The sequence below is a fragment of the Coffea arabica genome, chromosome 2e, assembly GCF_036785885.1.
Source record: "Coffea arabica cultivar ET-39 chromosome 2e, Coffea Arabica ET-39 HiFi, whole genome shotgun sequence".
Taxonomy (NCBI): Eukaryota; Viridiplantae; Streptophyta; class Magnoliopsida; order Gentianales; family Rubiaceae; genus Coffea; species Coffea arabica.
Window position 1 is genome coordinate 52,950,948 of NC_092313.1, and position 144,179 is coordinate 53,095,126.

Here is a 144,179-nt window from a genome sequence, read left to right on the forward strand (position 1 = left end):
ATCACATAACAAGTCAAGAAAGCGCCTTAACAAGAAAAACATAGAACAAGCAAGGACACTCACCAAAAGTGAAGCTCAAACGTCAAGCTGGGAATCGAAGTCCACGTCCTCGCTAAACCCCAAAAGACCAAGTTTTAAAACTATAAGTTTTACTATACAAGTTCTTGGTTTATATATAAAAGATTATCCGGTATATAACTAGTTTATCTTCTCAAAATAAATCCACAATTCTCTTAGAATTAAAACTAGTAAAAGTGAGAAAGTATTTCATATGGTTTCTTTGAAGGTACTTTCTTTCTAGAGGTGCAAACTGGAACCAACTTACTTTAAATAAGTTTTCTTGCCAAACAAGTTTTCTCCGCCTTTCATTTAAAGTTATTAAAATCTCGTATTTTTGACAATTTTCCTCTAAAACAACTAGCCAAGGTCAGCTTTACGAAAAATTTTAGAGTTTGAAAGTTAGTGCAATCATTTCCTAAAAGTAATAAAACTAGTTTAAGCAAAGGAAAGAATTAACTAGCTGGCAAGGTTTTTAAAGTCCCGACACTCGAATTTTAGCATTATCGCACTATACACAAATCCCATAGCTTGATACTAGGACAATATATTCCAACAAAGTTTGGTTAACAAGTACTCGAATTCAAAGGACCAAAACGGACTTCACGATTCCAATTCACTTGTACATTATATTCCAATTTGCCAATATAGCAAAATCACAATTCAAACATCAATTTTCACTAGGGCTTCATCAATCATTAGCCCTAGGTCTTAACAAGTTCAATTCTAATCAAAGTTAAACAAAGGAAGTCCACGACATCAAAACAATTCCAAACCACTATTCATGGACTTTTCCAAGTGCCTTTCGACCAAGTCACTTAAACAATTCCACCAAAAATGCAACTCTTGCAAAAATTACTCAAATGGCCAAGAGCTTCATCGATCATTAGCTCTTGGCATCAAACAATCACTCCTTACAACAAATCAACCAGAAATTTAACCCAAAACATAAAAGAAAGTTGTGACGACCCCACTTCTCCCAAGGGCGAACCCAAGGGTATCGGCGGGCCACCTGCCTAGCTCGCGCCAGGACTCAAAACTTAAAGCAATAAAACTAAATAAATCGAAAGAGCACTATATACAATATATATACAATCCCAAAAGTTACATTTACATCCTCAAAAGTCTCGAGTCAAACCACTCTAATACACTATAACCACAACCAGCAGAAGATAGACCCTAAGAAGGGTCCTTATACAAACCACCAAAACAAAAACAAACATCCTAACTGTTTAACTATTACAAGCCAATCTAACTATACTAGTGTAAGAGCCAAAATCCCCGCGTCGGCCCATGCTAAGGAAAACAAAAGGAAAGGGGTAAGCTATATGCTTAGTAAGTAAACAGGGGCGAAAGCATAAATTTCACGTAACAACAGTTACACAGTAAGAGTAAAGCAAAAGCAGAAAAGTAACATCACATAATAAGGATACAGGTGGCTCCAAAGCCAATTCATATGCCATGCGTGATCTCCTGCCGACACTCCGTCGACCACACTCAATGGTCCGTAGAACTTCACTTGTACACCCACCGACACCTTATCACCCTCACTGGCCAGTCACCTCACAAACTTGCCCGGGCGAACGAAATCACAAACTTGAGCTTGAGTCACAAGCTCGGGTCACAAACTTGGTCACCTTCTCGGTGAAACGGATTCACAAAATTGGTTCATAACATGAACCTACAAACTTGGTGACCTCAGACTAAGTTGGACTGACTTCGACCAAGCCCTAACCGGCTCGAATAGTCCAAACAGGTCTTAGATCGGGCCCACGAACTCACAAACTTTGCAAACTTCACAAACTTTACTCGAAAGTCGCCCCGAGCCACAAGCTCAAGGGTTTTGGTTCCAAAAGGTTCATATACATATGCCAAGTACAATTATACATTCAAATTAGGGTTTAGGTCGAGTGCGATAAAGTACACCCTCGCCTAAGTACCCTTTTCACACATCTCAAACACATAGCAAAGAAAACACACCAAACTGGCCTGAATACTTACTCAAAACGGAAATAGTAAAAGTACGAAGTCGGATCGAAACGATCAGCTAGTAGTGGACCCCACCAGATCCGCCCAGCTCACCACCGTCTGAAATAGGAGATTGTGTCACATAATATCGTAAACGGCTACTATCGTGCCTCAAACAAACAAAACGGCAAAAACGGCACGCGCGCACGTACATATGACGGACGGAAACGGAAACGGCCGTTAGCGGAAACGGCAGATTTGACACTCGTTTCTATTTTAATCATAAGTTGAGCTACGAATATCGGATTAAGGCGTATGAGATGCCATATCGAAGCTTACAGGATGAACAACAACTGTTATGAAGACATCCAGAACTAAAACTGGAGGCTTCAGTCCCAAATGAACCAAACACAATCACATACGAAATCTGGCCAATGCACAAATGGTCAGTTTTGAGTGCAAACTGTTTTCTATGTTACACATGGGAAAAAGAGCTGTAAATTGGCAGTTAGCTAGTTCATTCCAGATGGAACAACTTTCATGAAGGTCGGCAATCCAAATTCGGAATGGAAGTTGGTCATCAGGACCAAAACAGATCTGACCAGAAAATGGTCATTTTCACGGGCAGGCCTTATTTGCTCGGCTATATCACAGGTTTTATAAATCCGATTCATGAAATTCCAAGGGCGTTAGAAATCTCTGATATAGGGCTATAAGTTTGGTGTTTTGGTCGCAAGCCCAAACATCTTGTAACCTAGTCAAACGTGAAGCCAAAGCTCCAGTCATAAACTGTCCGGATATAAAACAGTTCTGACATGCATTCTTATTTCGATCATAACTCGAGCTACGGGACTCGGATTTTGACGCACTTTATAGCGTTTCGAAGCTGTGACCAAGAACTACATTTATTATGAAGGAATCAAAATCCAGATCGTACAGGATCAAAATGAAAACCCCCACGGTCAGAAGCTGAAATGCAAAACGTACCCAAACTAATGTCTGAAACAGGCCTGAGTGTTCTGTCTATCACTCATAATACACTACTCCGTTTGACTTGAAACTTTACAGAAATATTCAGGACTTAAGGGGCTACAATGTTGAAGAAGGCAACTTTGTCCAGTTTTGAAGATAACAAGGTCAAAATGCAAGACACTATACCAGAATCGTAAAACAGGTTCACAAATCGTATCCTAGTACAAACATCATAACTCAGCCTACACAAGTCCAAATCCAGAAATTCCAAAGCCATTCGAAAGCTTAGAAACAGGGCTACATTTCATTAGAAGACCTCAACATCCAAATTGTGAGAACCCGTAAAACCCTAATTATTTTCCTAGGGTTTATTTCCCTTTAATTGCATGTTTTCTGCATTTTCGGGCCTAGGAATATTTTTCTGGTAGATTTTATGAGTAATTATAGTTTTTAGATGATTTTTCTAGTATTGGTGAGTTTTTAGAAAATTAAGAATATATTTTGGACGTGGGACCCACTAGTGCGAAAAGTTTGGAAAAATTCGGCCAATAAGGTTAAGTTTCGGATACAGTGAAAATTTTATCGAGTGTTAAGAGATAAGTAGTGTGTGTGAAGTGATTGATGTGAGAGAGAGAAAAGAATGATAAGGATGCATTTATGGAGGTGACAAGTGTCACCTTCCCATTTGTTGGACTTTAAGAAACACTATTCACTTTCTTGACTTTTTTTGACCAAAGGTTTAAATATCAAAAAAATGCACAAAAATCACCATTTTCTTACCTCTTATGGCCGGCCCTCTCCTTGCAAAGAAGAAAGGAATTTCTTCAACTCTCAAGCTTCCATTTCACTCAATCTTGCAAGAACAAAAGCCTACACTAGATTCTATTCCATAAAAACCTTTCTTCTAGTGCTTTTAAGTGTATTAGTGAAGTTGTTTTGAAGCTCTAAGGTGGCCAACCTCTCTATCTCTCTTAATTTCTTGGTAAGTGATGCTTGAACACCCTACTACACCTAATGATGGTTATATTATGCTTAGAAGTGGCTTGAGTGTTGGATTATATGATTTATTTCTTGGTTTGGCTTGATTTGGTGAAGTTTTCCATTTTATGAGGAATTTTCTGGTTTCATATGATTTTGATGTTGTGGACTAGTATGATGCTTGGTAATAAGGGGCTTTGGCTCTAGTAGGTGTGAATTGTTGTTAAATGCAATCAATTTTGGATTTGGAATGAAATGTAAAAAGTTAGGGTTCTTGAACCCCTATTCTGTCCGAAATTTTAGGTCATAGCTAGAGGCCGAATTGGACTTTTCTCAAAACATGAAAGTTGTAGGTATTGATGAGTTTAGTGTGCCTGCAAAATTTCAGGGAAATTGGACAAGTGTAGAGTGAGTTATTCCGTTTTTACTGTTGCTGTTTTTGGTGCACAGAATGTCTGAACTGCGATAGTAATTGCCTGTTTTGACTGGAATTGGTTTGGATTTTGAAGTTGGTGTCTTCTAAGGATATGTAGCTGGATGTCTTAGCTAACTTATGCCTTTGGAATTTCGGCATTTGGACCTGTGTAGGCTGAGATTGACGTATTACAGTTTTGTGTGTTTTGCAAATCTGTTTTGGTAATTCTGGTTTGGTATTTGGCACTTTTGACCTAGTTGTGCTAGGATTTGGACTGAGAGGCCTTCTACATTGTTGTAGCCCTGTTTCATAGCTTCGAAACGGTGGGTCTTACACCCCTAACCGATAATTGTAGTGAGAGTTGTGCCATTACCGCATTATGACGTCAAAACCGGTTTTCTTATCAACGCCAACATTAAAGCCTTTCTTAATTTCTGGTTTGCTTTCATGCTTGTATATGTTTATAAAACCCTATTGGGGTTGTGAATTGGTGTTGTTTATGGCTCGGTATGGTTTCTTGTTTTATGATATTGTGAGCTATGGAACGGCTCTTGACATGAAATGCTTATATGTGTGTTGTTGGGTTGTGATTGAAGAAAAATAATGAAGCCTTATGGCTGGAAAATTTGGTAAACACAAAGGGCATGCTGCCCGAATTTTTACTCGAGATTTAGAAAACTATATTCTCGACTTGAGTAAAGGTTAAGTATTTAACCCTTGAATTTCCATGCATGAAACCCTATTGGGCGATAATTGGTTTGACTTTATGACTCGTTATCGAGTCTTATGGTATTTGTTTACATGTTCTAGGGCGTGACGATAGCTCACGACATTCTCCTGACGGAAGTGCATGAAATAGCACTTAATTGATTGGTGAGTGTACTACTCACTTGTGTGCTATTATATGGCTTTGATATTTGAACTTGAGATGTTGTATGTTAATGGATTGATGTGAGAGTGTACTTTATCACTCTCACTTATTGTTTCACATGTTATTGGAAAGTTATTGGAAAGTTATATGAACTGATATATGGAATGAAATACATGACTCGGTATCGATTGGACAAGTATCCAACGACTATAAATGTTATCATTGAGTTCAACCCCATTGGTAGTTGATTGAATCGAGCCGACAAGGGTTTGGTCGTGACAATTAATGAGCCTTGGGTAAAGTTATAAGGAATCTTGTAGTATGAGAAACTCTTGATTCCGGTATACTCGAGTAATACCACAGTGCAAGTGTTTGGAGTGCGGGCCCGGTAGGGGGATGTTTGGTGGAAGGAATGGGAGAGAAGAGGAGTCTACGGTTGGTCACTCTTCAACATTGACGGAGAGTCAATGAGGTTGGATCAAGACATAAGCGTGGAAATGGGCTCTTGAGAGCCGACCGTATCCTTTCACTGATTTACTTTACTTCGAAATTGCATACTTGAATTGAATGGTTTTGCTTATGTGATCTTAATTGCTATTGTGATAGTTGCTCACTGAGCTTTAGCTCACCCCGTTCCTTTTGTTTTCCTTACAGGAATATGACTCTTTTGGAATGAATTTTGATAAATGGTTGCCAAATGAACTAGATGAATGACTCTTTTGTATTGTATATAAAATGGGACCCTAAATGTATCATTAGGGCCGTTTTCACTTTTGTTTTGGCAAACCATATATGTAGTGACTTTTGTATCACTTTTAAATGTCATTTTTGGTTTGTAAAGGCTAAATGTTTTGTGGTTTATGTAATTCGATGTTTGGTTGGGTTCGGACGAGTCGGTTACTATTCATGGCCGACTCCGGATTTTGTTTCTTTTATTTTGGGTTATTTTGCCCTTTTGCCTTATTTGCGCGCGTTATAAGTTCCGGAACGTGAAAGATCGCTCTATACTGCACCGTTAGTCTTGGCGAGAGCTGGGCAGGCAGTCCGCTAACCTCTTTGGTTCGCCTTAGGGGAAAGTGGGGCTGTCACACAAATCGAAAGCAATGCCAGTCAAAACAGACGAGTTCAAACGCAGTTCGCACATTCTGATCAACCCAGAACAGCAACAGTGAAATCGACATATCTCACTCTACACAACTCCAAATGACCTGAAATTTTACAGACACCTCAAACACATCAATACCTACAACTTTCATGTTTTAAGTAAAGTCCAATTCGGCCTCTAACCCTATGATCCAAAACCGGACAGAATAAGGGGTGATAAAACCCTAACTTTCCACAATTCAATCCAAACCCAAAATTGGTTACAATTATCACTAATTCACACCTACTAGAGTCTTTTCCCCTCATTATCAACCATCATAGATGACCACAACAACACATTCATATTAAACCAGAAAATTCCTCAAAAATATAAAAACTTCACCAAATCACTTCAAATCAAGAAATAAAGCACAAATATCATCACTTTAACCACTACTAAGCATAACTTAAGCATCATTAGATGTAAGAGTAAATTCACACACCACTCACCTAGTAACAAGAGAGGTAGAGATGTTGGCCACCTTAGCTCTTCAAACCAGCTTCACTAAACCACTCACTAGCACCAAAGGGATAGAGTTTATGGAGTAGAAACTTGATCAAGCACTTGGTTGGATGATTTGAGCTAGGTAGTTACCAAGATTTTGAAGAGTTTTCTCTTCCTTTTTAGCTCAAGAGCGCCGGCCACCAAGAAGGTAAGAAATGAATGAATTTTGGTTAATTTTAGGATATTTAACCAATTGGTCAAAATGTCAACAAAAATGAATAGTAAATCTTAAGTTACTTCCAATACAATGGTGACACTTGTCACCTCCATTAATGCACTCCTATCTTTTCTTTTTCCTCTCACATCAATCAAATCACCTCCTCTACCTATCTCCTAACACCCGATAAATTTCACCCAGTATCTGGAACTTAACCTAATTGGCCGAATTTTTTCCGAACTTTTCGCACTAGTGGGTCCCACGTCCGATATACGTTCTTAATTTCTCAAAACCTACCCGATACTTGAAAACTCATCTAAAACCTATATTTACTCAGGAAAATTATCTGGGAAAAATTTCCAATAAAGAAAAATGTAGAAAAGACGGGCGATAAAAACCCGAATCCACCTCACCAATGAACGAATAACCCTCATCAGCTTAAGAGCGGACTGGGGCCTCACAATCTCCCCCACTTAGAACAATTTCGTCCTCGAAATTCAATTCGTGGTCAAAGCGTACCTTCGAAACCCGCCGATGGATTAGTCACTTCAGGTTGACCGATTGCATAGACTCTAGCTGGCCCTTTTGGTCGATTTTCCCCTGCATTTGACGGCTTAGCTGTAGTCCCCTCAGTCGGTGGCTTAGGTTTCTCCTTTTGTACCTTAGGGCACTGGGCGATCAGATGTTCTGTACTACCACATTTGAAGCATTTTCGGATCGAACTGTTCTTCCAACAGTTTTCGTCAGTGTGGTTGGCCCCACAGAAACCACAGATTGGCTTAATGCCCGCACTTGGCCCTTCACGCTGGGCACTCCTCTGGGGCTCTTGCCCTACTCGTCCTCCTCTTCCAAATTTACCCTGGTTTAGGGTTCCTGCGGGTCGAAAACCATCTGTTCCTTGACTCTTCTTAGCAGGTGACTCACTTTGCGAGCTCTGTCCAGTCACCAAATGGCTCGAATCGGGTTGTCTTCGTTTCCTCTCATGAAAGGATTTCACCTGTCCCCTAGCTGTCTCAATCCGCTGTGCTTTGTCTAGTGCCTGGCTAAACGTGTTCAACTGAGCAGCTGCTAGCGATTCCTGAATTTCCACATTTAAACCTTGAACGAATCGACGGATTCGTTTCTGCTCCGTTAACACCAGCTCTGGGGCAAAGCGAGAAAGTTTAGTGAACTGAGTTTCGTACTCCGCCACGCTAGATGCACCTTGACGCAGGCAGATAAAATCATCTTCCCGTTTCTCCTGCACGATGGGCGGCAAGTACTTCTCATTAAATTCTCGGGTAAAATTGATCCAGGTCCAGGGGGTTTGTTCACGCTCCCACTTGGTTTTAATCACGTTCCACCAGGCTCGAGCAGCTCCTTCAAACTGGAACGCAGCAAAAGATATCTGCCGCTCTTCCGAATACCTAAGTGCGGCAAATATATCGAGCATACGGTCCATCCAGGTTTCTGCTAAATCAGGATTAGGTCCTCTTATGAACTTAGGAGGTGCAAACTTTTGGAACCGTTCTAAGGCACGGTCCTCGCCCTCATGATTATGTCCCGGATTATGTCCAGGGTTTCCAACAGCATTCCCGTGGCCCTGAGCCTGTTGGTCAATCATACGCTCCATCAAGTCAGCCATTCGTTGGATGGCTGTAGCTACTTGGTCTGACTCTTGTTCATGTTCCATTTCAGGGCCTCGTCCTCGCCCTCTACCTCCACCTCGAGTACCGGAGGCCATCTAGTGTACAAGTCTATAATTCGGAACAATCCGTATACTTATTATCCAGACTATGAGCAAAAGAAGAGACACAAAACTTACGCACAAAAGGCACACAAAAGATAAATTCAACATTCTATTCAAATATATACACGTATTTACACAGTCACACCAAAAGATTTACACATTACCCGACCTCCAGTCGGTACAAAACCCAATATACACGAGCACTCCGGCTCCAAAATCTAGTTAGTCGGCCAAGTAACAAAAAGAATTAGCCGAATTAGTTCTAACAAAAGTAACCCGCCTTACAGTCAAAAGTACAAAAGCGGCCCTATGCGTCTCCCCTAGGACCCAGGTTCCCAACAGAACCTAACGTATCCACCTCATCCATCATCTCCAGACCGGTGGCTCGTGGCAGAGCCTCTGCGGCTAAATCTAGTAAGAGCTCGCAGTCAACAGACATACTCCGAGCCCTGTCCCTCAGCTGCCTCTTCATAGCGAAGAGGTGCTGGTGTGTGTCCTGGAGCTGACGGTGCAAAGCATCCGTCCTCTCCCTCTCCTCTCGGAGACCCCGCTCCAAGTCCCTAATACGCATTGCCTGCCCAAGGCCAACCTCTCTATCCTCGTCTAGCTGTCTAAGCAGGCTGCGTCGCTCGTCGTCCACAGCCAGGACGACCTCGTCAGGGTAACAGTATGTGTACCAACATCCACAAGGTCGGTACGCCACCTGACCAAAAGGGGAGTATAAAGTGTAAGGCTGTCCAGGTCTCTGCCGATAGCGGATCGCCCGCTTACGCAGCACTCGATCCTCTACGCCTCTCGAACTCGGAAATCTCGGTCCCACGCCACTGGGTCCCGCACCACTCGAACCGCCCGGATACATACCTACAAAACATTAATTCGTCAGTTCACCAGCATTTCAGCTTAAAAGATATCATTCAACTTAAAATGGTCACATATGCTTAGTGCCTATCGCATATGTCCCACTTGCCCAAGTCCTCTAACCTAGGCGCTCTGATACCACCTGTAACAGTTCTCAGGGTCACATTACAGGGTACCTATCAGCTTGCCACCCGCACGCGGGCATCCCCTACGGAGAGTTTCGCTTCGTGACTCTTCACGAACGAGAGGCTCGGGGCTTTTCCAGACGAAGGACGTAAAGTCCCAACTGTCGGCATATGGCTCTGATACCACCTGTGACGACCCCACTTCTCCCAAGGGCGAACCCAAGGGTATCGGCGGGCCGCCAGCCTAGCTCGCGCCAGGACTCAAAACTTAAAGCAATAAAACTAGATAAATCGAAAGAGCACTATATACAATATATATACAATCCCAAAAGTTACATTTACATCCTCAAAAGTCTCGAGTCAAACCACTCTAATACACTATAACCACAACCAGCAGAAGATAGACCCTAAGAAGGGTCCTTATACAAACCACCAAAACAAAAACAAACATCCTAACTGTTTAACTATTACAAGCCAATCTAACTATACTAGTGTAAGAGCCAAAATCCCCGCGTCGGCCCCTGCTAAGGAAAACAAAAGGAAAGGGGTAAGCTATATGCTTAGTAAGTAAACAGGGGCGAAAGCATAAATTTCACGTAACAACAGTTACACAGTAAGAGTAAAGCAAAAGCAGAAAAGTAACATCACATAATAAGGATACAGGTGGCTCCAAAGCCAATTCATATGCCATGCGTGATCTCCTGCCGACACTCCGTCGACCACACTCAATGGTCCGTAGAACTTCACTTGTACACCCACCGACACCTTATCACCCTCACTGGCCAGTCACCTCACAAACTTGCCCGGGCGAACGAAATCACAAACTTGAGCTTGAGTCACAAGCTCGGGTCACAAACTTGGTCACCTTCTCGGTGAACCGGATTCACAAAATTGGTTCATAACATGAACCTACAAACTTGGTGACCTCAGACTAAGTTGGACTGACTTCGACCAAGCCCTAACCGGCTCGAATAGTCCAAACAGGTCTTAGATCAGGCCCACGAACTCACAAACTTTGCAAACTTCACAAACTTTACTCGAAAGTCGCCCCGAGCCACAAGCTCAAGGGTTTTGGTTCCAAAAGGTTCATATACATATGCCAAGTACAATTATACATTCAAATTAGGGTTTAAGTCGAGTGCGATAAAGTACACCCTCGCCTAAGTACCCTTTTCACACATCTCAAACACATAGCAAAGAAAACACACCAAACTGGCCTGAATACTTACTCAAAACGGAAATAGCAAAAGTACGAAGTCGGATCGAAACGATCAGCTAGTAGTGGACCCCACCAGATCCGCCCAGCTCACCACCGTCTGAAAAGGAGATTGTGTCACATAATATCGTAAACGGCTACTATCGTGCCTCAAACAAACAAAACGGCAAAAACGGCACGCGCGCACGTACATATGACGGACGGAAACGGAAACGGCCGTTAGCGGAAACGGCAGATTTGACACTCGTTTCTATTTTAATCATAAGTTGAGCTACGAATATCGGATTAAGGCGTATGAGATGCCATATCGAAGCTTACAGGATGAACAACAACTGTTATGAAGACATCCAGAACTAAAACTGGAGGTTTCAGTCCCAAATGAACCAAACACAATCACTTACGAAATCTGGCCAATGCACAAATGGTCAGTTTTGAGTGCAAACTGTTTTCTATGCTACACATGGGCAAAAGAGCTGCAAATTGGCAGTTAGCTAGTTCATTCCAGATGGAACAACTTTCATGAAGGTCGGCAATCTAAATTCGGAACGGAAGTTGGTCATCGGGACCAAAACAGATCTGACCAGAAAATGGTCATTTTCACGGGCAGGCCTTATTTGCTCGGCTATATCTCAGGTTTTATAAATCCGATTCATGAAATTCCAAGGGCGTTAGAAAGCTCTGATATAGGGCTATAAGTTTGGTGTTTTGGTCGCAAGCCCAAACAGCTTGTAACCTAGTCAAACGTGAAGCCAAAGCTCCAGTCATAAACTGTCCGGATATAAAACAGTTCTGACATGCATTTTTATTTCGATCATAACTCGAGCTACGGGACTTGGATTTTGACGCACTTTATAGCGTTTCGAAGCTGTGACCAAGAACTACATTTCTTATGAAGGAATCAAAATCCAGATCGTACAGGATCAAAATGAAAACCCCCATGGTCAGAAGCTGAAATGCAAAACGTACCCAAACTAATGTCTAAAACAGGCCTGAGTGTTCTGTCTATCACTCATAATACACTACTCCGTTTGACTTGAAACTTTACAGAAATATTCAGGACTTAAGGGGCTACAATGTTGAAGAAGGCAACTTTGTCCAGTTTTGAAGATAACAAGGTCAAAATGCAAGACACTATACCAGAATCGCAAAACAGGTTCACAAATCGTATCCTAGTACAAACATCATAACTCAGCCTACACAAGTCCAAATCCAGAAATTCCAAAGCCATTCCAAAGCTTAGAAACAGGGTTACATTTCATCAGAAGATCTCAACATCCAAATCGAAAGCAATGCCAGTCAAAACAGACGAGTTCAAACGCAGTTCGCACATTCTGATCAACCCAGAATAGCAACAGTAAAATCGACATATCTCACTCTACACTACTCCAAATGACCTGAAATTTTACAGACACCTCGAACACATCAATACCTACAACTTTCATGTTTTAAGCAAAGTCCAATTCGGCCTCTAACCCTATGATCCAAAACCGGACAGAATAAGGGGTGATAAAACCCTAACTTTCCACAATTCAATCCAAACCCAAAATTGGTTACAATTATCACTAATTCACACCTACTAGAGTCTTTTCCCCTCATTATCAACCATCATAGATGACCACAACAACACATTCATATTAAACCAGAAAATTCCTCAAAAATATAAAAACTTCACCAAATCACTTCAAATCAAGAAATAAAGCACAAATATCATCACTTTAACCACTACTAAGCATAACTTAAGCATCATTAGATGTAAGAGTAAATTCACACACCACTCACCTAGTAACAAGAGAGGTAGAGATGTTGGCCACCTTAGCTCTTCAAACCAGCTTCACTAAACCACTCACTAGCACCAAAGGGATAGAGTTTATGGAGTAGAAACTTGATCAAGCACTTGGTTGGATGATTTGAGCTAGGTAGTTACCAAGATTTTGAAGAGTTTTCTCTTCCTTTTTAGCTCAAGAGGGCCGGCCACCAAGAAGGTAAGAAATGAATGAATTTTGGTTAATTTTAGGATATTTAACCAATTGGTCAAAATGTCAACAAAAATGAATAGTAAATCTTAAGTTACTTCCAATACAATGGTGACACTTGTCACCTCCATTAATGCACTCCTATCTTTTCTTTTTCCTCTCACATCAATCAAATCACCTCCTCTACCTATCTCATAACACCAGATAAATTTCACCCAATATCCGGAACTTAACCTAATTGGCCGAATTTTTTCCGAACTTTTCGCACTAGTGGGTCCCACGTCCGATATACGTTCTTAATTTTTCAAAACCTACCCGATACTTGAAAACTCATCTAAAACCTATATTTACTCAGGAAAATTATCTGGGAAAAATTTCCAATAAAGAAAAATGTAGAAAAGACGGGCGATAAAAACCCGAATCCACCTCACCGATGAACGAATAACCCTCATCAGCTTAAGAGCGGACTGGGGCTCACAAAAGTCACGGCCAGCTTAACTCACAAGCAACTCTAGAAATTCAGTTTTTTTTTCTCTCATCCACGGCTCAATCAGCAACATGCATGACCAATTAATTAATTGACTATCAGTTTTAATCCTAAGCCAGGTTCGGACATCATCAAGGTCACCAACCAACCAGAATTTCATCTAAGTCTTCTCGGTTGGCTTGCATGGAAGTAGATTCTGTATCACTTTGATTTTCTTGCTAAATCAAGGCTGATTAACCTCATGCAAAGCTTAATCATCCAGTTTTTATTTGGCTAAACACACATCTAGGCTCAGATCACCTCAAATTAACAAATTAAAGCTGCATTTCCCAGCTCAAGCTCTCGGCAATTCCCATCCTCTTCATAATCAGATTTCTTGTGACTTAATTCATCATCCAACTGCACAACCATCACATGCATGCTCATAACAACATCATCTACCTATAATTAACTAGTCTAAGTCCAGAATTTACCTTAACTTGAAACTCAACACACGCGACAAGCAGCTGCAATTTTTTTCTCTCCTCTCGGCTTGCTAAGGAACTCGGGTATAGCTGGCTGAGCTCAGTTTGGGCAGGCTGTGGTGTTGGTTGTTGGGTTGATCACAATTGGTTGAAGATGAGGAAGGAAATGAACAGCTCGGCAGTGATGGAGGAGATGAAGACAGATAGCTCGCACACTACCTCTCTCTCTCTCTCTCTCTCTCTCTCTCTCTCTCTCTCGGACAGTTCAGAAATGCAGCTCACCGACTCTCTCTCCCTTGCTCAAGCTTACAAACGGAATGGTAGAAGTGTTGGCTCTCGGTCCTTTTCACTAGCTCACGGATGAAATGAAGGAAGAACGGCAGATCTCTCTTTTTTTTTCTAGCTTACGGACAGAGAGAAAGGAAAGAAAATCAAGAGCTCGGCTCCCTCTCTCTCTCACTTCACTCTCGGTTCACGGCAGGAGAAGGAAATGGAAATGGAGTGTTGTGGTGAATTGAAGCTGATGTAGTGGAGTGTGTGTAGTGGGGGTGAGTTGGCAAAGATGGAAGGTTGAGTGTTGATGTGGAGAATGGAACCGGCAAGATGGAAATGCTTGGATTTGAAGCTTACCCAAGGAGGTTCCATGGCTGCATGGTTAATTTGAGATGGAGGAAGGCTAATTTGGTCTTCTAACATCTTGTCCGACCTTCCACTTAAGTCCTCACTCGTAATCAAATTCCAAAATTTTACCCCAAATGAAATTTGATAGCCTACTAGTATACTAATCTCGCCAAAAATTCAATTATTGAGATTTTAACGTCCTAAGTGAAATTATAAAGGGTTTTGACCTAAAATCGATTTCGTCTTAATTCTAGGTTCTCGTTGACACTTAACATTATTAACACTTAATATTAGCTATCGGAATTCAAAGAATTAATATTAAAGCAATAAAATAATCTACATCAAGAAATATTAATTTAACTTGGCAAAAATCAAATAATTTAATATTTTGCACAATTAAATTATTTGTAATCTAGAAATTATTTTTACATACTTATTTAAGAACAACTAATAATAAAATTTATTAAAAGTCTAAAATGCAGTTGCAACATGTATATATATATATATATATATATATATATATATATATATATTTTCAAGGTTCTCACAAGACTACTCCCGGAAACGCTGAACTCGAATATTTGAGCAAGCTCGATAGTCTAACAAAATTGCTGCCCTTACTGGCCCTGGAAGGCTAGCAGAGGATGACGTGACCCATTCCCTCCCCAATTTAGACCCCGCTAGCGCATCAGCCGGACAGTTCGCCTCCCTGAAGATGTGACATACCGAAGCCGAGAAGGACATAAGCATATCCCGGATTTGTCAAACAAAATTACACAAAGGCCATTTCGCCAAACCCCCTGAATTAACCAGAGACACAAGGGAATTTGAGTCCACTTCTACCAATAGCTGTGAGAACCCGTACATTTTCTTATTTTCTAGGTTTTATGTTAATTAATTGCATGTTATTCTGCATTTTCTTTATTAGAAAAATTTCCTAGATAATTTTATGAGTAAATATAGTTCTAGAATTATTTTTCTAGTATTAATTAGTTTTTGAGAAATTAAGAGCGTATACCGGTTGTGGGACCCACTAGTGCGGTAAGTTGATAAAATTCGGCCAATTAGGTTAAGTTTTGTATACCGGGATTAATGTACTAGGTGCTAAGAGATAATTAGAAGTTACCTATATAGATTAGTATTAGAGAGACAAAGAGATAAGCTTAAGCAAGCAAGGTGCCAAGTGTCACAAACCCATTGGATGTTGGATTTGACCAAGACCTTCTTAACTTTCCTAAAATCAATTTTGACTCAATTTTCTCTCATTTTTCTTGTGTTTTGGCCAAATCTCTTGCTCAAGAAAAGAAAAAAATCCTCCAACTTCCTACTTCATAATCTTGCTCCAATCTTCAAATCAAACCGATAAAACTTCAAATCACTCCATAAAATCCCTTAGCTAAGTGGTCTTGAGGTAGTTGGTGAAGTGGTTTGAGAAACAAAGGTGCTTAGTTGGCTCTTCTCTTGAGTTGCAAGGTGAGTAGCTAAGGAGTTCATTCTTTGGTCTTGCTAATGTTAAATTGGTAGCTTGTGTTAGTCAAAGATGTGATTTGGTGAAAGATTTCATGACTTTTAGTTGAGATTGGTGACTTTTATATTTATTCTTGAATTTTTCTGTTTTCATATGTTTAATATTGTGTGGCCATGAATGATGACTTGGGATAGCTTAGAATGAAGCTATTGTGCGTAAATTGTAGCTAATTGCGGAAAATTTCCACCTTGTGCGGAAAATTCCAGATTAGGGTTTCATTTTTCCCCAATTCTGGCCGGTACTGTTACACCTAGTTAGAGGCCGAATTGGCCTTATCACAAAACATGAAAGTTGTATAGAATGATGTTTTATAGTATCCTGTAAAATTTCAGCTCAATCGGAGTAACGTATCCTGTGAAAAGACCGAAATACCCCTGCTGCCCTGTTTCTATCCGAACATGCTAATCAGCTTCTGTAATTGGTTGTTTTGACCAGGAATACTACTGATTTGATTATCGAGGTCTTCTTAAGACTTATAGCCTTTATCTTAGCTTTCAAATGGCTTTGGAATCACTTGAATTGGGGTTGTATATGCTGAGATATGACTGAATGAATCAGGACTGCCACAGTAAACTTCAAATTGGAAAATCTGGGGCTGTTTTGGTAAATTCGACCTAGATACATTGCAAAATGGACTGAGTGGCCTTCTTCAACATTGTATTCCTTTCTCTTAGCTTCGAAACGGTGTAAATTTCACCTCAATTCGACTAGTGTCGCTTCAGTTGTGTTAGTTCCGCTAAGCAACAGCAAATCTGCCTTTTGTTTTCCAACCTAAATGTCATTTCCGCACATGTCCTAGCTTGATTTGGTAATCATATGACATTGAGCCTATTGAGTGGCTATTTATATTGTGTGTAATGTTGGGATTGATTGAGGAAAATAGTGAAGCCATAAATGGCTGGGAAATAGGTAAATACAAAGGGCGTGCTGCCCAAATTTTCGCTCGAGGGCTAAGTTTCTATTTGAACTTGTATATTTTTCGTTTGGCAAATACTATGACCGTTTTCCATCTTAAAACATGATCCTTCTTCAATTGGAAAATCCAAATGTGTACTTACTCTTACCTAAATAAAGAGGAGTGGTTTAGGGTTTTCTTAGGTATTTTGACCTTCTTGTTTTTTCATGAATTTCATTAAGACCTTTAATGTATAATATTTACTTGAATATGAGATGATTTTGAACCATATAAACGATTCCGAAAACAGTATTTCTTAGCCTATCTAGTTAGATTCTGACTTGTCTTTAGTTCAGTTTTATGTTTGGTCTACGAAACCCTAATTATTCTTGTCCACGGGTCCAAATGTCCTCGTTTCACTTTAAAATCTTTTTATACGTTCTACTCATCAATTGTTGAGTTTCTTTGATTTCACATAATTGTTTGTGCTAGATGAGCTGTAATATTCTTTCTCGTTTAATCTTAGGTTTTCTCGGTGGCTAAGGATAATATCCGGAAGAATATTTTGCACGTTGTTTTGCGTACATAGGTGAGTGTTCCTTGTTTGTTATATTCTCCTTGACTTCATGACTTGTTATTGTTTGATAAGGTGTTAAGTGTTTCCAAAACGAATTTTCTAGGCGAGCGTGTACTTTATCGCGCTCGACCTAAATGAAACGTGAAATTTTCAACGATTTAATGATTGATACATTAGTTGTGCATGATGTAAGCCTTTTGGCTGAACTGGGCCCTGCCCTTCGTTACCGATCGACTCGAGCCAGAAGCGGACTCGGTCGGGCGATATGGTGACCCTGGGTGTGAACGTTGTTATACTCGAGTATTACCTTGTAGGTTGGTGGAGCCTGGCCAACGTCCAGGAGGGGGTGAATGAAATGAACGATCGAACGAGGGTTTTACTTACAAAAATGCATTTTCAAATGATTGGAGGAATAAGGGGAATGACAGGAGAACGAACGAACGAACGAACAAATGGCTCCCTGTGAGCCCGTATCCTTTTAATGTATGTGTTATTATCGCTTTTCATTGTAAATGTTTCTTGAATTATTGATTACCGATGGTTAATGAATTGGCTTTGTTGTTGAATATGTGTTCGGAACCTCACTGAGCTTTTAGCTCACCCCTTTAGTTTGTTTTCCTTAACAGGGGAAGGCGAGCAAGGAAGTGAGCTCGATATAGACTAGCCAGTATAGTTCTTTTGTTTCTTTTGTTTTGGTTCTCGCCTTAGTGCTTGGCATGGGCTGGACGTATGAAGGATTGAGAACCTTTGTATATCCGATATTGATACTCCCTTTTGGGATAGCAATGTATATAAATTCCGCTTTAAGTTTTGGATCATTGTCCTATTTATTCTTGTGGTTTTATTCCGATTTTAATTGAGTAATGTAGTGAACGACTGAGTCCCGGCGAGAGTTGGGCAGGCGGTCCGCCGAACCCTCTGGTTCGCCTTAGGGGGAGGTGGGGCTGTCACAATAGCCTTCCCCTGAATTCCTCCCTGCACAAGCGGAGGCCATGGAGCAACGCCAAACTCTCCGCTGTTAGGACATCTACCTCCCCGAAATCCTTATAGAATGCAAAGATGAGCTTGCCCTCATGGTCACGGAGCAAGCCCCCCTGGCTCCCCGGCCATGACAGACACTCGCGTCAGTATTCAGCTTCACGACCTGGAAAGGTGGACGATGCCATGCAACTGCCAAGTAATGAACATGTGTACAACACGAGGTAGCCAGGGCTCTCCATGGATCATCCGAATCCCCTCTGAAGTGAGCCACCTTAAAAACCTTCGCCCGTCCTAGTTGTACCGCAAAGCTCTCCACCATATCAATGACCCCTCGAGCATCAAAGGGCAACCCTTCAAACCTTGCTTTGTTCCGACCCTTCCATAGAAACCACAAAATTAAGCAAAGAAGCATCACCATAATATGGTCCCACTTAACGCACGATGAAGAATAAAACCAAGTCAAGCACATCGCCGAAACCGAATTGGAATTAGAGGCCAACATCCCAAACCTCCTCTTGAAGTGAGTCCATACCTGTGCAGCAACCGGGCCATCAAGGAAAAGATGTAACAAAGATTCCCCCTGGGCCGAGCAGCACGAGCAGCAAGAGGCTAGATTAATACCTCGATTCTGCAAAACTAAGTCGACTGGGACTATGCCCCTTAGCACCTTCCAAACAAAAAAGGAAATCTTCAACGGAATAGTTGCATTCCAAAGTCGTTGATCCACTATCGACATGTTCCGTCTCCGTCGGACTGCTGCCCAAGCTGTTTTGAGTGAAAAAGAACCCGATGACGAGTCCCCCCAAACCATCAAATCGTCCTGATCGGGGAACAACTGAACTTGTAGGACTTGCTGAACCAAGTGGGTCGGCAACCAATTATTTAGCATGTCCCGACTCCACCCCTTATCTCCGTAGAACTCCGCCAGTAGCATATGGGGAGGATCAGAGACTGCCGCCATCTCAGCAAGAGACCGATCGGATAACCAATGATCAAACCAAAAGTCCACGAACCCCCTACCCAAATACCATCGAATTTTGCTCTCGACGATCGACCGAACCTTGTCCAACTGTCGCCAGGGTAGCGGCGGTCTATTAACCTGGGCCACCATGGGATGCACCCCCCTTATATACTTAAAGTGCATAAATTCAACCCAAATGGAATCTCTCTTCCGTAGCTTCCACCATAGCTTACAAGCAAAGGCCCTGCTCATATCTACGAACGAACGAAATCCCAACCCTCCTTCGTCAACCGGATAGCAGAACCTATCCCATGACCTCCACTGAATACCTTTCACCCCTCCTGGTTTGTCCCACAAAAAAGAATTACAAATTCTCTCCAATTTTTGAACCACAGCCTTTGGGGGACACAACACCTGCAATAGATACATTGGCATGGAGGATAGCACATGATGGAGTAGGATCAACTTACCTCCCGAGGAGAGTAACCGCGAGCTCCAGTGAAACAGCCGATCCTGCATCCTTGCCACAAGGCCATCAATAAACAACAGGTAGCTCGCCCCCTCGAGAATGGCACACCTAAGTAGTTAAACGAGAGTGCCTGCTATTGGAATTGGAGCTTCGTCGTCACGAACTGCGTCTGATCCTCCGAAGCTCGATTTGAAATGATGAACGAACTTTGCTAGCATTAACCCGTTGGCCCGAAAAGGCCTGTTACCTACGAAATAGGGCAGAGTGCCCATCCAGGCAGTCCTCAGAGCACCTGGCAAAGATCAGGATGTCATCGGCAAATGCAAGATAAGGAACCCGATTCCCGACCGACACGTAATATCTACTCTCTTCACGCTGAAAAAAGACACTTTAACCCCCGACCCAAGAATTCTACCACTAGAATAAATAAGGCCGGTGATAAAGGATCCCCTTCCTGGAAGACTTGAAGTAGCCCGCCAGAGAGCCATTTACCAAAATCGAGAACCAGTTGTTCGAGAAGGATTGAAAAATTAAATTAACGTTTCCCTCATTGAAGCCAAACTGGCGTAGCATGAAAAGAAGAAAGCTCCACTCAACTCTGTCGTACGTCTTTTCCATATCCAATTTGAGAATAAGGTTCGAGTGCTTCAGCCGTCGATCTAGATCCAGCACTAACTCTTGCGCCAGCAAAATATTGTCTACTATTTCCCTGCCTGGCACAAACCCCGTCTGCCAGTCGGAGACCAACCTGGGGAGCAGCCGATTGATACGGTTTGCCAAAATTTTGGAAATCAACTTCGAGCTAAAATTACAAAGGCTTATCGATCTAAACTCTTTCCATTGCGAGGCACCCACTACCTTTGGGATAAGAACTATGGACGTGCTCGTACACCCCCGCGGCTGTTGTCCACCCTCAAAAAATTCCAAAACCGCATCTAGTAGATCCTCACAAATTATCACCCAGCTTGCTTGATAGAAACCTGCACTAAAGCCATCAGGGCCAGGCGCACTGTCCTGGGACATAGAGAAGATGACCTCCTTTAACTCCTCCATGGTGGGCAATTTGTGTAGCTCCGAATTCTCCAACTGGTTCAGTTTTGGGACCGCAAAGTCCACCTGTGGTGTCTCCCTCCCTTCGCGATCGGAGCAAAACAAAGTGGTAAAAAAATTGGTCACCGAAGCCTTAATACCCTCTATATTCTCAATCCATTGACCCGCAGCATCCTTAACGCGGGAGATGAAATTCATACTCCTCTATTTCCGAACCACCGAGTGAAAAAACTTGGTATTTCCGTCCCCCGACTGAATCCATTTGATTGAAGCTTTCTGTCGCCAGTAGTCACACTCAATTGCTAGGGCGTGGGTGTGAGCCGCTCTAGCCTCCCCCAATCGAGCCTTCGTGATCTCATCCCGTGCATTGTCATATTCCAATTCTCGCGGCTGGAGAAAGTCCTCAGCGTCCCTAATTGTTTGGGATATGTAACCAAAGGAATCCCGATTCCATTGGCGAAGCTTAGCCTTGGTATTGCACAACTTAAAGAAAAAGCGCCTCATGCCTGTGGCACTCACCGGTGTCTGCCACACTTTCCTAACGACTGGCAAGAACTCTGAGTGATTCCTCCATACATTCAAAAATCGAAAAGAGGGGGCGGTAGCGGTAACATCACCATACTGAATCAGCAGTGGGGCATGGTCGGAACGACCGCGCGAAAGGTGAGAGACCTTAGAGCACCCAAATACCTCGTTCCATGCAACATTGGTGAGGGCTCTATCCAAACGCTGCCAAACCGTACCATTAGTCCAAGTGAACTGTGCCCCATCAAAATCGACATTCGAAAGGGCACAATTGAACATTACCTCATTAAACTCTTCCATATTGGCCGGGTTGGGCGGGGCACCCCCTAACCGCTCATTGGCGTTGGAAATAATGTTGAATTCACCAGCCACCATCCAAGGACCATGGCACTAAGCAGCGACAGCCTCCATGGCCTTTCATAAACGACGCCTCCCCACCCTTGTGCATTTCGCGTAAACCGCTGAAAACTGCAAAATAAAACCCAACCATCCAATCTCCATGTGTACCAACTGGTCGCCGCGTTCTTGGAAATGAAGCACCAAATTGTCACTCCAAAACAACCAGATTTTCCCACCTAACACGGCCTCAGCCTTGGTAAACCGCAAGAAGCAGCCTAGAGCTCCTAATTGCTCACCATCCGTCATAGGCTCTATGAGAACCAGTAACTGAATATGATGTTGTACACACAAACGTTGAAGGTATCATTGAGAATCCTTGCGTACAATACCGCGCACGTTCCAAACCAGAAAATTAATCTGATTGATCATTAGAAGAATGAGAGGACTTAGCTTGAGATAATAGCAATGTAAGTTTTTTATTGTAGTTAACCGGTTGTCCTGACCTCCTAAATAACCTATTCAGAAGTTCCATATCCGTAGAGTCAATGACACCCCTGGGTGGGACTTGGTCGTCGACCGAGAGCCTCTGGAGACGGTGCTCTAATAAACTGTGGGATTCTCGGAGGTCCTGGGCAGAAGGGTCGTTTGCCGCGACCGCGGAGGCCAAGAAAGTTCTCCTCAGTGGTTTAGCACGTGGGAAAGAGATTGGCGAAACACCCAAAGAGCGGCTCCCACCTTCTTTGTCGTTATCCACCCCAACCTCTGGTTCAACCTCCATATCGCCCAAGATTCCAAACGAATTAGAGAGGACTAAATCCTATGCATGCCGATCTTCCAAGTCACCCAACGGGATGACCACCTGCTCCAAGGTGTCCGTAGCCATGCCCACTACCAGACTGTTCCCCGCAGCTCCCACTTATGCACTTTGGTGCCAGATTTCCCCCTACCCCGCCTGCGATGGCTGGTTTACGTTCTCAGCTAACGGGCAGGAGGCAGACTTCACTTCAGCCGCATGCATCTGCATTGCAGGCTCGCCGAACACCTGCTTCAGCACCCATATCTCAATCCCAGGCAGGAGTGTTTGCCCCACTCCCAAATTTCTTATCTCGCATTGGCGGTACAACAGCCCCAGCTGACTGAGCAGAACCCTTTTCCACCCGAGGACGCGCAAGGGCCTTTGCAGGCTCCTTGACCTTGCTAGGTAGAAGCTCAGGGAACTTCTTATAGCATCCCGACTCCGTGTGGCCCAACTTCCTGCAGAAACCACAAAAGGAGGGCCAAGCTTCATACTCAACTGGCTGCCACTGACCGCAATCTGCATCACCTATCCAGACCCGTTTTACCGGGCTAGTCGACACATCGATCTCAACCAACATCTGCACTACCGACAGCCTCCTCAACTGCAGAGTCGCCGCATCCAATTGTAGTGGTCTACCCAGTAAAGAGCCCAGCTTTAGCAGGGATCTCTTGTCAAAGAACGGTAAGGGCAGGCCTGGAAGAGTCACCCAAACCGGGGCAATGGAGTAGTCCTGATCTGCCTTGAAATCCATCGACCACTTAGAGATCGCCATCGGAGAATTCTGGAAGAACCACATACGACGGATGAATAACCTAGAGTAATCCTCCTCCAGCGAAGGTCTGATGAGCACATGTTTTGCATCGAGCAAGCCAACCGAAACCTCACCTTTGAGACCCAACGAAACGAAGAACTTGCGAATACTCTCCATTGGCGGCCTCCTCAAGGCAAAGCGGCCAATGAGAGCATTACGAAAAGGCACAGCCAGTGCTGTCAGCTCTTGTCTGGAGATTATCAGGGCAGGTTCGCCCCTATGAGACCCAAGAGAGCCGAGCTCTGGGACAGCCACTGCCTCACCTCCAGCTGTGACGTCTGCAAAGGATTTTGTCGCCCCATGAAGAGTATGGGACGGGGTTGAGGCCGTTGGCCAAGGGGCCGCCATGGCCAAGGCCACCGTATCCCTAGATTAGAAACCCTAGTTTGCTAGACACGGAAACCCTCCAAAGCATTTTTTCCTGTGTCTGTTGATGATGGTTAAGCATGTACCTCAAGGGGTTGCTTAGAAGTCAGAACTCCTTTTATGTAGATTTAACATGATTGTTTGTATTTCTTCATTTTTTGTTTTTATTTTACCTTCCCACCCTTTGCCACATCTTTTTCATACCTAATTGCCTGGTACATAATTCAAACATTGAACCTAACAAAAAATGTTTCTTAGCAAAAATGTTTCTTTGCCACTTCCTTTTTCTTTCTGTGTTTCTGATGTTTATGTGTTGATTACAAGATAGTTATAGTTGGGTTGTGGCGATTTTTTTTGGGTTGGCTATAGTGAGGTTTCGGGGGATCTGTTAAAATATATTCGTGCACATAACCTTTTTGAATCAAGGTCTAAAAGAAAACTTTGAATCAAGGCAGCAAAATTGATGAATCTTGTGTGTCCGTGTGTGTGAGGAGAGCTCCTTATCAGTCCAAAGCTTGATTGAGGCCCTCGAGTGTATCCAGAATTTTGAGAGAAATAGTTTGTGATTTCTTCTAATTCCTTTTTTTTTGCTGTTCACTTGCATTTTGTTGCGGTACAATGAGGATGATGTTCATATGGGTTATGTTTCAAACAAGGTTCTGGTTCTTCCCTTCATGATATGGCAACGGCAATTCTTACAAAAATTTCTGTTTTGATGACCTGTTTGCTTCTCTCCTTTTTGTTTAGTAAACATTTCCCATTTCTTTCTGATGTTTTTGGTCTTGTCTGTAAGAGAGTTGGTTCGATTGCTGTAATTTTTTTAGACTTGCTATTGTGCAAATCCATGAAACCGGTTCAATTTTGTTGATGCGCCCAACCTGTTTGATAAAAGGCCTCTGCGAGAGCTTGAGCCAAAGAAAACAATCTGGAAAATTTTTTGTAGGCATTTCAGAGGCAGCTTACGAAATCTTCTACTTCCTTTTCCTTCTATTTTTTGGCTGCTTATTTGCATTTTATGTATGTGAAGATCTAATTGTTCTTTCCTTTCTTGTCATTTAGTCTTTAGAATCGGTTTTCCCTCCGTGATGGTATAATAACCTTTTGGATGGCTTGATATGTTTAATGGAAACACAGAGACCAGCGAAGAAGATGAAGGCTTCGACTGAGTTGCCTGAACATTTTTTGGAAATTCTATTTAAACCCTTCAATTTTTTTAATTTTCACTGTGGCCCAAAATCTAGAAAAATCGAATTAATTTGGCCCTCTTAGGTTTTAATCCTCCCTTTATATTTTCGGTGAGCTGTTGGGTAGATTAAGTCTGAGATTTTATGGTATAATTAGGTTCTAATAATTTTTTTTATTTTATTATCTTGTTGGGCTTAATAAAATTAGATGAGAATTGGATTAGGTTTAATTTAATTGGGTTTTGATGGTGGGTTTGTCTATTTTTGATTGGGTTTTGGTTGTTTGTTTTCTGGGTTTGTAGTTTGGGCTTGGGAACAAAAGCCCATATAATCCGAATAAGTTGCTTTGCTAAAAAAGGATACACCTGGCCTGCTCCTTTCCTTTGGGTTTCGGCTGGGTTAAGAAGTTTTTCGGCCCGAAAAATAAGAAGATGGCCCAATGGCCTATTTGGCTAAGAATCTGGTCACAAAATTTGCATAACAGTCCCTATGTTTTTATATAATTATACTAAGGCCCTAAAAACTTTGATTTCTTTCAATTAGGTCCCTTATTTAATTGCAAATAGGTCCCTAAACTTTATTTTTAAAATTTTGACCCCGAATCTTTGTGATAATATACTTTAACCCCCAAAACTTTGTTAATTTTTACAATTAAGTCCCTGCTTGTTTTAATTTCTTAAATGTAGGTTGTTTGCATGATTTAATTGATTCAATTTCATGTTTATTTTCATTTTCTTGTGATTACTTGTTAATTAAAGTGATGTCTTGACCTTTTTATTGTTTTGGAGGGGAAATAAGGGAAACTTCATTTCATTAGGTCACCAATTCAAGGGAGGTATACTCTACACTTTACTTTGATTTCACTTGATCCTATGTGCTCCTATGTTACTTTACGTGTGTGATTGCATGCTTGTTTTTGTTATCTCATCTATTTATTTGCTCATTTCATTTGTTTTTAATTTTGTATATTTATTTTAATTTAATTTTTAGTTATTTGAGAGGCATTTAAATGCCAAATTGTAATAGTTAGGTTATTATTTCATTTCATTTCATTTCATTCTTTCCTTTTTTAGATTGTAGTTACGGCCCCAAATGTAATAGTTAGGACTTTGTTTATTTTGCTTTGTGTGTTTTGCATGCTCGTGTGTTTACGTGTTACTCGCTTTCTTAGGGTCTTGCATCTAGATATTATACTTATGTGCTATGTGTTTTATGTGATTTACGTGTTTATTTGCTTTATTATGTTTTACATGATTTATTTGATTGTAATAAATGCATGACGTCACCACACTAGTCCAACGCTAGTTGTGGCCCTCCTTTCAAATTTTTCACTAGTCCAATGCTAGTGAGAACTTATAAACATGTGCTAGTCCAATGCTAGACCCTTAGGGACCATCCACGCGCTAGATCATGTTTGTGTGGCAATGACTACATTTTCATGCATATTCTCTACTTTTTAGGGTTTTATCATTTTGCATATTTCCCCTATATGTATATCCCTTACCCCTATGCGTGGAAACATGACATTAGACTTGCATTCCATTTAAGAATTAGAACTAAGTTAGTACATTTTGCTTGATTAGATTAGGGAAATTACCCCTCGAATATGGAATATGGACGAGTATGGCTTTCTAGCCTTAGCACGCTCGTATTCCCTCTATTAAAGGAAAAATTAAAGTCACGAATTTTTAGCCCCTGCACCCGTTATGATGCATTCCTTTAAGTCATGTATACTTGTATAATTATTATTTTCTTTTCTTTCCTTCGAGTCTCATATTTTGCATATTCATGACCTCTTCAAAGAGTCAACTTGGGCATCACAATTAATGTGATTTGCATCAATTAAACTTTGAAGTGATATTCCGATCCCCTGATATCTTCCTAGGGTTAGGTTTTTGCATCCATATAGTGACATCCAAATGCAATAAATTCTTAAGTTAAAATAAGAAAATTTTTGACTAAATCACACAACTAGCCTTGGCTAGGTTGAAGGGGTGCCTTGGATTTTATCCTTGCCTTCCCTTTCTTCAAACGTGACTCTCGAACACTTTTCTCTGATTTTCGAAGACCTAGAGTTGTTTAAAAAGGGTTTTTTCTACTTTTTCTTTAAAAATTCATTTTAGGTGACTTAGTACACCTTAACTCAATACCAAGTGGCGACTCCTATTTTTCATTAAAAACCCTTTTTAAACTATTATTTTGGGTCAAAATCGTCGTATTTTTAAAGTCCCATTTAGGCCCATTTTCTTTGTTTTCTAACAAATCAAAAACTCATTTTACTCAAAATTAATCAAAATTTATTTTATAAACTCGTAACCCATGAGTTTATTTTTTCATTTAAAAAATGGGTCGTGACAGTTAGGGTGAGAGATTAAGTTTAACTTGTTGAATTTAGGATGTGACAGCCCCACCTTCCCCTAGGGTGTACCCAAGAGTTTGGTGAACCGCCTGTCCAACTCTCGTCAGGACTCAGTCACACATCATGAAATTTACAAATAATACTCTCAATAATAAAAGCGGTATCAATTACAACCAAGGAGTCAAACTTGAAAAAAAAATAGACCAAACAAGCTGGCTAAACATCTATGAAGTGCTCGCGTGAGCGACTAACGAATTTAGATGAAATCTAGGCCTTTCTCAAATCAACCTCTCATGTTCTCATCCCTGTAAGGAAAATAAATTTGTATGGAATGAGATAAAAGTCCAGTGAGATTCCAAGAAAATAGCCAGGTAATATAACAGGCAAGACCATACACCGGATATCAAGAAATAAGTCAAAACTCAAATAGATCATGACCCAGTATATAGTTAAGCAAATAGCCAGATACATCATGCAAAAGTGTACAATAAAAAACACATTCATGGCAAAGGATATCGATTGCTCTCAGGAGCAAGTTCCCCTGCAGCTTGATCAAGGTCTGTTGACTCTCCGTCGACCACAAATTTTAATGTCTATAGATCACCACTTTACACCAACTTCCGTCCACCAAACATTCCCCTACCGGGCCTGAACGTCAAAGAAGTACCCAAGGTTCGTCGATCTACTCGACCAAGCCCTTGCAGGCTTGATTTGACCAACTAACCCTGGGTTGGATTATGGTCCCAAATATTCAGGAATTCAGGATCTGGCTTATAGCCCCAAGTATTTAGTATTCAGGAGTGGAGTCGTTGGCTGTTATCCAACGTTCACGCAGTAATAATTGGAGACGTTAGTTGACTTAACGCTCCGTATTCAGTAATATCAGTGTTCAAGTGATGAATTCCAGTCAAGAGTAAACAGGTTAGGAACTTGTCCTTTACCCAAGATTACCCAGCTTACCCGACCGCTCTGAGGTTGGTCTAAAGCAAGAAGTCCAACGAGGGCTCAGTTCAGCCGTTACTGACCTATTGTGATAGCCCCATCTCCCTCTAGGGCGTACGCAAGGGTTTGGCGGACCGTCTGCCCAACTCTTGCCAGGACTACAGAGCTAACTCACATATAAACCCTGCATAACGCGCAATGGAACCATAAGAAAACAAACAATCGGAGACTACTAATCCGAAAACATGAACGGAGCCATAAAACTTCAATTAAACGTTCCAACGAAAAATGAAAAGGACCATTGCCACGTCAGAATCCGACCACTTTCTGGCCGAATTTCTGGCCGGATTCAAGGTAGTAGCTCAAAACGGGGATGTTCAATATCCCCTGTCAATCCGGCCAGGTATCCGGCCAAGATTTGGCCAGATATACGGCTGGATTCTCAAGGAAACTTCCCGCCAAAACTTTGTTTTTTCGTCCAAGCTTCACTCATGCCCGATTTCCCAACGGGTTCCGGAAAAGTTCACCAAAGCCAAAGGGATGTACAAACTCAAACAAATACACTTAAGATACATGATAAAATACACTTATATATACATTGAAGTCTTCAACAAATTACTTGAAGTACAAGACATAATATCCATACTTATACAAATACAGTTAGGGTTTCGGTTACAGAGGAGTGTGAACAAAATATCTATAACTAGCTCAACTCTTATCTTCAAAATCATAGTTCCCAAAAATTTTGACACCTATAAGGAAAACAAAGGTAACGGGAATTAGCTTTCGCCCAATGAGGTACCAAAAGTACAAGCAGTCAAGAATCATGGAGCTTTACTTTTAATCAGTCAAATATACACATCAAATAAGGAAATGAGTAAACATCTCAAATAGGAAGGATACAGATGGCTCTCAAGAGCTGAATTCCCATTGCTTCACCAGAACTTGATCATGTAGTAGTTGACACTCCATCAACTTTCAAGTAAAGTAGCCAGTCCAGTAGAGCACCACTTTACAACAAACTCCGTCCACCAAACATACCCCTTACCGGGCCCGAACGCCTCAACAGGAACAGAGGTGATAATACTCGAGTATACTAGGAATCAAGAGTCTCCAATACTCAAAGATTCCTAAGAAACAGGCCCCCATGGTTTGCCAATTTTTCTCGACCAAGCCCCTTGCTGGCTTGATTCAATTAACTACCCATGAGGTTGAGCTCAGATTTAACAGGAATGTCGTTGGATACAAGCCTCCAAACGACATCATATCAAGCACAGGTAACAGATTCAAGTTTATACAGTAAACAGTCAAATAAGCAAGAGAGGCGAGTGTGATAAAGTACATCCTCGTCTCGTCCAGAATAAACAGATATTACAGTCATTCAAGTCACGAATTGTAGGTACAGGTAATCAAGTAAGCAACAAGTCATGCTAGTGGTACACTCACCAGTCAAGAAAAAGGACTTCAAAATTTTTCTTCCCAAGTATGCCTTTGATCACCGACTCGTCCTAAGAATAAACAAGGAAAAACAATTATGGTTTTCACATCCATAACCTAGTGAATGGAGTTCACAAGTAAGACTCGATTACGAGTCATGTACCTATCCAAATAAACTACTAATGCAAACCAAAAATGTGGCTTCGGAGTGAAAAGGTAATAGTTGGTCCTAAAGACACGAACAATCCCAAAGCCCTTTATTTCCACCCCAAATCAACTCAAACTTGAAGGAATAAAGTAGCCCTAAAATTGGACAGCATTTCCCCTAGATTTCTTTACTTTTCCCTCCTACAATCATCACCAAATCACATCTCAATTCAGCCAAAATTGCACATACAAATCATAAGCTATTAGACACACTTAATTAGGGCCACAATACCCTTCAAATACAACCAATTAGTAGCCCCAAAACTAACCCTAATCATGCTCAAATTAGAAACCCTAAAGTTGAAATTTAGGCACATAACCTGGAAATTCCTTTAATCAAGTTAAACTACCACATAAAATCTCAATATTACGCATGGTAAAGTTATCAAACCAAGGCCAATCATAAAGCATCATATATGGGCAGAAAATTCACCAATAAAACTGAAAATTTGCATAACACCACTTCAAGCCATCATATTTCTCATAAAACTACCTATTTTGCAACCCTAAACCACAAGTATGCTATTATTAGAAGTAAAGAGGGATTTCTAGGAAAAATTACCTTGTAACCTCAAGAAAAATGGTAGCTTAGTACTTTTTCCTCCAAAATAACTCCACCAAGACCTTTAATCCTCCTTAGTAAGCAACTTTGATGGAGTGGTTTGCAATTTGGTTGGTTGAAACTCAAGATTGAGCTTGGAAATTGAAGTGCAAGATGAAGTTTCTCTCCCTTTCTCTCCCTCAATTTTTCGGCCAAGCAAGACAAGAAAATGAAGAGATTTTTGGTCAAAAATTGATTTTGAGTAAAGGTGAAGAAAGGTCGGTCAAAGTCCAACTTGCAATGGTTTCGTGACAAATGGCGTCCTAGGGTTTTAATCTTATCCTCTTGTCTTCCAATAGTTAAACAATCTAGCTAACCTCTAACCATCCCTTAACACCTCATAAAATGATATTCCTTTATGCAAAACTTCACCTAATCGACAAAATTTTATCACATTACCGCACTAGCGGGTCCCACGTCCATAATACTCTTCAAAATTAACATGAACTAACTTATACCAGAAAAATTGATTTAAAAACTATATTCACTTATAAAAATCTCTGGCAATTAATATAGTATAGTGTAGTGAAGAAAATACAAGCAAAGAAATAAAATAAAATAATATAAAATAAGAAAATTTTACGGGTCCTCACGCATACGCATGAGTAACCCTAGATTCCACTTACCCGACGTCTCGGATAAGGTCCAAGACCTAGTTCAACCACTACAAGAGAAATGTAGCCGGTCAACTATTCAACCGCCACAAGAGAAATGCAGCCGGTCTACAATCATGTACATAAATATGCAAGTCCACACACAGGATCAATTGATTCAAGTTTATGGAGGTCGAGTGCGAATAAGGACACACTCGCCTAGCCGTGATTAAGTCACAAGTAATGTCCAGCAATTCACGTTCTCAAGTATTCCAAGTATTTCATGTCAATATATAGGTCACACACACATCAAGTTACTTGTTCATGCGTGAATGAGATATCAAGTATTTAGTCAAGTTAGGTCAATTGAGTGTTCATAAGAGCACACTCGCCTAAACAGGTTCAAATCACAAATAAGCTCAGCATATCATGTTTCAAGCATTTCAAGTATTTCAAGTCTAAACAGTTGAAAATCGGATGGGTGCGAAAACCTGATCAAACAAGAAAACTGAAGGGAAACTGCAGAAATCAGATATTTTGGCAGTAAATCCGGCCAGATATTGGCCGGATTGACAGGGAGAACTTAAAAATTTTTATGCTCACTGCCTCAAATGTGACGCCCCGAAAGAATGAGTGTGAGAACCCGAAAATTTTTATATATTTTCGAGACATTATTTTGTTTCCTTGTCTATAATTTTATGCCTTTCTTCAATATATTAATTTTCTATACATTTTTATAAGTGAATATAGTTTTCAAATCATTTTCTTGATAGGATTTAGTCCACGTTAATTTTGAAGTGTATTTTGGACGTGGGACCCGCTAGTGCGGTAAATGCAATATATTTTTGACAACTTGTTGGAGGTTTGTATTAAGTGATATTATTTTATAAGGTGCTAAGAGATAATTAGAAGTTACCTACATGGATTAGTATTAGAGAGACAAAAAGATAAGCTTTAAGCTTAAAGGTGACAAGTGTCACCATTCCATTCATCCTTGGACTTTTGACCAAGATATTTTTACTTTCTTAAAGCTAATGTTGGCCAATTTATTTCTTCATTTTTTGCTCCTTTGGCCAGCCCTCTCAACAAGAAAAGAAAAGAAAGCTCTCAACTTGTTTCTTCCATTTCTTGCCTTGATCTCACAAACCAACCGTTAAATTTCCAAATTCCTCCATAAAAGTCACTTGCTTAGGAAGATTGAAGGTAGTGGTGGAATGATTAGAGAAGGGAAAGGACTAAGCCATCACCTTTCTTGAGATTTCAAGGTATCATGTCTAGCAATCCTTTCTTTGTTCTTAATAATGGTTTAGTAGTGACTTGTGTTGGCTTAAGAGGTGATTTTATGGAAGATTTCATGGATTAAAGTGAAGTTAGTTAAATTTCTGATTTTTTTGGAGATTTTTCTGATTTTATATGATGATTATGGTTTAATCATGGTATGATGGCTGGTAATGGTGTAAAATGAAGCTTGTATATGTTAGTTACGATTGTTTGCGGAAAATTTCGGTTTTATGCGGAAATTCCAGATTAGGGTTTTGAATCTGCGCTGTTCTGACCGGATTTATTTGGGCATGTTAGAGGCTGAATCAGGCTTAGGTTAAAACATGAAAGTTGTATAAAATGGTGTTAACTAGTTGCCTACAAAATTTCAGGTTAATCATAGTACTGTAGAATATGAAATGACTGAAATACCCTTGGCTCCCATGAGCTTGTTTCGCGCCCAGATTTCTGTTTTCGTGGAGTTTTCCATTTTTGACCCTGAAAATGCATGATTTGGCTTTGGAGGTCTTCATAAGAAATGTAGGGTTATGTCTTGGCTTCAAAACTCCATAAGATTCGTTTCAATCCGATAAGCGTATCTTCAGTTATGGATATTGTGCCGAAAGGTGTATTTGATAGTCTATGATGTGTATGTGATTGATTTGAGATGAAATGGTGTTGCTTGTAGGATGGAAAAGTAAGGAAATTAAGGGGATATGCTGTCCGATCTTTGAAAGCATTTGATTGCTTTGAGTTTGAGTTGAAGGGCTTGGATTTGGGCAAGGCAATGATATATGATGGATGGTTCCTAAGCCGTGGAGGTGAGTGATCTCCAAAACTATTGCAAAGTTACTTTTGAATGTTTTCTTGCATTGTTACTCAATTGCATATCATGTGTGCGCGCATGTGAGTCCATAACATGATTTGGCTCAAATGAGTTCTTGGGAATTCGTGTACTTAGATCCAACGTCTCCACTATCTGTTTACTAGTTATTTGGAGCACGATGGCTCCTCATTCCTGTTTATCTGTTATCTGATCTATTTGAGCGTTGGATGTTTAAGTGCAATGATTTCACTGGCTCACCAGAGCAAAAATACGTACATTTGATCTTGGAATCATGACATCATCGAAATGCATTATTGTGAAATATATTTGATTACTGATTTTATTGGTTACTCACTGAGCTTTTAGCTCACCCCAAAAATATTTTATTCCCCTCCACAGGGCTCGTGGCGAAGGAAGGCTTGTAGTACTTATTCATGTGACTGGATGGCATATATCTTGTACAGTTTGGATTTGGAATCATTTTATGTATAGTTTGGGGGATTGTTTCCGCTTCGCTTATGACATGTAATTATTGGAGAATTTGATGTAATATTTGAGATATATCTTGTAATTTAATTGAGGACTTTAGTGAACGACTGAGTCCCGGCGAGAGCTGGGCAGGCGGTCCGCCGAACCCTGGGGTACGCCCTAGGGGGAGGTGGGGCTGTCACATCAAATCCGGCTGAAAATCTGGTCTGAAACCCAGCCAGAAAGTGGCCGGATTCTGGCCACATTTTAGTTGTAACAAAACGGCCAGTACCTATTTTAACAAAATATCAAAAGTTTAGCCGAGCTAGGTCAAGTGCAATAAAGTACATACTTGCCTATGAGACGATAAATCAAATACCTAGCAATTTCTAGCAACAGTGAGCATGTAACACGCAGCTGGAACACTCACCAATCAATTGCAACCCTTCACTTTAACCCTGGTTCGTCCTCTTGAACTCTCTCGAGTCCTGTGATCATATACTATATTAAAAGACTAGCAATACAAAGCCAAATTACATGAAGAAATTGAGGTTTCAAAACTTCATTTAGAAAATACATCAATTTACAAGTTTTATACCCGTATAACCTATCAAAATAATATTTTCTTGTTGCAATCGAGGAAAAATCTCATGTGCTTACTAAATCAACGTTGCAAAAGTCATTTGGAGCACAAGAGCATTGATTATAATCAAACATTTGAAAAATTAGAAAAAGACTTTCAAAATACAAAGTTGGAAATCATCCGACCTAAAATGATTTGAAGAAACTTATTTCCTTTCATGTAAACCTCAATTCCACTCATAAAACCAAGCTCAAAATGGTTTAACAACTCCAACTTAAAGTTGGAAATGAAAGTAAGAACAAGTTTAGAAAACATAATTTTCTCCAGTTTTGTGCGGCACTATTTGAAAAATCATAACTCAAGCTTCCTAAGTCCAAAATTTATTAACCTTATACCATTGGAAAATAGACTCAAAGGGTTACAATTTCCCAGAAGACACCTTTGTAAGATTCTGTTCACAAGCCAATCAAATTCCAACCTCAAGTTGTTGCTTCATCCAGTAGAAAGACAGAACAGGTGGGGAAATTCAGTCAAGTTTGAAAAATCACAGATATTCATAGGAATTGAGAAAAAATCTGAAATTTTCACGGTAGAAAGTACTCTGAATCTAGTTTCAAACGCAATAAGTAGAATTCAATTTGAATTTTTCTACACCATGATATAACATATTTCCCAAGACTGCTCAAGGTTTCCTGCAAAAAATTTTCAGCAGCACTTCCCCTTGTTTTCTTTACTTCTCCATCCAAAATCAACACCAAATTTCATCTCAATTTAACCTCAATCACAACCACAAGTCAAAAGCTATCAATACACTTGTTTAGAGCCACAAAATCCTCCAAATATAGCAAATTATCTAGCTCAAGAACTACCATAATAAAGCTGGAAAAATGGAAACCCTAGGCTGAAATTCATAATCACAAGCTGGAAATTTCTATTATAAAGCCAAAGAAGCATGTAAAAGCTGGAAAAATCACATGGCAAGGGTAATAGACCATGGCCAAACTTAAACCATCATATCAAGGCTAAAAATTTTCACCAAAAGCTGAAATTTGTGAATCACAACTTAAACCATGAAATTTTCCATATAAACTACCAAAATCAAGCCCTAATCTACTCATATGCAAGTATTAAAAGAGAAGAAATGGTTTCAAGCCATGATTACCTTCAATCTTATGAAGAAGTGCAACCAAAGCTTTTTTTTTTCCCAAATTCCTCCACCCAAGGTCTTCTTCCTTCTTTAAAGTTACTTCCTATGGATTGGATTGCAAACTTATGGTGAAATCTCAAGATTCAAGCAAGAGTTTCTAGGTTGGAAATGGAGTTTATTTCTCTCCTTTTCTTCTCCAAGGAGGTTCGGCCATAGCTAGGAGAAAAAGGAAGAATTTTGGTCAAAATTTGATTTTAGTAAAGGTTAAGAAAAGTTTTAGTCAAAATAAAAAATCCAAAGATTGCGCGACACTTGTCTCCTTAAGGTTTGTTCTCATCTCTTTGTCTTCCAAAGGCTAAACTATCTAGCTAACCTCTAATTATCCTTTAGCACCTTATAATATAATATCCCTTTATACAAAACTCCACCTAGTTTTCAAAAATTTATCGCACTTACCGCATTAGCAGGTCCTACTTCCATAATGCATTTCAAACTTAACATGAACTAACTTATACAAGGAAAATGATTTAAAAACTTGATTCACATATAAAAATATCTAGGAAATTAAGGTAATAAAGTAAAGTGAAGAAAATGTGCTCAAAGAAATGAAATAAAATAAAGATAATTTTTGGGTCCTTACATAGGGTATAATTATCTTTCCTTTACTTGATATTATAAGTATTTAGTGTAAATTGAACAATTGTATAACAATTGTTTGCCAAGATATGAGGAATTAAATTTGAAAAAGTGCATATAATGTTTTCTTCACTTGAATCATTGTAGTTAATTATGTGTGGATTGCTTGAGGACAAGCAATGATTCAAGGGTGGGGGAATTGATAAGTGACTAATTTACGCTATATTTGAATGATATTTTATACTATTTTTAGTCACCTCGGCTATATTATTGGAAGAAAATGGATCATTCTGGCTATAATTAGTTTAAAATGCTCTCAATTGATTAAATGAGGTTTTTGTCACTTTTTACTTGCATTTTGTCCATAATTTGTATAGGAGTTGGAAATATACTTCATTTGGATGAAAATAGGAAGTTGAAAGTTTTGACACATTTTCGTATTTTAGCAACTTGAGCTACAATGATCGGATTGAGATGATTCTTGAACCATTTTGAATATAAGAGATAGATCTACAAATATTATGAAGACTTCAAAATCTAGTTTGAAGGTTTTCCAGGTCAAAAGGCCGAATTACAATAGCCAATTTCTATTGGTCGAAGCTGAAACAAGACATTGAGCAGTGAATGGTATTTCAGTCATTTCTCTGCCTACACAAATCCAAATGAGGTGATTCTTGATGCATTGGAAAGCTAACTCAAAGGGCTACAAGTTTCATGTTTTGGTGAAAAGTTAATTCAGCTTCTATAGTCAAGAAAAGTTCAGTTGAATTTGAGGCAAAATTGGAGCAACATTGAAGACTGAACAAAAATTGTTAAGAATGGCAAGGGAGTAATAGGCCGACAATCCGACCGGATTATGGTCGGATTCTGGTCAGAAGTAGCTGCTCTCCACTTGCACAACTTGTTTCCTTCTCCAATAATTCATAGCTATTGATGGACGTATGACAACCTGTGAGGACCCGTACATTTTCTTTATTTCATAATATTTTATTTTATTTTCTCGCATGCATTTTCTTCATTATACCCTATTATATTGATTTTCCAGAGCTTTGATAAGTGAGTAGAGTTTTTAAATCATTTTCCTAATTTAAGTTAGTTCATATTAAGTTTGAAGCGTATTATGGATGTGGGGCCCGCTAGTGCGCTCAGTGCGATAAAGTTTTGTCAATTAATTGAAGTTTTGTATAAAGGAATATTACTGTACAAGGTGCTAGGAGGCAATTAGAGGTTAGCTAGATAAATTACCATTGGTAGACAAAAGGATAGGATTGAAACCCTAAAGGACCATTTGTCACAAAACTATTGGAACTTGGACTTTGACCAATTTTCACCTTTACTAAATACCAAAAATTGACCAAACCTTTTTCATTTTCCTTGTGCCTTGGCTGAATTTTGTGAGGAGAAAACCAAGAGAGTTTCTTTAACTTCAACTTCAATTCTTGCTCAAATCTTGAGTTTCAACCGTTGAATTATCAAATTATTCCATCCAAGTTGCTTACTAAGGAGGATTAAAGCTTATAGTGGAGGGATTTGTGAAAGGAAACCCTAAGCTATCATCTTTCTTGAAGTGTCAAGGTACCTTGCTTGGAAACTTCCTCTTTGTTCTTGCTAATGTCAAATTAGTGGGTTTTAGTGGCCAAATATGCTATTTTATGGAAGATTTTATAGTTTGAGGAAGAGTTAGCTAAATTTCAGATTTCTTGGTGAATTTTCTGCCCTCATATGATAATTATTGGTTGGCCATGGAATGATGACTTGATATGGTGTAAAATGAAGCTTTCATATGTTAGTTGTGCTTGTTTGCGCAAAAATTTCAGTTTGTACGGAAAATTTCAGTTATAGGGTTTCCAATCTGCCCTATTCTGACCAGCTTTATTTGTGCATGTTAGAGGCCGAATCAGGCTTAGGTTAAAACATAACAGTTGTATAAAATGGTGTTAACTAGTTGTCTACAAAATTTCAGTTCGATCTGAGCACTGTAACATGTGAAATGACCGAAAAACCCTTGACTACCCAAAGCCCTGTTTCCCAGACAGTTTTCTGTTTTTGTGGAGATTTCAATTTTTGACCCTGAAAATGCATGATTTATCTTTGGAGGCCTTCATAAGAAATGTAGGTATATGTCTTGGCTTCGAAACGCCATAAGATTCATTTCAATCCGATAAGTGTAGCTTCAGTTGTGGTTATTGTACCGAAAGGTGTGTTTTATAGTCTATGATTTGTATGTGGTTGATTTGAGATGAATTAGTGTTGATTGTAGGATGGAAAAGTAAGGAAATGTAGGGGATATGCTGTCCAAATTTTGGGAATGTTGGATTTCTTCGAGTTTGGTTTGGTTTGGGATATTTATAAGAAGGGCTTTTGGGGTTGTTCAAGTCCTAGGTCTTCATGTTACCTTTTCGTTCCCAAAATCATGTTTTGCACCCTTGCATTAGTAGTTATTTGGCGAGATCTACGAATTGTAGTCGAGCCTCATTTGTGCATTTTATTTACTGGATTTGTGGCTATGGGAACCATAATTGTTTACCTTGGTTATTCTAGGGTTTCTTGGTGATTAGAGCCCTACTTTGGTTGAAACTTTTGAAGTATGCTTGCTTTAACTGGTGAGTGTTCCACTACCTGCTACCTGTTATGTGGAATATCTGAATACTTGAAATACTTGATTTGTGACTGTTTGCGCCAAACATTATTTTGATAAAAATGGAGGCGAGGATGTACTTTATCACACTCGTTCTCTGGCCTGTGTGACTTGTTTCCTGTATATACTTGAATCTGTTACCTGCGCCTGTTATAATGTCATTTGGAAGTGTATCCAACGACCTTCCTGTTAAATCTGAGCTCAACCTCATGGGGAGTTAATTGAATCGAGCCAGCAAGAACTTGGTCGAGGAAATTGACAATCCATGGGTGCCTGTTCTTGGGGAATCTATGGGTATTGGAGACTCTAGATTTCCGATATACTCGAGTATTACCATTCCTGTTCCTGTTTGGCTTTCCGGCCCGGTAAGAGGTATGTTTGGTGAACGGGATTTTGGCGTAAGAGGGGTCTACGGACATGAGTATTTCATTAAACGTTGACGGAGGGTCAACGATGCTGGATCAAGTATTGCAACGGGGATTTGGCTCCTGAGAGCCACCTGTATCCTTTAAATTGTGGTGTTCGTTCATTTCTCTTACTTGATGTGTATATGTGCCCTAAAAGTATTTTCTCATGATTTCTACTGTTATACTTTTGATACCTCATTGAGCTTCTGACTCACCCCGTTCCGTTATCCTTATTTTCCTTACAGGGAACCATCTTTTGGAACTTTGATGTTTTGAAGAATGAGTTGAGCTAGTTAGAAATTCTTTTGTTCTTTTGGTATAGCTCCTCGACAATTTGGAAACCCTAAATGTATCTTAATACACTGTTTCCTTTTGGGTTTGTAAACTTACTAATATATATATTTTAAAGTGTTTTCTCATGTTTATGTGACATATGTATTTGGGAATGTACATTCTCTCATGTTAGACAAAGTTTACTTGTACTTGGTTGGATTGTGACGTGGCAGTCACTGTTCATCCGCGGCTTGTTTTCGTTCTTCATTCCATTTTTTTTATCGGTCGTTGTAGCGCTCAAGCACTATATTATCTTTCGGAACAAGTATTTCAGGGTGTGATTAGCTTAGTAGTCCTGGCGGCACTTCCATTTCGTTTTGTTTTTCGTGGAAACGTTGTACCAAAGATTGATTGTATCTTTTATTTCGGCTCAATTGGGTTCTGAATGTTTATCTTCTCGAAGTTCCTTTGAGCGTTTGGTAGGGTTTCTGTTTGTTCCAGATTCGTAGACCCGGCGAGAGCTGGGCAGGCGGTCCGCCGAACCCTTTGGTCCACCTTAGGGTGAGGTGGGGCTGTCACACAACCACCTTCGAGCTGTAAAAGTGATGTTTGAAGCCTCATTTCTTGACTAAATTCATCTATATATAGCCATGGACTTGCAAGATTCAAGAGAACTTTGGGAGGCTAGAGAAACTCCACAAAAATGTAGTCTTCACTAGTTTTTCTTAGTTCATTAGTTTAGGTAGGTTAGAATAGTTTTATCCTATCTTGTATCATGCTAAGCAAAGATGATGATTGAGGTTAGAAGATGGAGAAGATGTTGCTCACATGTGACAAGGGGTTTCATCTCTTCAACTCTTTAACTCTTGTATTTAAATCTTATGTTTAGTTATAATACAAGTATGGTCTTTTCTTTAATGTTTTTCGTGTTTAGTTAAAGTTTATACCCAGAGTATGGATGAACTTGCTATATCTTGTTTGTGATGTTTACTTGGTTCTTTGATGATATTATTTTGAGCAAGTTATTTATCACTTTTGCTTTTCTAATCATGATTAACCGGCCATTAATTGTGATTATCTAAAGGTGTTAAGTTTGTAATGAGAATTGGAATTTAACACTGGCTCAAGGAAGTGATAAACCTAGGGAGTACACTCACGAGAGTAGAGGTACACCTATGTGGCTTAAGTGACTTGTTCATGTAATTTCATAGAAGAAATGAGCTTGTAGTTAATTCAAAACCACGAGAGTAGGTATGGTTTAGCTACAAGTATAGTTGATTCACCACGAGAGTAGGTTTCACATATATTAGGAAATTACGCCATAACTAGCCAAGATAATGGCATTCACTTAACCGGTAATCTCATTTGCAAGAGTAGTAAGGAATTCCATATCTCTAGGAGTTTTCTATTGTTATTTTCATTACTTTTATGTTTATGGTAGTCTAAATAATAAAGGAGTTCGAAAAGCATCGGTAATTGAAAATCTTCCCTGTGGGATCGACCCTTAATACCCTATACTTGCTCACGATTTGAATACTTGCGATAAATCGCATGTGGGGTATTCAGGATTTATAAATGTAAAACTTGATTGTGGATGAGCGAATTGTATATGTATACCCCGCGCTCATCATGGACCTAAATGATCACATACAAAATGAGTAACCATTTAAAGAATAACATGATATTTAGTTGAATTTAGTATAATGATATTTATGAATTAGGTTATAGAGATAGATAAACTAAAGGTGATATAATGCAAATATCTAAGCCAATTAGAGTTTTAGTATATAAATACTATTCCTTTGGACGAAACAAGCCACATCAATGTGAAGTGAGAGGCTATTTCTTCTTCTCTTTGGTTGAACTTCTAAGAAAGAAAAGGTTTGGATTTTCTTACTCTCTCACATTTAAGATGGTTTGTGTTAATAGTTAGCACTCATCTAACCTGATTTAATCAATTCTTAAAAAAGTATTTGTTTGGACTACAACTATAGCCTAAACAATTAAGTGCATAGTGTGGTACTTTATATTTCCAACATTTATCAAAGTAGTAAAAAGCTTGGTCTTTGGAGTTATTCTTCAAGACCCTCTAATTTACTATTTATAATTACTTAACTATTCTTCTTTACTTTCTTAAGATTTTTTATTTCATTTTTAGTTGTAAATTTTAGTTTTGTGAAAGGAATATTACTTTATGTATCTTAGACAAGCAAATCTTTATTGCATGGGAATTTTTAGCTAAACGTCACATAAAATAGTATCCAAAGCTTCAGTTGATACTCCATTAAAATAAGTGAAGTATGAAAAAAATTTGTACCAAATATAATAAACTATTTTTACTATAGTATTGCGTGCTCAATTATTGGAAGCATTTGTGTATATTAAGGAGTTGTTTCATTTCATTTCACAAGTGTAATCATCAATACCAAAGCACCACATATTACATTTTATAAAATCATTTTCTTGCATTTTTTGAAGCAAGATAATGATTCTATATCATTGTTCATCCTTTATTTCTACTATATTCTTCAGCCACAAAGGGATCCAGTATCGCATTAATTGATTTGGATAATGGAGAAAAGTCCCCCATAAAAGCCGTATGACCATCCTTTATACACGTCAAAGTGTTAACAACCTGCAAGTTTAAATTTGAACAATTTAGATCATTAATCACAACAATGTACCATAATGACCATTAAAATGATTACAACTATTTTTCATATTCTTTAGTGATATTTTATCCAAGTCAAAAAAAAAAGTAACTTTTCCTATATGTGTTATATATATATATATCGACAGACACACACACACACACACACACACACACAATACTCATTTTATGAGCAAATTTTCAAATATCTCAAAACTAATATAAGAAATATTTTGGATTGAGTATTGTCTCATATTAAATAAAATGTACATAAGGTTTTTCCCTCAAGATTATTAACTTATAATTCTTGAGATTAATAAATTTAAATAATTCTACAAAGTTTACTTAGTCAAAATAGTTATGTAATAATGATAAATTTGATAAGTTTCACAAGATAGCACTACTAAAAAAATACTAATTAAACATTAAAACAAAGAATTTTTTATGATAAAATAGAAGTAATTTTGACCCAAATGATAATATTCTTATCAAAATCTAGTAACAATTATAAATACAAGTATTTTTTATTGTGGCCTTGTAAATCACATATATTAATACAATATCTAAACGCTTGGCTTAACGCAATTGAAGGAGTATAGTTATCTGATTGACTTATTCTCCTATCTAAGTATTACTACTAGAAGAAGCATAGTTTCAATTACAGACGTTTTTATACTTCTTGTTGTTGTTGCTATTTATCATTGACCATCTTACAAATGAATATTGGAAATACCTTCCTTGATAGGAATATAGAGAAAATGCTCTCATATGCACCTACTACATTTTGATCATGCACTATTTCCATTATTTCCTATCTATCATGTTTGGACTTACATATGTTTTCATACTTAATTTTCCAAAATGAGCCCTAGTCTCCTTAGTTTAGATTTCTTTTCAAGTTTCTATAATTCTCCTATCTTTATTTAACAAATAGCTAGTGATATTGTTTCTCTACTTTTGCATGTAGATGATATGGTTGTAACATATATAGCAATCTCTCAATAACAATTTAAAAGGACACGACATAGTTCTCTTAACTACTCTTTTTTTAATCATAAACTATCATCTTATGCAACTTAAAATTACTTCACCTAAGCATCCATGTAATCTATGGATAAGAATTGTTAAGAAAATATAAATGTGATCTAGACCTAATACTTATTTGCCCTTGTGTGGATATTTGCTTATGACATGATCACGCTTATTATTAAAAAAAAAATTTTCCTAGTCTTGACATGATATGGAATATGCAAATGTGCCTAACTTTAGTTCCTATGCTACAGTTATTTGCATATTTTGCTATATTGAAAGCACTATGTTTCATGGGATACATTTATAGATATATTTATAAACACATTCCTCTCTTGAATTAATTAGGTGCCTGTTCTTGATGATTAGCATGGAAATTCATTGATAATGTCATATTACAAGCAGTCTTTTCTTAGGTTACTCTATAATCTGTTGACATAGCAAGAAACAACCAATAAATGTTCCTCTTGTTTTATGATTGCGTATCAAATTTTGGCTGCAACATCTAGTTGGAATTCATTCGCTACTGGATGAAATCTACATTTCTCACCTCTTTCACAAGGTTCTCTATAATGATGGTCAAATGCTATGCATAGTGCTAACATTATGTTTTGTATGAATGTATGCAAGAATTCAATTTTATGTTTTCAGTCAATGTCTTTTGTCAATGTCTTATGATTTTATTTTATCTTTATTTTGGATAAAGTTGATATATAATACTTAAAGCTCATTTCTTAAGATTTACTGAAGATTTTACTTACAAGCACATGATTGTTTTGCCTCAACTATCTTGACTTTAAGGATGCTATTAATTTTTATATAAGATATTTTCTTTCAATTTTGAACACTTAATTCAAACCTACACATTATACAAAGTTCCTTAGAGCTCTAAAATTCCAATACAAAGATACTCTTACTATACATTTCCCAAGGTTCACTTATTATCAATGTTTTAAAAACTAGATCTATCTGACTGATTCGATCAATCGGTTGAACCGAACTAGTTGAGACACCAATCTAGTTCACTAGTAAATTCAGAAAACAAAACTGAAGTAGTCAAACCCAATTAGTAATCAATTGAATCAATCAAAAGTGGTTAAAGAAAATAGGAATTTTGAACCAGTTCACAGTAAATTTTTTGTTCTTTTTTATTTAAATCTCAAGGGCATCAAAGTTATTCAACATCAAGAGAAAATTTTTTTTTTGAGCTTTCTGGTTTAAAACTCATGCACTTCACTTACATGTCTAGGTTTAAGAACATTACTTACTATAGAGTTTCTTCAAGGGGTATCATAACCATTCATTTAATTAAGTAATGTTTAGTCAAAAGTAGTGTGCTTATTATGTACTCTTGTATGTAAGAGAACATACCTTCCTGTAGTCCTCACGTTCAGAAGAAAATTTCATATAGTTCTAAGGATAATTACAACTCATCTCTTTAATTTATATTCTAAATATTGGTTTACCCTGTAACCATGTCTTGGGTCACTTATGCCCCTACAAAATAAAACTATATCCCTATTTTACTAATTTTTTCTTTTTTTTTAATTCTTTCTTCTATTTTTCCAAATTAATTTTTTCCTTAATCTTTTATCTTGAGCAACCAAGAGATATACCTTTCTATCAATTTCATTTTTTTAAATTTTTTGTTCATTAAAGAATTAAATTTTTTTAGTACATTTATGTTCCACTATTATTTCCTAGCATGCAAAGATCATACATTAATTTGTCTTTCTTTTATATGTTATACTTTATCGTAACCAAAAAAATTATGATAACCGTTATCTAATTTACAAAATTGAATATATATATATATATATATATATATATATATATATATATATATATATATATATATATTCCTTCTATTTAGTTAATTACACATCAATTTTGATCCAATTTTCAATTTAAGAAATTAAGGAAAATTGTATTCTATTTCACTATAATTAGACAAAATCAATTCCCCATTTTTTCACATTTCAGTTATTTGGAGATCTTTATGTTCTTTTTCAAATGGATGGATTTTTACATATTAGGATCTTTCTTTACCATTTTCTAAAAGTAATTAATGATTAGTATATTCCTTAATATATGTAGTCCTATCATGTGATACTTGATCACCATCAATTAAAGTAATCAAATAAATCACAAGTTAAAATTCGTTGGAAAAAGAAAGAAGTGAATTGGAAAATAAGAACTAAGATGGTATTAATTGCCTCTAAGGGGTTTTTTTTTAGTTTTTAAGGAAGGTTAAGTGACACAAAATAAAAGTTAGGGATTGAAGTGAGACCTAGAGTATATCTCAAGGGAGTATTTTATAATTAACCCTAACCCTAAAAGTAAACATGAAGGGCTAATTATTTAGTGGTCAATCTGTTGTAGAACCACACTAAACTTCAATCTTATAATAAAAATACTTATTACTTGTCAAGAAAGTCAAAATCGCTATGTTGATCAATGAAAGGCCTCTATATATATAAGTTGAATTCAAATATTCTTCTCAAAGTCTTCCGATGAATTAGACTTTGCTTGTCACATGTTCAAGTATCACGTATTCAAAGTGAATAACTAAAGTAGAAGTATTATCAAGAACACAACCTTATAATTTATGACCAATGATAAGTCTTAAACTACACAAAACTATCCAATATATTAAAATCATGAATTTAAGATTGGAGACCAAATAACTTCCCATGTTCTACATATCTGCTTATGTATGCTAGGAATTAAAAAACTTCTAGAAAAATAACATGGCAATGGCAATGTTGTTATGATGATGATGATAAATGAGCATTTTTTAAATCAACTTCAACTTGAAATATTTCACTAACCATTTTACATGTGATTAACCACCTAAGTTGATCAAAATTCCAAGGCATTTAAATTCTTAATTGGATTATGAAATCTAGTCCGTCTCTATAACTATAAGAACAGCAAATCTAATCTTTTATTAGATCTAAATTATTTCAAATTTAGTTTTTAAATCTGGCATTTCGTAGATCTATCTCGTCAAATCTCTCCTTAACATTTGGATTTGAATTAGTTTATTAGCAGATTTGAGAGAAAATAAGCAGTGCGATTGGAAGTACACCCAAACAATCTTAGGGCTATATCTGTTTTATCTTTTAATATTTTAGAAGTTTCACAATGTAATATTCTATAGATTTTATAGATCTGAAGTATCTAATATTTGTTCTTTAGATCTGTTTGTATCTATGTATGGTTGATGTGATTTCTTCCACAAGTGTAGATTTAATAAAATGATGATGTTTTCATAAAAAAAAAATGTGAATCATCAATTAGCTACTGAAGATAAACCATGTTTTGATAAGGAGACGTTTGGAAAGATTCATTATAATTTACCTCCTCCATGGTGAACCTCTTGCTAGGATCGCTGCATAGACATTTTTCTGTAAGTCGTATCATCCGAAAAAGTTGGAGGAAATCATGTGAGTCTATGATTCTCCTGTCTATAAGATCAGGATAATTCCTTTCTTTCAGAAGTGGTTTCGCCTGCAGAAATAAAAATAAAATAAAATAAAACTCAGATGTTTAAATATTTTTATTGCGAATATGTAAACTATAACTTGGTAAAATTTAGTATCCATTCTTTCTTTTTTAACTACTTAGACCTTGTTAGTACCGTAGTGCTCACTAGTGGAACCGTGTACAAATCCAATCGCAAATTTTGATTAAACAAATTTAAAAGAATTGTTAGATACTTTAATGATTTGTAATTATCCTTTATAAGTTTGTTATAACCAACATCCCATGAAGGTTATATCGTAAATTTGGGACAGAAACAAATACAACCAGAACACCGTACTCTTGTTTTACATATAAATTTCTTCCTTGTATTGGACTCAAATTTCAAACTTTTATACATACATATATCTTAATATAATATTATTCATTAAATGTGCATAGTAACAAAAAGATTTATACCTATTCTTTGAATTAGTTATTAGATTTTATATGATCAAAAACTTAAAACTAGATATTTGTACTCAACTAAATACCATATACACAAAAAATATATTTTCTTCACGAATAAATATTAAGTTTCCAGAAACATTATGAAGTAACAATTAAAATAACATTACATAAATACATACAATGAATAATAAAAATTTAGCAAATTTACTAATACATATACAGTTTATTAAAGAGAAAGGAAAACCATATAAAAAGATAATTCAAATTTATTTAAAAAGGGTTAAGTTGTTAAAAGAGAGAGAAATTGTGAGAAAAATTGGTCAGTTTAAAGTTGGATATCATTATCGATAAAACCCAACCTATCAATTCTCTTTAATTAGGCATGTATGCATGTGTGTGGAATTTCAAATGTATATATTCAAATGTGTGTGTGTGTGTTTATATATATATATATGTGTGTGTATGTATATATGTATGTATGTATGTATATGTCGAATTTCAAATGTGCCAAGATTCATTTTCTAAGCATTCATTACTTCCCGGCCTCAATAATAATATGCTTGCCTAACTGAAACATTATAAACAAGGATTATATTGCACTGTTACAAATCTTACGAAGGTAGAAAAAGTACTTCGCTCAAATGCAAAATCGATAATATATGGAATTTTAGCTAATCTTCAATATACTGACATGTATATAGATCATTAGATTTGGATGCATGACAATACTATCTGAAAATTAAACCTAAAATTCAAATTTTATGTATGCATCATGTATTCAACCATGATAATAGATACACTATTACTGTGTACGGGATATATTTCAAGATTTTCCGCATTCTTGCGTGTATTATTAGTGCATAAGCTAAAAGGAGTAAGAAATGGTAGTATTCAGGCATAAGCTAATTGAGCACCTCATATGGATTTCTTTGCTTGTATACACACTATTATTTGAGTTATTTGTTTAAAAGATGTCTCCATTTTCATAACTCAAGAACTAGACATGAGCAGAGCTGAAGAATAGCTTTCCTTACCCATCCAATCAGACTTTTTCCTCCCGGAATTTTATCTGTTGTCCTTCGTCCGCTGATAAGCTGTAATAGAACTACCCCAAAAGAGTAGACGTCAGTTTTAGTTGAGACTTTCCCAGTTTGCGCATATTCTGGTGCCATGTATCCAAGAGTTCCCACAAAACTGTCGTCCGAGTTAGTGCCATGTTGTGTTTTTGCCAGTCCAAAATCTCCCAACTGGGAGATATGCATTGATGCGATTAGATGCTAATCAGACAGAGTATAAGAAAACTGTAGCACTCTTTTTGGGATAAGAAAACTGCATTCAACTGATTGATTGACAACATAGGCCGAACCAGAACATTTCTTTTGAGGAGGCAAACTTTAATTCAACTAAAATTGAATTATGCAACTTGAGATATTTTAAATTCTTTACGGGGCAAGAGCTTAAATTTACAAGAAAATTTTTTAAAAATTTCTTTTGGACTTTATTTTTTGGAGCTTTTGTAAATATATATATATAGTAACAATTTGATGTATGTATAATAAATATGTAATTGGGAAATGTATTTTCCAAAAACATAAATTTTTTTTTAAAAAAATGGCAGTCCAAAAAGGCCTTAATTTTACAAATCTGGGAGGGTGGGGGATCCTCCCCGCCACCCCTTAGTTTTGCCCTTGATTCACATAATGGTTTCCACAATCAGAGACATTTAGTTAAAGTTATTCGTAAAATCAGAATACACAACAAGCATATTTTTGTCCTGTTATTTGTTTTTGTGATAAGAACCAAAACTTATGTTTCGGTAATCTACCAAACATACGTGTTATCAAATGACCCATAAGTTTCCCTAGTTCGGCCAATTTGACAAATGTACTAAATTAGCTGATTAGGAAGCTTTTTATTCTTTTTCTTTTTTGTGTAACCTAAGGAATTGAATTTACCCACAATACAACTAAATCTTTGAACTATAAGAAATTCTGTTGTCTTTCTCCTTCCAATATACAATTAATGGTTGATTATACATGTATTTCTGAACTGTTATCATTTTGTACTTTTGATAAACAACCAATTTTACCAATTTAGTACTTTAATTGTCAATTTTTTTCATTCTATACAAATTAATTGAAACTAAATGAATTTACCTTACTACATGACAGCCCTAATTTGCATTCATTAAACAAAATACTCTTATTCTTTTGTGGGTACTAGAATCTTTTCATTCAAAAACTACTGGCAAAATTCTTAGTTTTTAGTGTATGTTATAAACATGTTAAAATTTGACACCATGATTCAGGGACTGAACCGCTATATTTGATAGCTCAGGATGCAAATTACACGTAGTGTGAATTCAGGGGTGCAATTTACAGTTAACCCTATAATACATGGCTTAATTTTATTTTTCACCCTTCAATTATTCTCTAATTTTCATTTTAGTCCCTCAAGTCCACATTAAGACACTTTAGTCCCTAGACTATACCTTGATTTTCACTTTGGCGGCTATATATTGAGACACTAAGTTCCTACTTCCTACACTATATTTCAATTCTTAATTTGGTCTCCAAACCCCTTTCTACTTTGGTTGCTCAGGTGACTAGTTTCCGATAGTTTCAGGGATTTCATTAGCAATTGTCCTTAACTGGAACAACTTTTATAGTTTAGGGACTACAATGTCTCTATTTACAATTTTAAGGACAAAAATGAAACTTGAACTATAATTGAATGGTGCAAAATGGAACTAAGCCCACAATATATTGATCACTAAGCAATAAGCACGCCCTGCACCCAAGTCCAAGTTAAAAACTTTACCAGTGATTCGTAATCATGCGTTATAAGTATGTTGTTTGGCCTCATATCTCTGTGGATGATGTTGTGGCTGTGCACATACTCTAAGCCTTTGGCTGCACCCAAAGCTATTTTTATCCTCTGTTCCCAAGTCAGGGGCACTTTTGCAGCCTCTGCAGTTTTAGGGAAAAAAGGGAAGAAAAAACACGTGATTTTGAGGCTATGCCTCATCATAATATGTTACATCCTTAGAGATTTTGTAGGTAAAGTTATGCTGATGTAGGATACAATTGAAACAAACCAAGGATATCCCTAATATAAACATATTCCTTAAGTTCATAAAATAAGATCCTAAAACACTGTTAGTCTTTACTACATCGTTAATGTAATTTTTTATACATGTGCACGAAGCGTATCTTCCATTGAAATTTCAAATTCGCTTTTTGTACATTTGGTGTCCATTCATTAAAAAATCTGTTTTGTATTGATAGTATAAGAAAAATTAATCCTTAATTAAAATTTAACTTCTGTGTCTTAGCTCTTTTTCAATCTTTCATGGATAGACTTGCCCAGAAAATAAATGACTTGTACCTTTTGAATCATATCGCTCTTGAAAACAGATAACAGTGTACTGAAATTGTGACTTAAAGAACATAGGGAGTAAATGTGCTAAAGTAAAAACTTAACAACTAATGCTTCCCAGAAAAAAAGAAATAAAAAAGAGGGCTAAATGAAATTATAGGAGATGAGTCAATGTTAAAAAGTTTGGCAGTTTAGCAAATCAAGTCTAGAACTTATTTGATTAATATGGCAGTACTTCATTTTAAAATTTTTAACTAAAGCCAATGAATTTCACGCTTTTTTCATTTGTTATTCCTTGGAGATAATCATACTTCACTACCTTTAGCCTTGAAAGTATACAGTTTATTCTTCATGAAAACTAGTAAAATGGGTTGACGCCATGAAAAAGGGTTATTTTCAGAATCCTTTCTTGAGGTTCATGCTAATATGATTTAGCACCTTTAAAGTTTTATAAATATCACTTACCTGCCCTATCAATGAGATGTGACCACTATTCATCTCACAACATTCAAAATGACAAAAATATCCTCATACCATAACAATTCTTTAGACAAATAAATATGGAAGAAACAAATAGAAATAGCTAAAATAAATTGACTATTTTAATAATTTTTATTTTGCATTTAAACCATGCCATATAGTCCTCTTTTGCCAACCATATATTGAACTTTCATTGCTATTCTAGCAATTTTTTTAAGGGAAAAAATCTTAAAGACAAAAAGTCAAAATCGATTAAAACATCGGTTTTTCTAATTATTATCATAGCACTCAACTACCCAACAGCGGCCCTCCAAATTTTTTTTCCTTTTAGTGCCAGCATCGTATTAAATCACACTTACTATTCCAAAAATTTATTTGGGCAAAAAACATTTTTGAAGAGAAAATAGCAAAACTCATGAAAAATGATTATTTTAACAATAATTTTTGCACTTAAATATCTCTTTTCCACATTTTTATTTCTTATGCCAAATTTTATTAGAGTGCCCTTGCAATTCTGACAACTATTTAGGCCCAAAAAGAAAGTATTGGAAGAGAAATAACCTAAATTTGTTTTTAAAAAAAAAGAAAAAGGTATTCTAATATTTTTTTTCATTTAATAAACCCCTTCCCCATATTTTTTTTCTTCCCATACTCTTTTGTTGCTATGTAAAACTTATCTTTAATTACCCTCGCTATTTGAATAATTATATGAGCCAAGAAAGTCAAAAAAAAAACTACCAAAATGAATAAAAATGGCTATGCTAACAATTATTTTTGCTTTTAGTTATCTGTCTCCGTTTTTTAGCCCTCCTATGCAAACCCTATTTAAATTTCTCTTATAATATAATTACATTGGAAACATTAAAAAACTTTTGGTATCTATAACATTCGAGGTTGGAAAACACAAAAGGAGAGAGTTGGAATAACAATAGATCTCTCTCCTTAAATGATTATGTTGACGATTCTTTTATGATATTGGGCTGAAATTGTTGCAAATGAAATGGTTTGAAGGGAGATCAATGATTTTTTGAAGCTTTAAGGGTGCTAAGGGATATTAGCAAAAGCCTGAGGGCAAGTTTCTCAAATTATCCCTTAAAAAAGAGTATAATGACATTTTTTGTTGAAAATATATATTTAAATGTAATAGTTATTTAACATTATAAATTAAGTTAATTACCCTGATAAGTGACTAATTTACGTAATAATTGAATGACATTTTATGTTATTTTTAGTCACTTTGGTTATATTATTGGAAGAAAATGAATCATTTTGGCTATAATTGGGGAAAAATGTTCTTAAGTGATTAAATGAGATTTTTATCACTTTTTACTTGCATTTTGTGCATTTTTGATAGTTTTGACACATTTTAGTATTTCAACTATAACTTAAGCTACAGTGATCAGATTGAGATGATTCTTCAACAATTTGAAGATAAGAGATAGATCTACAACTTTGTTGAAGACATCGAAATACAGTTTGAAGGTTTTCCAGGTCAAAAAGCCGAATTACAGTAGTAAATTTCTATTAGTCGAAGCTGAAACAAGGCATTGAGCAGTCAAGGGTATTTCAGTCATTTAGCAGCCTACACAAATCCAAATGAGGTGATTCTTGATGAATTGGAAAGCTAACTCAAAGAGCTACAAGTTTCATGTTTCGGTCAAGAGTTAAACCAGCTTCTATCATCAAGAAAAGTTTAGTTGAAGTTGAGGCAAAATCGGAACAGAGCTAGAAATTGAATAGAAATTGCACAAAAAGGTCACTGTAGCAATCCGGCCTGAACTTGGCCGGATTTCTGGCCGGATTTTAGAAAAGGCTGGTCTTTACGTGGACAACTTGATTTCACCTCCAATAAGTCACATGTAATGCTAGACATGTGACAAACACTTTGCAGCTGTAAAAGGGAGGTGTAAACCTCATTCCTTGACCACCTTTTACCTTTATATAGCCAAAAACTTGCAAGATTGAAGGAGAGAGATACGAGAGAAAGCTTGGGAGTGCAGAAATGTAGTTCTTCCATTTTCTTAGTGTTAGGTTAGTTTAGTATAGAGTAATATAACTCATCCACTCTTGTATATTGGCTAGAGTAGGATGAAGATGGAGATAAAGAAGGAGGAGTTGAAGCTCAAGTGACATGGGTTATCTCTTCTCCAACTCTTTATCTTTTGTATTGGATTCTTAAGTATGGTTAATATGCAAGTTCTGGATTTTGTGTTTATTATGTGTCTTTAAAGTTTATGCCTTGGGTTTGGTTGAACTTTCCATGATTGTTAGTGTTCATTATTTGGTTATTTGATGCTATTATATGAGCAAGTTATTTAGCACTTTAACTCTTTAAATCATGATTAATCTGGTACCATTGATTGTGATTATCTAAGGTGTTGTTTCTGCAATGAAAATTGAGATTTAACACTGGTTCAAGAAGTGCTAAACATAGGGAGTACACTCACGAGAGTAGAGGTGCACCTATGTGGTTTTAGTGATTCATTTCATGTAATTTTATTGAAGAAATGAACTTGTAGCTAATTTCATAACCATGAGAATAGGTATGGATTAGTTATGAGTATAATTGATTCACTACGAAAGTAGAATTCATATGCATAAGGAAATTACACCATAGCTAGCCTAGATAGTAGTATTCAATGATCCAAATATAGCACTTGCATGAGTAGTTAGGGATACCATAACCTAAGGAGCTTTCATTTGTTATTTTCTTGTATAAGTTCAGTAGGTTTTATTTGTTATAATTCATTGATAGTCTAAATAATAGAGAAGCTTTAGTAGTACCGGTAATTGTTCAATCTTTTTCATGGGATCGACCCGATATATACCCTAAACTACTAGTTGACCTATATACTTGCAGTGAAACGGGTCTATTTCAGATTTTTTAACTTGTACGTATATTAAAACCCCGTCATACCCAAAACTCTAATGTGCTTTGTTATACCTGAATATGGAAAAGATACACTATTAGTAGTTAACTATATCAATGAAGGATTAAAAAAATAAGTCTCTATTTGGACCTATAGTGGTAATTGTCTGAAGACATGTTCTCTTATTATTATTTTGCATGTTACTATTGAAGATTATCCTTTCTTGTTACAAACCAAGTGTCTAAATATTAAAAATTATTATATGTTTTTAATATAACCAAACCATTATAATCATCAACTTTTGGTGATGCTCCAAATACCATCATGTTTTGAGTTACAAATCTCGACAAAGTGCTTTCAAATACAAAACTGTGAATCATTGCAAAAGAAAAAACGGAAAGTTTGTTGACATAAAATTTAGTAGTATGGTTACAAACCTCATTTCTTTTTATCATTCGAGATCAAAGATCTTAAGCTTTATACTTACAATTTTAAACAGTTGTTAAGACATATAAAGTTATATGTAATGCACTCTAAAAAACAATTAAAAATAAAAGTCACTAGCTCCATCTAAAAAAAATATAGTTTTTAGTTATTGTCAAACTGTATAAAATTTATTATAAAGAACTATTAAAATTTTTCGGAAAAATATTTGGGAGTAAAGCATATTTGGATCTAAGTACTAAAAAATTGTATTGAATTATAAGATGTCAAGAAAGAAAATTTGGGTAGAAAACATTGGGTATTAATGTTACCAGACCCCCTATTATTTGGACATTATAACACTTTCCTATCATTAATGTTTGAAATATACACTTTGCGCCTTGAATTTTGGGGAAGTCACACTTGGACCCCAGAGATAATGTTGGTATGAAAATTTTAATTAAAGCGTACCAGCACTGTTATCTTCGGGGAAAAGAGGACGACCGAGATGTATAGAACTGAAGTTGGGGATGGTAAATTGTGACAATCCCCAAAACACAGGAGCAAAGTGTGATTAGCCCATAGAAAAAAACTGGAAAAGTTAAAAAAAAAAAGGAGGATTAAACTGTTTCCTTTAGTCATCATGCATTACTATATTTCTGGGGAACTGTACTTACTTGATAGGTGCTGATCCAAAGAGCCATTGCAGACAAATTCATACACAAGCAACCTGTGGTTACCTTCTGAACAAGATCCAAGTAGCATCACCAAATTCTGATGTTTTGCTTTACTAAGTACCGCTACTTCAGACTTGAATTCTATCTCTCCTTGCAGACTTGCATCTTTGTGCTGCTTAACAGCTATTTTTAGTCCATTCTTCAGTTCTCCTTTATAAACAGAACCAAATCCACCTTCACCAAGAAAGTTGTCGTCAGAGAAGCCTGCTGTGGCCTCATGAAGCTCAGCATAATGGAAATCTCTATGCCATCCAATCGTCGGCCGCCTATTCTTGCAAACTGAGCAAATGGAAGTTTCAAGTAGGTCCTTTTGTTGATGATCCAGCCTCATTGTATCGAAAAGTTCGTCTGGTTTTCCAGTCTCTTCGACGCACTCAGGAGTTCCATGAGCAGATGTTTCATCATCGTCGATTGCTGTGGCTTCAGTTGGTATCAAAACTTTTTGTTTCTCCCGATACCTTGAATCTTCAACATGTTTTGAGCCTGAAAACGAAGTTGAGGTGGACAACACAGGTAGATCACTTGAGGTCTTCACACAAGCGTAGGGATCAATTTCTTTGGCTAAAATCGTCTTGAGAGTTCCAATCGATCCTGACAATCATTACTGTAATGTTTAGAAGAAAGTGCTACCTATGAATGCGAATGAAGTAGTAAAACCAATTTTCTCCGTTAAATTATTTCGTGAGCCTTAACACAGGCAAATTAGGGGCAGGGCTGGAGGTCAGCGTACAACCATTCAATTTTGGCACCCACACAAAAGGTTTGAATGTAATGTCAAATCGTCTCCTAATATCTCGAGTGTCACGTCTTTTTTGCAAAATTTTACAAGTAATTTGCGACAAATAACAACTAGTTCAAGACATTATTTGTTGCTGATGACCATTCCTACTCCTCTCCCTCACTTAAAAGCACCGCTCATTCTCGACCTAGCCCTAGTAATACACATGTAAACTGCTAGTATGTATGTCAGATGCGTGAGTATGTGAATTATGTGCATTCGGATCATGTACGTTACTGTAGAACTATTGAGTTTGGGCGTGCACCAGAATATCGAATTTCAAGTTTACTAAATTGCACAAAAAAGACTGAATTTGGTTTTACGTTTTCAACAAAAGGAAATTGGTAAAGAGAAAAAATTATTTTTGAACAAATAAAATAAAGGAACATATGTTGTTATGGCAAACGTTGGGTAAACAATTTAACCAGAAAAAAAAAGAAAAAAAAAAAGAGAAATAGCAAACCTGTGGATTGTATAAATGAAAGTACATTATTATTAGTGTGGAACACTTAATAAAGTTGATTAGTATATATTTTACGTATTTTTAGTGAAATTTAATTTTTTTTGGTATGCTTTTAAGTGAAAATGGAATAATTGAGTTCCTTTATGATTATTTTTCATGCAAGTAGTGTTTTATGACCAAAGCATGCAAAAATATGGATTAATGTACAAATTTGTAATATTTTTGTAGATTTAATGATTCAATCATCAAATGAAATGAAATGTGAAGATATTTGTATGATTGTTGATGATTTGAAATAATTTAAAATAAACATGAAGTGTAAAAGTATCATAGTGTGAAATGCAATGAAGTGTAAAGAAGAAAAATTTGATAGCTTTGACACCTTCTGATTTTTCAACAATAACTCAAGCTATAAGGATTGGATTGAGATGATTCTAGAATCATTTGAAGCTAAGATGTAGGGCTAAAATTCTTATGAAGACATTGAAATCCAATTCATGTATTTTCAAGGTCAAAACATTGAAGCATAGTCAAGCATTTTTACTATTGAAAGCTGAAATAAGGGAAGGACCAATCAAGGATATTTTGGTCATTTATCATCTAACAGACATCCAAATGGCATGACTCTCAATGAATTGGAAAGATAACTCAAAAGGTTACAACTTCTATATTTTGTACAAGAGCTAGTTTGGATTTCATCATTGAGAAATTTGCATTCAAAATTGGTGCAAAACAGAGCGTGATTGAAGATTGGTTAAAAAGTACAAAACCTGAAAAATGAGGAGAATTGCAACCTAATCCATGAGCTACAGTTTCCAGATCACCTCGGGATTTCTAATTTTGGCTATGCAACTTGCTCTACAACTTGCACTTAGTTCACACAAGTTTTTTGACCCATTTCTCTGATCAAATTCGATGGGAATTGCCCAAGGAGATCATAGAGACATCAAGAAACAACTTTTGAAAATTCCAAGAACCAATTTGCACCAATTTTAACATGATTGATTGGAGCTTTATTCTTCTACAAATAGGCCATTCAAGACACAATTTTTCTTAACTTTGGAGACTAGAGAAATTACACAAAATATAGTCTTTCTTTAGAACTTTTTAGTTCATTAGCTTAGTGTAGGATTAGTATAGTTTTCATCCAATTTTTGTACTAGCTAAATATGGATGAAGTGTGAGGATGAAGATGGAGAGCTTGAAACTCATGTGACAATGATGACTTCCCTTATATCACTTTATTTCTTGCATTGAATCTTATGTTTAGTTATAATACAAGTTTGGTTATTGTTTGTGTTTCATTTATATCTTGCTAGTTTTTATACCTAGGGAATGAATGAACTTATAATAATTGTTATGTGATCTTTTCATGGTTATTTGAGTTATATTTTTAAGGAAGTTATTTACCATTTTTGCTATTTCAATCATGTTTAATTGGCTATTAATTGTGATTACCTAAAAGTATTGTTTCATCAATGAAATTTGTGATTTAACACTAGTTCATGAAGTGTTAAACCTAGGGAGTATTCTCACAAAAGTAGAGAAACACCTTTATGGCTTTAACCGAGTAATTTCATAGAGTTTAATGAATCTATAGCTAGCTTCTTCATCAAGAAATGTAGGTGAGGTATAGTTATAGGTATAGTTGGTGCACTGGCGAAAGTAGGTATCACATACATTTGAAAATTACGTCAAAACTTATCAAGATAATAAAATTCAACTAACCGGTAATTTCACTTGCAAGACTAGTGAGGAATTCTATAACCCTAGAAGCTTTTTGTTGTTATTTTTGTTACTTTTATCTTATATTTGTGGTGTAGATTTAATTTCTTATATTTGTGATAGTTTAAATAATAAAAGAGTTTGAAAACCACCGATAATTGACAATCTTCCATGGGGGATCGACATCTAATATCCCCTATGCTCGATAAACAATTTGTATAGTTGTGAAAAATGAGGTATTTAGGTTTTATTAAAATTTGGTACATGGTATAAACTTGTCAATTTTTTAGCACCATTGCTAGGGAAGATTTGGTTAAATAAAAGTTCTAAGAACAACTTTATTAATTTAGACTATTTTACTTTCTTTTCTTGTGTTTGTCGTGTCTATTCTCTTATTTGTCATTTCTAGTGTCTTGTCGAGTCTTCAAATTTTGTGTTTAGTTTCTTATTTTGTTTGTGTTTTTCAAACTATTCTTCTTAACTAATCTTGCTTTTGAGTATTTGAAGGCATGCTTAGATTTTAAGAAGGATAGTTACAAAGCTAGATCAAGGCTTGAGAGAAGAAAGATCAGCCATGGACCTTGACTACTATGAATGCTTCTACAATAGAGGTAACCAAGGACGACCCATAGGTAATTATGACTTTGGTGCATTAAATGATAATTTGGACATGTTGACATCTATGCATGAATGAAAAAAGAATTTTAGTGCTTTTAATTCTAATCATGTGATTTATAACTTGTTTGGAAAATATCATGCTACTTATGAATGTATGCAAGCACAAAATATGGATTACTATGGTGAATTTGGACATTATAATTCTGCTTTGATCAATCAACCCTAGTTGGGGCAATTCTTATAAATATAGTTGGAATAATTAATGTGCATATTCAATTTGTTATGATTACGAATGCAACTATATCCAAAATGAATCAAAGGCATCTTGGGAGTTACCTATTGAAAAACTAGCTAATGAGACTTTTGACCGTCATGATGTTATAATGGGTGGTGAATTCACTTCATGCTATAATAAAATATAAGAGCACTTGAATGTTATACGTGAAGCTATTTCATGCAAGAACAGTGAATTCAATCTTAACATAAATGGTAGGAGTGTTACATGTGAAAATGGATTGCATTTTGATGATAATGAAGCATCTAATATGAACTTTAATGAGGAAGTGTCTATTTCACATGATAATGCCTTTGGAATGGATCTTGAACCTTAAGAGGCAAGCATGAATGATTCATATATAACCCCTCTTGAGAAGTGTGCTGAAAGTGTAGGTTCTAAGGACATTATTTCCCATGAAAGCAATGCGGAGTTTCCTTTGTTAACTTCTCAAGTGATGCAATTACATGGTGATATATGTGAAGTATTTGAAATCGGTAAGCCAATTCTAACTCTCATATCAATTTAAGAGAGGGCTCATAAGGTGGAGCCACCATTTGTGGATCAACAATTGCATCCAAGCTTGGTAGATTACTCCTTGATAAAGCCGCCTTGACATCCACACATGAATAGTCAAGCTAATGACTATAATAAAACACTTATTGGGAGGCAACCCAATGTTTTGTGCTAATTTATTTCATTTTAATTTTTTTCATGTTTCTTCTATGTTTTTAAGTGTATTTGTAATGTTTGTTTTGTTGGTTTCAAAATGGTGATACTTTTAACATGCCTAGTGAACAATTATGTCTTACACTTATTATTCTAGGCATTTTGAATGAAAAAAAGTTTAAGAAGTATGGGAAGTGTTGTGTGATTTGTACCTTAAGTGGTTTTTTGTTTATTTTATATAGGTACAATAATAAAGGCAAAAAGTTATTTGCAAGAACTCTTCATGCCATTGTGACTTCTAAATCTTAACTAGTTTGTTTGCCATTTTTTATTTTAGGTTTCTATTACTAATCGCTATCAAGTGGAACTCGTAAAAATTTGGAACAATGGATCATGGACTTTATGTTCGTTCATGATACGTCAATCACATCGATAGGGGAGTATTCATTTCCTTATTTTATGTACCTCGTTTATGCATTTTGTACTTTAAGCGTGGGGGTGGGAGAACTTGAGATTTATGCATTGTATGTGATTGAGTTGTTGGTTGGAAATATTGGACTTGTGCTTGAAAATATTATTGTGCTTTGAATTTATTCAAATTTGGGTTTGTTGACAGGAAGTTTCATCTAGTTATAAGGGGAAATCAGGTCAAAATGTTTTCAAAATTTGGAAATGGCTATTGTGTGATTATAATTTTGGTTAGGAAAGTATATTTTGTAAAATGGAGAAAATTATGCCTAAATTTTGCATAATTGATGAAATTTCTTCTATTTAATTGATTTTACAAAGTTGAGTGATAAATATGGTCAATAAATGCACTAGTCTTCCTTTGAATATTCTTTTGAGGGAATATTTATTTATTATCTTTTCTTTTGAAAAATAAAGAAGAAGGAAAAAAAGAAAAAAATGAGAAGAATAAAAGTTATATTTCTACTCTAATAGTTCTTATACTTAATAATCGAGAGTTTTCATCTACAAATGTCAACTTTCGTGTAAAATGCTACTTGAGTAAAGAGTATGGAAAACAACTCGAGACTGCAAAGTGTTGAGTAATCGGGATCTTCATCTAAAAATGCAGATTCTCATGTCAAAAAGAACTTTTATAACTTAAGTAAGTATTTAATATATTTTATGAATAAATCCCTCTTTTGAGAAGACAATCATAGGATTAGGAAGTTATTTATTCACTATATGATTCACAAAGTTAAGTTGAAGTGAGAAAATTGAATTGAACTAGTTAAAATTAGTGTATAATTATCTCTCCTTTACTTGATATTATGAGTACTTGAAGTAGAATAAATGATTGCATTATAGTTATTCACCTTGTTTTGATAAATTAAATTTGAATTGTGCATCATGTTTTATTTCAAAGTTTTAGGATCATTGTTGATTTGTATTTCTTGTTGCTTGAGTACAAGCAATGATTCAAGTGTGGGGGAGTTTGATTAGCATATATTTTATATATTTTTAGTGAAATTAATGTTTGTATTTGGTGTGTTTTTGTGTTTTTGATGTGTTTTTGGTATGTTTGCATAGTTACTTTTCATGCAAGTAGTATTCTAGGACTAAAACATGAAAAAGTATGGATTAATGTGGAAATTTGTGATGCTTTTGTAGGTTTAATGGTTCAATCATCAAATGAAATTAAATGAGAAGATATTTGTATGATTATTAATGATTTGTAAGTGATTTAAAGTAAACATGAAGTGTAAGGTATCATAGTGTGGAATGCAATCAAGTGCAAAAGAAGAAAAGTTTGACAGTTTTGACACCTTCTAGTATTTTGGCTATAACTCAAGTTACAAGCATTAGATTGAGCTGATTCTTGAACCATTTGAAGCTAAAACAAAAGGCTAGAATTCTTATGAGACATGGAAATGTAGTTCATGCGTTTTTATGGTCAAAATGTTGAATATAGTTAGACATTTTTGCTGTCGAAAGCTGAAATAAGGGATTGATCAATCAGTGGTATATTAGTCATTTAATAGCTTGCATACATCCAAATTACATGATTCTTAATGAATTCAAAAGGTAACTCAAAGGGCTATAAATTTTATGTTTTGTGCAAGCGCGAGAAATAGAGTAAGGTTGAAGATTGGTCAAAAAGTACAAAAACTGAAAAAGAAGGAGAACTACAACCCGATCCACGAGCTACAAATTGTGGATCACCTCATGGATTTCTAATTTCAACCATGCAACTTACACTTAATTCACACAACCTTTTTGACCCACTTCTCTGATCAAATTTGGTGTTAAATACCCAAGGAGATCATGGAAACATCAAGAAGCAACTTTTAGAAATTTCAAGAACTAATTTATACCAACTTTAATATGATTGGTTGAAACTGATTCTTCTATAAATAGGCCATTCAAGACACATTTTTGCTTAACTTTGGAGGCTAGAGAAACTACACAAAATGTAGTCTTTCACTAGAACTTCTTAGTTCATTAGTATAACGTAAGGTTAATATAGTTTTCAACCAATCTTTGTACTAGCTAGATATGGATGAAGTGTGATGATGAAGATGGAGAGTTTGAAACTCATGCGACATAGATGACTTCTCTCCTATCACTTTATTTCTTATATTGAATATTATATTTAGTTATAATACAAGTTTGGTTGTTGTTTGTATTTCATTTATGTCTTGCTATAGTTTTTATACCTAAGGGATGAATGAACTTACAATGATTGTTATGTGATCTTTTTATGGTTATTTCAGTTATATTTTTGAGCAAGTTATTTACCACTTTTACTATTTGAATCATAATTAATTGTGATTATCTAAAGGTGTTGTTTCATCAATGAAAGTTATAATTTAACATTAGTTCATGAAGTGTTAAACTAGGGAGTATTGTCACGAAAGTGGGGAAACATCTTTGTGGCTTTAACCAAGCAATTTCATAGAATTTAATGAATCTATAGTTAGTTTCTTCATCAAGAAATATAGGTGATGAATAGTTATAGGTATAGTTGGTGCATTGGCGAAAGCGAGTATCACGTACATTTAGAAATTACGATATAATTAGCCAAGATTATAACATTCAACTAACCAATAATTTCACTTGCAAGAGCGGTGAGGAATGCCACAACCATAAGAGCTTTTTATTGTCATTATTGTTACTTTTATTTTATATTTGTAGTGTAGATTTAATTTATTATATTTGTGATAGTCTAAATAATAAACCTCCCATTTGGTTGGAGGGTTTTGGGGTTATTCAATGGGTATGACTATTAATGATAGTAATTGGTAGTGTTTGGTACTCTACTATGAAAATGAATCTATGGTAATGGAAGACCCAAAATGCTTCAATCATCATTCTTGAGTAATTTGGGCACTTTTGCCTCTCATTAATGACCAGATCAAACAAATTAGGAAAAGATATTCTCTAACCATTTCTCTCTTTCTCTCTCTTCCGATGCTTCTCAATTCTCGTACTCCATTATCACTACCACCAAACACCAACTAAGCCACTTGTTTTTACCACTTGGCTCACCATCTCTTCTTCTCAATATTGCTCCCTTCAATATGGATCAGCCATGGAAGCCAAGCTAGAGAGGTAGTTGAGGTTTCTTGTTTTTTTCTTCTCCTTGTTTATTTGGGTTATTGTTAATGGGATTCATTATGCTTTTAGAAATATGAATCAAAAGTGAAAAAAAGTGTTGGTGAATGTTACGTAATCATTGTGGATTGATTTCAACTGATATTTTACTGGTAATGGTGATGCGTTTGCATATCTCCTTAAATTTGAACCAAATAATTTGTTGAATTTTAACTGATTTTTGGTTTTAATAAAATCAATGGATGTGATTTCAAGAACTTGAGAGAAATCTTTGAAGTTAGGGCAGTATGGGTTCTTGGTGTAATAGGGCAAGTGAAGATTAGTGGTGAATTTTCTGTGCAGGAGGGATCCAAGGCCGTTGGAAGCAAGAAATAAAATTTGAGGAAGAAAAATGGAGAACTAAAAATAGGGTTTAAAAAATTAAAAATAATCAATAGATTCCCATTGTGGTACAATTACCAAACAAATGAAAAGAAATTGACAAAACTCTTTACCATTGAGGACCTTTCGACATTCATAGCCATTACCATTCTAAAATATCAACCAAACGAGTGGAAAGGAGTTTGAAAACCACCAGTAATTGACAATCTTTCTTGTGGAATTGAACCTAATATCCGCTATGCTCGATAAACAACTGTATACTTGCAAAAAATGGGGTATTTAGATTTTATTAAAATTTAGTGCATGTTGTCAAAAGTTTAGATAGTAGTAAGTGATTGGATGCTTGAAAAGCCTCAAGTCAGGAAGATCCTGATGAACCTTATGCCCTATTATATTAATTACAAAGTAAAATTTTGCTAATATTATTGTTTTAATTCATAAGATGCACGGATCAAAATACTAGTAGTAGGAGTATGTGAAAAGGAAACATGGTACAAAGTAGATTTGGGCCAACATGAATATAGCTCGAAACCTGAGTCAAACTTGTGGTTTATGAGGTTGCTAAAACTTGTGAACCCTGGTGGTCTAAGTTTGGAATCAAATTTTGTGATTTAAATAGCTTGAGATTTGTTCATTTTCATTCTTTATGCAATTAGGATTAGCTTATGAAAACCGACCGTTGGAATGCATAAATTTTGACACCCTTATCCTCAAGGCTCTAACTAGGTAATTTCCATATAGTAAACGTATAAAGTCCTAATCATTACAGATTTTGGTTTTGGCTCAATTTGTCACAAGGTCTTGAATTTTGAACTTGGCACTGTTGGAATAGTTTGTGAATTGAAATGAAAATAAAGCTTGTTAAATTTAAAATATTGGACAAAAGAAAAATGCTTAATGTAGCCTCTTGGTAACCATTACAGTGAGGAAACGGTTTTGGTATTTTTTGTCCATTGAAGGAGACTAATTGCAACAACTTAACGATCATTACAATGAGAAAATGGTTTTGGTATTTTTGCCCATTAAAGGAGACTAAAGCAGCCTTTGATTGTTGTTGAAGCGAGGAAATTGTGACTCTTTAGTTTTGAGGTCTTTTGGATTGTCTTTCTTATATAAATGACAAACTTTTAGTAAAACAAACTAATTTAGCCATTTTGATCTTTTCTTAGTAAAAACCCTATCGGTTTTGCTGTTAAAAGGTTCTTCATTTTTGTTGTATCCTAGAGGTATATTGCCTTAACCTAGAAGCAAACTACTAAGTGTAATGGGGGCAATAAAAACCTTAAGGATATTGTTTGTACATGCCTCAAGAATCGTCAACAAATCCGCTATCTTTTGTAAAATTTGTTAGTGAAGTTTCAGCACTCTTCTATTGTCTTGTTTTATTTTCTTAACAATCTTAAAGTGTTTATTCATTCTTTATCGAGTGCAATTGATATGAGCGGGAAAGCTAAGAGAGTCACTTGAAGCTTGGTCCATGCAATTCAAGGTCAAGTTGGGTTTTATTGTTGCTTCAAGGAATCGAGTGTCCGATAAGTTCCATCAAAATCCTAATTCAAGTATTAATTCCATGAACTAGAAGACTTCATTTTCATTTTCATTTTCATGGAATGCGAAGTCAAGAAATTGTCCCAAAACATATTGAGAGACCTGAGAATGAAGATTAGAAGATTGTTCATCTCATTCAAGTAGTGGATGAGTTGGATGGGGAAAACCATAGCTAAATCGGCTTCACATTTAAAGCTGAACTTATGTTGGTGTTTACGTCTTGAGTCATATGTTATTTTATAGTATTTTAATGTTAATTTAGTCATTAGTTAGTTAGTGAAATAATCGGCCAAGTCATGATTATGTTAGAGCCGATTTAGGATTTCCTTTTCTTGCTAGGTTTTGTGTTTTGTTTAGTCTTTTTAAGTCGAATTAGGAAGATTGTATTGTTTCCAAATCAGATTAGGTTTTTGATGTCCTATAAAGCTATAAATAAGCAACAACTTCCAATGTTTTTATCAATGAATAAGTAGAATTTTCCAGGAATTGTGAGAGTTTCTCTAAGCTTCTTGAAGAAACTTTTGAATATCTTAGAATTTAGTCTACGTATTCACTTGGCTTATCAAACAAGAATTGCACTTGTTTGTGATGCCTTCTACCTATCAACCAAAGTTCTATCTATCACTTGTTGTGGGTTAAGATTTCATCTCAGTTCATAACACAAGGGTTTATAGGGTTTCGGTTTCCGCAACAATCATCAAACTTTGGTATGTTGTCTAAATCCGGGATTGTGGAATACGGGTTCCTCCAATTCTTGGTTGGGTTCATATCAGTTGGTATTAGAGTTGGTATACAGTATCCAGGTTATATCCCTTTCTTGCTTTGTATTTTTGTGTCGTTTCCTTGAATCTTAATTCGGTTTAGTGTCAAAAAAATCCCATCGCTAGTGTTTCTCTATCATTAGGATTTTTGTCATTGTCATGGCTATCCATTTTTTTGTTGTGGTAAATTCGTTTGAATTTTTAATAAGCTTTGTTGCTAGTTCGTGTGATAAAGTGTCTTGTGTGTTCTTGAGTCAAAAAAAAAGTCAGTCCGCATCTTACCAAGTTTTGGGAATTAGGGTTTCATGGTTGGTCATATATTTTCCTTGGAATATCTTGTGGATTCTTGGAGTTTTCTTGAATTCCTGAATCTCTTGATTATTTTTTGGAAAAATCTTGAAGTTCTTGACATAAAATCTGGTTTTCTTGCATAAATTGAAACAAGTTTCACAATCTTGAGTTTCTTGAATGCTAAACCACGTTCTTGAAACCGTGGCTGTTGTGATGTTTCTTGAAGCTGCAAATTGATATATATATATATATATTTATATATATGTATATGTATATAATCATCTTGAACAGTTCTTCTTGATACATTCTTCCATTACTAATCCAAGTTACATTCGGATAAGGAAATATATATATATATATATATATATATATATATATATATGTATGTATGCATATAATCATCTTGAACAGCTCTTCTTGATACATTCTTCCATTATTAATCCAATTTACATTCGGATAAGGAAGAACGTGAAAAGGCAGAAAATTGTTTCCTAATCCAAACCCTACTTGGATTTGTTTCCTAAAGCCGTCAAATTTGGAAATTTATTTTCCAGCAATTAGCAAACCAACTTCAAGTCCGAAAATCACTTTGAAACAAGGGATTTTTATCACTTTTCTTGCCTAAACAGAAAATTCCAAGATACCATCAGATTTTCCTCAATTTTCCAACCACATAGTGTCGGGTAGAGTCTATTTCTAGGTTCCTTAAAGTTTTAGCTTTCGTATCTTGTGTTTTAGTCATTATTTCGGATCTGTCTAGCAACAAACTACATGTCTTTGAGTCAAATTTCCAGATTATTCAACCTCAAAAATTTTGTTCAATTCAACACACAAGAAGTCCTTCATTATTGCTACACTTGTGTGTTTCATTGGTAAGCTTATTGTGATATTCTATAGCAATTTCCAATTTCTTCAAGGGGAAATCAAGAGCTTTAGAGAACTTATTGGTGAGTTATTAAAGTGATCTGAGTGTAAAAACGAGTGTGAAAGTAAACACATGAGGGAGTGAGTGAGGATATTCCTTTCTTTGATACTAACCAATTTTTGCAGGTTTACCTTAAAGAATGTCTAACGGTGGAGAAGGAAGCTCCCAAGCTCTCAAATTTAAACTTTTTGCAGATGCAATGAGGGAAGAATTTAAACAGATTTTTTATGAAGCTATTGAACATCTTCATAGATGACTTGATTGAATAGAGAATAGGGTTGTCAAGAGGAGAGATTCCATGCCATCTAGTTCCAATGCAAATCTACCTCTTCAAAGTCAACCTATCCAAGGAGGAAGTATATTCCATTAGTTTCTGCCAAGTCTAAGCCTGAAGTTGAGCCACTTAAGGAGGTGTTAGTATAGGATATTTACCAATGTCTTCTACAACAAAAGTGAATGAAGGACCAAGTTGACTGCAATACTCAAAAATCTCTCATAGAGGATTTTGTTGAGACCAATGATCGTGAAGTTCAACCTACACTAGCTAGTTATCAAGAGCTAGTTTGAGAGGATTTATGTGAGAAAAGTCGGGTACAACATGAGTGTGCAAACAATGATGTAATAGTTGAGAATGAGCAAGAGGTAAAAATCGAGGAAAGTGCAAAAGAAAAAGCTAGTGAACAATCAAGTGACTTGAGTGAGAAAGAGGACGAAAAGAGGGAAAGTGAGCTGATTTTGAGTGTCAACAAAAATGAGAGTGAGAGAACTTATTGCTTTCCTAACGACTTTAACTTTGCTTTGTTTAGTGTTCATTGTCTTATGCAGGTTAAGGAAGTGAAGTGAAGTTGTTTTTTTGCTATTCCATTCCTAAGTCCTTTGTCAACATTGGAACTTTCCATCAAGTTTGCATTCCTGGATTATCTTCTATTTGTCAACAAATCATGCTGAATTTTAGCACCAACACTGATGTTTCTTGTATAGCAAATGAGGCATCCAATGAGGTGATAATGCTGAGATTACACATGGTTTCAAAGCTTTTAATTTGCCAAAAGTGGAAGCATTGGAGGAATTTACTTCCATAGCAAATGGATGCATCGCACGTGTTGGTGTTGAACAAGTTCAAGATGACGGTTGTTGCATTACTTTCTTTATGGTGTTTCAATTGCATCATTCTTGGTACTCCAAAGAATCTTGGAATAACACTGCTCATCACATGTTTCAATCTAAACTATGCAAAAGGCATGCAAGGAGCAATGTTGTTGCTGCAACTTATCTATGCTTGCTTTGCATCAACATGGGAGGTTTCAACATTGGTGTCATGGATTCCATTTGCTTATTTACTATGGTTGTTGATCCCAGTGGGGTATATGTATTGCTCATCCTATCATTCACCATTTTTTCCCTAAGATTTAAGGACAAATCTTTTTCAAGAGGAGGGCATAATATGAGCAGGAAAGCTAAAAAAGATCACTTGGAGCTTGGTGCATGCAATTCAAGGTCAAGTTGGGGTTTATCGAAGCATTGAAGAAATCGAGTGTCCGATAAGTTCCATCAAAATTCTAATTTAAGTATTAATTTGCTTCAAGTTGAAAACTGAGTTAGACGTGGGCATGCCTAACATGCATGAAGTCTTTTGGTTCGTGATATGCAAAGTCAAGAAATTGTCCCAAAACATATTGAGGGATCTGAGAATAAAATTGGAAACTTGTTCATCTTATTCAAGTAGTGGAAAGGTCAGATGGGGCAAACTATAGCTAAATTTGACTTCACATTTAAAGCTGAACTTATGTTGGTGTTTACGTCTTGAGTCAATATGTTATTTTATAGTATTTTAGTGTCAATTTAGTCATTAGTTAGTTACTGAAATAATCGGCCAAGTCATGATTATGTTAGAGCCAATTTAGGGTTTCCTTTTCTTACTAGGTTTTGTGTTTTGTTTAGTCTTTCCAAGTCGAATTACGAAGCTTGTATGATTTCCAAATCAGATTAGGTTTTTCGTGTCTTATAAGTTGTAAGGCTATAAATAAGCCACAACTTGCAACGTTTTTATCAATGAATAAGTAGAATTTTCCAGCAATTGAGAGAGTTTCTCTAAACTTCTTGAAGCAACCTTTGAATATCTTAGAATTTATTCTAGGTATTCGCTTGGCTTATCAAACAAGAACCGCACTTGTTTGTGGCACCTTCTACCTATCAATCAAAGTTCTATCTATTGCTTGTTGTGGGTTACGAGTTCATCTTAGTTCATAACATAAGGGTTTATAGGGTTTCAGTTTGCACAACAATCATCAAACTTTGGTGTATTGTCTAGATCTAGGCTTGTGGAATACGAGTTCTTCCAATTCTTGGTTGGATTCATATCAGCAATGGAGGCTTCAACTGAAAATGTTCTCAAGACTATAAGCCAAAATGTTACCAAACTTGATAGGCTTGATGGAACGGGAACCAATTTCAATTGATGGAAGGATAAAATGTTGTTCTTTCTCACCGCCCTCAAAGTGGCCTATATGCTTGACCCAAATCTTCAGCCAATTCCACAGCCAAAGGATGGTGATTTTGAGGAGTTAAAGGCACAAAGGCGTAAGCATGAAGATGACGAAGTATTGTGTCTAGGTCATGTCATGGATACTCTCTCAGATAGGCTCTACGACATGTATACATCCGTCAAGTCACCAAGGGAGATTTGAACCGCTTTGGAGTACAAGTATACTACTCAAAAGCAAGGTATAGACAAATTTCTTATTAAAAAGTATTTTGACTTTGTCATTATTGAAGTTTCTTCTCTTCTTGATCAAGTGCATGATTTACATTTTGGTTTCAAAACTTAGAGATCTAGGTGTTGAGATTTCTGAATCATTGCAAGTGGGGGCAATTATATCAAAGTTACACCCTATTTGGAATGATTGTCAAAAGAAACTTCTACACACAACTGAATTGTTCTCGGTGGACCAAATATTGAAGCATCACCATATAGAGGAAGATGTTGGGATTCGCTAAAAGAAAGATTTAGCATCTACTCCTAAGGTGAACTATGTGGACGTGAGAAAGAATCACAACAACGGTCAAGGGTCTAAGAAGAGAAAATCTTCTGGACAAAATGCTATAAGTGCAAAGGATAAGAAGAGTAATCGGATATGTTACAACTATGGCAAGAAGGGGCATTACAAGGAGTGTGACCAAAATACAAAACAAAAGAAGGATAATACCCAAGCAAGTCTTGTTGAAAACAAAGACATTGCAGAGATTGTTGCAATGGTGTCCGAGTGGAGAATATCTATGATCTCCAAATTGAATGTAACTTCATCTTCGTTCAATTCAAGTGATTGGTGGTATGACTCCGGTGCAAACATACATGTGTGCAATGATAAGTTCATGTTCAAGACCTATGAAAATGCTCCCAAAGGACATGTAGTTGTAATGGAAAATCTTGACACCACCAAGATGCATGGAAATGGGGCTGTGGATTTACAATTCACTTCTGGCAAGAAATTAGTACTCGCTAATGTACTACATGTTCCGAACATGAGGAAGAATCGTGTATCAGCTGATAGGGTTAGTAAAAGTGGTCTTAAAGTTGTACTTGAGTCTAACAAAATAAACATGTTTGAAAGCGGTGCGTTTGTACGATGAGGTTATTCATGTGATGGAATGTTCAAATGAAATATTAATAAAGTTTTTATTTCTGTTTGTACGGCTGATTCTTCCTATTCTTCATGGCATGGTAGGTTAGGACATGTTAGTAATAAAACTTTACATTTTATCTCCAAACATGGACTAATTGCTTATAGTGATAAAGAACAAAAGAAATGTGAAACTTGTGCTCAAACAAAAATGATAAAGGTGAATTTTCCTAAGGTTGAAAGAAATACAAAATTGCTTGAACTTTTTCATTTTGATGTACGTGAACTAAATGGTTTTCTTACAAGAGGTGGTAATAGATATTTTATTACTTTATTGATGATTATTCAAGATTTGCTTATGTCTATCTTATGAAAAGTAGAGACGAGTGTTTTACCATGTTCAAAACTTACAAATCACTTGTTGAAAGTCAATTAGAAAATAAAATCAAAATATTGAGAAGTGATAGAGGAGGTGAATATTTTTCTAGTGAATTCTCAATGTTTTATGAACAAAATGGTATTATACACCAAACAGGTGCACTTTATACGCCACAACAAAATGGATTGGCTGAAAGAGAAGAAAATAGAACTTTGGAAGACAATTAATTCCATGTTGGTAAGTTCTAGATTGCCAAAGAATTTGTTGGTTGCATGTCATATACATAATAGAATTCCTTCATTAAAAACAAAAGTCGCTTCATATGAAGTGTGGAGAGGGAAAAAGCCAAACCTAAGTTACCTTCGAGTTTGGGGTTGCATTACTTAATATAGGGTTGCAAACAATAAAAGAAATAAATTGGGACCAAGGGCACTTAAAAGTATGTTTGTAGGTTATGTAGAAAATTCTAAAATTTATAGGCTGCTTGACCTTGATTCTAATATCATAGTTGAATCAAGAGATGGGCCATTTTGAAAATAAGTTTCTCAAAGATTCAGAACCTATTGTAGATCCTACTAATGGTTTTGAACCACTCCAAAATATTGGTTCTTCTTCAAGTAATAAGAAGAAGGTAAGTGACACTCCTATTGAATCTAGGAGAAGTCAAAGACCAAGGAAAGAAAAGCATCTATCCTCATATTTCGTATCTTCACACGCTATTGTTTTCTTAGTTGAAGACAATAAGGAATCTCTACTAAATAGGATTGTGATCTTGTTGAATGTAGAAGACGATTCAAAAAGATTTAGTGAAGCTATGTTATCAAGAGATGCTTCTTTTTGGAGGGAAGTGGTAAATGATGAAATGGATTCATTATTGTCCAACAATACTTGGGTTCTAGTTGATTTACCTCAAGGTTCAAAACCAATAGGTTGTAAGTGGGTATTTAGAAGAAAATATGCCACGGATGGATCTTTACTAACCTTTAAAGCAAGCTTAGTAGCTAAAGGATTAAAACAAAAGGAAAGAAAAGACTATTTTAATACAATGCACCAGTTGCAAGAATAATTTCCATTAGAGTGCTATTGTCCCTAACTTCATTGTACAATTTGTTTGTACATCAAATAGATGTTAAAACGGCATTCTTAAATGGTGATGTGGATAAAGAGGTGTATATGGAACAACTTGAAGGGTTTGTTATGCATGGAAATGAAATGAAATTATGCAAGCTAGTTAAATCATTATATAGCCTGAAGCAAGCACCTAATCAATTGCATGAGAAATTTGAATCTGTATTGGTCTCAAGTGGATTTAGGTACAATAATACTGATAACTGCATTATGCTAAATATGCTCAAGACTATTGTGTGATCATTTGTGTCTATGTAGATGACATGTTAATTGTTAGTAATAATATAAAATGTAGAAGATACTAAGGAGTATCTTTCTACATGGTTTAAGATGAAAGACATTCGTGAGGTGGATATTATCTTAGGTATCAAAGTTAGGAAATATAGTAGGGATTATGCTTTGTGTCAGTCTCACTATATTACCAAGATATTGAACAAGTTTCAACATCTTAATGTCAAAGACGTGAGTACTCCCTTTGATCCTAGTTTGAAGTTTCATGAAAATTCTGGAAGTTTGATTGCTCTACTTGAATATGCTAGTGCAATTGGAAGTTTGATGTATGTAATGTATTGTACATGACCACGTATTTTATATATAGTTTGTAGACTTGCCAAATACACTAAAAATCCTAGTGTGGACCCTTGAAAGTCTATTGAGAGGATTTTTGGTTATCTTAAAAGAACCAAGAGTTTAGAACTCTTTTATAATAAATTTCCAGTAGTACTTGATGTTACTCAGATGCTAGTTGGTTTACTAGTGTGAATGACAAAAATTCCACAACCGAGTGGATAATCACATTGGGAGGTGGTGCAATCTCATGGGTTTCTAAGTAGCAAACTGTGATTACTCATTCCACCATGAATACTAAATTCATAGCTTTGGCTGCTGCATGTAAAAAGACGGAATGGTTTAGGGATTTGTTACTTGATATCAAGTTGTGGCCACGACCTATGCCTCCTATCTCTTTATATTGTGATAGTGAAACCACTATGTCTAGAGACTTAAATAAGGTATATAATGATAAATCTAGACATATTAGTTTTAAACATGAGTATCTTAGACAAATGTTAAGAGATGGCGTTATGGAAATTGTACATGTAAGAACATACAACAATTTAACGAATCTATTGACTAAACCTTTACCAAGGGACTTAGTGAATACAACGTCATTGGGAATGGGGTTGAAAGCATTTGTCTAAAGTCATTTGCAATGGGAACCCTACTTTTATTCTAGCACTACCACTAGATGCAAAGGTTTAAAGGGTAATAAAAGTTGTTAAGCGATTGTGAACACTAGTACTTTGTATACAAATTACCCCACAAGTGTGTAAAATGGGAAGTTGAATATATGATTAGTTATATTTTTAATGAAATGTAATTGCTTTCAAAGTGCTTTGTTACGTAAAGTTTGAAAATGTTTTCACTTATATGATCATAGAAGTAGTGTCGCTTTTAGCAAAAGTATGATTTACTTTTGTAAATGATCATGAAACTAGACTAGAGCACATGGCCAGTGTATGTGGTATTTCTTGGCTAATTTACAAATATTGGTTTAATGTTTTATAAAGAACCATGATTTGATTAGTTCAAGTGATATACTAACACTAAAGGATAAGTTTAAATCTAACGATACTTATCTTTATGCATGGTGTTTTATGTGTGTTAATTTGTTTATTTCATTCACAAACTAAGTGAGGGAATGTTGGAATAGTTTGTGAATTGAAATAGAAATAAAGCTTGTTAAATTCAAAATATTGGACAAAAGGAAAATGCTTAATATAGCCTCTTTATGACCATTATAGTGAGGAAACGCTTTTGGCAATTTTTGTCCACTGAAGGAGACTAATTGCAACCTCTTGATGATCATTATAGTGAGAAAATGGTTTTGATATTTTTGCCTTTTAAAGGAGAGTAAAGTAGCCTCTTGATGGTCATTGAAGTGAGGAAATTGTGGCTCTTTAGTTTTGATGTTTTTTGGATTGCCTTTCCTATATAAATGACAAGGGTTTAGTAAAACAAACAGACGTAACCATTTTGATACTTTCTTAGTAAAAGTCCTTTTGATTTTGTTGTCAAAAGATTCTTCATTCTTGTTGTATGCTAGAGATATATTGCCTTAACCTATTGTCTTGTTTTATTTTTTTAATAGATAGCTGGAGATAGAAACGGCATGAGGAGGGGTGGGAGGGTAATAAAAAAAACTTGTTAGCACGAAGAAAATTAGTTTGGAAAGGAAAAAAAAAAGAATGTTTTGTTTAATGTGTCACAAGGCTGATACTTTTGACTATTTGTTCATTTAAATTCTCTTTTACAGCCCTAGTGACTTTAGATTACCGGGCTTTTAAAATTATAAGACTTTATTTTACTGTTTTCTTCTAACCATTAGAAGATGACATAAAAGAATCCTAAATATTATTTCAACTTCTTTCAAGGCGAAAAATGTTTTAGCTTTGAGATCAAGTATTAACAAAATTAAAGCTGTCAGTACATTCTGCTTAAGAACTTAATTAAAAATTTGCTTATTCTAGAGGAGTCCATCTTACGTGTTAAATCCCAAACGTGCAAAGTGGTACCCATATATATATTTTTTTGGGACAAAAAAATGTTACCCATTGTAGTATTAATTCAATTTTCCTCTAGTATCATTGTTCCAAAAAAAGACAACCATCCGACACATGTCACACTTGAAATTTTCCCTCTTTAGAATGTCAAAATGATGCTTACGAACAACCAAAAATTATTGACTTTACGACTCATCACTAAAAAAGATAAGATAAAAAATATATTGTAGATAAGATAAAAAAGGACCTCACTCTTTTTTTTTATTTGTCTTCTCCTTCTTTATTTGATAAATGGCAGCCTTAATATATTGTAAAGAAAAATTGCAAATTTAACTTGAATATCTGATAAGTGACTAATTTACGTTATATTTGAATGACATTCTATGTTATTTTTAGTCACTTTGGTTATATTATTAGAAGAAAATGAATCATTTTGGCTATAATTGGTAAAAAATGTTCTTAAGTGATTAAATGAGGTTTTTATCACTTTTTACTTGTATTTTGTGCATTTTGACAGTTTTGACACATCTTCGTATTTCGGCTATAACTAGAGATACAGGGATCGGATTGAGATGATTCTTGAACCAATTTGAAGATAAGAGATAGATCTACAACTTTGGTGAAGACATTGAAATCCAGTTTGAAGGTTTTCCTGGTCAAAAAGTCGAATTACAGTAGCCAATTTCAATTCATCGAAGCTGAAATAGGGCATTGAGCAGTCAAGAGTATTTCAATCATTTATCCGCCTACACAAATCCAAATGAGGTGATTCTTGATGCATTGGAAAGCTAACTCAAAGGGTTACAATTTTTATGTTTTGGTCAAGTGTTAATTCAGCATGCATCATCAAGAAATGTTCAGTTGAAGTTGAGGCAAAATCAAAGTAGAGCTAGAAATTGAACAGAAATTGCGCAAAAAGTCACTGTAGCAATCCGACCGGAACTTGGCTGGATTTATGGCCGGATTTCTGGCCGGATTGTGGTCAGAAAAGGCTGCTCTCTACGCGGACAAGTTGTTTTCAACTCCAATAAGTCACATGTAATGCTAGACATGTGACAACCATTACCAGCTGTAAAAGGGAGGTGTAAACCTCATTTCTTGACCACCTTTTACCTTTATATAGCCAAAACTTGCAAGATTCAAGGAGAGACATACGGGAGAAGCCTGGAAGTGCAGAAATGTAGCTCTTCCATTTTCTGTGTGTTAGATTAGTTTAGTATAGAGTAGTATAGTTCATCCACTCTTGTATATTGACTAGATTAGGATGAAGATGGAGATGAAGAAGGAGGAGTTGAAACTCAAGTGACATGGGTTATCTCTTCTCCAACTCGTTATCTTTTGAATTGGATTCTTTAGTATGGTTAACATGCAAGTTCTGGATTTTGTGTTTATTATGTATCTTTAAAGTTTATGCCTTGGGTTTGGTTGAATTTTCTATGATTGTTAGTGTTTATTATTTGGTTATTTGATGCTATTATTTGAGCAAGTTATTTAGCACTTTAAATCATGATTAATCTGGTACCATTAATTGTGATTATCTAAGGTGTTGTTTCTGTAATGAAAATTGAGATTTAACACTGGTTCAAGAAGTGCTAAACATAGGGAGTACACTCACGAGAGTAGAGGTGCACCTATGTGGTTTTAGTGATTCATTTCATGTAATTTCATTAAAGAAATGAACTTGTAGCTAATCTCATAACCATGAGAATAGGTATGGATTAGTTATGAGTATAATTGATTCACTAAGAAATTAGGATTCATATGCATAAGGAAATTACACCATAGCTAGCCAAGATAGTAGTAATTAGTGATCCAAATATAGCACTTGCATGAGTAGTTAGGGATAGCATAACCTAAGGAACTTCATTTGTTATTTTCTTGTATAAGTTCAGTAGGTTTTACTTGTTATAATTCATTGATTGTCTAAATAATAGAGAAGCTTTAGTAACACTGGTAATTGTTCAATCTTTCTCATGGGATCGACCCGATACATGCCCTAAACTACTAATTTGACCTGTATACTTGCAGTCAAACGGGTGTAAATCGGATTTTAACTTGTACGTATAGCAAAAGCCCGTCAAGTTTTTGGCGCCGTTGCCGGGGAAGATTTGGCAATATCGGTGTGAAGAGCAACTTTATTAGTTTAGACATTTTATTAGTTGTCTAGTGTGTGTTGATTGAGTCTGGTTAGTATTCAATGTTATTTTCCTTTATTTTTATGTTTTACGTGTGAATTACCTATTCTTCTTATTAATCTTGCTCTTAAGTTGTTTAAAGACAATTTTTGGTAATGAAGAGGGTAGGTCAATTTGGAGGACAATGCTTGAGAAGTGGAAGATTTGCAATGGATGGTTACCAAGTGCAAAGCTCCTTCAATAGAGGTAATCAAGAAATTACTGAAGGTATGTCTTTTGAAGATGGTTTGAAGTGCTTAAAGGCAAAATTTGATGTTAAAATGTTACAAGTTTAGATGGACACAATTATGCATGAAATTGAGCAAGGGAGGAATGTTAATGATTTTAATTCTCATCATGTGATTTGTGACTTGTGTGGAGGTTATTATGCTACTCATATATGTAGGCAAGCACAAAATGTGGGATATTATGATGAATTTGGGCATTGCAATCCTTATCTTCATCAATATAATCCTAATTGGGGCAATTCTTGTGCTTATGGTTGGGATAATCAATGTGCTAATAGTGTTTCTTCTTGTTTATATGATTACCAATCCAAATGTGTCCACTATGAATCAAAACCATCTTGGGAATTGGCAATAGAAAAGTTAGCTAATGCACCTCTATCTTGGAAATTAGAAAGTGAACCATTAGCTAATGATTCTAATGCATCTTGGGAGCTAGCTGTAGAAAATTCTTTTAATGAATTTGATTTAGTCATAGAAAAGTTAGCAAATGCAACCTCCAACCGTTTTGATAGGGTTGAGGAAATGTTAGATGAATTAACTTCTCACTTTGATAGAATACAAGACCAATTATATGCATTGTGTGAAGTTATTTATTCTAATGATATGCAAAATGACCCTATTATGAATGGTGGGAATGTTGTATGTGACAATGGATTAAATTTTGATCAAAATGATGAATCTAATTTGTGTTTCAATAAGGAAATGTCCATTTCACAAGATAGTACTTTTAAAGCTAACATTGAATCTCAAGAGGTGAGCCTTAACGACTCATTTTTCACCCCTATTAAAGAATGTGGTGATTGTATAGGTTCTAAAGGTATTATAGCCCAAGAAAGCGATGTAGATGTTCCTTTGGTGAGTACTCAAGTGGTGCATGTTCAAGGTAATATCTACGATTCACTTGAGTTAGGTAAGCTACTTCCACCTCTTATATCATTAGAACACGTGACTCATGTGATCGAGTCACCTTTTAATGATCCACCACGGCCTAAAATGGTGGATTATTCGTTAACTAAACCTCCTTGAAAAATGAGGTGATATAGTCAAGCTAATGACTATAAAGAAGCGCTTGTTGGGAGGCAACCCAACGATTTCTTGTTTTTAGTAGCTTTTAAGTTGTTTAAACTAGTGTTTTTGTGTGTTTTATAGGTGGCAATGGCAAGGGTTCATGCAAATTATTTCAAGTGCAAAAGATTTTATAAGGAGTGGAGACCGATGTGAAAAAGGGAAGCTTAACCTTTATTTTTGAGTTTACAATGCTTAATTTCATGATATGAGGTTAAGTCAGTCTTTTGCATGAAGTTGAAGTGCATTCAAGTGTTTAAATGTGTTCATAACCTATTTGCACTCTTTTGAACCATTTGAGCACCATCATGTGCATTGGAATTGTCAAGGGGACTATTTGATTCAAGAACCTCAACCTTCAAATTGCATTCTACATGTTTTTGATTTGTTTTGACGTGTTGAGATTCATGTTTAAGTCACTTTTCATGTGCGTGAAGTGTTGAATTGTTAAAAATTTCATTGTAGAGCACGAATTGGAGAGTGTGTTTCAAATTGGGGTCAAACTAAAAATTACAGAAACTTGTGCAATAAGTGTAGATTCAATGGATTCGAGGCCTCGGATCCACTTCTGCAATCAGAGTTTTTTTGCAACACAATCCGGCCAGAAATCCTGCCAAATTTTGGCCGGATTCACGGCCGGATTAACAGGGGAGGACGAAAAAAATTTTTTGGCTCACTGGCCAGAATCCCTCCACGAATCCCTCCAATTTCTGGCCAGATATGAATAGTAACCAGCGTAAGAGGAATCCGTTTCACAGATTTTTCTCCCTTCTTCTTCAAACCTACACACACTCACACCTAAAACACACACTACTCACTAAACTCACTCTTTTCACCATTCCATCTTCAAACCAACTTCACCAAAACACTCCTCTTAACCTCTAGAGTGGATTTCATAGTTCACATTCTTTCAAAAAACAACTCTAAAGTGGTTTCAAGCTAAGTTAGTTAGGGTTGCACCTTCTTGAATCACTCAATTGAGGCCAAATTGGTGTGAGTTTCTTGGGGGTTTTCACATCATATTCATCACTAAACATCACCAAACGACGTTGAGGTAACAAATCTTCACCTAACCTTGTCATTTGAATTTTGCCATGATTGAATATTTTCTATTTTTAGGCAATTTTTATTTGTGAAGTTAGGTATATTTATTTGAGCTTATTGATGCTATTGGTGATTGTTAGTGATAAATACATCTTGTGGTTTGCATTTATTGTATTTATTTGGTGAAATTTTGCTAGTTTTATGCTTAATTTGGCTTGGTGACAAAGTTGCATATTAAGTGGCCAATGTAGCATTTTAATTAGTTGAGTGGGAGTTTTTGATATTCATGTGAGTAATTTAGATTACCTAATGAATGAAAATGTGCTTGGTTGAATGATTTCTTGAATTCTTAGGTAATTCTAAAAGAAGAGGTGAATTGAAGATGGCCTTAATTGATGAAATTCATAAATAATCTTTGTGGTTCAATGGTTTTTAGAATTTCATGAGTTCTCAAGAAGGTCATTTATATTTTGGCTTGGTGTGTTTGACTCCATTTTGAGATTACTTTTGTACTTGAGGGAACTTGATCATTGATGACAAAATGTATAAATGGAAATTACTTTGTTCATGATGGTGGACTTATTTTTTTGAAATTAGCTTCCCTTTGCTTTGGATACTAATGCATAAATTTGATTAGCAAAAATTAACTCATTTCATGTTTTTATCCCTTGAACATTGTATGGTTCCACATGCTTGATCTTTTTCCCCTTTTCCCTTGATTTGCATGTTTTCTTCTTATTGGGTGCAACCTTTTATTCTTAAGAAGTAGTTTTCTTTTGATTTTGTCTTTTTCAGGGTGCATTAATTGAACTCTCCATTCTTTCTCAAACAAAGTTGGAAATTCATCACTTGGCCATGGATTTGGATAGCGCAAGTTCATTAGGGGAGTACTACTTTCTCTTACTTTTGTTATTTTTCCTTTCTCACATTAAGGACAATGTGAAGTTTAAGTGTGGGGGAGGGAAATATTTGAACTTGCATTTTAATGCTATGTGATGATATTTTGTAGATTTAAATGCTTAGAAATGTTGGAATTGTGCTTGAAAATTTTACCATGTGGATAATTTGCTTGAAAATGGGTTTGTTGGCAGGGAGTTTCGTCCATTTATAAGGGGAAACTCTGTCAAAATTTTTCTAAAATCTTATCCAATATTTCACTATGGCCCAAAAAATTCCTCAAATTTTTGCACTTTTATTTAAAAAGGGCCAATTTGTTCCAACTTTAAATGTCTAATTCTTCCATTTGTTGAAATGTTATATGTATTTTGGAAGGTTTAATCCTCATTTAACTTGGAAATGATTATTATGCAATTAGGATTTTTGCATTTTAGAAAGTATATCCGGTAAAGTGAAGAAAAATATGTCTATAATTTTGCATGTTTAATGAGATTTCTCCTCTTTACTTAATTTTCCAAATAAGTGATTGATATAGTCGATAAAAGGTTATACTCCTCCTTTGATTATTTTTATATAATTTTCTATGAGGGACAATCTATTTATTTTCTTATAAAAAAAAAGAGAAGAGAAAAATAAAAAGAAAAAAAATAATAAAAAAAGAGAATAAGAGTTTTTCTTCTACTCCAATGATTCTTGTACCGGGTAATCGGGGGTTGGCATCTACAAATGTCGACATTCGCGTAAAAAGGTATTTGAGTTAAGAGTATGCATAGTAACTTGAATAAATGAAATGTTGAGTAACCGGGGATCTTCACCTAAAAGTGTCGATTTTCGCGTCAAAAGGCATTTTCACTATTTAAGTAAAATCAATTAAGAATAAGTCCCTCTTAGCTGTAAAATTTTGAGAAAAAAGATGATTATAGGAGGAGGAAGGCTATAATTTGACTATATGACTTGCTTATTTGTGAAATTAGGTTAGAGTGAGAAATTAAGTTTAACTTGTTGAATTTAGGGCATAATTATCTTTCCTTTAATTGATATTATGAGTATTTAGTGTAAATTGAATAATCGTATAATGATTGTTTTCCAAGTCATGAGGAATTAAGTTGGAAAAAGTGCATATATTGTTTCACCTCTTGAACCATTGTAATTGATTATGTGTGGATTGCTTGAGGACAAGCAACGATTCAAGTGTAGGGGAATTTGATAAGTGACTAATTTACGTTATATTTGAATGACATTTTATGTTATTTTTAGTCACTTTGGTTATATTATTGGAAGAAAATGAATCATTTTGGCTATAATTGGTAAAAAAATGTTCTTAAGTGATTAAATGAGGTTTTTATCACTTTTTACTTGTATTTTGTGCATTTTGACAGTTTTGACACATCTTCGTATTTCGGCTATAACTTGAGCTACAGGGATCGGATAGAGATGATTCTTGAACCAATTTGAAGATAAGAGATAGATCTACAACTTTGGTAAAGACATTGAAATCCAGTTTGAAGGTTTTCCTGGTCAAAAAGTCGAATTACAGTAGCCAATTTCTATTAGTCGAAGCTGAAACAGGGCATTGAGCAGTCAAGAGTATTTCAGTCATTTATCCGCCTACACAAATCCAAATGAGGTGATTCTTGATGCATTGGAAAGCTAACTCAAAGGGCTACAATTTTTATGTTTTGGTCAAGAGTTAATTCAGCTTCCATGATCAAGAAAAGTTCAGTTGAAGTTGAGGCAAAATCAGAGTAGAGCTGGAAATTGAACAGAAATTACACAAAAAGTCACTGTAGCAATCCGACAGGAACTTGGCCGGATTTCTGGCCGGATTGTGGTTAGAAAAGGCTGCTCTCTACACGGACAAGTTGTTTTCAACTCCAATAAGTCACATGTAATGCTAGACATGTGACAACCATTACCAGCTGTAAAAGGGAGGTGTAAACCTCATTTCTTGACCACCTTTTACCTTTATATAGCCAAAACTTGCAAGATTCAAGGAGAGACATACGGGAGAAGCTTGGAAGTGCAGAAATGTAGCTCTTCCATTTTCTGTGTGTTAGATTAGTTTAGTATATAGTAGTATAGTTCATCCACTCTTGTATATTGACTAGATTAGGATGAAGATGGAGATGAAGAAGGAGGAGTTGAAACTCAAGTGACATGGGTTATCTCTTCTCCAACTCGTTATCTTTTGAATTGGATTCTTTAGTATGGTTAACATGCAAGTTCTGGATTTTGTGTTTATTATGTATCTTTAAAGTTTATGCCTTGGGTTTGGTTGAACTTTCTATGATTGTTAGTGTTTATTATTTGGTTATTTGATGCTATTATTTGAGCTAGTTATTTAGCACATTAGCTCTTTAAATCATGATTAATCTGGTACCATTAATTGTGATTATCTAAGGTGTTGTTTCTGCAATGAAAATTGAGATTTAACACTGGTTCAAGAAGTGCTAAACATAGGGAGTACACTCACGAGAGTAGAGGTGCACCTATGTGGTTTTAGTGATTCATTTCATGTAATTTCATTGAAGAAATGAACTTATGGCTAATCTCATAACCATGAGAATAGGTATGGATTAGTTATGAGTATAATTGATTCACTACGAAAGTAGGATTCATATGCATAAGGAAATTACACCATAGCTAACCAAGATAATAGTAATTAGTGATCCAAATATAGCACTTGCATGAGTAGTTAGGGATACCAAAACCTAAGGAGCTTCATTTGTTATTTTTTTTGTATAAGTTCAGTAGGTTTTACTTGTTATAATTTATTGATAGTCTAAATAATAGAGAAGCTTTAGTAACATCGGTAATTGTTCAATCTTTCTCGTGGGATCGACCCGATACACGCCCTAAACTACTAATTTGACCTGTATACTTGCAGTCAAACGGGTGTAAATCGGATTTTAACTTGTACGTATAGCAAAAGCCCGTCACTATCAATACTAGAAAACAACATTAATAAAGGGTTTATTCTCAGTTCATTATTTTATTTGATTAATTATAGAGTTTGATTATGAACAATCAGATTTTGAGATATTCTTACTTGTTTCTATATTTAGATTATAGATTTTAATAATAAAAAATTTATAATCATCGAAAGAGTAACTTTTGTTGATTCTAATTATTCTCTATAATCACTTTTTATAATCAAATTTTGCAATATCTAAATCAAATAAGAACAAGGCCAAAGTATAGACGTTTACTTACTCTTTGGAGACTGATGAAGTTCTTTCCATGAGTCTTCTGGTATCATTTCATCATATGACACTAGACCACTATTGTTGGGGCTTTTATGGAAAGGTATTTCAACGTTCACCGTTTCCAAGGGTCCTCGAAGCTGGTCAATTGTATTTTTACTTTTCAATTTTGATATCCTGCAAGGCAAATTTTTCATAAAAAATTTCTTTTCTTTCTTCATCACCCTGCAATAGGAAAGCAAAGGAGTATATATGAGTGAATTATCTAATGTTGCTCTGCAATGACCGGTGCAAAGAAAACTGCACTAGCACACTATTACATTTAAATTCCCATTCCTAAGTTACCATGCCAGGATACCTTTTTTTTTTTTGACAAAATCTTTTTAAAAATATTTATAAAGTCCTTCGTTAATCCTTATAAATCGATCACAAAATATTGGTTTCACTCTAGTTCACTAACTTATAAATTGTTAAGCTCTAGAAATTAGTTTTTTTTTCTAATAAAGAAAGAATGGATTTAAAAATTGAGAGGGGGATCGAGGAGGGTGGGGTGAACTCAGAAGTTCTAACTCTTGACTCTAACTCTTGAAGTTTCAACGTTTACCATTGGACCAAACCCTCCTCGATATAATTCATACCTCATCTTGTACTCCATCTTATGTATTAATTCTTAAAGCTAGACAAAATTACTTGTATTAGGAAGTGTCGTCAAAATATTATACGCCTACCGAAACATAAAATGGCTTAGATGTAATGGAGGTAAGGTTTTCAAAGCCCCCTCCTTTTCATGTATTATGCTTGTTCCATAGCCAACATGATTGCTAGAGACCTATGCCAAACCGCCTTTAATGAAAATGGAAAAAGGAAGGGGGGAAAGAAAAAAGCGCTGGACTATACCTCTGTCATGTCCAAAATCAAGCAAGCTTGCCATTTAGCAGTAAATAGTTCTAGTAGATTGTGATTATTAGTAGGATTAAAACACGACCCAAACTACTTAATATTTGATGTCGTATCATCTCGAAGATTACTTTGCCTACTTATCAAACTAAATATTAATAACAATTTGTGTTTAGCAAATTTTAAATTTGAGTTGAACTTAGTTCGATCAGTATACAATTTGAAATTATACATGTTAAAGATTCAAGCAATTCAAACTCGAATAAAGTTCGTGTCAATAAATAAATAAACAAACTAAATTTGAATACCATTATAATTTTATCAAATAAATCAAACCTTAAGGTATTCGAATTGGTTAAACTCATTACATCCCTAACTTCTAGAGAACTTTTGTGCTGAATTCATTGAGATAAAATGTTTACGTCAAATAGAAATGCACCTTATTGATTCGATTTCCTTTGACTCGCTATTCCACCATCTTTTGACTTGAATATGAGTAAAGTATTCTGAATTTTTTCTTTTTCTAAAAAAAAAAATAGAGTTTTTGACTAACCTGTCAAGTATAACCCATGTTGCTCCCAAATTTTTAGCAGCTTGAACCGCGATTACCTTACATGAAGGCCCGGCTTCCAACTTGAAGTCGAGCTTAATCTGTGAATATTGTTCACTACAATGGCTCAGTCATATTTTGACCCATTTAAATTGTGTAAAATAAGGCCAAAATCAATTTTTGACCATATAGTTTGTTTTGTAAAATACAAAATTAGGAGCTAAAACAAGCAACTCAACATGCAAGTCAAGCAGAAATTCTCCCAGCACATCCAAAAAAATAAAAATAAAAAATTGGCAACTTAATCAGAAGCTCCTTCTGATAATACTAGGAGGAAATTATCTGCGCACTTTATAAAGTGAAAATAAACCCAATTTAACATATGCTCAAATTTGATACTTCAGATTGATTCTTGATTTAGATTATCATTTTAGCAACGGTTTAACACAACTAATTGAAAATTTCTTAACTCATGTTTAGCCACGTGCTTTAATCTTGTGTAAGAATCTTAGCGTGCTTAACTTCCATATTTATTGTCTTCAAGTAATAAATAAATAGTTGTATCACAAAAACTGTCCTCTAATTCATTTCAGAGTTCAACTATAGAAAACAATTTAAAATCATGATTAAGAAATAGATACAAAGAGGGAAATCCTTTAAATCGATGTGAGACATTAGTTAGTTTGTACCTGTCTTTTGCAAGTCGTATGTCATTGAGAGTAGAATTCTTTTTGCAAAACTGAATACTGGTTTGGGGTTATCAAAATAAAGATGTAGGCTATCCAAAAGCACTACCTCTCATGAAGCTTTACCAAAATGGACCAAGTAATGATTCTTAACATCAATACTTGTACGCCAGCATAGAAGAATTTTACTTTACCATATTGGAGCAAAATTTATTGTTATTAGCCTAATAAAATGAAAAAATCAATAAATTGTTGTCACGACAATGCAAACAAAGACAAAAATAACAGGCAAAATTCAGGGCAAAAAACCTTGATAGCCGTTAAAATATTTCCTAAGTCTACTTTTGACTATCAAACTTTTTTTTTTTTTTTTTTTAATTTAGCCACTCAACTAACTAATCATTATATCTGTCGCTATTTCTCTTAATCTACAAAATAAACCTAACGTGTTCAAATCATGTGTCAAAACCTAAGGATAAATATGTCTACTGAACTTCTCGACTCGAAGACAAAAAATTTCATTGACCACTAAACTATTCTGATCATACACTTTTAACCAGCCAATTACTGTTTAATTCAAAATGGCCACTCAACTTACAAATGTGTGTATTAGTAACCATTGCATCCAAATTTGATGTTAAACTTAATGGAATGAGTTGCATGTGCACTGCATATACCAAAGACCATAGGTAAATACATTTGACAAAAATCTTAAATAGACATTGAACTATGCAAACAATATATTCTTAGTTTTCTTTCATTCAAATTAGCCACTCAACTCACCAAAATAATATATTAGCGAGCTTTCATTCAAATTTGTCATTAGATCTACTATTTTTCATTTAATTTCGAGTGTCTTGGAAATAATTCACAAGAACTTGAGCATATAATTTAGATTTTTTGTCAAAACTTATAAAGCAAAATATATTAAAGCAACTATTAAAGATTCTAAATTTTGTTTTTCATTAATTAAAAAATCTAAAATTCTAAATGGAAAAAAATCTAAAAAACTGTCCTTGTTATTGGTACGTGAAATGCACATAGAGCTCATTTGATTAACATTAACTAAAACATTTAATGGAATCACCACAGTTATATCGATGTAGGGGTTCAGTGACTATATTGAATAAAAAAATTTTTGAGCAACAAAAAGTGAATGAGCAAAATAGTTTAGTGGCTGTCAGAGTTTTTATATTTGGATTAAGAAGTCAGTGGATATATTTACCCTTAAATCTTGACAAGTGATCTGCACATGTTTCGTTTATTTTGTAAATTAAAAGCAAAATCCAATGAAATTACCACAGGTATACTGGTTAGTTAATTGAGTGATTGAATTAAGACGAAAAATAGTTTGATGGTAAAAAATAGATGCAATGAATAATTGAATGGCCGCGAGGTATTTTGCTTCAAAATTTATACTGCAAAAAGAAGAAAAGCATAAAGACATGGGAGAGTACTACAAGCAAGAATATTAAATTCCCATGGAACTCGATAGAATTAAGTTTTTAAAAGAGTAATCTAAAATTTTTATCACGACAATCGAATCCCCAAACATCTAGCTGTTACTGACTGAAATCAATTTGTGACAAAATGTCGATTTTTTTAGCAGAAATATAGCAGTATTTTTCTTACCTGAGCAGTTAGTTCATTTTTCTGAATGGCAAAAGCGTCTATGAGAACAAAACAAATGGAAGGTTTGGTCAAAGCCTATTCTTGTCCGTATTAGACACACCCACGAGCAATATTTTAACCAAGACCAAATAAATTTTGGAATGGGACAAGTTCATATTTCCTTGGGGTTTTTGACTGCTTCACTTGCCCCCCAATTGCATTATACATCTACTCCCTTGTTTTCATTTTTAATATCAGTTTTTTTTAAGGGGGAGGATTGAGTTGGGCAATAAGGTGGGAGAGATTGTAAGTAGGAGTTTTAGGTTCAAGACCTCTCACTTTTATTTTTAATATCACTTCCATGAAAAATTCGTATGAAATGCTTGAATGTATTTTTTTTTTTTCAAATTATCCTTCCCTAGCTCAAAAAATTTTGTATTACAATTTAACTAATAATATTTGAAAAATGAATAAAAAGAGAAAGAAATTTATCCTAAAAAATTACTTATGCAAGTCACAGAGAGTCCTGTAGGTTATAACCAAACCATTGAGAAAATTCACATTGAATCTTGATGCTAGAAAATACTTAGAGCTACAAGAAATTGACACTAAATTGACACTTAATAGCATCTTTAGTGTATGTCTTATTAGCCTAATCAAAGTAAGGTACTTTTCTTAAGAGTTTATAAGCATCAAATTTTAGATTTTTTTAGTTCTCTTAATAGCATTATTATGATTTACCTTATCATTGCCAAAAGTAACTTTTTAAGATCAGCATACCTCTTTCTTATTCCATTTTTAAAGACCTTTATTGGAGAATTTGTTGTATTATATGAGTATCCAATGGTAATTTGGGAACTGAAATACATTTTAGCATTTTAAATGAGTTTTTAAAGTAAATTGACACACTTTCTCACATCAAAATTCAAAATAGGGGATGCAAATATGGTATCCGAAATTTCATGGGGCTAAATGAAATTGTAGAAAACCTCAAGGAAGGGGTATTCCATTTGGAACAGAATATGTGATAGGTAATAATGTCAACTTATGCTTGGTTGTTCTTGTATGGCTTTACCCTTAGCACAACCTACAAATGGCCCAGGAGCACAATTTCCATGCAACAAATTACATTCATCTATTAACTGGTACAACTGATAAAATTCAGATTGTGAATTAAAATCTCAGATTTAGAGTACAAAGTGACATTTTGTAAATCAATTATGTATTTGTTTGCTTATATTTATTTGCTGATAATAAAATTTACAAGTTGCTCTTGGAGCAAACTCAACGAGAGATTTAGCACTCGTAACTAATTGGTATAACTGAAAAACATTATATTCTGAGAAACATATAAAGAGTAGCAAATGATCGTAATCACTTCATTATTATTGTCATCCTTTTTTTTCTTTATACTGCTTTGCAGATAATAAATTGTACAAGTTTCTCTTGGAGCAAAGTTTGAATGCAAAAATTAGCACACAGTAACTGATTACTTTAACAGGGAAATATTGTATTATGAGCAAAAAACATATGAAAGTGTAGAAAGTTCCTCGGGTAGAAAATTTTATATGCGAAATTTTGCCCTTCTTCCTTGCAATGCGTTTACCATTTGTATTCTTTGAACTATAACGTGCCTTTCTTCCGACCTCTTACCACATGATTATTTGGAACATCTAGCTGGATGTGGGACATGTGCGGTTGTGATATATCCAATTCTATTCAATTATTGTATTTGTTAAGATATTTGATGTAGAATTACATTATCTTATTATATTTATATACATAAAATATGTTATTCATGCAGACAAACTTGTTCACAAAGATAACAAATTTAACGTATTTATACACTAAATAATGTAGCAAATGCAATAGTCTCAAAAGATCAACCATAGATGCAAAAAGACCAAAGATTTATAACAAACATAAAAAGGGGTAGAAGTTTTGATATAGAGAAATAAAAACCATGAACGACTAAAAATACGTTAGAGCAAGCAGAATGGGCAAAACCTTCCCCATTGTCGATTCCTTCAAAAGTTTCAGATTTTGCGAAAGCTGTTCCTTCTTTTGTGCGTACTCGGCCTCCACAGTTCTTGAGTTTGTTAAACTTGAATTTACTTTCATCTTGTATCCCACTGGATGATAGGAAACAAAAGAGTAAGGATCATGGGCTTCAATAATTTGAGTCCTAGTAATACTCAATAATGAATGCACTAGTACAGCAAATACAGATACGAATACAACAAATTTATGCACTAAAATAATAATTATAGAGCATCGGTGAATTTTTTGCTTACACCATACAACCCACCATAAGAAGTAATTGCTGTTTGATAATCATACTTAAGTTCATAAATTAGTGTACGCATTAATGATACTGTGTTCGTGTTGCTAGCTCGCTACAAAAAGAAGATTTTTGGTGAAAGCAACTTTCGTAGGAAAAATCCCAAATTCGTCAGTAAATACAGATATGAAGACAACAAATTTATGCACTAAAATAACAATTATAGAACATCGACAAATTTTTTGCACACAGAATACAACACACGGGTAAGAAGTTATTGTTGTTTTATACTCATGCTTAAGTTCATAAGTTAGTGTACACATTGTTGACATATATTAAACCAAACAATATTTAGAAGTTTAGTAGTTTTAGAATTATATTTTTTTATTTGGTAACTAGATTAGAATTGGTGTCAAACTTGATTTAGGAAATAGGTTCAGTCATGTTTTAATACTATAATTAGAATAGGATTTGTGGTTATGTTTTTCTATTTAAGGACTTGAAGTCCTAAGTTTGCAGCAGAGGGAAATTAGTGAATTGAAACAGAATATTTTGTCTCTTCCCATGCCTTTTTTAATGCTAGTTATTTATAAGATTTTAATGTTACTTCTACTGCATGATTATTCCTACTAACAAGTGATATCAGAACCCTAGATTCAATAGTTTGATCCTGAAGTGTCTATAGTGGCTAGAGGGTTTATAGAGTTTGTGATAGAGGAGGCTCTAACATTTGTAGTGCCTAGAGGGCTTACCGAGTTTGTGTTAGAGGAGGCTATACCATGGAAGGATATAAAGATTGTGGTAGAATACTCGTATATTGAAGAATTGGACCACAAGGGTTGATCTTGGGGTACTCGTTCGTTGATTGAAATTAGAAAAAAGTAACTCTAATTGGACAAAGGTCTAAAAGAGGGACCCTATTGAGATTTTTGGTGTTGTGCAGTGATCAAGAAAAAAAGTATAATTGCTAGATTATTGATTGTCACAGTGGTGTTTGATCAAGCCTGAATCAAAGGAGGCCATGAATTTCAAGCATGAAAGAAAAAATTTTGTGATGGTATGTAAATTATTTGACGTTGCCATGGAGAGAGAATTTGCCAATGGTGAAAGATTAAAAATTTTGCAGACATTGAGTACTATTGAAGAAAGACGAGAATGGGAGAAAATAATGGAGAAATATCTCCCAAAGTGTGGTTTGGATGACATTTTTAAAATAAATTGTTTCTATCGTTTGCCAAAAGAGCACAAGAAAAAGACGGGAAAGTTTTTTGCAGGATTATGCAAGAATCCATTGTTGAAAAATATTATATGAGACTCTTTATTTATTCAAGCAATGTTTGAATGTTTTTGTTCAGATCTCTATTTTATTTTGATGGAGTATGATTATGAGACTAATCGTAAGTCAAAACTTGGTTTGACATGGGAAATTAATTTGGAAAAAGATATGTTTGTTGATAAAGAGGTTTTTGAAATATTTGACATATTTGAAAATTATAATTTGCATACTTTAGTTGGGGCGATTGATGAAGAAGAATTTGTTAGTCGGTGCATTAATTTGGTTGTGGATGAAGAAGGAAAAGAAATTGTTGGTAATTGTGGGGTGGATGAATCCATTGGCAATTATAGAATTGAAAATTATTTGCAACAAGAACGACATGATTCATTGTTTGAAGATAGTGTGAATTATTATTATCCAAGGAAATATGGAAGCTCTAATGGTGAATGGGTCAATGTGGATGAATTTTTCGATCAAGTGAAATTGGCTGCCGAATTGTATGCAAAGTATAGGCATATCTTACTCCCACTGGTGAAGATGAAGATAAAAAATAAATTGGAATTGCATCTGAGTTATGCTTTTATAAAGGTTGCAAAGGCAATTTAAGTTCATGATGGTATTAAAGATGATAATATCAAGGGTTTGGTTTAAAAGAGGTATTGTTGACATATTTTAAACCAAGCAATATTTAGAAGTTTAGTGTTTTTGAATTATATTTTTTTATTTGGTAACTAGATTAGAATTGGTGTCAAACTTGATTTAGGAAATAAGTTGAGTCATGTTTTGATATTATAATTAGAATAGGATTTGTAGTTATGTTTCTCTATTTAAGGACTTGGAGTCCTAAGTTTGTAATAGAGGAAAATTAGTTAATTGAAGTAGAATATTTTGTTTCTTCCTGTGTCTTTCTTATTATTTATTATTTGTAAGATTTTAATGTTATTTCCGCTGCGTGATATTTCCTGCTAACACATTAATTATACATTGTTTGTGTTGCTAGCTATTGTATAGGCCCTTAGTGGTGAGATTGGAAAAATTGGCGGGGGGAGTTGCAATGGGGCAAACCCATCTTTCAAAGTTCCTTAAGTGCATCATATTGTCCAATAAAAGAGTGATGATATGTATGAGTTGGTTCTTCGTCAAAAACAATCTATACTAAATTTAAATGGAAAAAATGGAAGACTATTACAACTATTAAAATTGTAAACCAAGAGCATATATCATGGTTGCATAATCGTGATGACTTGCTCACTAATACGTTTAGGATAAGTAATTTCAAGTCCAGTTCTATTTGTAATCACTAATACCAGCACATTTGCGGTCCCTACTAAGACAATCTTGGCGAAAAAGTCAAAGGGAGCTTTTTGTACCTATACTTTACACCTAGTGAAACTAGTGTTTTGAAAATCAGATTAGATCGACTAATTCAACCAGTTGAATCATGACTATAGTCTGATTCTCTATTTAATCTAAGAAATCAAATAAACTGATCAAATCTAGTCAAGAGTCTGTCAAACTAGTCAAAGCCAGTAAAAGATCGGCTTTTGGTTCGATTTTTCACTAAATAGTTTTTATATATTAATTTTATCCAAGTAATTGAATATTAAAATAATAAAATAATTAAAATTATTTGAACCAATATTGAACTGGTCGAACTGATTGAACCATGAACCAGAACCTCATCCAATTCACTTATCAATCCGAGTTTCAAGACATTGACGGAAATAGAGAAGAGCGGACCATTTTTTGTTTTTTTTTTTTTGGGGTGGGGGCATTTCTTAGTTTGTTTTGTAGATGGCATGAAAATTTACCTGATGAAGCTATCTCACTGGGGTTAGTCACTTGACGAAGAACGCCCACAAGAGTAAGCTCATCTCCAGGAAATAGCTGCAAGCACTCGAGGGCCTGTATCATTGCAGTACAATTCAGATCTTTTGTAGCATCCAAAACCACGGCCACCTTCTCACCTCCCATGGAGGTTAACAATCTTTCTTGCCAACAGGATCGGATGCTGTGTTGATTTCAACTGCTTATTCAAAGAAAATGACGAGAATGATTAACCATTTGCATAGCTGACATGATTTGAGGTTGATCATCTGAGTTGATAATTGACAAACAACAACATTGGTTTTCAGAGTTCAATCCAAAGACTAGGAGAAAAAAAAAACTTTCAAGGTAAAAGATCTCTGACCTGCGTGGAGAATTGAAGATGATAATTGTTTCTTGCAGATATCGAATATCCAGAGAAAAATGTCTTGATTCTGGAGAAGTATCGTGACACCAGTGTGAGTGCTTATTCAACTTCTGAGTTTATGAGCCTGTGAGTCGATTCCATTTGCACAAGATTCATTGAGGTTAAGGTACAAAGATTGTTATTTTCTAGGCTAATTTAGATATACAAATAAACAAGATTGGTCATAGCAAGGTTCTCTCTTGTTTTGTTCGCAAGTACTTTAAAATTTCCGGTGTTGATAATGACTTCTAGTATACATATATGCTTGTTTGACCAGTTGAAAAGGCTGTGGGTATAGAGCTTCATACTTTGCTTGGAGTACTCATCCTCATGAATTATTCCATATGCGTAGTGATAAACGCTTGAAAACATCCAACAAACCGACTAGAAAGGTCTATAAAATATGTGGACTGAAAGTCTGAAATACAGGGAGTTAAATATTGTTAATCGTGGAACATTATTGTTAAATAAATTTTTTCAGGAGTAATTCCAAACGTGGGTTCAACGAAACATGTAGTAGAATTAGTTAACTCAGTCGGCCAAATTAGAAAAAGCCATTAGGATGCTCCAAAATTGTCGATGCAAAATGCTCTTAGCTAGATTTGGAGAAACACTACACTACCGACATGCAATAACTAACATATGACTTGCATATATAGAAGTTGACATTTGACCCAAAAAAAAAAAATAATAACTAACATATGACTGGCAAAATACTTGGTCTTCCTGATGATCCGATCAAAGACCATACCATAATGGATTCCTGTTATGTTTTTTTTTTATTGTTGGGTGTTTTATGGTAGTAGCATTCATTATCCAACTCAAATTAGTCCGCCAGTATTAGTAATGATGAAGATGGGGCTAGGAATAGACTACTATACTGAAACATGGCGCTCATTTGCTCAATTAAGTTTCAGAAAAAAACTGAAAGGCACAATAAGTGGATTGGATGCGCCAGGAGCAGGAAGCTGGTTTACAAAATCTACCCATTATTAGGAACCTCCAATTATTGATACAAAAGTGCTTTAGATTTCGAGAAGCCTTAGACCTCCATGGGCGTTCCACTTTCAATATTAATTTTAGACATTTTATACCTTAACTTTTCATATTCGTCCCATTTAACTAGAGCACATAACAGCGTTAGCAAAATTCACGGAACAAAGGATCATGTACACATTATACACGCAATGTGTACGTCAATTACTGCATGATCCTCTATTCTGCATTAATACACCATTCTATTGATAAAAAATTGGAGTACCAATACCAGTCCTATCTTTTTTAAATCTAACTTATATCTTCTTCTATTCATCTCCAGATGCTCCAACCAAAGTTAAAATTAATTTGTAATATGTTATAATTGTGTTTAGGACATAATCGATTATTCCACGAGTGAATTTTATTTTTGTTTCCATTAAATATCTAATTCTGTGATGCATTCATATGAACAAGATTAGGAGTAGGTTATTTAATTGGATGAAAAATATTAATATGTTAAGGCTATTATGGTCATTTTTAGGGCCAAGGGAGGTAAGTGTAATATTGAAAACCTTAAGGGTATTAGGTGAAATTGTCAAAAAATCTCGAGGGAGGTTTCTGAAATTATCCCTAAAATTTAAAGTGTAAAGTAAAAAATAGGTTTTGCAAAGTAGAATTACTCCCGTCCCAATTGATCAGTGTACTGTGTCTCATATGATCATCAAAGACCGTATCAGAGTTAAATTTCTTCTTTGTTGTCCACCTCAAATTGCTTCCACCAGGTAATGGTGAAGCTGGGGAGAAGACTAAGTGAAAATTACATGGCAGTCCATTTGATCAAATTAACTTGAAGAAAAATGAGAAAGAACTGTACTATTAGTGGGAAGTTGGATGAAAAGAATGCTTACGGAATCTGCATCTTCTTTTTAAGTATATTGGAGTTGTTTACCTTTTGATTAAATTCTTGGCTGTGATAAAAGAAAATCATTTCGATGGGACATCAAATATTCCACACATTATCATCCAATGCAACACCAAAGATTTCTTAACGGGAAATGGAAGCTAAAATCATTTTCATTGCTCGTGCATAAAGTGAACTTAAGAGTCAAAACTTTCATCTTCAACTAATCATTAATCGACTCGAAGGGCTCTTTGTTCAAGAATTTCAGCTATTTAAAATGGAGGGAAAGTGGAAGAAAACGGAATATTTGGAAACAAGGCCCCATTTGGCAAATAAGTTTTTTGGATGTTTGTTTAAAATTTTACTATAATTTACTGTAGAAGTCATAGGAAAAATTTTTGAAATGGGTAAATTTTTTAATATTTTGAAGTATATAGTTTAAAAACTTTGAGAAGTTTTTGAGATTACTGTAACTAAAGTTGTTAAAAAACTTATAGAAGATAAACTTGGACAAAAACTTGTTTGCCAAACAGGCCCAAAGTTTTTAAGTTCAAGAGATTTTCTAGGCACGTCCAACCTTCCCCTGTGGAAGCCTGTATTTTATATTAATTTATTGTGCATTTTTTTCTATCTGATTTAAATGATTTTATTACAATTTTTTGTTGTTCTCTAGTATGAGAAGGGGCAACGATACTAGGTGTAAAACTAAAAGACTTGCTGGTACTTGTAGTATTTTTACGTTTATTGTTTGGACTTGAGCTTTGGAATATGAATTACACTTAAATGTTGTCAATCTTGGGTTCGCTGGCATTGAGTTACGTCCAGTCTTAAAGGAAAATTCTGCTAAAATTTTTTTCAAAATCTTGTCCACAATTGCAACATTGCCCAAAAAGTTTCAAAATTTTTCAATTTTATCCAAGGGCAACAAGTTCCTTACCATTAGTAACTAAAATTCCTTCTACTTTTGGGCTAAACATATGTGGTATGAAAACTTCTTTTCTCATTTAATTTGGAAATTATTATTATGTAATTATAATTTGTATATTTATAGAAAAGTATATCTTGTAAAGTGGAGAAAATTATGCCTATATTTTGCAAATTTGATGAAATTTCTTCTTTTTACTTGATTTTATAAGTTAAGTAATAAATATGGTCAATAATTACAATACTCTTCTCATGATTATGCTTTTGAGGGACCAATTATTATCTTTACTTTAAAAAAAAGTAGAAAAAGAATAAAAGTTGTTCTACTCCAATAGTTATTGTACTTAGTAACCGGGAGTTTTCATCTTAAAATGTTAATTTTCGCGTAAAACAATACTAGAATTAAAAGTATGCAAAGTAACTTGAGAATGTGAAGTGTTGAGTAACCGACGAACTTCATGTAAAAATGTTGATTTTCACGTCAAAAGGCACTTTCACAATTTAAGTATATATTTAGTTATGTTATATGAATAAAATCCCTCGTTGAACTTGAGAAGAAGATGATCATGGGCTTAGCTAATATTTTCATTGACCATATGAGTTACTTACTTGTGAAATTGGAAAAGAATGAGCAATTGAATTGAACTAGTTAAAATTGCGGTATAATTGGCTCTTCTTTATTTGATATTATGAATATTTAAACTTAGTCGAGTGATTGTATAATGGTTATTTACTTTCTTTTGAGGAAATGAAGTTGAATTGTGCACATATATTTATTTTCAAAGTTTTGAATTATTGTTTATTTGTATTTTGTATTGTTTGAGAACAAACAATGGTTCAAGTGTGGAGGACCAAAAACTTGACGAGTGCGGGGTATATGTAGTATACGTATAACAATTAAACTCATCAACAGTCAAATTTTACATTTATAAAATCCTAAATACCCCACACGCGATTTTTCTGCAAGTATACAAGTCGTTTATTGAGTATAGGGGTATTAGGTGTCGATCCCACAGGGAAGATTATCAATTACCGGTGATTTTTAACTCATTTATTATTTAGACTATCACAAATGCAAGAAATTAACTCTACACTATGAACATGAAGTAAAAGTAACAAAAATTATAATAGAAATCTCCTAGAGGTATTGTTGATTTTGGTCCCTATTTTTTGATGTTTAGAAAACAATTGGATGATACTAATATCTCTTCAAAAAGAAATCCTTTCAGATATGAAGCAACCTGATTCAAAGAACAAGAGAAATTGAAAGAGATAAAGGAAGTTGAAAGCTGTCGGACGCTCGTGAAGACAACACCGAACGTCCGATAATCAATGCAGAACTTCGGACGCATGAAGAACTCCATCACCGGACGTCCGAAAGAATTAAGAAATTCCTTCTAACTCACTGTTTGCTTTCGGACGCTAGCATTAGAGGTACCGGACATCCGAAAGAATTAAAGAAAATTTTCAAACTTACTGTCTGCTTTCGGACTCAAGCATTAGAAGTACCGTCCGAAAGAATTGAAGAAAATTTTTCAAACTCTCTGTCTGCTTTCGAACGCAAGTTTCAGAAGTACCGAACGCCCGATACTCCCAACGGCTGGTTGACTCTTCAGCTGCCTTCTATACGTTGGAAGTATTAATAAAACACTTTTTTGTCTCATATAAATAGTGCATGGTCAGAAACTTGAAAAAAACTTTTGCACACTGAGAATACAAAAGATCAAGAGTAGTTTCAGTGAGAAAACACTCTACAAGGAAGATTTGTACTCTTTGTGGTGTAAGATTCGTGTAAGCTTTTCTTGTATGAGAGAAATACTTCAATAGTGTAGTTTTGTGAGGGTTATCTTGAGTGATTGTAAAACTTCCTAACTTGACCGAGTGTTGCTTGGGGCAAGGAGGAAGTGAACCTTCTTTTGTACACAAAGATTGGTTGTATTTCATCAACTTGAAGAAACTTGTTCTATAAAGTGATCTTCAAACTCAAGAGCAGCTTGGTAGTCAAATTGGTTTGCTATTCTTCCCTTTCTATTTACTATCTTGTGAATCTTAATTGCTTATCTCTTCTCCTCTCAAGTGATATTGTTCTCTTACAAATTGTTTCTTTGAGAGGTCACCTAGAAAAGAAGTTAAATTTCACATTGAACAAAAAAAGTGTCCTTTAACTTGATTAGTTTTTAAATAACCTAATTCACCCCCTCTTAGGTTGTCTTAGATCCTAACAATTGATATTATAGTTTGGTCTCCTAGAGATTAAGTTCAAGCAGTTTAGGAGTAAATATGACAACCAACAATGCCATATTTTTTGAAGGACAATCTGGCACTAGACTTCCAATGTTCAATGAGTCAAATTATGTGAGTTGGAAGGAAAGAATGATTATTTTCTTGCAATCGATTGATATTGATTTGTTGTTTATTATAAATGAAGGTCCATATGATGCCTCTATAATGGATGAAATTACTCATAGACCAAGACCAAAAACAAGAATTGAACTGACTGCTGAAGATAGAGCTCACCTCACCTTAAATGTCAAAGCTATGAATGTGTTATATAGTGCTTTAGACTAAAATGAATCCATTAGCGTCAAAGGTTGTAAGTCTGCTAAAGAGATTTGGGACAAACTGAGAGAAATTCATGAAGGGAGTGAGATTGTGAGAGAACAAAAGAAATTTATCTTAGTTACCAAATATGAATCGTTTAAGATGGAACCTCATGAAAATATTGACAAAATGTATTATAGATTCAATGATCTCATTAAGGATTTAGAAGTTTTGGAAAAGGAATACTCCTTAGGAGAGAAAAATAGAAAAATCTTGAATGTTTTATCTAAAGATTGGGAGAGTAAGGTGACTGATATTGAAGAGGCTAAAGATTTGAATTCTATGCCTATTGAATCTCTTATTAATTCTCTAATCTCTTATGAGCTGAAAGTTAATACTAAGGTACAAGAGGAAGAAGATGCAAAGGTATGAAGGAGCATTACTCTAAAAGCATCTCAAGATGAAGATGACTTGGCTTCCTTGGATGGAAAAGATATGGATATTGACGACAATGATCTTGCTCTCATCACAAGAAGTTTTAAGAGAATCTTCAACAAAAGGAGATTTAGAAAAGGAGAATCTAGCAATTCATTTTCAAATCAATTCAACAATGTGAAAAACAAAGGAAAGCGAGAGGCCAATAAAAAATAAGCTGACAAATGCTATGAATGTGGCCAACTTGGACACTACATGAGTGAGTGCCCAATGAAGAAGAAGAAAGAAGGAAAAGTTGAACAAAAATTAAAATTCAACAACTTTCAAATCACTTGGAATGAATGTAACTTAGATGGTGACGTTGAAGAGGAAGAGGAATCTGCTCAAATGGCTTTCATGGCCATTGGTGATGATAAGGTAACTACTTACAACTCTCAACTTGTTAGTGATGATGAATCTGATGATGATATTGAATCCTTCATGATAGCTTGAAAGAATCCTATGTTAGAAACAAGGAGTTAAAACAGAAAATTAGCTTTCTGTTTCAGGATAATGCAAATCTTTTTCGACAAAACAAAATACTGAAAGCTAAAAATGTCTACTTCAAAAAGGGTGAGACTGATATACACATTGAGCTTGATAGAAAAACAAAACTTTGTGAAATGTTCAAAAAGGAACAAGGTAATTTGAAAAAAATGATGGACAATCTAAATGAGTTGCTCAAACACAAAAAGCAAAGCTGTTTTCAAGGAAATAATTCAAAGGCTCATCTTGATATTCATGAGAAAAAGTTAAATTCTAGTACAAATGAATTTACTATTTATAAGAGAAGGCAAGTAAGATTTGTTAAACCTGTCCATACAAGTAACTCGTTGACTATATGTAGTTTTTGTTATCAAATTGGTCACATGAAAAGTAATTGCTATGTGAGGAAGAACATGAGAAAAGGCATAAAATGCATGTGGATAGTTGATGCTAACTCTCGAGAATCCAAAAATTAAAGAGTACCAAATATTATTTCGTGAACTTTTGTGTATGTGAACTTGGTGAATATCATTAAGGAATTAAAATGGTTCATAGATAGTGGATGTTCAAGACACATGATTGGTGATCCATCACAATTCATCAAATTTAAACCAAAATCAAGTGAAAAAGTGACATTTGGAGATGACAACAAAGTCAAAATAATTGGAGTAGGAGATATTGGTAAGAATGGTCAGACTTTTGTTCATAATGTTCTTTTAGTTGATAATTTGGGTTATAACTTGCTAACTGTTAGTTAATTATGTGATAGAAATTTGTTTGTTTTATTCAAAAAGCATGAGTGTCTTGTTCTTGATTCAAAGTTTAATATCATTTTCAAAGGAAAAAGAATCAATGACATCTATGTAGTTATTCTTGAAAATGTTGATTCCTCTAACTTTAAATGTCTTAAACTTTCAAATGAAGACCCTTGGTTGTGGCATAGAAGACTTTGTCATTTCAACATGGACTTGTTAAAAGAAATTCCAAAAAGGATCTTGTTAGAGATTTACCAAAAATTAAGTTTGAGAAAGATAAAATATGTGATGTATGTCAATTTGGAAAACAAATCAAAGTCTCTTTTAAACCTAATAAGTGTGTTTCTACTTCAAGACCTTTGGAGCTTCTACATCTTGATTTGTTCGGGCCTACACAAATTGCTAACTTGGGTGGTAAGAGATATTGTCTAGTTATTGTTGATAATTATTCTAAATACACTTGGATGATTTTTATTGCTCACAAAGATGATACCTTCAAAAATTTTGTTTCCCTATTTGCTAAAGTTCAAAATCTGCTTGGCTTGAATATTGTTAAAATTAGAACTGACAATGGTTCGGAATTTAAATTTTGTGACTTTTCAGAATTTTGTGATCACAATGAAATTACACATGAATTTTCAATTGCAAGAACCCCTCAACAAAATGGAGTTGTTGAAAAAAAGAATAGAACTCTTTAAGAAGCCACAAGAACCATGTTAAGTGAACGCAACTTACCAAAATATTTTTGGACCGAAACCGTAAATATGGCTTGCTATGCAATGAATAGAGTGCTTTTGAAACCAATTTTGAACAAAACCTCTTATGAGTTAATCTTTGGTAAAAAGCCAATTGTTGGATATTTCAAAGTTTTTTGTTGCAAATATTTTATTTTAAACATCAAGGAACATCTTGTAAAATTTGATAAGAAATCCGATGAAGGTATTTTTTTGGATTATTGTGAAAACAAAAGAGGATTTAGGGTCTATAATAGAAGGATTCTTATCATAGAAGAAGCCATACATGTTACATTTGATGAATCTAACGACGATATTTCCAAGAATTGTTGTGAAGATGATGATGTAGATGTTCAAGAAGGACTCAAGAAGCTCACGATTCACGATCAAGACAATGCTGAAGAAAATTCAAAGGAAGATAATCTTCAAGAGAATCAAGCATTAGAAGAAAATGACAAGAATTTTGATACACCTAGGAATCTTCCAAAAGCTTGGAAGTTTATTCAAAATAATCCAAAAGAACTTATTATTGGTGATCCATCCGAGAAAGTAGGAACTTGTTCCTCATCTAAACAATTAATGAATAATTTTGCCTTAGTCTCGCATTTTGAGCCTAAAAATATTGTTGATGTTTTGAAAGATGAAAACTGGATTTTAGCCATAGAAGAGGAACTAAATCAATTTGAAAGAAACAAGATTTGGACTCTAGTTGAAAGCCTCAAAATCATCCTATTATTGGCACAAAATGGATTTTTAGAAATAAAATGAATGATAAAGGTGAAGTTGTGAGAAATAAGGCTAGACTTGTGGCCAAAGGGTATGCTCAAGAAGAAGGAATAGATTTTGATGAAACATTTGCTCCTGTAACTTGACTAGAATCAATTAGGATGTTTTTGGTATTTGCATGTTTCAAGAACTTTAAATTATTTCAAATGGATGTTAAAAGTGCTTTCTTAAATGATTTTATTGATCAAGAGGTTTATGTTAACCAACCTCCTGATTTTGAAAATGAGACATATCCAAATCATGTGTTTAAACATTCAAAAACTTTGTTTGGATTAAAACAAGATCTAAGAGCATGGTATGAACGTTTAAGTGATTTTTTGGTTGAGAATAGTTTTAAAAAGGATATTGTGGATACCACTCTTTTCACCAAAAAAAGTTTCAATGATATTCTAATTGTGCAAATATATGTGGATGACATTATTTTTGGTGCTACTAATGAGTGTTTATGTAAGAATTTTTTCACTATAATGCAAAATGAGTTTGATATAAATATGATGGGAGAGTTAAATTTCTTCCTTGGGCTCCAAATGGTTCAAACTCAAGAAGGTACATTCATTAATCAAGTTAAGTATACAAAGGAGTTTCTCAAAAGGTTTGGAATAGAGGATTCAAAGCAAGTTGGAACGCCTATGTGTACATCTATCAAACTTGACAAAGATGAAGAAGGTATGAAGGTTGATAAGAAGAAGTATAGAGGTATGATTGGTAGTTTACTTTATTTAACCGCAAGTAGACTCGATATTATGTTCGCTATTTGCTTGTGTGACGACCCCACTTCTCCCAAGGGCGAACCTGAGGGTATTAACGGGCCGCCTGCCTAACTCGCGCCAGGACTCGAAATTTAAAGCAATAACACGAGATAAACCGAAAGAGCACTATATACACAATATATACAATCCCAAAAGTGTTCTAATCATCCCATTACATCCTTATGAATATAACCAAAACCAAAGAATAGACCCTAAGGAGGGTCCTTATACAAACCACCAAAACTAAAACAAACATCTTAATTGTCCAACTATTACATGCAAATCTAACTATACTAGTGTATGTGTCAAAAGTCCCCGCGTCGGACCCTGCTAAGGAAAACAAAAGAAAAGGGGGTAAGCTATATGCTTAGTACGTAAACAGGGGAAAAAGCATAAATCTCACATATGTAAGAGTAAAGCAAAAGCAGAAAAATAACATCACATAATAAGGATACGGGTGGCTCCAAAGCCAATTCATGTGCCATGTATGATCTCCTGCCGACACTCCGTCGACCACAAATAATGGTCCGTAGAACTCCACTTGTTCTCCCACTGTACCCCTTATCACCCTCTCTGACGAGACACCTCACAAACTTGCTTGAGCGAACGAAATTGAGCTTGGTTCACAAGTTCGGGTCACAAACTTGGTCCACATACTCGGTGAGCCGGATTCACAAAATTGGTGACCTCAATCCAGGTTGGACTGACTTCGACCAAGCCCTAACCGGCTTGAATAGTCCATCTAGGTATTGAGATCGGGCCCCAAACTCACAAACTTCAAAAAATTATTCAAAAGTCACCCCGAGCCACAAGCTCAAGGGTTTTAGTTCCAAAATTGCTCATATACACAAGTCATGTACAAATATGTGCGCAAGTTAGTGTTTAGGTCGAGTGCAATAAAATACACCCTCGCCTAGGTACCCTCTTCATACATATCAAAACACATAAGCAACTAAGACACAAGAGCGGCCTGAATACTTACTCAACGAACAAAAGAGCAAAAGTACGAAATTCGTGCCGCGAGGAGTAGCTAGTAGGCCCCACCGGCTCCTCCTAGCTCACCAATGTCTGAAATAGAAGATTGTGTCACAATACATCACAAACGGCTACTCACATACTTAAAACAAGCAAAACGGCAAAATCGACACATACGAGTGCGGAAACGGCATACGGATTCGGAAATGGTAACCTAATCGCTTTGCCGTCAAAGCTGTTTTGAATTCAATCGAAGCTATGAGTGTCGGATCAAAGTACATGAGGTACCGTTGCGAAGCTAAGAGGAAGGGATACAATTTTCATGAAGACACCTAAGTCCGGATCTGAACAGAAATAGGTCGAAAATATGGAAAATCGTTCCAGAAATTCGCACTTTAGAGTGACGGACAGGGTATGTTTGCTGGACCATAACTCCCAGCTCACAAATCCAAATCAGGAAATTCTAAAGACATTAGAAAGCTGGGACATAAGGATAAAACTTTTATGTTTTGGCCAAAACCTGAATCCACTCAGAACAGAACGAAAATTGAGTGCCAAAGTACCCGTCAGAACTGTCCAGATTCAAAGGCAGTTCTGATGATCGATCTTGTTTTGGTCATAACGGGAGCTACGGAACTCGGATTTGGACACAATTTATACCGTTTCGAAGTTAAAATAAAGATCGACATTTATTATGAAGGAGTCAACACCCAGATCGTACGTTATCAAAACATAAAAAAATCACGGTCAGAAGCTAACTCAAAACGCAACAGAATTTGATGTTCAAAATAGGCCTGAGTGTTTTGTGTATAACTCAGGATACACTTATCCGTTTGACCTGAAATTTTACAGGAATATTCAGGAATTAAGAGGCTACAACTTTTATGTTTTGAGGAACTTCTGAATCCGTACGTGACATCAAGAAAAAATGAAGCCAAAGTTCGGATGCAAAACTGCCCTTGTTTTCCAGATTTGCCGGTTTTGCGCGCCGTAACCGTACAGTCCGTTCTATGATTCTTATACCAACTTTTCTAACCACTTTGATACCCAACAACCATACGTATCAGCCTATTAGTGGTCCGAAATTCTCTCCTTATTTTACCACAAAATTACCAAACACTAACCAAAATCCCTATCCTCACTTCATTCGCACTAATGAGCTTGCTCTAACATCCAACTAACCAAACCCCAACTCACTAGGCATTAGCCAAGCTAAACTATCCTAATGGAGTCTAGGGTTTCATGAACCAAATCTGTTTTACCAAAATCTAACCATACAAGAACAATCAATACACCACAAATCCCATCTACAAATCAATTTCTCAATCAAAGCAACCAAGGAAAACATTAAAGCAAGAAGCCCTAATTTTTTTTTCCTTTTGACCGAATTTCCAACAGTAACAAAACACTAAAATTAACCATAAAACTTCAATATAAACATCAAATCCACCACAAAAATCCATAATCACAACAAAATACATCAATTCCATAGCTTAAAGATTAACAACCCCAAAATTTATCTTTCAAAGAAGATGGCATACCTTCAAATGAGTTTGGTAGATGATCAAACTTCAACAATCAAGCTCCTAAGTTGTTCCCTCAAGCTTCAAAGGCAAGATGAAAGGCTAGAAGATGAAGAACTTGAAGAATTTCTTTCCTCTCTTTGCTCTCTCAATCTCGGCTCTCCTCTCTCTTTTTCTCTCCAAGTCTTGTCTTGTTTGTCTTGTGATTATCTTATAATCCTAAGGTAATAAATAGTCAAAGACAATAGGAGATATTTTTAGGCTAACCAATCACATAAAAATGCTTTATTTGCCTTTTAAACCCTTGCACTTCAACCTAGCTTTTATTCTATTCTTGCACTCAAACATTTGATAATCTTTCAATTAACTCCATTGGTCATAACTTAATCTAGTTTAAAATATGTAATCACGCTTAATTACTTCACTAATCACTTTCCTATCTTAATCACCTATACTCAAACATACTTTTTCCATAATAAAAACAATCAAACAACAACTTTTACAACTTTGGCAAAATTAGGGTTTTCTCCTTTGCCCTAAAACCCTACTTTCACCGCACCGAATAATAAATAACCCTAATATCAACTAACGAACTGACTGGGGCCTCACAATCTCCCCCACTTAGGACAATTTCGTCCTCGAAATTAATTCTTTGGTCAAAGCGTACCTTCGAAACCCGCCGAAGGGTCAGTCACCTCTTGTTGACCCATTGCATACACTCTTGCCGGCCCTGTTGGTCGATTTCCCCCGGCGTACGTCGGTTTTATTATGGTCCCTTCTGTTGGTGGTTTGAGTCCTTCCTTCTGCATCTTAGGGCACCGGGCAATCAGATGTTCGGTGCTGTCACATTTGAAAGAATTCCGTACCGAACTATTTGTCCAGCAATTTTCATCGGTGTGATTGCCCCACAGAAACCACAGGTTGGCTTAGTGGCCGTACTTGACCCTCCACGCTGGGTACTCCTCGGGGCCTCTTGCACTACCTGACCTCGCCCAAAGTTGTTCAGAGTTCTTACAGGTCGTGGACCGTCTATGCCTTTACTGATCTTAGCAAGTGGCTCGTTTCGCAAGCTCTGTCCAATCGCGGAATCATTCGAGCTAGGTTGCCTCCTTTTCCGGTCAAGGAAGGGTTTAACCTATCCCCTGGCAGTCTCAATCCGCTGTGCTTTTTCTAGCGCCTGGCTAAATGTGTCCAGCTGTGCGGCCGCTAGTGCTTCCTGGATCTCCACATTCAAGCCTTTGGTAAAACGGCGAATTCGCTTTTGCTCTGTTAGTACCAGCTCTGGAGCAAAGCCAGAGTGTTTAGTGAACTGAGTCTCATACTCTGCCACACTAGATGCCCCTTGACGCAGGCGGATAAAATCATCTTCCCGTTTTTCTTGCACAATGGGTTGTAAATATTTTTCATTAAATTCCCGTGTAAAGTTGATCCAGGTCCAGGGGGTTTGTTCGCGCTCTCACTTGGTTTTAATCACGTTCCACCAGGCTCGAGCGGCCCCTTCAAACTGAAAAATAGCAAAAGATATCTGCCGCTCCTCCGAATACCTAAGCGCGGCAAATATATCTAACATACGGTCCATCCAAGCCTCTGCTAGGTCAGGATTGGGTCCACCTATAAACTTAGGAGGTGCAAACTTTTGGAACCGTTCTAAAGCATGGTCCTCTCCCTCATGATTACCTGGATTATGTCGAGGATTCCCAGGTACTGCTTCCCTGGCCCTGTGGATTTGCCATTCGCTCTAGTAGATCGGCCATCCGTTGAATGGCTGTGGCGACTTGATCCGACCCATTTTCATTATTTCCTTCAGAGTCTCGTCCTTGCTCCCTATCTCTACTTTGACCACCGAAGTCCATTTAGGGGTACAAGTCTATAGATCGGAACGTAACATGTACTTATTGTCCAAACTATAAGCAAAAGAGGGAACACAAAACTTATGCATAAAAGACATACAAAAGATAAGTTCTAAAATTATACTCAAATATAGCCATATATTTACAAAGTCACACCAAAAAATTTACAAATTACCCGACCTCCAGTCGGTACAAAATCCAATATACACATAAGCACCGGCTTAAAAAATCTAGCCAGTCAACCAAATAACAAAAGGGAGTAGTCATGCCAGTTCCAACAAAAGTAATCCACCAGCTAAACAAAAGTACAAAAGCGACCCTACACGCCTCCCCTAGGGCCCAGGTTCCCAACGGAACCTAACGTGTCCACCTCGTCCATCATCTCTGGACCGGTGGCTCGTGGCGGTGCCTCCGCGGCCATATCTAGTATGACCTCGCAGTTCATCGAAATACTCCGAACCCTCTCCTTCAGCTGCCTCTTCATAGCGAAGAGGTGCTCGTGAGTGTCTTGAAGTTGACGGCGTAAAGCGTCCGCCCTATGCATCTCATTTGGAGACCCCGCTCCAAGTCCCTAATGCGCATCACCTGCCCGTGGCCAACCTCTTTGGCCTCCTCTAGCTGACTAATCAGACTGCGTCGCTCATCGTCCACTGCCAGGACGACCTCGTCAGGGTAACTATACGTGTCCTAACACCCACAAGGTCGGTCCGACACCTGACCAAAAGGGGAGTACAAAGTGTAAGGCTCTCCAGGCCTCTGCCGATAACGGATCGCCCGCTTACGCAACACTTGATCCTCTGGGCCCCTCGCACTCAGAGGTCTCGGTCCCACGCCACCGAGTCCCGCACCACTCGAACTGCCTGGATACATACCTACAAAACATTAATTCGTCAGTTCTCCGGCATTTCAGCTTAAAATATATCATTCATCTTAAAAGAATCAAGTATGCCTAGTGCCTACCACGTATGTCCCACTTGCCCAAATCCTCTAACCTATGCGCTCTGATACCACCTGTGACGACCCCACTTCTCCCAAGGGCGAACCCGAGGGTATTAGCGGGCCGCCTGCCTAGCTCGCGCCAGGACTCGAAACTTAAAGCAATAACACGAGATAAACCGAAAGAGCACTATATACACAATATATACAATCCCAAAAGTGTTCTAATCATCCCATTACATCCTTATGAATATAACCAAAACCAAAGAGTAGACCCTAAGGAGGGTCCTTATACAAACCACCAAAACTAAAACAAACATCCTAATTGTCCAACTATTACATGCAAATCTAACTATACTAGTGTATGTGTCAAAAGTCCCCGCGTCGGCCCCTGCTAAGGAAAACAAAAGAAAAGAGGGTAAGCTATATGCTTAGTAAGTAAACAGGGGCAAAAGCGTAAATCTCACATATGTAAGAGTAAAGCAAAAGCAGAAAAATAACATCACATAATAAGGATACGGGTGGCTCCAAAGCCAATTCATGTGCCATGTATGATCTCCTGCCGACACTCCGTCGACCACAAATAATGGTCCGTAGAACTCCACTTGTTCTCCCACCGTACCCCTTATCACCCTCTCTGGCCAGACACCTCACAAACTTGCTCGAGCGAACGAAATTGAGCTTGGTTCACAAGCTCGGGTCACAAACTTGGTCCACATACTCGGTGAACCGGATTCACAAACTTGGTGACCTCAATCCAGGTTGGACTGACTTCGACCAAGCCCTAACCGGCTCGAATAGTCCATCTAGGTATTGAGATCGGGCTCCAAACTCACAAACTTTACAAAATTATTCAAAAGTCACCCCGAGCCACAAGCTCAAGGGTTTTAGTTCCAAAATTGCTCATATACACAAGCCATGTACAAATATGTGCGCAAGTTAGGGTTTAGCTCGAGTGCGATAAAGTACACCCTCGCCTAGGTACCCTCTTCATACAAATCGAAACACATAAGCAACTAACACACAAGAGCGGCCTGAATACTTACTCAACGAACAAAAGAGCAAAAGTACGAAATTCGTGCCGCGAGGAGTAGCTAGTAGGCCCCACCGGCTCCTCCTAGCTCACCAACGTCTGAAATAGAAGATTGTGTCACAATATATCACAAACGGCTACTCACATACTTAAAACAAGCAAAACGGCAAAATCGGCACATACGAGTGCGGAAAACGGCATACGGATTCGGAAATGGTAACCTAATCGCTTTGCCGTCAAAGCTTTTTTGAATACAATCGAAGCTACGAGTGTCGGATCAAGGTACATGAGGTACCGTTGCGAAGCTAAGAGGAAGGGCTATAATTTTCATGAAGACACCTAAGTCCGGATCTGAACAGAAATAGGTCGAAAATATGGAAAATCGTTCGAGAAATTCGCACTTTAGAGTGACGGACAAGGTATGTTTGCCGGACCATAACTCCCAGTTCACAAATCTAAATCAGGAAATTCCAAAGACATTAGAAATCTGGGACATAAGGCTAAAACTTTGATGTTTTGGCCAAGGCCTGAATCCACTCAGAACAGAATGAAAATTGAGTGCCAAAGTACCCGTCAGAACTGTCCAGATTCAAAGGCAGTTCTGACGATCGATCTTGTTTTGGTCATAACGGGAGCTACGGAACTCGGATTTCGACGTACTTTATACCGTTTCGAAGATAAAATAAATATATACATTTATTATGAAGGAGTCAATACCCAGATCGTACGTTATCAAAACAGAAAAAAATCACGGTCAGAAGCTAACTCAAAACGCAACAGAATCTGATGTTCAAAATAGGCCTGAGTGTTTTGTCTATAACTCAGGATACACTTATCCGTTTGACCTGAAATTTTACAGGAATATTCAGGAATTAAGAGGCTACAACTTTTATGTTTTGAGGAACTTCTGAATCCGTACGTGACATCAAGAAAAAATGAAGCCAAAGTTCGGATGCAAAACTGCCCTTGTTTTCCAGATTTGCCGGTTTTGCGCGCCGTAACCGTACAGTCCGTTCTATGATTCTTATACCAACTTTTCTAACCACTTTGATACCCAACAACCATACGTATCAGCCTATTAGTGGTCCGAAATTCTCTCCTTATTTTACCACAAAATTACCAAACACTAACCAAAATCCCTATCCTCACTTCATTCGCACTAATGAGCTTGCTCTAACATCCAACTAACCAAACCCCAACTCACTAGGCATTAGCCAAGCTAAACTATCCTAATGGAGTCTAGGGTTTCATGAACCAAATCTGTTTTACCAAAATCTAACCATACAAGAACAATCAATACACCACAAATCCCATCTACAAATCAATTTCTCAATCAAAGCAACCAAGGAAAACATTAAAGCAAGAAGCCCTAATTTTTTTTTCCTTTTGACCGAATTTCCAACAGCAACAAAACACTAAAATTAACCATAAAACTTCAATATAAACATCAAATCCACCATACAAATCCATAATCACAAAAAAATACATCAATTCCATAGCTTAAAGATTAACAACCCCAAAATTTATCTTTCAAAGAAGATGGCATACCTTCAAATGAGTTTGGTAGATGATCAAACATCAACAATCAAGCTCCTAAGTTGTTCCCTCAAGCTTCAAAGGCAAGATGAAAGGCTAGAAGATGAAGAACTTGAAGAATTTCTTTCCTCTCTTTGCTCTCTCAATCTCGGCTCTCCTCTCTCTTTTTCTCTCCAAGTCTTGTCTTGTTTGTCTTGTGATTATCTTATAATCCTAAGGTAATAAATAGTCAAAGACAATAGGAGATATTTTTAGGCTAACCAATCACATAAAAATGCTTTATTTGCCTTTTAAACCCTTGCACTTCAACCTAGCTGTTATTCTATTCTTGCCCTCAAACATTTGATAATCTTTCAATTAACTCCATAGGTCATAACTTAATCTAGTTTAAAACATGTAATCACGCTTAATTACTTCATTAATCACTTTCCTATCTTAATCACCTATACTCAAACATACTTTTTCCATATTAAAAACAATCATACAACAACTTTTATAACTTTGGCAAAATTAGGATTTTCTCCTTAGCCCTAAAACCCTACTTTCACCACACCGAATAATAAATAACCCTAATATCAACTTACGAACTGACTGGGGCCTCACAGCTTGTGTGCTCGTTTCCAATCTTGTCCTAAAGAATCTCATTTGATTGCTGTTAAAAGAATCTTTAGATACTTGAAGGGAACCTTGAATTATGGTCTTTGGTATCCAAAATGTCATGAATTTCCATTATGTGATTTTTCGGATGTTGATTTTCGTGGATGTAAAATAGATAGAAAAAGTACTAGTGGTACATGTCACCTTCTTGGTAATTGTTTAGTATCATGGTTTAGCAAGAAACAAAATGCTATCTTTTTGTCTACGACAAAAGTGGAATATGTAGCCGCCGGTGCATGTTATGCTCAATTGTTGTGGATGAAAAATACCTTGAATGACTTTGGTCTGGTGTATGATTGTGTGCCTATGTATTGTGATAACACTAGTGCCATAAATTTGACAAAGAATCCTATTCAACATTCTAGGACCAAACACATAGACATAAAGCATCATTTCATTCGTAATCTTATCCAAAAGGGTGAAATCTGTGTAAAATATGCTTGTTCAAAAGATCAATTTGCTGATATTCTTACAAAAGCTTTACCATTGGATTAGTTTACATTTTTTAGAACAAAATTGGGTGTTTTGAAAAAGACCTTCTAAAAAGGGATTTCTGGTCGAGCTTTATCGGACGTCCGATAGTTGATTAACGGACGTCCTACAGTGTTCTAAGCCATTGTCCAGAAAAGTTTTGCGTCGGGCGGTTGTGTCGGACGAGTCTCTTCGTTCGGCCGTCCGACACTCAAAAGGAGTGTGTTATAAAGAAGCTTTCTCCTTCATTTAGTTCAAAAGCAACCGTTGTCTCGGACGCACCGCTTCACTTTCCTCCACTTTCAAAAATTCAAATTCGTTTCTTCTCAGAACATATTTTAAGAAATTGACTTCACGAATGACCTCACTACCCCTTTGCAAACTGATCACAATTCAAACTTTTTTCTAACTGTCAAAAACTCGACTGATCCCAAATTTCTTTAGAAACCCTAACTTCACAAAACTCACCTATTTTTGGCAGATTCGAGCATTCATTCTAGTCTAAATAGCCATATTAGTCCATCTCATCTGCATTCTCATCACATTCTCCAAGAAAATCATCCCACATTTCATCATGGTTCGATTGAGAGGAGGACCTTCAGGCATCGGACGCACAAATCAGACTTAGAAGTGAAGAAACTGTGGTGCCATCACCAAGCAAATTGACTCGTGGGTCTGTAAAACGCACTGAAAAAAGAAAAAGCATTGATCAGACTGAGCAACAGCCTACCACATTGCCCAGGTTCATTGATGATGGTGCCAGAGACAAGTTTGAATGGATTTCACAGAAAGGCTTCATAACTCAAAGAACCATCATTCCCTCTAAATTCCTTAAGCTTGATCTAGAGCCAGTTCTTAAGTTTTTTGAATTCCAAAAATGGTTTCACATTCTATCAATACCTAACACATATTACCCTAAAATGCTTTATCAGTTCTTTGCTAATCTTAAGAAGGGTAGTTCCCATACTGAAATTGTCTCTCATGTTAATGGTATTAACATTCTTCTTACTGCTAATGTTGTCAATCTAGTTCTGAAAATCAAAATTGAAGATGGTTGTAGGAGTAAAATTGTAAACTTTTTCTCTTATGAAAAATATCCTACTACTTATCACCATTTTCATATTGAAAAACTGATGACCTACTTTCAAAATCACTTTAACACACCTATTGAGGCCAAATTGGAAGATCTCAGTTCTCAAAATCTGATCATTTTCACAATCATTTCACACCTGTTGGTTCCTACTGACGGTCATAGGACTGATGCCAACAAAATGGAGTTTTATCTGTTTTACTATTTTGTTGAGAAAATCAGAATTGATTTTGACTTTATCATGTATAAAGTTTTGCTCAAACTGAGCACTGATAGCCGTAGGAAACTCTCTTATGGAAAGTTTTTAACTCCAATCTTTACCCATTTCAAAATTTCCTTCACTGGAGTGTCTCCGAAAGAATCTTCATCATCTATTTTCACCAAAACTTATTTTGAGAGAAAGAGTAGTAGATTCTTTGATGGTTACTGGTGTTATAAGGAATCTGTCTTAGAGTCTAGAACCAAGAGTCATCATGAGGGATCAGTCACTCCTAGACCTTCTAAACAGCCTCCTATCACTTCACTCTTTTCTATTCATTCTCGAAGATCCTCTACTTAACCCTCATCATCCAATCATGAAGTCATTTGCCTACTTGAGGAACTCAAGCAACAGTTCTTCTTCTTGAAAATGGTCTAATGATGACCATGACAGCTGAGCAACAAGCTACTTTCTTGGAAAAGAGAAATCTGCTTGTGCCTCCTATCCCACAAGAGGATGAATACATACATCAAAAGGAGCCACGCACTGAGTCAACTCCTGTCCCACAAGAGAAAGAACCACATACTGAGTCCACTCCTCCCACAACTAAAGTCCATGCCTCGAGCTCTCAGCTTACTCCTCATGATCCCTCGATTTCAGACAAAGGAAAGGCTCCAACTACTAAGACTAGTGAAGCAGATGATGAAAAAATTGAAGATGAATTGGATCTCTCTCAGTTTCGTCTTGCAAGAAGAAGACCTGGATCATCTAAGATCACGATTTAGGCACTCTAGGAGCATTTACACTTCATATTAGGATGCATTCTCTTGATCTTTTGTTTTTTCTCTTTTGATGTTTCTAGTGCTCTGTATTAATGAATCTCTCTGGTGTTTTTGGTTTGATTTCTAGCATGGATCTTGGTTAACATTGATGGGTTCTAGTTGAAAGGCTAATGTATTTTGATTGATATTTCTCTGTTTGGTATTTCTTTTGGTATTAATTCTCTGTTTTCGGCTGATATTGGTTGCTGAATCTTGATGTTATGACTACTATGTAATGGTGTAATGAGCTGCTAAACTCTAGTTGATATTGGTTGCTAAACACTACTCTCTCATCTTATGATTACAAAAAGGGGGAGAAATTGATGCTATGTGCAAGAGGGAGTTGTTCTGAGATTATGAGTTTTGCTATGTGTAAGGAAAAGTTATTCTGAGATTATGAGTTTGGCAATTTAAAAGTTTTGGATGCGATGAGTGAGAGGGAACTTATGCTCATTTTTTTCTTTCTTTCCATCCATTGTTTTGTCATCATCAAAAAGGAGGAGAATGTTGATCTTGGTCCCTATCTTTTGATGTTTATAAAATAATTGGATGATACTAATATCTCTTCAAAAAGAAATCCTTTCAGATATGAAGCAACCTGATTCAAAGAACAAGAGAAATTGAAAGAGATAAAGGAATTTGAAAGCTGTCGGACGCTCATGAAAACAACACCGGATGTCCGGTAATTAATGCAGAACTTCGGACGCATGAAAAACTCCATCACCGGACGTCCGAAAGAATTAAGAAATTCGTTCTAACTCACTGTCTGCTTTCGGAAGCAAGCATTAGAGGTACCGTCCGAAAGAATTGAAAAAGATTTTTCAAACTCTCTGCCTGCTTTCAGACGCAAGTTTCAGAAGTACCGGACGTCCGATACTTCCAACGGCTAGTTGACTCTTCAGCTGCCTTCTATCCGTTGGAAGTATTAATGAAACACTTTTTTGTCTCATATAAATAGTGCATGGTCAGAAACTTGAAAACAATTTTTGCACACTGAGAATACGAAAGATTAAAAGTAGTTTTAGTGAGAAAACACTCTACAAGGAAGATTCTACAAGGAAGATTTGTACTCTTTGTGGTGTAAGATTCGTGTAAGCTTTTCTTGTGTGAGAGAAATGCTTCAATAGTGTAGCTTTGTGAGGGTTATCTTGAGTGATTGTAAAACTTTCTAACTTGACCGAGTGTTGCTTGGGGCAAAGAGGAAGTGAGTCTTCCTTTGTACACAAAGATTGGTTGTATTTCATCAACTTGAAAAACTTGTTCTATAAAGTGATTTCAAATTCAAGAGAAGTTTGGTACTCAAATTGATTTGCTATTCTTCCCTTTCTATATACTATCCTGTGAATCTTAATTACTTATCTCTTCTACTCTCAAGTGATATTGTTCTCTTACAAATTGTTCCTTTGGGTGGTCACCTAGAAAAGAAGCTAAATTTCACATTGAACAAAAAAAAAGTGTCCTTTAACTTGATTAGTTTTTAAATTACCTAATTCACCCCCTCTTAGATTGTCTTTGATCTTAACAGGTATGGAATTCCTTGAGACTATTACAAATGAAATTACCCATTAATTGAATGCTATTATCTTGACTAGTTATGGAGTAATTTCCTAATATACGTGATACTCGTTTTTGCCGGTGTAACAACTATACTTATAATTAATTCATACCTACTTTCGTGGTTATTGTGAGAACTTGCAAAATTCTCCATATTTTCTTAAAATTCTCTTTTATTTTGAATAAATTACTTTATAATATCTTTACTATTAAATTACTCTCTCAATAGTTGTAATAAATAATAGAATCAAGAGTTTTACCTTTAGTTTTATCGTTAGGGTAAATTAGGATTTTTTACGTATTTTGGTAGTGTGATTAATTGGTGATGTGTATGTACTAAATTTGGTGGTTAAGAGTGAGTTTTAGATAAGAGGAAGTGTGTGATTAGAAGTGCTAATAATAAGTGAGTGAATCACAAGTTAAAACACAAGTACGAGAGAGTTAAGGAAAATAGGTTTGAACCAACGTGTACTGTTTGCTACTGATTGAGACACCACTTGAACACTACTTTATTACCTTAATCTCCTTGCTTTTATTTCAGAAAAATAAACCCTAAAATATCCCCTAAAGCAGCCGAAAATATTCACCACAAGAAAAGGGAGAAAAAAAAATAAGAAACCATCTTGTTGCGACAAGTGGCGACCATCCAAGAGAGTTTGACCAAGCTATTTTCCTACCTTCTTATCTTTCATTTTTACTCAATTCCCTCAATCTTTCTTCTTGGTGGCCGAGAGCAAGAGAGGGAAAAAGAGAGAAGAAAACTTCATTTCCAACCTTGATTCTTCCTTGTTTGAGTTGAAATCTCAAAAACTAAACCGATTAAACCTTCACCTTGGTGCTAAGGAAGCTTGTTGTGGAGTTGTTTGGAGAGGAAAGCTTTTGTTCTTCACTTTCTTCAAGTGTTTGGAAGGTATAAGTCTAAAACTTCCTTTTCTCTTCCTTAATCTTGTTAAATAGGCTATAGAAGCTTTTAATCTTGGCATATGATGGATGATTTTCTAGTTTTTGGTGGTGTAGTGAAAATTTCGGCCAGGGTTTATATTTTTCAGCTTTGATTATTAATGTTTCACTAGCAAATGTTGTTATTGAGCTCGGAAATAGAATTTGTGAAGTGATTAGTGGCATGGTTGTTACTTTTTAGAGTTGAAAGTTGAATTTTTAGCTTTGGCAAGTAAATTTCAGCATTGGTTGTGATTGAGTAGTGGCTAGAAATGAGTTATATGTGGATGTTATTTAGCCTAGTGGAAGGGCTATCTTGATATACTTGCTTGTGTGTTTGAATTGGGCTGATTTGAGGGAAAAAAAAATGAAGTCATATATGACTGAAAAATGGATAAATATAAAGGACATGCTGTCCAAATTTTCGCTTGAAGGATAAGCGAGTGAACTTGAAACTTGAGCGACCATTTGAGGTCGCTATGACGGCCCCACCTTCCCCTATGGCGTACCAAAGGGGTTAGCAGACTGCCTGCCCAAATCTCGCCAGGACTGCTAAGACGGTTATACATAATCTAAAATGTTCCGAAAAATATTAGCGCGCTCAAGCGATCTAAAACCACAAAATGGGAAAACGAAAATTAAAATCGTAAATGAATAGTGACTGCCACGTCACCATCCAACCAGCATCCAATCGAATATATATATCACCATACCTCGGAGAAATATTTCCAAACCAAATAGGATACATGAACAGGGTTAAACGGTGTTATACACCTACGTTTGTAATATACAAATCAAAAGAAAGTTATTTAGATCTAAGTACATTTAGGATTTTTCCCACCATCGAGGAGGTTTACAAAAGAATATATTCAAGGTATATAAAACCAGCTCAACTCGTGCTTCAAAACAATATCGTCTTCCCAAAAGTTATTTATATTCCTGTAAGGAAAACAAAGTAACGAGGGTGAGTTTACGCTCGTGAGGTACCAACAAGACACACCAATAAACACATTGTAGACACCAAATTTTTGGTATAATTTCATTTTTTAGTTTTTTATTTGTCGTGTTCATTTTTAGTTTTTAGTTTTTAGTTTCCAGTTTTATTTTTATTTTTATTTTTAAGTTTTATCATAGAATTTGTTGAAAAAGAAAAAAAAAGAGAAAAAAGAAAAAAGCATTCAAAAAATATGATTTAGTCGTTTGTAATTTAAATTCAATGCTTTCTTGAAAAAAAATGAAAAATGAAACAAAAAAAAGATGGAAAATGGCCATTTTTGTGGTTTTTAGTTGTTTAGTTTTTAAAATTATTTTCATTATTATGATTATTATTATTACTTGGTTTTTGTCAATTTGTTATTATTATTATTATTTATATTTTATTATTTCTGTATTTATTAAGTTGAAAGTTAAAAAAAAAGTTAAAAAAAAAAAAAAGAAGGAATACGCCGCAGGCAAGCTGCGTTTTTTCGCAGCTTGCAAGTAAGGGCTCAGGAGCCCTTTGGCTGCAAATATAGAAGGAGATTGCTGAGGTTTTAGGGTAGAGGATCCCCATATAAATAGAAAAACAAGAAGCAGCCGCAAAGGGGGCCAACGGGGAGAGAAACAGAAGGAAAAAAAAAAAAAAAAAAGAAACCCACCCGAGAGGGGGCTGACGGGAGAAAAGAAGAAAAAACAGCAAAAGGAAAAACTGAGAAGTTGACGGCTGTAGGATAACAACAGAGAAAAGAGGAGGTTTTGGAGAGAGGGGGGACGGATGGAGAGAACCAACGAGGGATAGAAGGACAAGAAAAAGAGAAAGGAAGAAAGGGAGCCGAGAGAGTTTTGGGGAGAGTGGTCGGCTGAAAGAAAGAGAAATCTGGGCTGAGGTCTGAGAGAGAAAGGAGAGTTTCAGCAGGAGCAGAGGGAAATCTGGAAATTGGAGAAGGTTCCTTCGAGGATTCGAACGATAGTCATAAGCAAGGAAAGCTCCAACCACCAGTCCACGCCTATTGCTGCTGCGGCCTGTCGACCACCTCCAACACCGCCACCATCCAAGTTCAAGTTGGTTTCAGAAACGAAAGCATTGTAAGTTTTCTCTTTAGGATTCGGTTCCTTTCAAGTGTCAAAGCATGGCTTCCGTCAATTCGTTTATGGCCATATTTATGTTGGGGTATGATTATTTCACCATATTAGTCTGCCACGCCGTGGGTTTGATGGAAAGCTCAGAATTTTGTAATCATAAGATGAACATGTCTGGGCAAGTCCTGCCCCTCCGTTTAGATTTGATTTCTTTTCTTTTGCATGTTTTGACCGCGGCTTGATGATAAATTGGGAGGATTGAATCCTTGTTGTTTTGCTATTAAAATTTGTTGCTGCCATGAGAGTTTGCTAGATGTCAAAGCATCCGAAAGCTTCGGAAAATAACCAAAAGTTGGCATATGTTCCTTCGAATTTTCCGGGCTCAAATTTATAGTTTCATATTGAGCAGAATGTTGTTTCAATGCTTTGCAAGATGTCCTGTTAAGTTTTCTGTTTGGATGGGTGAAGATGGGTTGGCATGTTTGAGCCTAAAATGTTTGAATCGTGTTTGAGCATTTGCTGGAAAATGCATCTCAGTTCATTGAACCAGAAACTCACGGCCTTGTCTTGTTGCTTTCTTCCATTTCGGTTCCAAGCTTGACTGAATTTATTAGATGATAATTCCAGCTTGTTTCTGTTTGGTTTGCTTGCATAAACGTGTTTAATTGGAATAAGGAAATGGCATGAACATGGTTGGGGAAGAAAAGAACATTTCTGCGGCGTAGTTACGTTGACACTATGGGAAGCGAAATAGTGCTGCAGAAAATGATAGCTGGTTCTGTTTTCTCTGCAGCGGCATTCTCTCTGTTCTTTTTCCTCATTGGTTTTCATCTGTTTTCAATGGTTTAGTGCTCAAGTTTGGTTTGTGTTAATCAAACTGTCCAGGTTTAAAATGGTTTCAATGATGGCCTTTGTCATTTTTTTTGAAGTCTTGTATGAAATCTGTTTTGAGAAGCTGGAAGCTGCCGAACCATTTGAGTTTTATCCCAGAATTTTGAATGACATCTTCTTGAATTTCCAGCTTGTTAGGATCATGGTGGTGGTATAGTTAATGGTTTGGTTTAGAGCTGTGATGTGGGATTCATATGAATTGGGTTGGCAAACAATGAACTTTGTGCATTTTGCTGGTATGAAACACGCATGATTTGAGGCTGCAAAAGCTTGCAGCAGAAATTTGCAAAAGCTTCTTGTTTTGTTTTGTCATATGAGACCTGCATAAAGTACTCCAAGAATCCCATTTGTTGTCAAGTTGTACCCATGTTTGACTGGGAATAGATCAAAAAGTTGCATGAATCTTGCTTGCCGAGAGTCGCTTGGGGTTGTGACAGCTTTTGTTTTGCTTTGTTTGCATGAAAGTTTTCCAGAGTTTGCATGATCTCAGCTTCAGTTTGTATGATTGGAATGATGAATGTTGCTGTTGGTTTGGTTTTAGATTAAAACTTTGATGTTTGTTTGAAAAGTTTTTAGTTCAAGATGGTGTTTTGAAGTTGAAATCCACTTGCGGAAATAGAAATGGCCGGACTGCTTTACTTGTTGAAACATTGTTGCAGAAATCTTCTACGTTGCATGCATGGATAATTGCTACAAATTGCTCTTTAACCCCCCAAGTTCCCCATTGACTCACTATGGCCCAATTACATTCCATGTTCTTACAATTAGGTCCTAAAACACTTGCATTTTGACCCCCTAAATTCCCCCCTTGTCTTGTTATGGTCCAATTAGTTGAATAATTTAATCACTTTTGTCATTCTAGAATCTTAATTGCTTTTGGTTTGCTTTGACATGATTTTGGGTAAGACGTTTAGTGAGTTTTAGGATGCATTTTGAGGTTCAATAAGTTTTAATAGATTTTTTTTAGTTTGGATTTGTGTTCTAATCGCATTTTTGCATTTGATTTTTTATGGGTCTCATCTTAAGTCATCAATTTTGATATTCTATTTTACTCTCTTTCAGAAATTTTCAGTCCTTCTAATTAAGTCCCTCTTGCATTAATTGCTTTGTACATGGTTGGTTTGTCTATGAAAATACTTTAGTTGACTCAATATAGTGCTTAACTTTCATTTTTCATATTTAATGGTTGTTTCGTGTGATTATTCGATAATTTAAGTGGTACCTTGACCTTTTTATTATTTTGGAGGGTAAGTTAGTAATTTCACTACGTTAGGGCGTCGCTTCAAGGGAGGTACACTCTATCCTTCATTTGCACTTCATTTGACCCTACGTGCTCCTATGTGTTATGTGAATATGCATGCCTACTCCGCTTTCCTTACCTCCTTGCATGCATTTACTTGTTTTTTACTTTTATTTAAGTTTTATGGGGTATGTGTACACCTCTTGGCTTGTAATAGATAGGGCTCGGAGAGCATCTGGTCCATTTTCCCTTCCCCTTTATGCTTTCATGGGGTATGTGTACACCTCTTGGCTTGTAATAGATAGGGCTCGGAGAGCATCTGGTCCATTTCCCCTTCCCCTTGGTTGCTTGTTTTTGTTGATACATGTTTAATTGCTTTAGTAGGCTCTTGCATCTAGTCGAGCATGCTAAGTGCTACGTGTTACGTGTTTACGAGCGTTTTGGCATGTCTACTTGCTTTCATAACCATGAATGAATGGAATGGATGAATGTACGTCACCACACTAGTCCAACGCTAGTTGTGGCTCATTATTTCATTAGGAATTCATAAAAAGGGCTAGTCCAACGCTAGACCCAATAGGATTTTTCCTTTGTTTTTCATTAATGCATTATTTGCCTGTTCACTACATATCATGCATTTTTTCTTAGTTTTATCATCTGGCATGCTCCCCGATTCCCCTTTCCCCTCACTTTAGGTCTTGCATCTCATGCTAGTTAGGGTACATTTGCCTGGAGAGTCCCCTTTCGATAAGGGAAACGAGCGAGTGTGGCTACTCGATAGCCTTAGCACGCTAGTTTTGCCTTCTAATCAAAGGGAAGATTAAGTCACAAAGTTAGGACTCCCCGTTCCCGTCTTGATGCATTCCTATAGGATTCATGCATTCTATTCATTCACTATCACATACACTTACTTTATATTCTAACCCTTTTTCCACATTCTCACTTCACACTACTTTTGGACGTTTTCACTTAACTACTCACACTTTACACTTTTATTTGCACACGTGCACCTTTATATCCCTTCACTTGCACACGAACACTTTTTATCTTCATTTGCACACCTCCACTTACATCCTATTATTTTTATCATTTTTCTCATTTCACACAAACTCACATTTTCACATGGCATGCATTCCACTCATTTGTACGTCATTTAGATTTATGTGTGACCTCTCCAAAGGATCATTACTGGGCTTCACAATTAATGTGATTGGCACCACTCAACCTTTGAAGAGAAATTTCCCCCATGTCCCCTAGGTCTAGGTTTTTGCATTCACGTAGTCATATCCAACATGCGATACATACCTTGGGTAGAAAAATTAGGAGAAAATGGTTTAAGTCACGCAACTAGCCTTGGCTAGGTCGAAGGGGTGCCTTGGATTTTTATCCTTGCCTTCCCCTTCGTCAAATGTGACCCCCGATCCCTCTTTTGGTTACGTAGACCCAAAAGTTCTCTAAAAGGGTTTATTTACTTTTTTCATTCAAAACCAAAAATCATTTTTGGGTGACTTGGTACACCCTAACTCTATACCAAGTGGCGACTCCATTTTTCAAAAAACCCTTTTTGAACTTTATATGGCCAAACCGTCGCTTTATCAAGTCCCATGGCCTTTATTTTCATTTTGCACACGTTCACACCACACAACACATCACAACACACATTCAAAAAGTGGGGCGCGACACACATTTTATCACACAGTGATTCCAAAGCTCATAAACAAACAAGTCAATATAAAAGGATACAATTGGCTCTCAAGAGCCACTTTCCACTTGCCGCACTTGATCTCCAACCCGTTGACACTCCATCAACCTTTAAAGAGAAGAACATCCTGTAAGTCCCCACTTTACTCCATATTCCTTCCACCGATCACCCCCTTACCGGGCCCGAACACCTCACAGTAACAGAAAGGGTAATACTCGAGTATACCATAAAGTCGAGGAGTTAACACTTCACTCGACTGCAGTGAACCCAAGGTCCGTTATCGATTCGCCCAAGCCCTTGCCGGCTCGATTTGATTAAAGACCAATGGGATATGAGCTCAGATAGCACAGTTAAGTTGTCGGGCAAAGCCCTCAGCCAAGTCAAATCACACATGTAGACAATTTCACATTTAACAGTAACAGTAATACAGATAAGAGACCGAGAGCGATAAAGTACACTCTCGTCTCATTCAAGCCATTCAAGTTCATATAACCAGTATAAACAACCATTTATGCAGTAGACCATATAATGGTACATTCACCAAGGCAAGTAAGAAAATTCACAAGTGAGTTTCGGGCGTAGGCGTCGGATCACCGGCACGACCTAAACAACAAGAATATCACAATTAAGACTCGAACACGAGTCAAAGCAATTCCACACACTATCAAAAATAAGGCCCAATAGAATGTATAGGTGCATAACCAAGCTAGGGAGAGTACGGAAATGAAGTTTATGCACTAAAACCCAAAAGACAGTTTTGACGTCATTTAGCGGAACGGGTACAACTAGAGATAGACTTATTGGATTAGGGTGAAATTTATACCGATTCGAAGCTAAGACGAAAGGATACAACTTTGTAGAAGACCACTCAGTCCAGTTTGTAGTGTAGCTAGGTCCAATTTACCAAAACAACCCCAGATTTTCCAATTCAAAGCTCCCTGTGGAATTCAACTAGCAGTCCTGATTCATTTACTCATATCTCAGCACACACAACTACAATTCAAGTGATTCCAAAGCCATATGAAAGATAAGATACAAGGCTACAATTATTAAGAAGGCATCAACAACCAAATCAGTAGTATTCCCAGTCAAACTTACCAATTACAGAAGCTGATTATCAGTTTCGGACAGAAACAGGGCAGCAGGGAAATTTTGGTCTTTTCACAGGCTACGTTGCTCCGATTAACCTAAAATTTTACAGGAAGATATTTAACACCGTTTTATACAACTTTCATGTTTTAACCTTAGGCTAATTCGGCCTCTAACCTACTCAAATAAATTCGGACAGAACAGGCCTGTTTGAAACCCTAATCTGGAAATTTCGCCCCAAACCAGAATTTTTGCACAATCAATCATATCCAACATATATCAACTCCATTCTACACCATAACTAACCAACAATCCATGAATAACCAACACTAAACATATAAAATCAGAAAAATCAAGCATAAAGTAAAAATTCATCAATCTCCACCAAAAATCATAAAATCTTCCCCTAAAACATCTCTTTAGCCACCACAAGTCATTAATTTAACAATAACATGAACAATGGAAGAATCTCTTGGTCACTTACCTTGTAAACTCAAGAAAAGAGGTAACTTAGCACCTTTCCTTCTCAAACCACTTCACCAATCACCTTAATCCTACCAAGAGAAAGGTTTTTATGGAGCAAAGCCAAGTTTTAACGGTTGGTTTGTGAGATTCAAGCAAGAAATTGAAGAAAAAAGTTGGAGGTTTTTTTCTCTTCTTTTCCAACAAGAAGTTCGGCCAAGAGGATGCAATTTTTGATGAATTTTTGGTCAATTTTTGGTTATTTAATAAAGGTGGTAAGATGGTCCAAGTCCAAGGTCCAATGAAAACGCGACACCTAGCATCTCTTTTGGCTTATACTTATCCTTTTGTCTCTCCACCATTAATCCAACTACACATCCTCTAATTACCTCATAACACTTAGTAAATTAATTCCCAGAATACTAAACTTAACCTAATCGGCCGAATTTTATCGAACTTACCGCATTAGCGGGTCCCACATCCACTGTACACTTCGAAAATCTCATGAACTAACTTATACTAGAAAAATGATCTAAAAACTATATCTACTCATAAAAATTACCTGAAAAATTTTCCTAATAAAGAAAATATATAAAAGGCATGCAATTAAATAAAATAAAACCTAGAAAATAAGAAAATTTCGGGCTCTCACACTCTCTCCCCCTTAAAAGAATTTCGTCCTCGAAATTTCTCACCTTGATTCACAAATAGTTCAGGGTATTTCTTTTTCATATCGTCTTCCATCTCCCAGGACGCCTCTTCGACTCCGTGGTTCTTCCATAGGATTTTCACTAAGGGAATTTGCTTACTCCTCAGCTCCCTCACCTTTCGATCTAGCACACGTACAGGTCTTTCTTCGTAGGTAAGGGCTTCATCTATCTCAATCTCCTTTGGTTGTACAATATGAGTCGGGTCAGGATGGTATTTCTTGAGCATTGACACATGGAAGACATTGTGTATTCGGGACAAACTTGGCGGCAACTCGAGTCGGTATGCAACTTTCCCAACTCGCTGGAGTATTAGGTAAGGCCCTATGAATCTTGGTTGAAGTTTCTTTCCTCTACCCATCGTAACACTTCGCAGGGGTGTAATTTTAAGAAAAACGCGATCTCCAACTTCAAACGCCAAGTCTTTTCTTCGATTGTCCGCATAGCTCTTTTGGCGACTTTGAGTAGTTTGGAGTCTCTGACGGATCAACTTGACCTTTTCTTGGGCATCCTCCATCCAAGGGATAACTGTTGGGTCCAAGACTTTCTTTTCTCCTACCTCATCCCAGTATAGCGGAGACCGACACTTTCGTCCATAAAGAGCCTCATACGGTGCCATTTGAATCGACGAATGGTAGCTGTTGTTGTAGGCAAATTTCACTAATGTCATATGTTGACCCCAACTACCTCTGAAGTCCAAAACACACGTTCTTAACATATCTTCAAGTGTCTGAATCGTTCGTTCCGACTGCCCATCCGTTTGAGGGTGATAAGTGGTACTTAGGTTCAGTTTAGTTCCCAAGGTCTCCTGAAACTTTTGCCAAAACCTTGACACAAAACGAGGGTCCCGGTCGGAAACTATACTTACAGGGACCCCATGTAATCTCACAATCTCCTCCATATATACCCGAGCCAACTTATCCATGGAATACTTCATATTCACAGGTACAAAGTGAGCCGATTTGGTTAACTGATCGACGATCACCCAAACGGCATCATGTCCTTTTTGTGTTCTAGGCAAACCGGAAACGAAGTCCATGGTAATGTTCTCCCATTTCCATTCAGGTATCTCAAGAGGTTGTAGTAATCCAGAAGGTTTTTGGTGTTCAGCCTTAACCTGCTGGCAGACTAGACAAGTTTGTACATATTGAGCAATCTCCCTCTTCATCTTATCCCACCAGTATAGCTGTCGTAAGTCCTGATACATCTTAGTACTACCCGGATGGATGGTGTATTTCGATCGATGAGCTTCATCCAGAATCTCCCTCCTCAAATTCTCATCCTCAGGCACTACAATGCGATTTCTAAACCTCAAAATTCCCTTAGGACTTAGATTAAAATCAGAAATTTCTCCTTTCTTCACTTTTTCCACCCACTTCTGAACCATCGGATCCGTAGTTTGGGCCTCCTTGATTCTATCCAATAGGACGGATGTCACCCGAATATTTCCAAAGGTGATCTTTCTACCCTCCATTTTAGGGTTCCACTCACCAATAGCTTCTAATATTTCCCACTCCTTAACTGTGAGGACTCGCAAAATTTTCTTATTTAAATTCTTATTTCGAGCTCATTTAATTATTTATTTGGCCAATTGTCTCGAATATTATTTTCTAACCTTATTAGACTTAAATACATGGAATTATGGCTTCATTATGTTTTTAAAGTGACTCGTTTCAAAAATTAATTTTTGAAGCTCGATTAATGAAAATAGTGAAAACGTGTTTGAGAAATTTTAGCCAATTAAGAGTACATTAAACTCGGAAAATTGGAGACATGTACAATGTTCTTAAAATAGGTAAATTTAGGTTTAAATACTCAAGTGATAGTTAGTGGTACGATCGTTATAAGAATTTCTCGAAGGTTTCACTTTATCGCGCCTAAATTGGAAATACGCGTTTTCACGCGCGCACTTAATTGAGGGATTTTAGACCATTATTTTGGGACAATTAAGAGTGAATAATATTTATATGAATATAAGTGCATTATAGGTTTAGTGCACTAGTGAAATAAACTCGAGAGGAATCGAGCACAAAACGCGCGCGTACGCGCACTATTCCTAGTTGACTTTTGAAGTAAACTTTGGCCTCAAAATTTAAAGCTTCTCACGGAAGCTTATCATCAGCTTTAGTTCTTCTTTTGCTGCTCCTAATAGCAGAACAACCAAGAGGAAAAAAAAAAACAGTTCCAATTCCCTCTTAATTTCTTGCACCAAATCTCAACCATTTCACACCAAAATTGAACACCACTTAGCTTAATACTTGGAGAGTTCATCTAGCTAAGAAAAGGAGCTGCTTTTCACGGTTTCTTGGAGCTTCAAGGAGGGCCGAAATTCTGGTCTTAAGCACACCAAGGAGGTATGTAGTGATCTAACACTCTAAACTTGGTTTATAAGAGTTGATTTACACTTGTAGGCTTGGATATTCATGTGGATGACTTGGTTATGGTGTAAAATGAAATGGGTGGGCTCTATGAACTCCCACCTTTGTCTTGAAAGCTGATCTTATGCTTGATGATGTTTATAATGTTGTATTAGTGTTTAAACTAGTGGATTATTGGTGGAAAATTGATGGAAGCTCATGATGGGTGCAAAGGCCAAATCTGACCATTTTGCCCCTGCTTTGTTTGGCCACTATAATGCAAAAATTTGAGGATTTAAGGGCTTGATTGTGTTGTTTACATGTTGTAGTAGTTGTATAAAAATTTTCATTGAAAAATACTGAGTTTTGGCTGGTCAAATGAATTTATTTCCCAAAGCTAGTAATCTGGAAACTGATTCCGTAATGCTCAGACCAGTGTTCGTATTTCGTCCATAACTCCATACTCTGACGTCGAAATCAAGTGTCGTCAGCGGCATTTGAAACTAGACATTCCCACCTTTCCAACGGTATAAAATTCACATTCTGGTTCCATGTGTGTGAGCCGCACCACTCTTCTGAATTCAGCTGTTCTGTTTCTCTGTTCTGCTGGAATGAAATACAGAAGCTGTGATTTGTAGCTCGATTTCGAGCTAGTTGTATGCCGAATTTCAAAATGATTTCTTTTGTGAACTTATAGCTCTATGAATGTGTTTTCCAACGCTATAAACCATGCCCAAGTCTGAGTTAATGTGAGTGACTTGTGATCAAAATACAGAGCCTGCCCTGCTCTTGAAAACCCTGACTTTTGGACAGATTTGATGCAAGGCTTGGTATAGACTTGCTAACTGAACATTTTGGTGCTAAACACCTACCAAATGTACCATGAATGTTCATTAGGCTTTGCCTACACTACTGAACCATATTTGGAGGATTTTCCTTAACCAAATGTTTGGAATGGAAAACGAAAGGGCTCAAGGCAGTTTTGTCTTGGGATTTTCGAAACTTTGGTTGTTTGATTGACTACCTTCCCGAAGGTATTTTTCCATGAAAATTGGTAGAGGGATACTATTTATATAGGAGTATTATACTGCCAAATTTGGTACCAATCCAAGTCCGTTTCGATACCTGACTAAAGTCCTAAAGTTGGAAGCTCAAATCTGGAAATTTTCACCAGTTTTGAATTTTCCCTAACTTTGAGTCACCGTATCTCGGTGCTCGAAACTTCGATCCTTGATCCACTTTTTCTGTTATAAACCTTACTTGCAACTCTAATTGAGTTACAAATTTCAGAGGCTAGCTCGCAACGTGTGAAATTTTCCGAATTTCCAAAGTTAGCGAAAAACCAACCCCGGCTCAATTCTGAGTGTTCTGGAACAGCAACTTCATGCCCATTTTTGAATACCTTCCACTTAGATTCATGGAAAAGTGTCTTCTAAGAACTTTTAGCACTTTCTAAGAGGTTTCTAACGGTACCAAGTTTTCTAATTTTGGACCTACTGAGTGCAGGATCTGATTTTTCTAAATTTGACGCGCAAAGCTGAAATTTGTCGATTTCTTAGAAAATGAAATTTTGAAAACTCGTTACTCCTTCTTGATGATAATTGGTCGCTTTAAACTTGATTTCATGAAGGAAATCAGTTTTTATTGTGTTAATAAAACCTCACTTTTAAACCTTTATTTTGAGTGGCTAAGGTTCTTGGTTTGAGGTATTGACTAGTCCAAATGAGCGTAACTCCTTTCTTGATTAATACGTGATTGTGAGTGAAAAATACTTGTTAATTGCTTCAGGTGCTCAAGCGAGTCTTGAAGAGAATCCCGGAGAGGACAACTAAAGATTTTCTCGCTCAATTACTTTTGGATTGGTGAGTGTCAAGTGCATGACTTGTCGTGTTTACTTGATTTACCTGCTTATATACGTGAATATCACTTGATGAGACGAGTGTGTACTTTATCGCACTCGCTCTCATTTACTTGAACTTTACTTGTATTAACTTGGTTTTCAAAGTCGATTGAGTGAATCTCGTCGACTAAAATATACCCGTTTTCGTGTGCATGTCGTGTTGCCGTGCGTGTCGTGTATGTCGTGCGTGTCTTGTTGTCGGGTGGAGTGAACCTCCTCGACTTATGGGGACGCCCAATTCTCTTAGCCAATCTTGCAACTCGAGCCGGCATGGGCTTGGTCGAGAAGCTTGATAAACCAAGAGAGTAACAAAACACAACTTGATCTTTTGAGATCTTGTTCGGCATACTCGTGGAGTATCGCCCTTTTCGTGCGTGTTCAAAAATCAAAACTTGATCTCTTGAGATCTCGTGTGGCATACTCGACGAGTATCACCTTTTTCGTGCGTGTTTGGTTTCGGATCCGAGAGGGTGGAATGTTGGCCGGAGGAAGTAATAAGTGAAGTTTCTACGGATAAAATACCCACCCGGATAACGGAGTATCATCACGAGGGGGTATCGGATCGAGTCGTGGCGAAGCAAGTGGAAAATAGCTCCTGAGAGCTCCTATATCCTTGAATTGTTTCTGTTTACTTTTCTCGCTCGAATTGTAAATTACTTGAATATTGGGATTGTTACTTGGACAACGTGCTTGCATGTGTGTTTTCTTGGCCTCACGAGCGTTTCGCTCACCCCGTAGATTTGTTTTCCTTAACAGGAATGGATGGAGTGAAACTCGTTGGAACCCTTTGGATGTACTTTTGTATTAGGGTTTCAATTGTAATTGACTAGACATTTTGGCTATTGTATATATTTGGGAATTGATGTATCTTTTGGATCCTGATGTAAGAATTGGATAACGGATGTATTTTGAACTCGTGGTACAAGACTTGGATATTCGATTATGGAAGCGATTTTTCCTTATTAGATTGGTATAAATTGTTCTATATTGTTAAGTTTGAATGATTTGTCTCGAGTCCTGGCGAGAGCTAGGCAGGCGTTCCGCGGATACCCTTGGGTTCGCCCTTGGGAGAAGTGGGGGCGTCACAGTTGGTATCAGAGCTTAGGCTTTAGATCTTTGTAGTGTATCCTAGGCTTAAAAGTTTAGGATACCGGACTGTGGGACTGGTTTGAAAGTTAAGTGACTACTTGTAGGAAAAAAAAAATCAGAGTAACTTCGCCTGGTCTCTGCACGGAGTGAGTTTGGGCCAAGACGTGATATGGTCCCAATTATGTGAATATGTATAAAAGACTAAGTACTCTTCTTGTGCGTAAGTTGTGAACTATGAAAGTGGTAAGTGTAAAACCTTTATCATGCTATTTGAGGTAGATAGATATGTACGTCAGGTAGGGATCTTAAACTTTGTTAATTTGCACTTGGGAGCGTACAGCCTGAGTTGTAAATTCTCTTAGTTCTGAATTCTTGTACTTGAGTACTAAGTATTTTTCCTGAGAGAATACTTGTGACTTCGAAAGGGATATAGTCTCGTATATTATAGTGTGAATAAAAATCATAAGTGGTTTTGAGATAAGTTCTGATGGCAAAGGTCAGAGCCCGGAGGATTCTTGTATTGGATTTGAGATCTCCATTATGGGAAATGAACGAGAAAAAAAAAAACTAGACCCTTTTGACTGATGTAGTTAGAATTGTCAGAGGTGATGCTAAGTGCTGAGGCCATTGTATTTTGCATGACTGTATGGCCTACTTTTGGGGCACTTGTTTGACTTTAGTCTTCTGTGACTAAAAGTACTTTTGTGACACATGTGTACTATATTTTTGTGATTTTTCCCTGACTTGCTAATTGTATGGATTTTGACATGTTAATGAATGTAAATTACTATTATTTTCAATGTTTTCGCAATTGGTCCTTGTTTCAAGTATTTTCTCGTGTAATTGATTTATTTCTTGCACTAGGCATACTTAGGTTATGGAAGGGCTAAGAAGGGGTCGAGGCCGTGGTCGAGGCCGTGGGCGAGGGACTGGACGAACCCAACCTCAAGGGGATGAACAAGGATCGGCAACTAGACCGACCCAAGGACAAGAAAATATAGAGGTTAACCAAATGGCTACTGCCATTAATAGGATGACTGACATCCTAGAACGATTAGCTGAGAGACAGGGACCAGTGCCAGTTAACCAACCTGGGGGCCAGGATAGAGGGGAAGATAGAGCCTTAGAGAGGTTCTTAAAGTTCAACCCGCCTAAGTTCATTGGTGAGCCTGATCCTGAGGTAGCGGAGAATTGGCTAAAAAGAATGACTAATATTTTCGCAGCCCTAGATTATGCGGAGGAGAGACGAGTAACTTTTGCTGTCTTTCAGTTTGAGGGTGCAACACGTGCTTGGTGGGATATGATAAGGGGAAAATGGGAAAGAGCACAAACCCTTTGGACCTGGGAAAATCTTTTAGGAGAATTTAATGAGAAGTTTCTCCCGCCCTTGGTTCAAGAGAAACGGGAGGACGAATTCATAAAAGTGATGCAGGGGGCGTCTAGTGTGGCTGAGTATGAAGGAAAATTTACTAAACTTTCTAGATACGCCCCAGAATTGGTAGCCACTGAGAGGAAAAGGATAAGACGATTTGTACAAGGACTTAACGTGGAGATTCAAGAGAGGTTAGCAGCGGTCCAAATCTCTACTTTCACTGAAGCCCTAGAGAAGGCGCAGAGAGTCGAAAGTGCAAGGCTGCAAGTTAAGGATTTTCATGCCAAGAAAAGGGGCACTTCTAGTCATCCTCTTGGACAAGCAGATAAGGGTGCCCCACCTTCTGAAAGGAAAAAGGAACGGGAGGAGTAGAGACATCTGGTACACAAAAAAATACTCAATCAAGAGGAGGCCACAATGGACGAGATCAACCGAGGGAGACACCTCCAAGTGGTCAGCCTGTGGCTCCTCAAGTTATTTGTGGTTATTGTCGCAAGCCTAACCATACAGAGAATGAGTGCTGGAAGAAATCAGGAAAGTGTTTGTATTGTGGCAGCACTGAGCATCAGATCGCGAACTGTCCAAGTATACCGAATGAAGGAGGTAGTACTCAAAGGCTTGAAAAGTCAACCGCAAAGTAGTCTAGCGCTGGAGGAAGTCGATCTAAAGCACCAGCTAGGATTTATGCGTTAGGCTATCAACAGGTTTCCAATCCCGTTAAGGTCATTGAAGGTATGATTTTTGCTTCCTATTGTTTAATTAAGGTTCTAAGTGACTATAGTACGACGCACACTTTTACAAAACCCTAGATTCATGAGATAAAATCAAAGTTTGACTACTAATTGGGTGAGTAGAAATTGTGAAAAATGGGTTGCAGAGTGTAAGTTATTGTTTGACCTGATAAGTGTGACTATTAAGGGGTATGACTGTTATCCTAAGTGTGAATTTCGAGGACGAAATTCTCTTAAGGGGGAGAGGATGTGAGGACTCGCAAAATTTTCTTATTTAAATTCTTATTTCGAGCTCATTTAATTATTTATTTGGCCAATTGCCTCGAATATTATTTTCTAACCTTATTAGACTTAAATACATGGAATTATGGCTTCATTATGTTTTTAAAGTGACTCGTTTCAAAAATTAATTTTTGGAAGCTCGATTAATGAAAATAGTGAAAACGTGTTTGAGAAATTTTAGCCAATTAAGAGTGCATTAAACTAGGAAAATTGGAGCCATGTACAATGTTCTTAAAATAGGTAAATTTAGGTTTAAATACTCAAGTGATAGTTAGTGGTACGATCGTTATAAGAATTTCTCGAAGGTTTCACTTTATCGCGCCTAAATTGGAAATACGCGTTTTCACGCGCGCACTTAATTGAGGGACTTTAGACCATTATTTTGGGACAATTAAGAGTGAATAATATTTATATGAATATAAGTGCATTATAGGTTTAGTGCACTAGTGAAATAAACTCGAGAGGAATCGAGCACAAAACGCGCGCGTACGCGCACTATTCCTAGTTGACTTTTGAAGTAAACTTTGGCCTCAAAATTTAAAGCTTCTCACGGAAGCTTATCATCAGCTTTAGTTCTTCTTTTGCTGCTCCTAATAGCCGAACAACCAAGAGGAAAAAAAAAAAACAGCTCCAATTCCCTCTTCATTTCTTGCACCAAATCTCAACCATTTCACACCAAAATTGAACACCACTTAGCTTAATACTTGGAGAGTTCATCTAGCTAAGAAAAGGCGCTGCTTTTCACGGTTTCTTGGAGCTTCAAGGAGGGCCGAAATTCTGGTCTTAAGCACACCAAGGAGGTATATAGTGATCTAACACTCTAAACTTGGTTTATAAGAGTTGATTTACACTTGTAGGCTTGGATATTCATGTGGATGACTTGGTTATGGTGTAAAATGAAATGGGTGGGCTCTATGAACTCCCACCTTTGTCTTGAAAGTTGATCTTATGCTTGATGATGTTTATAATGTTGTATTAGTGTTTAAACTAGTGGATTATTGGTGGAAAATTGATGGAAGCTCATGATGGGTGCAAAGGCCAAATCTGACCATTTTGCCCCTGCTTTGTTCGGCCACTATAATGCAAAAATTTGAGGATTTAAGGGCTTGATTGTGTTGTTTACATGTTGTAGTAGTTGTATAAAAATTTTCATTAAAAAATACTGAGTTTTGGCTGGTCAAATGAATTTATTTCCCAAAGCTAGTAATCTGGAAACTGATTCCGTAATGCTCATACCAGTGTTCGTATTTCGTCCATAACTCCGTACTCTGACTTCGAAATCAAGTGCCGTCAGCGGTATTTGAAACTACACATTCCCACCTTTCCAACGGTATAAAATTCACATTCTGGTTCCATGTGTGTGAGCCGCACCACTCTTCTGAATTCAGCTGTTCTGTTTCTCTGTTCTGCTGGAATGAAATACAGAAGCTGTGATTTGTAGCTCGATTTCGAGCTAGTTGTATGCCGAATTTCAGAATGATTTCTTCTGTGAACTTATAGCTCTATGAATGTGTTTTCCAACGCTATAAACCATGCCCAAGTCTGAGTTAATGTGAGTGACTTGTGATCAAAATACAGAGCCTGCCCTGCTCTTGAAAACCCTGACTTTTGGACAGATTTGATGCAAGGCTTGGTATAGACTTGCTAACTGAACATTTTGGTGCTAAACACCTACCAAATGTACCATGAATGTTCATTAGGCTTTGCCTACACTACTGAACCATATTTGGAGGATTTTCCTTAACCAAATGTTTGGAATGGAAAACGAAAGGGCTCAAGGCAGTTTTGTCTTGGGATTTTCGAAACTTTGGTTGTTTGATTGACTACCTTCCCGAAGGTATTTTTCCATGGAAATTGGTAGAGGGATACTATTTATATAGGAGTATTATACTGCCAAATTTGGTACCAATCCAAGTCCGTTTCGATACCTGACTAAAGTCCTAAAGTTGGAAGCTCAAATCTGGAAATTTTCACCAGTTTTGAATTTTCCCTAACTTTGAGCCACCGTATCTCGGTGCTCGAAACTTCGATCCTTGATCCACTTTTTCTGTTATAAACCTTACTTGTAACTCTAATTGAGTTACAAATTTCAGAGGCTAGCTCGCAACGTGTGATTTTTTCCGAATTTCCAAAGTTAGCGAAAAACCAACCCCGGCTCAATTCTGAGTGTTCTGGAACAGCAACTTCATGCCCATTTTTGAATACCTTCCACTTAGATTCATGGAAAATTATCTTCTAATAACTTTTAGTACTTTCTAAGAGGTTTCCAACGGTACCAAGTTTTCTAATTTTGGACCTACTGAGTGCAAGATCTGATTTTTCTAAATTTGACGCGCAAAGCTGAAATTTGCCGATTTCTTAGAAAATGAAAATTTGAAAACTCGTTACGCCTTCTTGATGATAATTGGTCGCTTTAAACTTGATTTCATGAAGGAAATCAGTTTTTCTTGTGTTAATAAAACCTCACTTTTAAACCTTTATTTTGAGTGGCTAAGGTTCTTGGTTTGAGGTATTGACTAGTCCAAATGAGCGTAACTCCTTTCTTGATGAATACGTGATTGTGAGTGAAAAATACTTGTTAATTGCTTCAGGTGCTCAAGCGAGTCTTGAAGAGAATCCCGGAGAGGACAACTAAAGATTTTCTCGCTCAATTACTTTTGGATTGGTGAGTGTCAAGTGCATGACTTGTCGTGTTTACTTGATTTACCTGCTTATATACGTGAATATCACTTGATGAGACGAGTGTGTACTTTATCGCACTCGCTCTCATTTACTTGAACTTTACTTGTATTAACTTGGTTTTCAAAGTCGATTGAGTGAATCTCGTCGACTAAAATATACCCGTTTTCGTGTGCATGTCGTGTTGCCGTGCGTGTCGTGTATTTCGTGCGTGTCTTGTTGTCGGGTGGAGTGAACCTCCTCGACTTATGGGGATGCCCAATTCTCTTAGCCAATCTTGCAACTCGAGCCGGCATGGGCTTGGTCGAGAAGCTTGATAAACCAAGAGAGTAACAAAACACAACTTGATCTTTTGAGATCTTGTTCGGCATACTCGTGGAGTATCGCCCTTTTCGTGCGTGTTCAAAAATCAAAACTTGATCTCTTGAGATCTCGTGTGGCATACTCGACGAGTATCGCCTTTTTCGTGCGTGTTTGGTTTCGGATCCGAGAGGGTGGAATGTTGGCCGGAGGAAGTAATAAGTGATGTTTCTGCAGATAAAATACCCACCCGGATAGCGGAGTATCATCACGAGGGGGTATCGGATCGAGTCGTGGCGAAGCAAGTGGAAAATAGCTCCTGAGAGCTCCTATATCCTTGAATTGTTTCTGTTTACTTTTCTCGCTCGAATTATAAATTACTTGAATATTGGGATTGTTACTTGGACAACGTGCTTGCATGTGTGTTTTCTTGGCCTCACGAGCGTTTCGCTCACCCCGTAGATTTGTTTTCCTTAACAGGAATGGATGGAGTGAAACTCGTTGGAACCCTTTGGATGTACTTTTGTATTAGGGTTTCAATTGTAATTGACTAGACATTTTGGCTATTGTATATATTTGGAATTGATGTATCTTTTGGATCCTGATGTAAGAATTGGATAACGGATGTATTTTGAACTCGTGGTACAAGACTTGGAAATTGAATTATGGAAGCGATTTTTCCTTATTAGACTGGTATAAATTGTTATATATTGTTAAGTTTGAATTGATTTGTCTCGAGTCCTGGCGAGAGCTAGGCAGGCGTTCCGCGGATACCCTTGGGTTCGCCCTTGGGAGAAGTGGGGGCGTCACATTAACTATTAACCCAGATATTCGAGCCTTCTTGCTTAAGGCATCAGCTACTACATTAGCCTTACCCGGATGGTAGTTGATCGTTCAGTCATAATCTTCTAAGAATTCCATCCACCGACGTTGTCTCATATTTAACTCCTTTTGGGAAAAGAGGTACTTAAGGCTCTTGTGATCGGAATAAACTTCAAAAGTTACCCCATACAGGTAGTGTCTCCATTTTTTCAGAGCAAAGACAACCGCGGCTAACTCCAAATCATGAGTGGGATAGTTTTGCTCATGGTTTTTCAATTTCCTAGAGGCAAAGGCTATCACGTTCTTGTTTTGCATCAATACACACCCTAAGCCTTCCTTCGAAGCATCAGTATACACAGTGAAACTGTCCTTATCGTTAGGCAAGGCCAGAACTGGAGCCATAGTTAACCTTTTCTTCAACTCCTGAAAACTCTGCTCACATCGGGCATCCCACAGAAAGCAACTACTTTTCTTTGTCAAATTGGTTAAAGGACTGGCAAGTTTTGAGAAATCCTTAAGAAATCGCCGATAGTAACCTGCCAACCCTAAGAAACTTCAAATCTCAGTCGAACTCTCAGATCTCTTCCACTCGGTCACTGCTTCTACCTTCGCCGGATCTACTGCAATTCCCTCCTTCGAGATTACATGTCCCAAGAAGGAAACCTTCTCCAGCCAAAACTCACACTTACTAAATTTGGCGTATAATTGGTGATCTCTTAGGGTTTGTAAAACTAACTTCAGGTGCTGCACATGCTCCTCTCGGGTTTTCGAGTAGACCAAAATTTCATCGATAAACACAACGACAAACTGGTCCAGATAAGGTTTGAAAACTCGATGCATCAAGTCCATAAAAGCAGCAGGGGCATTGGTTAGTCCAAAGGGCATAACGGCAAATTCAAAATGCCCATACCGAGAATTGAAGGCAGTTTTAGGCACATCTTCTTTTCGGATCAATAATTGGTAGTACCCCTGTCGAAGGTCCAGTTTTGAAAAGACCACTGCACCTTGTAACTAGTCAAACAGCTCATCAATGTGGGGTAGTGGGTGCCTATTCTTAACGGTTACGTTGTTCAACCCTCGGTAATCAATACACAACCTCAGAGTCCCGTCCTTCTTTTTAACAAAGAGAACGGGTGCACCCCAAGGAGATCCACTCTCATGAATAAAACCCCGCTCCAAAAGGTCTTGCAACTGCAGCTTCAGCGCCTTAAGTTCAGCAGGTGCCATACGGTATCGGGTCTTAGAGATAGGTGAAGTCCCTGGTAACAAGTTAATCTCAAATTCTATCTCTCTTTGCGGTGATAGATTCACTAGCTCATCGGGAAACACATCCGAATATTCGCCCACTACTGGAACATCTTCTACTTTCAGTTTATCGGTGGGAGTATTAATGAGAAAGGCTAGGAACCCTTGTGCCCCTCTACTCAGTAGTTTCCTAGTCCGAATACCCGAAATCATTGTAGATGAGGCCAGACCGCCCTTCACATCTAGCCTTAAGGTCGCCTCTCCAGGGATACGGAATTCCACTACTTTCCTCTTATAGTCCAGCTGGGCATCATACCTAACTAACCAATCCATGCCCAATATCACATCATACCCCTTAATGGCTAAACTTATTAAATTTTCCAATAACTTCCTCTCTCCTACCCAGATTTCATAGTTTACATACATCTTACTAGTAACCAAACACTGGTTCCCCGTAGGAGTACTTACTTCTAGATCATATGGCAAACTAATAGGGGCAATGTCAATTCCACACATGAAATCAGGGTTAACAAAAGAATCGGTGGCCCCGGGGTCCATCAAAATTCTAGCTAGACGGTGGAAGACAGGGATCGTACCTTCCACCACCTCTGCCGAATCAGGGACAGGACGCTGCTCGATAGAATACACCCGACCAAGCACCTTCGGTTTCACCCCTTCCACTCTTGACTGCCCTGAGGTAGCCTTAGAAGATTGAGATTGTGTCGTCCCTCTCGCCTCTCGGGGTTGAACTGGACAGCTGGCTATCTGGTGCTCCGCACTCCTACAGCGTAGGCACTTCTTCTCCTTTCTCCAGCAGTTATCCTCCGTGTGGTTCGGCTTCCCACAGAACCCACACGGGCCACGAGAAATAGTGGCGGAACTCCCTTGTGAGGCACTCCTCTGTTGGCCTCGTCCCGTCTGGCCACCTCTTGGCGGAGTCCCTCTTGCCGTACCCAGAAATCGTCCTCCTCCAGTTCCCCTTCCAAATTTGGGAAGGGTACTCTTAAATCCACGTTTTTATTTTGAAAATTTCTCACTTGGAGCCTTGCGTTCTCAGATCGTAAAGCTTTCTCAACAGCATCACTGAAGGTAGTGATTTGGGCCATAGCCAAATCCTTTTGTATCTCTACGTTAAGCCCCTTGTTATTCTTGGTTTTGATGATCACAAAAGTTCGTTTATACTGACCAAGATTGATCAGGCCTGATGGAACAAGGAAAGCATATGTTTGATTGACTCCAGTCTACGATGCTTTGGATGTGGCAAACAAGATTGAAATAATATAAACGAATTTAGTCATTGTTTTGTTCCGATCAAAGATACTGTCTTTTAAGTATGTCTAGTTTGTCATTCTTGGTACTTTGAAATGTTTATCTAACCTCCTTCAAATACAAGTGTTTTTGTCTATCCAAGAATCAGGTTCAAATATGTCATGAAATGCAAGACAACCAAAATGAGAAGCAAAAACAGGACAATCAGGTCGGACGGCCGAAAGGAAACTGTCGGACGTCCGGAAGGATCGGACGCACACCTCGGACGCATATCAACCAGATCGGACGTCCGAAAAATTCCAAGATAACTTGCTAACTCTCGGCCTACGATCGGACGCTGTGCTGTCGGACGACAAAAATCTCATCGGACGTCCGAACTTCAACTTGGCGGTTTTCGGACGTTTGGTTCGGACGATGATTTGATCGTCGGACGTCCGAAAGCCCCAACGGCTAGCTGACCCTTCATCTGCCTTCTATCCGTTGGAAGCTTTAATGAAACCCATTTTTGTTCCCCTTTAAAAGCAAACTGTTCTGAACGAAGGAAGGACTTTTGCACACTTTGTTTACAAGATCTCAAGAGATATTTTAGCTAGAAAATAGTCTCCAAAGCAAGATTTGTTTTAAAGTGGTGTGAATTTCTGGTGAGCATTTCTTTTGTGACTGAAAGGATCTTTAGTGTAGCTTTGTTGAGGGTTTTTCTGAGTGATTGTAAAACTTCTTAGCTTGACTAAGTGAGGCTTAGGGCAAGGAAGAAGTGCTCCCTCCATTGTACATCTAGTTGATCTTCTTTCATCTAAGAGAAGTTGCTCTTCCTAGTGTGTGGTCTTCAAGTTTGAGGATAGCTTGGTAGACACTTGGTTTGATTCCCTAATTTACTTTTCTGTTTAATAAAATTCTCATTGCTTGTCTATACTTGTGTTTCTGATCAATATTGCTCTTGTCTTCTAATCTACTTGGTTGATCATTACTAGAAAAGAAGGTAAATTTTTATTAAAGAAAAAGTGCATAAATTTGGTTAAGATTTTAATCAACCCAATTCACCCCCCCTCTTGGTTGTCTTTGGGACTTACAATTGGTATCAGAGCTTGGTCTCCTTGAGATTAAGCTCTAACGGCTTGGAGTAAAGATGACAACCAGTCATGCTATGTTTGTTGAGGGGCAATCTGTTACTAGGCCTCCCATGTTCAGTGGCTCCAACTATGTTAGCTGGAAAGAACAGATGATTATCTTTTTGCAATCTATTGATATTGAACTGTGGTTTATTGTGAGTGAAGGACCGCATGAAGCTAACTTTCTTGATGCAGATACAGGGCTGCTTCGGCCAAAAATGAGAGCTGAAATGAATGCTCAAGATAGGACTAACCTCACATTGAATGCCAAGGCCATGAATGTTCTTTATAGTGCCTTAGATTCAAATGAATCAATTAGAGTGAAAGGCTGTAAATCAGCCAAAGAAATGTGGGATAAGTTAAGAGAAATCCATGAGGGTGGTGACAATGTGAGAGAACAGAGAAAGGCCATCTTGGTCACAAAGTATGAATCATTTAAGATTGAACCTCTTGAGGATATTGACAAAATGTTTTGCAGGTTCACTGACTTGATCAAAGATCTCGAGGTGTTGGGCAAAGAGTACACCTTGGGAGAGAAGAACAGAAAAATTCTCAATGCATTGGGCAAAGAATGGGAAAATAAAGTGACTGCAATAGAGGAGGCTAAGGATTTAAGTTCTGTGCCTATTGAATCTATCATTAACTCACTAACCTCTTATGAGTTAAAACTGAAATCTAAAGTGCAGGAGGAAGAGGATGCTAGAGCAAAAAGAAATATTGCTCTAAAGACTACTCAAAGTGAAGATGATCCAGCTCACTTGGATGATGAAGATTCGGATGGTGATGATAATGATCTTGCTCTCATCACAAGAGGTTTCAAAAGAATCTTGAATAAAAGGAAGTTCAGAAAGGGAGGACCTAGCAATCAATTCCAAAATTATTCATCAAATGCAAGGAACAAAGGAAAACAAGAATTCAACAAGAAGCAAGTGGACAAATGCTATGAATGTGGACAGCCTGGACACTATGCAAACGAATGCCCCATGAAGAAAATGAAAGATGGAAAAGCTGATCGAAAGCCAAGATTCAACAACTTCCAGATTACTTGGAATGAATGCAACTCTGAAGGGGAAGTTGAAGAAGAGGAAGAATCAGCTCAAATGGCCTTCATGGCTATTGGAGATAATGAGGTAACTTCCATACACTCTCAATCTGAAAGTGATGATGAAGAAGATGATGATCTTGAATCCTTTGTTGAAAAACTGCATAATGCTTTGAAGGAATCTTATGATAAGAACAAGCAGCTAAAACAGAAAATTGCTTTTCTCATTCATGAAAATGCATGTCTCCTTCAACAAAATAAACAACTAAAGACTGACAATGAATGTCTTGTAAGAGCCGGATTTGATGTTCAGAATGAGCTTGATAGAAAGACAAATATTTGTAAAATGCTGAAGGAAAGACATGGTGATTTAAAAAAGAGAATGGACAACTTGGATGAGACTTTGAAAGCAAGAAAGCAGGAGTTTATCAAAAGGAACATGTCACCTACACATCCTACTATTTTTCAAAGAACATTTGCACACAACAAAAATGCACATGGTTTCACAACATATAGAAAAGGTGGATTGAGATATGTCAAACCAGTACATGTTAAGGACTCTTCCATTATGTGTGGTTTTTGTTGTCAAAGAGGGCATTTGAAAGGTGATTGCTATGTGAAAAGAAATCTGAACAAAGGGATGAAATGCATGTGGTTAGTTAGATACAATGCTAACTATTGCGGACCCAAAAATTAAAAAGGGTACCAAACACTTTCTATTTTCAGGAAAAAGGATCAAACAAGTCCAAATGGTTTATTGATAGCGGCTGCTCAAGGCATATGACCGGTGATCCCTCCTTGTTCATAAAGCTAAAATCAAAATCAAGTGGAAAGGTGACATTCGGTGATGATGTGAAAGCTAAGACAATTGGTATAGGAGATGTTGGTAAGGATGGTGAAACTTTTGTCCATAATGTGCTCTTAGTTGATAACTTAAGTTATAACTTGCTTAGTGTTAGTCAATTATGTGATAAAGACTTGAATGTGTTATTCAAAAAACATGAATGCATTGTGCTTGATTCCAAATATAATATTGTGTTCAAAGGTAAGAGGTTCAACGACATATATATTGTGGTTCTTGATAAAATTGATTCATCTAGCTTGAAATGTCTTAAAGCTTCAAATGAAGATCCTTGGTTGTGGCATAGAAGACTTTGTCATTTTAACATGGATTTACTAAAGGAAATTTCGAAAAAGGAGTTGGTTAGAGGCTTGCCAAAAATCAGTTTTGATAAGGACAAAATATGTGATGCATGTCAATTTGGGAAGCAAACAAAAAATTCCTTTAAACCTAAGATGTGTGTATCTACTTCTAAACCTTTGGAACTCTTGCATCTTGATTTATTTGGTCCCACTCAAATTACTAGCTTGGGTGGTAAAAGATATTGTTTTGTAATTGTTGATGATTATTCTAGATACACTTGGGTGCTATTTCTTGCTCATAAAGATGATGCCTTCAAGAATTTTACTTCATTGTTTGCTAAAGTGCAAAATCTGCTTGGCTTAAAAATTGTTAGGATTAGAAGTGATAATGGAACGGAATTCAAATATTGTGGTTTTCCAGATTTCTGTGATCATAATGGCATTACACATGAGTTTTCAATTGCAAGAACTCCACAACAAAATGGTGTTGTAGAAAGGAAAAACAGGACACTACAAGAGGCTGCTAGAACTATGTTAAGTGAATGTAGTTTGCCTAAATACCTTTGGGCTGAAGCGGTAAACACTGCATGTTATGTGATGAATAGAATACTTTTGAGACCTATTTTAAAGAAAACTCCTTATGAGCTGATTTTTGATAAGAAACCTACGGTTGGTTATTTCAAAGTATTTGGTTGTAAATGCTTTATTTTGAATCTAAAGGAACATCTTGGTAAGTTTGATAAAAAATCTGATGAAGGAATATTTTTGGGGTATTGTGAGAATAAAAGAGGATATAGAGTTTTTAATAGAAGGACTCTTGTGATTGAAGAAGCTATACATATAACATTTGATGAAACAAATGATGATAATTCCAAAAGTTCGTGTGAGGATGATGATGTAGGTGTTCGAGAAGGAATGGAAAAGCTATCAATTGGAAATGAAGGAAGCTCTAAACCAGCAGCAACTGAAATGGAAAATGAAGTTCATAATGATCAAGAAGAAGAAGATGAAGACAAAAATGATGATCCACTCAAAGATCTTCCCAAGGCTTGGAAATTCAGCCAAAATCATCCAAAAGAGCTTATAATTGGTGATCCATCCGAGAAGGTAAACACTCGTTCCTCATCTAGAAAATTGATTGACAATTTTGCTTTAGTTTCTCTCTTTGAACCCAAAAATATCAATGATGCTTTAAAGGATGAAAACTGGATTTTGGCAATGCAAGAAGAACTTAATCAATTTGAGAGAAATGAAGTTTGGACACTTGTTAATAGACCTCAAAATCAACCTATCATTGGTACAAAGTGGATTTTTAGAAATAAGTTGGATGATAAAGGTGTTGTTGTAAGAAATAAAGCCAGATTAGTTGCCAAAGGATATGCACAAGAAGAAGGAATTGATTTTGATGAAACATTTGCTCCCGTAGCAAGATTAGAATCTATTAGAATGCTTCTTGCTTTTGCATGCTTTAAAGGCTTCAAATTGTTTCAAATGGATGTTAAAAGTGCCTTTTTAAATGGTTTTATTGATCAAGAAGTATATGTGGATCAACCCCCCGGTTTTGAAAATACAAAATTTCCAAGTCATGTGTTTAAACTATCTAAAGCTTTATATGGTCTAAAACAGGCTCCAAGAGCTTGGTATGAAAGACTAAGTGGTTTTTTGATTGAAAATGGTTTCAAAAGGGGTGTTGTGGACACCACACTTTTTACTAAGCAAGTGTTGAATGACCTTCTTATTGTGCAAATATATGTTGATGATATTATTTTTGGTGCTACTAATGAGTATCTATGCAAGGAGTTTTCCACCACTATGCAAAATGAATTTGAAATGAGTATGATGGGAGAATTAAATTTCTTCCTTGGACTTCAAATACATCAAGCGCTTGAGGGAATTTTTATAAATCAAGCAAAATATACCAAGGAATTGCTGAAAAGGTTTGGCATGGAGGACTCAAAGCAAGTTGGAACTCCAATGTGCACTTCTACAAAGCTTGACAAAGATGAAGAAGGTAATCATGTGGATGAAAAGCATTATAGAGGTATGATCGGAAGCCTACTCTATTTAACCGCAAGTAGACCTGATATTATGTTTGCTGTTTGCTTGTGTGCTAGATTTCAATCTTGTCCAAAAGAATCACATTTGAATGCTGTAAAAAGGATTTTTAGGTATTTGAAAGGTACATTAGACTATGGTCTTTGGTATGCTAGATCTAATGAGTTTGCACTATATGGTTATTCGGATGCTGATTTTGGAGGTTGTCGTGTGGATAGAAAGAGTACTAGTGGAACTTGTCATTTTCTTGGAAATTGTTTAGTCTCTTGGTTTAGCAAAAAGCAAAATGCAATATCTTTGTCTACAACCGAAGCGGAATATATTGCCGCTAGTGCATGTTGTGCTCAACTTTTATGGATGAAGCACACTTTGAATGATTTTGGATTGTTGTATGACTGCATGCCTGTATTCTGTGATAATACTAGTGCTATAAATTTGACCAAAAATCCTATTCATCATTCTAGGACAAAGCACATAGATATAAAGCATCACTTTATTCGTGATCTTGTTCAAAAAGGTGAAATATGTGTAAATTATGTTTGTTCTAAAGATCAATTTGCTGATATTTTTACCAAAGCTCTGCCATTAGATCAGTTCATTCATCTAAGATCAAAATTAGGAATAATCGAAAAATCATCCTAAAATTTCTCAAAGTCTTCGGACGTCCGAAAGAAGATGAACGGACGTCCGATGATGTTCTTCAGCCATTTTCCAGAATTGCGCCTGTTCGGACGCAACTGTCGGACGCACAACTTCGTTCGGCCGTCCGACAGTGCAACGGCTCATTTTTTAAAACAACTTTCTTCCTCATTTGCTTCAGACTCTTCCCATTTTATTTCCTCTCGGACGAAAACCCTCTTGTCTCTCACTCTCAAATTCATATCGTTCTGAAGCCCCCATTCCCAAATTGACTCAACCAAAACAGTTCCTGATCAATTGCGAGTCATTATTCCTGATCATTTCACAGAATCA

At 36.4% G+C, this 144,179-nt stretch overlaps 4 protein-coding genes across 5 annotated transcripts; all 4 read right to left on the reverse strand.

Moving 5' to 3' along the window:
• Positions 1-18,566: 18,566 nt before the first annotated feature.
• Positions 18,567-21,198, reverse strand: LOC113729151 (uncharacterized). Its single transcript, XM_027253476.1, has 5 exons — positions 20,443-21,198; positions 20,198-20,325; positions 19,952-19,994; positions 19,053-19,895; positions 18,567-18,896 (listed from the first exon to the last, which is right to left on the reverse strand). The coding sequence occupies exons 1-5, from the start codon at positions 21,196-21,198 to the stop codon at positions 18,567-18,569; spliced, it is 2,100 nt and encodes a 699-aa protein (XP_027109277.1).
• Positions 21,199-21,204: 6 nt separating this feature from the next.
• On the reverse strand, positions 21,205-21,825 carry LOC140036337 (uncharacterized). The gene has a single exon (XM_072077703.1). It carries the CDS (start codon positions 21,823-21,825, stop codon positions 21,205-21,207), a length of 621 nt encoding a protein of 206 aa, XP_071933804.1.
• A 1,100-nt stretch (positions 21,826-22,925) lies between these two features.
• LOC140036338 (uncharacterized) lies at positions 22,926-23,822 on the reverse strand. Its single transcript, XM_072077704.1, has one exon. It carries the CDS (start codon positions 23,820-23,822, stop codon positions 22,926-22,928), a length of 897 nt encoding a protein of 298 aa, XP_071933805.1.
• A 17,950-nt stretch (positions 23,823-41,772) lies between these two features.
• LOC113729150 (uncharacterized) lies at positions 41,773-92,860 on the reverse strand. Of its 2 annotated transcripts, none has more exons than XM_072081461.1 (10): positions 92,710-92,860; positions 92,330-92,544; positions 88,969-89,093; positions 84,668-84,765; positions 83,228-83,442; positions 54,845-55,495; positions 49,837-49,985; positions 48,051-48,263; positions 46,444-46,593; positions 41,773-42,036 (listed from the first exon to the last, which is right to left on the reverse strand). In XM_072081461.1, the coding sequence occupies exons 2-10, from the start codon at positions 92,490-92,492 to the stop codon at positions 41,905-41,907; spliced, it is 1,896 nt and encodes a 631-aa protein (XP_071937562.1). In that variant the 5' UTR covers positions 92,493-92,544; positions 92,710-92,860; the 3' UTR covers positions 41,773-41,904. The 2 variants fall into 2 exon arrangements, with proteins under 2 accessions (XP_071937562.1, XP_071937561.1); XM_072081460.1 differs by having other exon boundaries at positions 92,330-92,614.
• Positions 92,861-144,179: the final 51,319 nt, after the last annotated feature.

Excerpts from the sequence above, each read along its gene's own strand:
- LOC113729150 (XM_072081461.1), bottom strand. The coding sequence starts at position 92,492 with ATGGGAGGTGAGAAGGTGGCCGTGGTTTTGGATGCTACAAAAGATCTG. Across the intron at positions 83,443-84,667 it reads ACATGGGTTATACTTGACAG|GGTGATGAAGAAAGAAAAGA; the intron begins GTTAGTCAAAAA and ends TTCCTATTGCAG. Across the intron at positions 55,496-83,227 it reads ACTTCATCAGTCTCCAAAGA|GATCGATTGGAACTCTCAAG; the intron begins GTAAGTAAACGT and ends AATGATTGTCAG.
- LOC140036337 (XM_072077703.1), bottom strand. The coding sequence starts at position 21,825 with ATGGAAGAGTTTAATGAGGTAATGTTCAATTGTGCCCTTTCGAATGTC.
- LOC140036338 (XM_072077704.1), bottom strand. The coding sequence starts at position 23,822 with ATGGCGGCCCCTTGGCCAACGGCCTCAACCCCGTCCCATACTCTTCAT.
- LOC113729151 (XM_027253476.1), bottom strand. The coding sequence starts at position 21,198 with ATGAATTTCATCTCCCGCGTTAAGGATGCTGCGGGTCAATGGATTGAG. Across the intron at positions 20,326-20,442 it reads ACAACTGGTTCTCGATTTTG|CGTGAAGAGAGTAGATATTA; the intron begins GTAAATGGCTCT and ends GTCTTTTTTCAG. Across the intron at positions 19,995-20,197 it reads CACTCTGCCCTATTTCGTAG|GATCGGCTGTTTCACTGGAG; the intron begins GTAACAGGCCTT and ends GCAAGGATGCAG.